This window comes from Chelon labrosus (assembly GCF_963514085.1).
Source record: "Chelon labrosus genome assembly, chromosome: 4".
In the NCBI taxonomy this organism is placed as follows: domain Eukaryota; kingdom Metazoa; phylum Chordata; class Actinopteri; order Mugiliformes; family Mugilidae; genus Chelon; species Chelon labrosus.
In genome coordinates, this window is record NC_140340.1 from 26,007,500 (window position 1) to 26,151,678 (window position 144,179).

Consider the following 144,179-nt stretch of genomic DNA (forward strand, 5'->3'; position numbering starts at 1 on the left):
TGTTCATTGTGAAGCTGATATTTCACAGTGACTCAAGCCAATAATAACCATAATTACAGTCTACAAAGCCCCCACAGGTAAGGAGTGTGCCCTTTCCACAAATTATAGGTTGCTACTCAAAATGATTAAGGAATATGAATGTGATAAAGTGCAAAGCTGAGGAGTGCTATCACAGAGGAGTGGAAGCTCCTTCCAAAAGCTCCTAAAAGCAACCAAGCCTTTCACTTCTACTCACGGGAAAAGTTTGCCTTTTACTTGAGCTACCCTTGGAAGTTACTAATGTGGGTTTTTACAAAACAACACAGTCCGACATTTTCCGCACACGTCTTGGCTGTATGAGAAGGGCTGTCCTTGCTGTCAGGTGTTGATTAGCCGTCCACCGTGATGTGGACATGGCTGTCTCCGTGTCTCAGCGGGGAAGTCGGCAGGACGTGATGGATGTCCGTCTTTGGGGATTGCGTAAGACTGCGGCGGGAGAGAGAGAGAAGGAAGAGGACCTGGCCCCCGTTATCTGTTCATGCTGCGTTCCTTTCTGCTCCATCTATAATGGGGCAGGACCTTCCTCCCCAGCACGACTCCATCATTTCTTGATAAAGCAAAGCAGTGCATAAAAGAGAATAAGGAAAAGCACCTCTTCCATTTCTGATCCCAAAGCACCTTTTAAGCAAAAATCCACTTAGAACTTGCTTAAGTAGGGAGGAGGAAATCTCTTGGTTTCCTACTTGAGCACTGAATTTGAGGATAATCTTCTCAGTATGTCGTTGCGGGACTCATGTCTCGCAGACTCTGGATACCCTCTCTAAAAATACACACGGAGGCATCGTTAAGCAGACAAAGGCACACACATAACTCCCGGATTCATTTATAGCAACAGAAAAGCACAAACTCTCTCGCTGGCTCATTTTCTTTAGCACAAGCTCAGTACGGCTGCAGGACAGTGAATCTTATTAAATATGAGAAAACAAAGAAGGAAACGACTCAGTGAGGAGGGACAAAAAAAACACGCTCATGCTCTCTCTCCCTTTGCATATTCCTTCACGATTCTGGCAAGACCACTGGGAGATTGATGTGTCTGTCTTTTTCATACCTTCTGTGACTGCTCAGCGAGGCACCGGGCTCCACGAAACTAGCCAAATTCCTAAATGATGAATGTACACAAGCGCATCCACTGGGACAAGAAACGAATCTAATATCAGCCGGGAGAGGAGGTTGATATTGAAAATCATCTGGAATTTTGCCGGGCCCGATATTGGAAATCTTTATTCTAATTGCATGAATGAATTGAATGTTCTGTTTTGATAAATCCACTCTGCCACCAAGGGAATTGCATAAATGAAGCATCACAGATTCGTTTGTGTTTACCGCACGAGTGTGTGTGTGTGTGCTTGTGTGTTGCCGTAAGTCATCCTGATACTCTTCTTGTGCCGTTGCTGATTGCTTGTTTACTCGAGCAAAAACTCACAATGTTAACATATAATATAAATGAAACTCTGACAAGATCTTCCACCCACATATCACAGCACATCAAATAGTCATGAGAGGAACATTTTTCAAAATCTCACTCACCATATGGAGAAATGGGAGACAGCATATCAGTATAGAAAACCATTTTTATTTCTCATAAGGCTGTCCTGTAATGTACTTATATCTACTGGGGGATAACTATGTTTCTTCATTGTGACTAACACTTTCTCACCGTCATTGTGAATAAATCACCTCTCTCTCTCGCTCGCTCTCTGCGGTGTGAGAGGGAGATCTACATGACCGCCCTCCACAGCAGAAAGTGACACTAACTGATTATGGTCAGAGTTGTACTGCTGCTGCTCTATGTCCTTATATTGTATTGGAGTGGAAAGGTCAGGGATTGTTGTTAGTGCAGCTTTTCTTTGTGAGGCAGTTCTATACAGTGTTTTCCTCATCTTTACAGGAACTAACAAGCATTTTCTGGCTTCACCGACAACATTGCTGAATGACAAAAGTGACCAGTACTTATTTTTAGGTTTTTTAGTTGTGGCTCCAATGCAAGCATACACTGCAAAGCAGTCCTATACACACTGTACTTTGACAACTGCCTCTGAATTATGTTCAGGTGCTAATCAATATTCCGTCGTGGTGCTTGAGCTCCTTGTAGAGTCTTTAAATATACTTTTTCAGCTTCTTGGATCTTTCGTCTTATGTAATGTATTTATATATGTGTGTGTGTGTGTGTGTGTGTGTGTATATGTACACAAATTATCTTACATACAAAGAAAAGCAGTGCTCATGAATTTACATGCCCACCGATAAAAGTCAAAATGTCCATCAGGGAGGATGAAGGTGAGGCAATGAAAGCAGACCCTAAAGCCTCCCAGAGAGTCTTCTCATCCTCATTGTAGGCTGCTAGTGGTCGCAGTGACTGAAGATCAAGTGTTTTTCAGTTAAATCTCCCACGAGTAGTCACAGCACAGCCATCCGGCTCGCGTGGCGGGTCAAATACAAATGCCTTCCACACAGAAATAAAAGGATAGTGAGGTAATTTCCCTCTGTTCTGTGGATCCCGCGTTCAGGTCTGTATAAGCTCCTCACCCAGTGCACCTTCAGGCAGGCGGGGAGAGTACCTTCCAATAATGTTTTAACAACCTCTAAATAACCCCTCCCTAAGCTGGTTCAGTTTTTTGAGGGGGAGACGGAGTGAGGGAAACGGAATGAGAGTAGGTCGGAAACTGGCCACAGCTGCGTGGAGGAGGAGAGTCACCAACATGGGGCTCATTGATCAAACAGGGGATTAGTCTGGTTTCAAATCCTTGGCACCACGCGAGCAAAGCTGTTTTATCTGGGAGGATATCCTTTCTGTGGTCCCAGGTAATCCAGTCGGTAGCTGTGGATGTAATAGTTTTTGTCCGTTCGGTGGGAAGAGAAAGGGTGCGTGAGGGGAAGAGCCTGGCGCTCAGCCCTGCAATGGGAGCTCTCTGTTAGGTCCTGGGATGAATCTGCAACACACAGGAGGAAGAGGAGAGGAGAGAAAACACACTTAGATAGAACAAAGGCATACAAGTGTGCGAGGATTAGACCCCGAGGAATTGCTTCATTCGCGGGTTTCAAAAACGAGGGGAAGCTTTTGAACTGCGGAGGCTTTGTACAGCCCTGTCTCACCTCCCGATTCATGCTGCTACTAAAAACAGAGTAGAAGCCACACCGAAAGTGGAGGTGTGTTTGGCATTTATAGGCATACCGGCATATATCAGTAAAAGTCTTTGTACGAAAAAGTCTGGTGTGTTTCCATGCTGTGTATGTCTGCTTCCTAAATTGACACTGGCATATTTTAGAATTTTTCTCAGACTGTTTTAGCAACCAATCCCACCCATCCTGCTCAGCCACCTTCATTGGGACCTTGATACCAAGCCAGCCAGTCAGAGCTGGAAGATTTTCTTTCAACCTGATAGAACAACTTTAGCTTTGCTAAACAGGATCGGGGCCCCCGCTGTGGAGTCTGAGCTGTCCCTCCGTGACTCAGGTTCAGGGACTCTCATTCAAGCCTCAGATCTGGACACATTTCAATGGCGCATTGTGCAGCCATCAGACTTGTACTGAATGTCGTGCTTTTCAGCATCCTCTTCAACGTGAAGCTCGATAAAAACAGTGTGCACGATGTCTGCAGCATTTAAAACAACAAAAGCATGTAAGTGTTTCATCATATTTTCCACATGTTTCACTGCATTCAGCTTTTGCAGTGAGGAAATCTGAAGCTCCTTGCACACTGTGCGGCCAATTAGAAATCCCATAATCCTGTTCAATAAAGAAATACAGCCATGACATTTCCAGCAGGCTTGGCAGGTGGTCACCAGGTGTGTGGATTTGATTGTGGAGCGTGCTGCTCTGTAAACTGTAGCACATGGTCTCAGAGCTCCAGTGTGTCGGACATGCTAGTAAGCAAGCCAAATGATTTTACTGACCTTTTTTTTATGTCTGTGAATAGATTGCTTCCCACCGTATTGTGTGTTATTATGAGATCATGGTTCAAGCAACCATAAGAGAAGAAGCAGACTTTTTAGACATTATAATCCTGTCTAATAAAGCATCAACACGTGTCTAAAACCTTAATGCTGTGCACACTGCTGATAGACGGTGTTTAAATAGAAAGAACAAAAAAAAGGTGTTGAAAAACTCATAATTTCAGCAAGTCATTTATTTTATTTTGGAGTCTATTTCTTTGCAAATCACTGGATGAACAAAATGTCACCAGTTCGTAATGGAAATCGGCTTATTTAAAGAAAATTCAAGAGTCAAATGTCATTCTCAAATGTCATTCCACCACATCAAAATGCTTGTTTAATTAGTCGAGGATATTGAGTATCTATATTGAGTTTCAAAATTTAAACATGTCCGTCATATCTTTCTTTTTAATTAGAAATTAGACGGTGTGTGCAAGGTGTAAATATACTGGGATTGAAATAAGGTGTAAATGTAAAGACTTACTGAAATACTGAAACATCGGTAGCCTAATAGCGTCTGCATGTTGATCCCACGTGGGAATAATTGGGGGATAATTATTCATTATCATTTGTATTTTTGTAGAGATGCATATTATCAGTTTCTTTTATTTTTTGTGTTACTAAAAGGGCAAATTATCCATAACTTTTTCTGAGAATGCTATAGCTCTTATTTAAATATGCAGAAACTAGAAAGTTTCTGTAAGAAATGCAAGGTATCCTTGAAAACAGCTACAATATTTTCTATTCAATTTCGTTAAGACCAAATGCCATGTAAAAGCAGATGTTATATGAATTGCCTGACCACTGTTAAGAAAACCGTAGTGCTGATGCATTCATCATCCCTGTTTAAGAACCACAGCTGTTCATCTGTATGCTTTAAATAGCTGCTGGGGATGATCCAGTTTTCCTCCAGGTCTTGTTAGGCCATGTTTCTCTGTAGAGATTAGCTCTTTTCTCCCATGACCCTTAAACATTGGGCTCATCTCCCCACCATTTGCATCTGTATGATCTGTGTTGTCTGACGACATATCAAAATTACCTCCACCAGGAGAAGAGCAGTAACAGGAGACGGGAGGATCACTCTCTATGTCAAACGCAATCCACTGGAGGTTTGTTAGCGGGAGAAGAGGGCTTGTATGCAAATGTTGTCATTTCAGCCCACATGCGTGTGAGCATGTCAAGAAGTGTCCTCTGTTCTTTTTTGTCCCCTTCAAGTGAACAGTGCAGCAGGTAGCAGCGGCTTGCTTAAAGATTTCCTGCCTGTTCTATCTTTGCTGGCAACTTGGCTGTCTGCATTCTAATGTGCTGGCGGCATTGAACTGCAATTTACTCAGACTTCACTTAGTAAAAAGACCCAAGGACAATTGCCTTAGCAAAGGAATGTAGTGCAAACACAGCCTACCCTTTCCCCCTTTTCTTGTTTAGTGCTGAACAAATCAATCATGCCAGCTGAAAAACCTCTTCAAACAGCACCCTCTAAAAACAGAAGACTCAGGACAACAAAATACATCAAGATCCATTTAATGTGATATTGACAATGGAAAAAGAAAAGAAAATGAGTATAAATTAACCAGTAGCACTTGGAATGAACTCCTTCACCCTAAACCTGTATAAATATATCTTAAGTTTGACAATCTGGGCACGTTTGGCAGTCTGGACAGTATCTGTTAGCTTCTCGTGCTTTTAAGAAAATTCCTTTGTTCATCTCAAGCAATGTGATATTTAAAATTTGCACATAACTTCTTGTTTGCCATCATTATGAAATTATACAGGTCTATAGGAGAAGGAGAAGTGTCGAGTACAGAGGTGGAACAGATCATTCCCGGGTGAAGATGAACCGTGTGTGGAATGGCCATTCAGAGTTCATTTCGATCAACTGCAGGGAGTGTGGTCTCCGATTTGACAAATTAGACGACGATACATCTGCTGGCAGGTCACTTTAGCTCTCAGACCGTCTCACAGATGGGCTACATCCTGTCACAGTGTGTTATTTTGCTTGAAAAAGTGCCCTCTGATCCTTTTAATGAGGGACATGTGGCTCTCCGAACAGCAAGTAAATCATGTCAGACTGGCTGAAGAGGAAACTCACTGTAAAGTGTGAGTGATCCACTTAAATTCAATGCTTTGCACTCGCTAATCTGAAGAATTACACACTCAATAGTGGTATCGCTGTATCCTTCCACAGTAACTTCTGTACATGAATAAGTGGTGATGTCGCAGTGTGAAATTATTAAAAAACGCACGCACTTAAAATTCATAAAATGCCGATGAGGGTTGTATTAGGTATGTGTGGCATTGCTGCCTTGATATCGACAACACATTCACTCTAGCACACTAACTGTGAGGCTATCAAATGAACATAGCTTTTACCACTATATCAAAAGGGGAGACGTAAGAGAAAATATTTTACAGCCTCTCTCATTCGGCCCGTCTCTCTTAAAGTGTATAATTGTTTGGAGGGAGCAGATTGGCTTGATCTATTTAGGCAGTGGAGCGGGTAATGCAGATCTAGGGTGGGCGAGTGTTTTGGAAGGTGCTCCCAAGCCTCGCTCTGACTGTGACTTCACCAAACAAAAGGGCCTGCCTTGTCTGCTGCTACAGAACAGGCAAAGAAGGGCTCCCTCTCTGAAAGACACAAAGAAAGAAAAGAAGAAACACGAGTGTCAGGCTCTGGCTTTGCTTGGCTTCTTACTTTTCATGCCAGTTGTTTTTGTGAAAGACTGAATAAGTCTTTACGTGGCCGTAACATCTACACACGCCTGCTTTTTTGTGTTTCACTGACACTTTTCGGAGCATGATAAAAACCTGGAGGTAAAATGAAATAGCTGAAAATTGTTTTTGGTTTTTATTCTTTTAAAAAAGACATTGCAGGTTTACTGGCTTGTGACGGAACCAACACAAATGAGGCAATTTGGCCTGAGAGGCAGGTGAATGAGGAATGTTGATTAAAAAAGAGAGCAGAGCACAGGATAAAAGGTCTTTCATGTAGCCTGTGGGGCTATGCTGTGTGCTGATAGCTGCTTCAACAAGAACCTCAGAGGGGGATCGGGATATCAAGTGGCCTCTGATAAGAAGCCACACGACGAAAAGGGGAAGAGGTCTGCCCGGCAGTCGCACTTTATGCACACATGAGTGGAGACATACAAACGCAGACATATCCAGCACATCAAACGTGTGTGTGCATGCACAACTAGAAACACACGCGGAGCGGAGCAAGTAACATGTCACAGATTAGGGCCTAATGGGATTGGAAGACCAGTGCAAGGCACTGTAATCAAACCCACACAGTGGCCGAAAGCAAAAACAGGACAAGGAACAAAGGAGGCAATGAAAGGAAGACATCCTGCCATTACACAATGATCACAGACAGCAGGTTTCTGCTAAGAAGTGGACCTGACTCTCTGAATGTGTCTTTATACAGTACTCGCAGAATGTGCTGGTACACTATGCTGTATTCACCGATCAGCCAAAGCATTAAAACCACTGACAGGAGAAGTAAATAACATTGACCATCTTGTGAAAATTCAGTGTTCTGCTAGGAAAGTTTTGGAGCTGGCATTTATGTGGATGTTACTTAGGCATGTACCACCCACCTAGACCAGACCAGGTAGACCTAGACCTCCTTGATGGCAGCAGCCATCCCCAGCACGATGCAGCATGACACAGGCACGTACATAAAAACGCTTTAGAAACAAACATGAGAAACGGCACAAGGTGTTGACCTGGCCTCCAAATTCCCTAGATCCCAAACTGATCAAGTATCTGTGGGGTGATCCACAGAGGCCCCTCCCCTCAACACATAGGACCCAAAGGCCCCCACTAACAACATTCTGTTGCCAGACATCACAGGACACCCTCAGAAGGCCCATGTCCATTCTCTGATGAGTCATAACTGTTTTGGAGGCACAAGGTAGACCTACACAATATTAGGAAGGTGGTCATAATGTTATGCCTGATCGGTGTATATACTCTATATACATATGCATCTTTAGTGCTGTAGTACCCTACACATTTTAGTGATACCTATGCCACCGTTTTGGCAAAAAAAATTCAGCAACTAATTATATATGGGTGAACTGCCTGTTCTGGGTGATAAATATTTACAGTGGGTGGCGGTGCAATCAGTATTTGTGTCACGCCTGCCTAATCATGCACAGCATGTAAACACACACTTGATTATTTCGCACTGAGTATTTGGGTTAATGGGAAGTCACTGAACATGAGCCGGTGCCACTCCTGCCGCCCGACACTCAAGCGCACACAGTGACGTGAGAGAGAGAGAGAAAGAGAGAGACGGGAAAACAAAAAGAAAGAACAGCTTAAGAAAAAGACTAACCTTTACAGAAGCAAGAATGCAGCTCAATTTCTGTTGACGCATCCTCTGCATTTTGCTTCCAGAAGCTAAAAAGGGGAGTATGGCTGGGTGTTCTGCAAAGAGAGGGTCAAGAAAAAAGGACACGTGTGTATTGGGTTGTATAGCAGCTTCAGGCCTGACCTTTTGGCCCTCTTCTCTTAAGAGTTTGCTATTTTACTGTATTGTTTTTTTCTCCTTTTGTGTAAAGAAATCTTACTTGAATGTATCTCAAGTGAATGAAAAGAAATGTCTGAAGATACACAAGACAATCATCATTTCAGATTTATTTTTCAAATTGTGCAAAGGACTGAACTGAGATGCATTCTTTAGAGTGAGCCAAGTACTTCTACTTACCTTGACAGGCTGCCCAGACCCCATTCGATCAACTTCTTTAGGAAATTTTAAGCCTGTGGCGGCTGTGAGGGGGCCCCAGTTAAAGCTTTATGTCAGTCTGCTGGCACATAAATTTACAGAACAACCTTGGGAAGCCCCATGCGGTCTAACCTTCACTGGCTGTTCCCTGTTTCCCTACCATCACATTAGTCTCTGCATCTATTCATTGTCACCAAGCGCTGGAAGGGAGGGAGGGAGGGAGGGGGTGGTCAATTAAGTGAATACAAATCAGGTGAATAACCTGTCACAGAGTGCTGGACTGCTGGCTTTGCGAACTTAACTCCCTTCATTATTTGCGCATGCTGTATTCAGAGTCAGTTTACAAAGAGCCGAAAGGCAGCGGAGAAGCAGAATGGCCGTTAACTTTATCTCTGTGAGGAGTGTGGCCTGAGGCAGCGCCCACCTGTTTGTTTACTGCCTTCTTTACTACTAAGTTGCTTTTGCCGAACAGAATCAACCTTGTTAAACAAGGCACAGATGCACATTCTGATTCATCTCCGTGGTGTGATTTGTGCATATCCGTTTTACGCAGAAGTTAGTGCATTTTTCATTTTTCACTGACAGCAGAAGCAGGTAGCTGACAGACCATTTAAGCATTTAATTATTCAAATACGCCATCTTATTATTTGTAGTGATTTCCTTATGACAGGTCCAAGAAGAAAGGTTAAATTTAAAAGTTTTGGCATATGTATTCTGTGGAAATGGTTTTCCTGTGGGTGTGCACACAGTCCATCCAGAATAGGCAGGTGTATGAATGGGGGACGTACAAGTGGGTATGTGTAGTGTGAGTGTAGATGTGTGCGTGCAGGCTGAGTGTAGATGTGTGCGTGCGGATAGACGCCGCTTAAGTGTGTGTGAGGTCTCACCCTTGTGGTCTTGATTTTGTTCCCAGAGGAGCACATCCATCCAGAGTTGTCAGGCAGAGTCTTACACTCTTCTCCCTCCAGACACGGTTCCATCTCACACCACCATTTCCCAATTACAATGGACGCTGTGGAGGTTGAACACAGAGTCGTAACAACGCAGGTTAGTCAGACAGTCGCATTACATATGCATGCACACACACGACAGAAGCCAGTACTGATAATAATGCAAAAACAAAATCAAATGGAAGAAGACTGCAGTGGAAAGCCGCAAGTTCAGTGGAGAAAATCTAGAAGAGGTAAAAGGCATCATTAAAATGAGCCTCAAATGAACATTAAAATGAAAATGAATAATAATGACATACAATTTAAAAACATAAGGACTCGAGTTCAGAATGTAGGCGGAATCACACATGCGGAAACCTCCCACACAAACAGATTTTGTGTACGTATTCGACGGAGGCACACTTGTATATGAGCGCACATACACAAGCTCCCACTCGCTATATTATGAGCGTCTCCAGAGGAACACCCAGCCGTGTCTCTGAATGAATGTTTTTCCTCCTCTTCGGCCTCAGAGCAATTGTATCGTTGCTTCCTGGGTACTTTTTTCTGTTGACAATAATGTCTTATACCAACAGAAATTAATCACTATTCTGTTTTGATATAGCTACATTGCATGTTGGGGAGCAATCTCATTTTTAATCAAAACTAATTGCCTCTCATTAACTTCGACTGGATTCTTCCTCCAGCTATTTGACAAAAACAAATATGTTCTCATCCTCTCATCAACAGCCCCCTCCCTCCTCCTTTCTCATTACAGTATTTGTGTCTCTGGGTGTGTGTCTGTGTCTGCATGAATATGCTTTCTTAAAATAACTCTAAATATATGGTTGAGATGTTAAAGAAAACACCTTTCAAGATATGTTAATCATCCCCTAAGAAGTCCCCTGTACATCATCTAGCAGGTAGTTAAATGATGCCGCTTATACCAAGGCCACTTGCCAACTAAACGCCATATGTAATATAACTAAAAGTATCAGTTGTTAATGTTACACATACAGCTAATTGTAATCTTGGTTTCCTGTTTTAAACACTGTTAAATGTAGTTTCTGAGCATCGTTTTTCATTTTCCTTAAATCCAGGTATGCTGGAGTAGGTTCCTCTCTTAGAATTAAATAGTGGCTTAAGATATGTGAAAGTTGTGTGAGATCACAAGATTAAACAACAGTACACTTTGTAAAACTTCTCGTTGTGTGCCTCTAACTAAAGTGGACCAACCAGCCTCAGGTGAGGAACTCATGGCAACTATTGGTGTGTTTAGGCGTCACTACTAGTGCTATGTTCACACTACGAGTGACAAAAGCACAAAATGAGACTGAAGAGTTGCTATAGCACTCACTTCGGTTGTTAAATCGTCATCCACTTAAAAATAGATGCTTCGTACCTGGTAAATTTATAAATAGCTGACACCCTGAAGAGTAACAACAACGCTGTCATACATGTCATCTGAGCATTGTTGAGATGAATTGGTTTCCAACAAAATGCCTCTGGTTGTAGAACTATTCAATTGCGTGCCTTTGCGTGTCCCTTTTCTCTCTCTATTGGTTAAAACATAATGAAATCTAAATAGTTTTCCATTCAGTCTTCTGCCCCACAAGTCCATAGACACAGATTGCCAGGCGACCACACTAAAGGCTGTTACATACTCTGTGAGAAGCGAGAACAAAATGACGTCATTTGATCTCGCAGCCCTTTTATGAGAGTTCTCGCAGCTTGCTCTTGACACATCAACCAGGCAGAACGTTTTTCTTGTGTGGTGTCCTCTTACTGCTCTGTGATTGGTCAGAAATTGGAAGTGGGAATGCTAGCGGCCAGCGGAAATGCTCTGTGAGCTCCCAGATGCTAATATTCGCAGTGTGGCCACTAATCTCTCATCGGTAGACTGGTCAAAACGACTGGTCGATATCCTTAAATAATAAGAAAAGTGCGTCTCATCGTCAGTCTCCTGCACTTCCCACAATGCTTAGCACATGTGACGTATGCTGGAGTGGGAATGCCCTATGAGGAATTCCCCGCAGTTCAGCATGTGAGCTTCTCGTGGAGTATAAGTTACTTGACCAAAACAAACTTTTTTCTTGTTCTCACAGCCCTCCGAGTGAGAACAAACTTCTCGTTTCTAGTAGAGTATGTAACAGCCTTAACTAGAGAGAGAGTGAATACCACAGCACTGTAACTTATGTCAGCTGTGTGGGTTAAAAACATGCAGCAGGCAGCTAGTGGACGGCTATTCACTGAATGAGTATATTGAAAACTGGCTCACCTCACCTTTAAATCACAGCACAAATGTAAAACGTTCTTCAAAGTGAACTTGTGCTTCATTTATTAACCATGATGTTTTTAAGAAAAACTTTTTTTTTTGGTTTTCACGCTCCTCTATTCGAACATTCCGACAGCAAATGTGGAAGGCTCAAAGCGCTTTTTCCGATGATCTTTTTTCAGCATGCATTATGTTTTCTTAAATCCGCTTCTTAAAGAGCATCTTTCCCTTCATCAGGTTGACATGAAGAGGACATGAAGGTCAAATTCTTGTGTGCGTGCAACGAGTTAAAACCAGAATCATTTCATTTTCAAAGCCCTTTCTCTGAACCGTTCGGAAAAGAGTTTTTGCCCTCCAGCATGTGTTGCCAAGGTTGCCAACATGAGTGCATGGGAGAGGACTGTTCAAGTGCAGTCCCTCGCTGCACAGGGCGTGTCCCAGTTCAGTGTGATGGACACACAAAATATACACCATAAAAAGACTGGACCAGTTCTACACTTCTCTGCTGTTCAGTCGGCTCACTGTGTTTTGATGCTTCCTTCTTCACGTTTCCCTAAATGAACCCCAAGGATACCGAATGCCAGAATGAGAGCATCAACTAACCAGCTGTGAACGCACCCTTTGGTTTCCCCAATGGCTGTTCAACTTATCCACTAATTACATGTTGGTCCATCATCCACCGTGCTTTTCCCATCTTGTATTCCACATCTCTAACCTTGTTAATATTGAGCTGAGTTTTAGGTTTTACACCATAACTGTGCAGGAAGTGCTTGTTAAGTGGCGAATTGTGACTAAGCTCAAGGAGTTGTGCTTAATCAGTTCTTCTGAGAGATGATGATGTGTTGCCGCCACTCTGTTTTAGCCGCTTCCTCTCACTTCAGACAGAAGGAAGAAGTTGTTTTTCATTATACCACAAACCGAGGAGGATTTATACCCGACAATGTGATTGCTGAATTCACTTGAAATTGAAAAATGGCAAAGCAGCACCTTCAAAACAAAAATCGATCCCTTCAAATGGAAGCAGAAAGAGAGGTAAGAAAGCAAGAATGAGGAGCGAGATTAAAACGCTGCCTCAAACGGGAGCCGCTTTGCATGAAAGTTTAATGATATTTACTGTACTTAATAGAAGTGAATTCACCTCATCCTTTCTACTTTGAAAAGCGTGCACCTGAAGTATAGATCTTTTATACAAGGGGAGTCTATATAAAGGTGGAATTAAATGAGCCTGGGGAGCTGAGAGACTTTGACAGACTTACTTATTTTTCAATTTTTATTTCTGTGATCACCAATATTAAATTTCTGTGTGGGGTTTATTTTTAGGGAGGAGCCAGAATGCCAGCAGATTGTTGAATAGTCAATTTCTCAGTCTCGGTTATTGATTTGTATGGTTTGTTTTAACGTGTTACCATGCATTTGCACATTGCTGGCAACAAGGCAGCATGGTTGTTCAGTGGTACGCGCTAATAAGGGTGTGTTGTCGGATCAAATTAGGTGGCGCACTGAATCATCCAAGTGTTTTTTTGTCCTCTCTTTCCACCTTTTCTTTGTTTTTACTGATTTGTTTGTTAGCTATTTGAATACTTGGCCTAAGACTTCCAGTTTTAATGCTGAAATTTGAGGTTTTTCACTCAAGCCCTATTTAATGCAAATTTCCTAGGAATATCAAACTGAGAATGGATGTTTAACTTGGATGTTTGTTTTTTGTTGTTTTCATGCTTTGTTCAAGCATCATTCTATGTGGTTAAAGATCCAAATGTTTTTTTACTTGTCTGCTGAGGGAGGACATTTTCTCAGTGCCCATCCTAAATCTGTTTTAAGATGCAGTTAACTAGGTTGGAAGCCAATCCTGGTCAAATATGCATCTTACACAGATGTTATGCTGAAGCCTCCTGTGCACAGTGAGACTGAGTGTGAGCGCTTAGTAATAATGAAAACTTGAATATTTATAGACAACTAGGGAGATGGGGTGGGTGTAATTTTTTGAATTTTAAAGATTATTTCTTGCAAAATAGTCTGTATTTTTACATGTCCTAAATATATCGGAGTGCTTTAAAGTTAAACACATAATAATGTAGAGCAAAGTGGTCACATGCCTTAAGTGGTGAAGCATAAAGTTGCCTTATTCCAGTATTTTGCAAAAGCTGTGAACACTGCATTCACAAGACTGTGTCTTAGTCGATGTGGATCTTTAAAAATATATATTTTATCACAACTCTAATTGATATCTTGACAGCTTTATAGGTTATACTAAAAGTAAAACTTTAATCAGCTGGGACTATGAAAAACATCATTAATACTGATGCTCACATTTGGTCTTTGCCAAAGATATCATTTTCTCTCTGTATGAAAGATATAAGACCAGTCTGAGAAGGCTTGACAAGACACTGCTAATGACATGTCTTTTCTGACAACCACAAGGAGAAAAAACAGACAGAGTCCAGCCTAATGGGAACATAGACCCTTCATGTTCATGGCTGAACCCAGGCCAGGACGTCTGGCTCTGACCTTGACCAGTGGAGAAGAGCCATCTCTGGGCTGGGATCCATGCATCACTCTCTGGTGACCACTGACCTCCAACAGTCATTTTGCTTAACTGCTCCCTGTGCAATCGTCAGCATAGAGGGTACAACCTTTGTTCCAACATCAGCAAACTTTACTCCTCCTCTGCATCTGCGGGCAAGTGGAAGGAGGAAAGGGGGGAGGGGGCCTCACAGTGGACCGCTGCCTCCCCGTTTGGGCTCTCAATTAATTTTCAGATCCATCTGTTTACTAGATGAAGGCCTTCAGTGTGATTTAAAGCGCAGACACCAATTAACACGATCCTCACATGCTACCATAAAGTAGCTGCCGTAGACTGTCAAAGATGACAGATGGGCTCGGAATAATCAGCAAACAAGGACTGAAAGATCATTTGATTCAAGATGTTAGCCATGTAGCAGGCTGGAGTCTTTAGCTTTGATGGACAAACAAACCAGGAGAGGGACTTGAATTGATTGAAAAACATGAAGCGATGGACCTTTTTACAAGAGCATCTGTCAGATCACTGGTGAGCCGGTTTGGTGATGGATTGAACTTGCTGACACGTCCCTGCCAGGTAGCAGAATGTTTGAACACCTTGACGAATGAGAAACAGAATTGATCTCTGTCTGTGTCAAAATGTGAATACGTGTCTGTGGGCTCAATGAATAGTTAATGTTAAATGCACAGTGCTTGGTGGACTTCAGATTAATAGCAGCAAAATGAGCTTTCCACGCTTTCAGCTGTTGTGTCTGCTTCTAGAGGAGAAAGCAATTAGGCTTTGAATTCTTGCACTATTTTGTTGGGTTAAATTTACAGTTTGTGGTGCAGGATCGATGCCACCCACAAGATAATTTAAGCAACCAGCTTTACTTTTTTTCTTTTACTAACTCACTCAGGTCATTTGGGTGTTTGTTTCTCCCCTTTTGGCTGATCGCTCTACATTGATGCTCTGCAAGCGCTCTGAATATTCAGATAAACAAACGGCCAATCAATCATCCATTCATCTAACTGTAGAAGTAAGGGATCAGCCTATAATACTCATCCTCCCACTTTACCGGGAAAATAGAGGGAACTGATTTTAAATAGAAAACAGTTTCCATTTTAATGAGACAGAGGTATTCATTGTGCGACAGCAGTAAAGTATAGGACAGGTCACAGGAGCATGGAGCAAATGAAGCCAGTGTATAATTACAGGAGGATTAAGACTTGTACCCCTGAACCAGGGGTTAGCTTTAGAGAGTCATTATTCTACATTAATCTTTTGCCCCTCACAAAAAAGTTTGATTAGCCCTATTCAAAAAATATTGTTTGGCTTTCTAATAACTCAGTTGAGTAATGTACACCCACAGGCTTGAAGAGGAGTTTTCATTTGACAATTCCCAGACATGTCCCAGTATTGTTTTTGTTCTAATTTTTATTCTTTTTATTTTTAATTCAAATTGGTTCTTGAAAATGCCATGAAAGTGTTTTCTGAGATTCCATTGGGCAGAGCTAGAATGTACACTTAAAAAGCAAAATGTCTTGGTGCTAATGCAAAAACACTGGCGGTCGTGGAGCCGGTACAAGACTCCAATTAAAAATATAGGGCGTCCAGTGGTATTTACTGTCCTCTGCCTAAATGTCTCATTTGAAGTGATGATTTGTTTTGGAGTGTGTCTTTGTGTTCATTTTGAGCATCAGTGTGGGTGTAACTTGTGCAGTTGGTGTGTGAGGGGGCATGTGCACATGCATGCCTTTTCATAGATGAGTCTTTTTGTTCTGTGGTTATTTCCATTCCTTTATGTGGGATAGATCTGCTTTATATTTCTTTACTTGTCTTTCGACTGACTGCATACGTGTTACTCCAGTAGTGAGAGCAGAAAGGAGATTAGATGTTGCTTCAAAAATGTGTGTGTGGGGGGGGGGGGACAAAAGAGAGACCTCTGAACTCCAGCTGAGGGTCAGATCCTCTCCTTGCAGGTCAAAGGTTAGAGTCTAATCACGTTGTCGGTACTGAGAGAGCTCAGTGGGATGTGACACAGAAGGAGGAGAAAACCTGGCTCACAATCATTATTTCCAACTTCTCCAAACACACAAACATCTTTTTTGACTCAGGAGGATTTCAAGGTTTGTTAGTATCACCTTATGTCTGCTTCTGTGTGTGTCCATCAATAAGAGAAAGGAGTTAGTCTTGTCTGTTATACAGTATTATGCTCCTTCTGTCCATCCCTTCAGGCAGAATCTGCAGCTGGTTTGCGTCTTGCCAACCACACACAGCTGCAGGAGGCTGTGGAACTGAACTGTAGGGGGCTGAGACTCAATAGTGTGATGCCTTCTTAGGTGTTATCACTTTGGAGCTTGGTGCAAGTATTGAATAAACCCCTGCCGATTACATATTTTGCTATTCTTGAAGAAAAAGCCAACAAGGTTTCTCAAACAGAGTGCGTACAATGTTCGAGAAACTGCAGCTTAATTTGATGTTCTGATATTCTGTCTCCATTCATAATTTCTGACCCATAACGATCTGGACAATCTGCAGCACTTCTTGTCCCTCCCCTCAAGTAGTGTCTTCCCTCTGGATGTATCTCAAATGTACCATGACAACCTGTCATGCTCTGCTCTACACGCCCGCAGCCAAACAGAAGGGTTCATTCCCCATCAGTGATCAGCACTGAGCGGGCATCTGCGTGTGTCTCTTGTTGAAAGAGCTTACTGCTACAGCAGCTACATGACAACACAAAGTGCTAGCATGTGTGCGTATTAGGTCATCAGCATGCATGTACTGAGTAAATTAGTGCATATGCATGCAAGTGTCTATGTCCATGCTGTGGCTGAGGGCTTACATGTCTCATACGCCGGGATAAAGGCAGTGGTGCAGTGATGAGCGCCTAATCTGAGTGCATGTGATTGGTCCGACGAGGCTGGAGAGAGATGAGCGTTTGACTTGTTAAAAGGGATGTTCTTCACTCGGAGCCTTGTGGGCCCTGACATATCTAGGACATAATTCTCCTTGTCAAAGCTAATAATCAATTCCCACCACGCAGATAATCTGACAGCAGAACCCTACTGAGCGTGACGCCTCCCACCGCCAGCCGTCGTCACATCCTCATATATTAATAAAAGCCAAAACAGTTACCAGTAGCAACTGGAATAACCCCATGTGGTCCGCATTCACAAGTCGGTAGACACTCGACAATGGGACTGATCTTCACTGAGTGCTTTGATGTTGGAGTTTGACGCTAATGACCAATAATACAGCACATCATGGAGACTGCCTGTTTCTGCAAATCTGGCTAAAGATAAAGGAGTGTTCGTTCCCCCAGGCTCTGTATGTGTGTCCAACCCAAATGACCTCTGAAGAAACAGTTTTGATTTGTGCACTGGCTGGAGCACTGGCTTTTCTTTGTTTTTTTTTTTTTTTTTTTTTTGGTTTATTTCTTGTTGTTGTTGTTGGAGCATAACCTGTGTATGGCACAGTGGCAGCAGGTGTCCCCCAGGGGGGCGGCGAGATGAGCTGAGCTGCGGCATCATTCCTCATCTGGACGGAACATTAATAATACGGGGGACCCGGAGAGAAAGCTCCATCTGGGCCAGGCTCGTGCACCACTGAGGGGACAGACCACTGACTCCACAAGTCTATAATCCCTCACGTAGGGCAGTGGCAGCCCGTGGGGCTCGGTTGACAAAAGGCCAAACTTTCAGGTGCAGCTTTTCTACACAATCAAGACCCTTGAACGAAATTCCCGCCACACCTTCCTCCTGTGTCCACTCATTTTTACACTTACAGAAAAGATTCCTTAATTAAATGCTGTGTTAAAACCACCTGATTACAAATGAGCTCTTATTTCTAGTCACTTAATTATTTCATATGCCCTTCATGCCCTGTCCTCCCCATGGGTGGGTGTTAAGTAAATATCAAACCCTTTCGAGGAGGTGAAAATTATCCAAGCAGACCGCTCTGGTGCAAAGGAAGTACAGTTATGAAGAGGTCAGGTCGACACGACTCAGAAGGGAAAGCTTGGTTCAATACTGTAGTGGTACTGCTCAGTGACCTGTCATTTCCATTTCTATCACCACCCCTTTCTATAAGTGCTTGTTAATCAATAGACTAACAACAAGTGTTCCCTCACTGCAGGAGCTTGAAGCATAGAGGCACGAACTGTTTACACCACCTTCTTTTGGGCGTCTCAAGGTAAAAAATAAAAATCAACTTATATTGACCTTTTGTTATTGCATACAGCTAGCATTTTTCTTCTTGAGGTCTGAGATGCAATTTGTAGATGTGGGCAAGAAAATGTCTGATGTCGAGAATTTCAGGTATTTTTTATTCTTTCTGTCTAGGCTGCGTTTAAAAGACACAATCTGCGTGAATATAAGAGGAATCTAAAAGTCCCTTGACTGTTACAGTAGGCACTGCGAAGGGATGGTTCTAATTCATATTCTCGGATCTCTGTCAGCTGCAGCTAACCAACCTTGTGAAACCCACTGAACGGGCCCGTCTGGCCCCCACATGTAACGCACCTCGTAATGAAGATATTTTGCACAGATTTCTTTGTGAGAAGGCATTGAAGAGATGACTTTGATCTCTGCTGAAGGTAGAGGTGAAAAGATCGAGACTGAAGAGCAATAAATGAGCTCCGTGGAGTGAAGGGGCATTGCAGTTCTGTCTCAGTAGACTTGTGACTTCCTGTCAGCTTTTTTCCCCCCTCTCTCCATGGAGCTGCTTCTGCCTGATTGTTTTTCTCAGCCGAGGTAATTCAGGTGCACCAGCCTGGAGCTTCCCTGACTTGTGTTTATTAGTTATTCATTTCCATCAGCTTGAGATGCCTTGGGCGGTGTGATCTGCTCCCTGTTCAGGTGTTCAGCAGCCCAGCTAGATCATCTTCTCTCACCCATGATGCCCAGCAGCACCGCGCTACTGGGTTCTCAATGGTTGGATGTGTTTTGTTATTAGATACACATAAGAGACAGGGGAGAGTTATATTTAAATATGCTGTAGGTCTTGGTCTGAAATGTTTATTTACGCCTGCTGAAAAAGAATTCAGTTAAAGTGGAACATAATTCCAGCTTTGAAGCATCTTTGTTTAGTAATAGAAAAAGTTTCAGATAGCAGCAATGTCTCATAATAAAAATACACTTTATCTATGTATATATTATTTATAGTATAAATACAGACATATTCTTTATTTAGTTTTAAGTGAAAATGCACATATTTGGTATCAAATCTGAAATATTTTGCTATTATGAAGCTCTGACATGTAGGGTGTATTTTAATTGAGGTGAAGCAAAATTTAGATTAATTTGTAAAAATGCATATTTTATTAGCTGAGAGAGATATATTAAGGGCGGGACTCGATTTAAAAAAAAAGAATGTAATTAATTAGAGGCTTTGTAATTAATTAATCTCAATTAATCACATTTTAATCGCATAACAATATTTGCCCCAAAAAGAAAGGCGACATTTTTTAATTTAAATGGATTTTAGTGGACGACTAAATCAAATAATTGACACAGGTATGAATATTGTAAACTCTAGCTCTTTTAATCTCTGAAAAAAATGCATTTAATTGCATTTCAATTCAAAACAGTAGAAAAATAAAGAAAATATCCCCGGCCAAAACTAAACAGACCCAAAGTTGAAGTGCCATTTTAAGTACTTTTTCAGAACAGTATTGATTTTAAATGGAAAAAAAAAAGTTTGGGCTGCCGACACGTCTTGTCCGTACCCGGACCATGACTGCTAGCTCTAACAGCTCCGGTGGTTTCTGTGCTCAATGCAACATACTTTGCATTTAGATGGCACCGTAGGGTTGAAGTGCTTCGGTGGTATGCAAACAAATAATGTACCAGCAGAGCATTTGAGTGCATTAATCTCCTGATATGGTGTCAGAGGGGTGGAACTTCAACGCGTTAATTACGATTAATTAATTATAAAAAAAAAAATGACCACGTTAAAAGCGCATTTAATCGCAGTTTGCATTCCAAACAACACGGAACTTTTGTCAGTGCACAATTTCCTGGTACACTGATTACACTGATGCACATGTCAGAGCTTGGCTAACGGCTACCAAAATGGAGGAATTGGATGAAAGCACGTTGCTAGGACTGATGGAAGACAAATTTTAATTAAAAAAAAAAAAACCTCATGGAAGCCTTGACAAAAGTGAGGTTTATGCAAATTGTGCAAAAAAAGAGTTTGCATACCACCAAAGCACTTAAACCCTACGGTGCCATCTAAATGCAAAGAATGTTGCAGTGAGCACAGAAATGCCGGAGCTGTTAGCGCTAGCAGTCCAGGTCCGAGTACGGACAAGACGTGTCGGCAGCCCAAACTTTTTAAAGTCAATACTGTTCTGAAAAAGTACTGTAAGTTCTTAAAATGGCACTTCAGCTTTATGTCTGTTCAGTTTTGGCCAGGGATATTTTATTTCTTTTTCTACTCTTTTGAATTGAAATGCAATTAAATGCATTTTTCCAGACATTAAAAGAGCTTGAGTTTACAGTATTCATGTCTGTGTCTATTATTTGATTCATTATGCTGGATCTAATTTAACTTTTTGACACTGTTTTTTAGTTCTGGTTATTTTAATATACTATTGCAGATGTTCTTTTGAATAAATGTATGGAGTATAGAATTACTACAGGCTGAATTAAATCCTTGACTGAAAAGAACATTAATATTTGGTGATTCTGCGAAAACCTTGACTATGGTGATAGTATTTTTTATATCGTATGCCAACAGTATCTCTCTGGTCTATCTATACATTGCAGCTAAATCCTCCATATCTTTAGGATCATCCTCTCTCCCTGTAGGACACATTACTTTTCTGTGTTGATACTGCATGTTGTTACCGGATGTTATTCGTAAGGGCACCTACATTTGTAAATTGGGTATAAAACTGACAAGGAAGTTTTCTGTCACAGCAGCATTCGGTAATAAATAGACAGCAGCAGCACTTAAATGAACTCACCGTCCACACAGGAGGGTTTGTTGCGTGTCGTCCCAGCCACTTTCCCTGGTAAACAGGAGCACTTGACTGTCTGAGAGCGCTCCTCAATGCGATTCTTGTTACAGCATCGGTGCGCGGCAATCACCTCACATGTGCCTCCCTCTGTAGAGATATGAACAGACACAGAGATACATGATCAGTAAAAGTGAGAGATTAATAGGAAACATGTCAGGAATGATTAACTGAAGCAATATAAAGGTCTTGTAAGTTTGTATTAATTCTCTATACATGAGTTTTTAGCAGATACCTTTTAAACCTGCAACAATAACGTGGATGAGAATAGGACCGTGTAGAAGCCACTGTACTTCAGATCATATCACGAGTCAAGCTGGAGTACAATCATTGGGCACTTATACTATAAGTATGTGTAACAAATTGGCCCTCAAGGCATCTTAATTATGTCAACTAATTGCATTTCACTTGGTGTTCACTCCATACCAATCAGCCCCTGATGACTATCATGAAGAACATCACGCACCCGGTATATATTAATGTGCCCATCTCAGAATCCTTGATATCATCCATATGTTGCCAATATGGCAAAAAATAAAAAAAGAAGAATAGGTGTTTTGTCTTCCGGTGAGGACTTATGTATCTGACATGTTTGATTTCTATGGCTGTACCAACACAATCTTAGACTAGCATTAACTTCAAAGCACAGGTGACATCAGTCAGAGCAAATACTGTGCAAAAGGTCTCAGTCTGACAAAGGAGGATGTCAAAAAAATTCAGTGAAAAGAAAAGGTGATATGCGCCGATGGCGGTAGTGGGTCAAAATAACAATGGGGAGGATTGCCCATGGGAGGGTGGGGGGTTGATGGAGCTGAGGGACATCCTGGAATGAGGAAGACAGGCAGAGAGAGAGAGCTAGAGGACAAGGTGTGTCTGGCTGCCAGGGACTGGCCATGCCAGTGAGTAATGAGGGAGCCACTGGAAGTGCCCCCTTCACACAATTATAAAGCGTGGGGCTAATGCAGCCAGCGGAGCTGCAGGAGAGAGGCCCTCCATCACTGCTCTCCCCTTTCCTCACGCCCCAGGAAAAACTCTTTATCTTCCCCTGACAGCCACAGCAACAGACACTAGCGTCCAACAATTAAACTGGAGCTCATCCCAGGACAGGGGAGAGGAGAGGAAAGGAGAGTTTAACTTATTCTATCCAATATACAAAATGGATAGAAAGGAAAAAGAAGTCGGAGACAACCAAATGCCAGGTTTCATCTTGTTTGTGCCTTATTTTAGTTGGCCGTACCACGTTTTAAAGAGGGCATCCTGTTCCACTGGCATGACAACAACCGGTGTGTGTTTCTCTGGCTGGGTTAGTTGTGCAAATGTTTGAAATGACTCAGGTCGTGAATAACGGAACTGAGCTCCGAGCAAACCCAGACAAGTTTGGCAACCGTTTTCTTTTCCCATTCCCATCAATGTCTGCCTTGGCCAGACCAAAGGCCGACGAGTTCTGGATTAAAAGGCAAACATTTGCAGTCCTGCCGGACTATTCTGTCTTGCAGTATTAATGTCACTCTCTCAGCGCTTGTTGTTGGATATTTCTGGGCAGGACGAGGCAGAACACAGACTATAAAAGGAGAAAACCCCCTTGAGTGTGCTAAAACCCCAAACCCCACAATGCTTTGGCTTGTTGAATATTCTACTGACAGCTTCCTGACCTGCAGACTCACTTTTAAGTCAAAGCAGATCACTAAATAAGTGAGGACTTAATGTTGCATCACAGAATACTGAATTGGGTTGAATCCCCAGAGTAAGCATCAGTGGAGGTTAGCGCTACAGAGATTGACCAGCTTGGCAACTCTGAAGCCAAGCTGGTCATTAGGAAGCATGAATGAAATCTAATGCCATTTCTGGTAGTGCAAGTGTTGGATCATGTGGTAGTGACCTCTGTGGTGCATTCTGGAGGCTCTTTACATGCATGTGTAAACACATAAAGACTCCTTTTGGCAAGGTTAGCACCAGCACTATTTTTTGGCCACATACACCGCTGCCCAAAATTAGCTCTTGTCTGAAGTAGAAGATAATGACGCACGCTCTGATGCCACAAGCCAAAAACCCATGTCTCCTTTACACTAATATGCTGAGATTCTGAATATCTTTACCCCAGAAGAGTTTTTCAAATATTAGTGAGTGGACTAAAGGCCAAAAAACAGTTTATAACTTTATAAAACACCCATATTCATGAGGACAAGGCCTTAGGCTTCAGATGAAATACAACTGATTTGGACGTATTATTGGTCATTATCATGATTGTTCTAATTACTGCCAGCAGACTTAAAGCACATTTTTAACATGTTGCTGTGTGTATCATTCAAAGGGAGAGGTCCAGTCATCAGACAGGTGGACATTAGGCAGGATCACTATGAACCATCTGGTCTATAGAAGAGGGAGTCATGTAGATGGCTTCATGATGACTCTACTGGGCCAGTTACTAGAGCCACTTAGACGACTAATGGCCACTTAGGCTAGACAAAATCCTATTCAGGTAGCTGAGAGCTTTGGGTGAGGTTAATGGCTGTCTATTATCTGCATATCAGTTTGTTGGTGTGTGTGTGTGTCTATGCGTCTAATATCTGTGGTATTTAATAATAGATATTTTCTGCTCAAGTGCGCACTGCATTCTGGTGCTATACGGGATCACAACAACTTGAGACATGACTGCACTTGTGATGGATGCAGTGCTCGGAGCCTGTCAGACACCTAAAGGGGTTAAACCAACCCGCTAAGATGGAGTGGGTGGCGGCGCACTCTAGCCTTTGGTGGGCTGAGGTGAAGGGCATCGATGGGACCACTGACTGGTCATTTTTCTCTCGGCGGCCTACAGTGACAGCAGCCACTAAATGACTGGACGATGTGATTATGTTTAAGGAAATCAATGCTTCATTGTTTTCAGCTTAGCCCAGTGGCCAATTAGGAGCTGTTAATGAAGGAAGGTTGTAAAATGTGGAAATGGCTAGGGGAGGATGGAATGGGAGCATGAATAACCAGCTATACTTCATATCAGAGAGTTTCCTGTAGAGGGAAAAGTTGTGGACAATTTAAAAAAAAAAAAAAAAGCTAAATGCAGAGTTGCACACATTGATGACAAGTTATTTGACATCTACTGAAACTCCTACTAAGAGTTAAGCATTTTATATTATGTGGTGTGTATGTGTAGCCTTAATGGTACTGGGATTGCAAGTGTCTTTAAGCACACTTGTGAATGTCAGGGTTTCGGTGTCAGCCCTTAAAGCTTCCATTAGTTTAACCTGCGGGAGTTCCTGAAGCTCGTGGATTGTATTTTGCAGTCAAAAAGGAAATAAAATTACAAGCGCAAACAAGTGTGAAGTGTCTCCCAATGTATGTCTGACTGTGGAGCGTATCGTATGTCCAACAGCTAGGAATTACTGCTGAGAACCTCAAACGGGCAGAAAATACTAACTGCTGGAGAAAATAATGTTGAGTCCCTCCAAGAGCTTGTCGCAAGAGTTCGTGAGTATGTGACTGATGAACAAACTACACCACTGGGATTTAGGTTCTGCTACAATGGTTTTACTTCATGTTCAGTTTTGCAAGAGGAAAGGCTTCAAGGATGAGGATTCCCTGCTCAGAACTAGTTAGGAGCATGTTGCATCCACCAAAAGTTTTGATTTAAAAAAGGATATTTGAAAAAAAGTAAGGAGTTATGTCATAATCAAGGTTGTCTGACTGTATGCAGTCAACTTTAGACGACTTAAACCCATACAGATAGATAGATCACCTTCAAGAACAAAATCCATGACTACGTTACTGCTGTGCGTATACTGAAGGTCACAGCAACATGACAGCTTATTCTGCAACACCGGAAGAAATCAAAGTGACAGTTTCTTTTCATCCTCTGAGTGACAAAGAATGCTAGCAACTGATTCCTTTTGATCTCACTACGTTCTTTATTTTTCGATGGGGAAAAATTCAGGTATTTGTGACGGTGTCACCACACCGTGAAAAAAAAGAAACTCTTTCTACTACGCCTTGGCACTGCTTCAGCGTCAACAGCTATAATTTATGCACAGTGGCCAAGAGCTGTAATCACTGGCTCACCATCAGCAAGCATTTCTGTCACCCTTTCTCTCTGTAGCTCTCTTTACCTCTCTCGCTCGCTGCTTCTTTCGCTGCTACAGTTATTAAATAATGACATAATGGCCGAGGGAAGGGACACAGCCGGGAAAACTTAAACCTCTCAAGGACTCGTCTCATCAAGTTAATCAGTGCACACTTGCCGTTCCCGCCTGCCTGCCTGTTTTGTTTTTGCCAGGGAGCCAGGTGCTGCCTGAACCACAGTCCATATTTGCTCGTAATTCCTCCATCTCTGTGGGCTTGTTGTTGTTTCCCAGTGCTTCTGTGCGACTGACAGCTATCCGCTGTCTTGGAACTTCTAATTGTCAATTTACATCTCAGGTGGCAGAAGGAATTGTGGTTCCCATTGTCAGTAAATAAATGTAGACGTGTAGAGCTTAGAAATGTAAATCTGACACTCACAAAGCGGAGTGAGAGCTGTATTTTCTGAGTTACTGCTGAAAATGATTCGCATTTTTAAGACAAATTGAGAGTCTCACAGTGACTTTCTTTTTACAAGTGAACAAAGACACTTTGTGCTGTCCCCCAGAGAAGTCGGTTCAAACCACACAAAGTTTTCTTAAGCTGCAGATTGTTTGTTGAGTTGCCTTATTTCTGTCAATTTTTCTTTCTGTGAAATCATGCATATTGAAAAATGACCCTCTTCTTCTCTTCTTGTAATTTCCGATCCACAGTTTTCCATTGGATGCATTTCATTATATTTAAGAGTTGTCAGATACGGTTAAAATTTAAACAGCTGTTCAGTCTCGATTAGATTTTAGATTTTTAGATTTTTAGATTTGAGGGCAGAAAAAAGGATATCAATGATTTGTTTCAAGAGGCATGAAAGTAGCTGTGGGCCTGCTGTCCCGCTGCATATATGTTTAATGGAGCTCATTAGAATTTAGCTTTTCATTACTTAAACATCAGATTGGAACTTCATGAACACTCCCTCTGATTAGTTAGGATTATGTTTAACCACGCTACAAAGCTCTGTCAAGTGGATTCCAAATGGAGGCCTTGGAGGCAGTGCCAGGGAACAACTTTTCATGTCCTTCCTTTTGGCAGCTGATAAGGTTTACATATTTTATCAGACATTACGCAACCCACATTTACTGCTGAGATTCTTCTACTTCTCTAATGGTACTAGTTAAAATGAATAGCGCGTGTAAAGACATCCGCAGGAGAAGCAGAATTAGACTTGGCTGCTGTATTTTAATGATGGAGTATACTACTTCTGTGACGCTGATAGTGTCTGAATTGCACCTCATGGTGAACAGAGATATTAACATGGACACTGTCTGTGTGTGCTGTACACATGTAAGAATCCTTTGTTGGCAATGGTATAAGAAGTTGACTCCTCTTATTCTTTGGCCATACACAACTTTTTTTCCAACGCTCAAGTTCTCCTGGCTTTTGAGACAAAATTATCCACTAATGCTTGAGCCAAAGCCCCCAGGAGCAGTGCTGTGCTGCGATTTGGGCATGGTTGCTGCATTTTTCCCCACACAACCACCAGTAAAGGAGTGGCAGTAAAACAGTGAATACATTTTTCTAAGCATCATAAACCCAGCGAATTGTGCTCTTTGCTGTCAGAGTTAGACCTGTTTGCTACTGCAGCTCCGCGTGTCTCCACTCTCGGATCGTACTGTGTAGACTGCATAGCTCCAAAGTCGCAAGATGGCGCCACCGATATCCCCGGGAAAATAGCAAGGAGGTGGGGACATGCCATCCATATTTATACAGTCTATGGTCCCTACACACTTGGCTCTGGACAGTGACATGCGTGCTCTGTGGGCCTAAATTTACAGAAGCAAGCCTGATGTCTGGGTATCTAACTGAAGAAGTTTGTAAAACCCTGAGGAACTTCGGTTTAAATGAATGGGTTGCAATCTTGTAATCCGGTATCCCACCCTACATACATCCATACTTACATGCTTCAGCCCGAGACACTTATTCTCACTCAAGCCCTTTCCAAGCTTGCCCATAAGAGACTCTTGCCAATGAATAATAAAAGGTAGCCTCAAGGAAGAAGGCTACGAGATCTTGCACCATTTACCACTAAACTTTGCTTAGCTTTGGGACCGGGTACTTCTAGGAATAACAAACAAATTAATCTCAGCCATTGCTAACCATTGTTTGTCCAGTCTAAAATCCTTTTGACCCGTGTGTCACTGATGGATCAGGAGCTGGAATGGATTCACCATTTATCAAGTGCCCATCAGCTCCCTGTACCGTATGGTTTCTCTGACCTCAGCCAGTGTGAAGGCTTCAGGCTGGTTTCTCACTGACCCGTCTGTGGCCTGGATTTCGCTTCCCTCCTGAGGCTGCATCATCCACAGTAATAGGAGTAGACAAACAAGTGGACAGTGGCAGCTATAGTTGTGCCTGGAGCTACCACAAACCTGAGGGAGGGAGGATAGGGGAGAAGGACACTCCAGAGCTCAAGCTGACTGACGGGAACCACTGACCCAGCTATACTGGAGTCACACAAATGAATGTTGTTTTTTTTCCCCTCCGCTTGCTATGGCTTACTTCTGAACGTTGGAATACTCGCACAGAATACTCAATCCTGCTCTGCTACAGGTCCATCTTACAGAAACCCACTGTGGTTGGGGTTTGAAGAGAAAGCAAGAAAAACAGAGACAATTCTGATGAGCTTTGCTTTTAGCAGGCATTCTTCATGCATGGAGACATGGAAATGAGCCCCAGTTTACTGAATAGGAAGAGTAGAGTGCAGTAATTGCACTATTGGTGGTAATAGTCTTGACATCTTTAACAGGTAATTCCATTAGTACAAATAAGTGATGCAAGGTGCATGCTGGCCGCGGCCCTGGTCGATTCTTAATCACCTGTATGGGTTTCCTCTCGTGGGCTGTATGACTCCAATGCTCACATCTTTATGGTTATTAAAGTTAACGATTGCTGCGTGCCTCATTTACCAGGGCTCTATCAATACCAGTTCAGCACCATGAAATTACCCCACTCCAGAGGGAGCAGTGTGACAAACTGGATTAAGAAGGGCTCTGTAATACTCCGGCATATATAACTCTCCTTGTCATGGACTGCCGCAAGAAGACCCACTGCCAAGCTCAGGCCCAATGGAGGGAGGGCCCCGACTGACGACCATTATAGCTTAAATGTCAATTCAGTCTTTTATTACCCACATGGTTGTTCTGAAAAGCGATGAAAACTAATAGCGCACAGGTATATATATAAAGGTTAAAAAAAACAACAACAAAATACACAGCTCTGGAGAAAACACATTAAAAGTTCTCAGAAGTTACCGCATAGATTGATGGAAAAAGAAGGGAGGGATTATGGTAAATATATGCAGGATGTAACCTACTTCTGTAGTCTTTCAGGTGTAAGCATAACTTTGCTGCATACTCTTTTATAAACATGGCAGTTATATTTTATACCTCGAAGGGTTTCATTGCATTTTAAATATGCTATCAAAATAAAAGAGATGGTTTGTGTTTCTTTACTTATATCCTGCTTGTCTTATCTCCATGTCTGCAAATAGCCAGAAATAGCATGGTGCAGAGCTACAAACATCTATTTTACTCTATTTACCGTCACACATTAGATAGTCTGAAGTCTGCAAACTTCTATTTAGCGTTTCTTATTTATTTATTTATTTATTACTTAATTCCTCTCATCTGTTGTGTGTCTGTGTGCATCTAAAGCACTGTCATTACAAGCTAACCCGACCGCTGAGTCCAAGCCTGCAGGTGTAGCTCTACCTCTCTGTGTTTTACTGCACCCTGCAGTAGAGTTAGCGGTGCCTGACCTCTATTCAGTGTCCATATGACACAGGTCACTGCTCGCTCTAAATGGGAGTCGGATGGTGAAATGAGCAACTAAATTGTGCATTCAAAATCACAAAGCTGCCTTTTTGAACAGCACCATAGAGCAGCCTTCAAAAAGTGACATTACCTGGAGAAAACAATTGGAAGCTGTGAGCCCTGAAAAGTGGCCTCAATACACACCATGAGGTTCAGTTCACCTCTTCTAAGAAACAAAGAAAAAGAAAGGAAAAACTGAAAATTGCTAAAAGTGAAGTTACAAAAATTCCATATAGGATTTTTTTAGTTCAGCCCAGGGTGTAGCGACTGTCTGGTCAGAGGTCCACTCCGAATACTGTGTGACACACAATGACACAGAGGGGGCGGTGAGGTGCTTAGAACATGGTGGCTGTCTCCACCAGCAATCATGCCATATTGGGACTTTTGCGTGTGGGGTTTCAAATGGCATGTCACACTGGGTTCAGGCAAGGTCTGAATGAATTACACACAATGCATTATCTAATGTGCATAATGCATCAGCAGGCACTTAACATCAAATTATGGATGCATGCAAAAATTCTCAGAGCAGTGTATGAAGAAAAAGGGCATTTTGCTGTGCAAATAGTCTGCCCACTTTCTATAAAGCCGAACAATCCGGCTTTTGCATGATTTTGCATAAATAGGTCCATATGTAATAAATGTTAATAAGCGTGCATCCCTCCCACTAGCATGTTTGTATGTTTTAATGCAACTTTTATTCATGAATTTATTTAACACTTGAAGTCACGAACAGCATCACAAATGTGATATCACAGGAAGTGACGCTGCATTGCCAAGTGGTTAAGGTGGACTTAAGCCAAAGCAGCCAAAGTATGTCTGCCAGTATATTAACAAATACTGACAGCTCTTGCACATGCTCTACAATTCGGTCCCTGTTTTCTGCGGTCCAGCGTCTTTGCCTAACACGTACATGACAAAGTGTTTTCCCCGTCCATATCTTTTAGATGGATATTGCCTTTCAAATGATGCATTAGTGAGATGATAATTGTATGGCAGACTTCCATGTGACGATCAATCTAAGTATGAAAATATGAAAAAAGAGGAAAATCGATGTGCTAAGCACCTATCTCCTGTTTGACAATGCGGAGTAATGATGTCAGATTTGGCATTTATCAGCTGACCTTGCCTCACCGTGGCAGCAAGGACGAGAGAGAGTCGTGGGCTATGAAAAAGACGGGAGCATGAAGCTGTCATAAAAAACTATAACCCGTCATGACTGAAGAGATTTTCTCAGGCAACAGCCATTTTATTCACACCTTATTTGATGAAAGGCCATACACTCAAAAATCAGTAGTTTTTTTTTTTTTTTATCATTAATATTAATCTGTCAAATGACACCAGCTGCACTTCATGACAAATTTCAAGATAACCACCATTTGTCCTGAGGTTCCTCTGAAATCACCAGTAGACAGTTTTCTGAATATAAATATGTAACAGTTTTTTTTACCTTTTCAAATACTGCATGTACAGTACTTTTAGTTGACAAGGTGATTGAAACTATGAGCTTACGTTGGTTACATATTTTTACATAAAGCAGCAGGACTGTTTTATGGCAATATTTAATTTTTACATGATCATACCTTTGACTTAAGTTTCTCAACTCATTTTCCATTAAGAGCAATGATGTGGATGTCGTATAGGAGGGACTGTATGAAATGTGGGCTTCACTTTTTCACCAACGGAGAAAGAGTTCGGTTCACATTCTTGCACCACAAAACCAATCGCACTGTAGTGACTGACACATTTTAACTATTCCACTTTCCAGACCCACAGGTGTAACAACCTGCAAATGCAGTGTTCAGAAAGTCATTTTTCATTTTTGAGGGGGTGTTCAAGCTTCTGATGCGGACGATGGACAACCAGCTAACACATTACTTCTCTGAGTTCCGTGTTTGTTTTGTTGGGTTCAGTACATCCCCACTTATGTCATCATGATTCCCACTTGGATCTAACTGTCATTTGGTCCTCACTGTAGTCCAGTATTATATGTTCTGAACCACCCTACTTTTGGTCTGAATCACCAGATCCAGATTTGGACCCTGCATTTCTGAACACAAACCACTACTCTGTCCAAATTTGGACTAATTTTTCAAAGAGAAAATACTGCATTTCTTGCCTGTCTATGTGTTGGCAAACATTTCTGTCTGCCTTCTTTTGTAGCCCTTTAGAACAGCTATAAATAGTTTTTCCTTCTCACGTGGTTGAAACATCACATGTTATTATTATTTTCCAGCACAATAGCTTAAGTTTCCAGCATAACAGGCTTCATAAAGTAAGAACCTTTTCTATACGTACCCACACTAGTGATTAAATGTAATTATAGCAGCAGACTGTGTGGAAATTATCTGATGAAAGAAGCCCTCACTGTTAATACTCACCTCCCTCTGAGGTGTTTCTTTACGGTAGAAGCTAATTATCTCCCTCATAAAAGCTCTGCAAATACTGTAGAGATATGTTCTCAGTCCTATCAGAGAGCAGAATGGCTGCTATTGAAAATACAGCGCAGTACACAATGTACAACAGATTAACTGTGGGCCAAGCAGACATCGGACAATGATCATCTATTTTTGTGTCACAGAGCGCTTAAATGGGTTTTCAACCTATTTCTCTACCTGTGGGAAAGAATCATAGCTATGACAAATGATTATCAGCGAGACGAGACATTGGTGGGGGTTGGGGTTGAGGTTAGGACTCAAAGGGAAAAAGGGAGCGCAGTTATTTGCAGACTCTAAAATCGGAACGATATGAGATCTGGAACACAATTTGGTATCAGATTACTCACGGCGATATCCATCAAAACACACAATTCAGTCACTCAATATCATTACTGTCTGCTTGATAAGCTTTTAAGCAGGAGATAACATCTTGATGTGGTAACGCAAGTGGGAGAAGAGCCTCATCTGTTTCTATTGTCGAGGCCACAACAGAAAAATGAATCACGTACCAGAGCAACGAGTGAGATGATTCATTACAAAAATGATTGATGAGTTTATCATTAACAACCCGCCATCTCCACATCCCACAGGGATGAAGACAAAAACAAACTTTCCCCCACTCCTGACATCCCTTTGAATCAATACCTTCATATTCTGGAAGCAGTTATTTAGGGTGTTTTCATGTGATTCACACGTTTAATCTAGAGGCACACATAATATTGCAATCAACTGTTTTTAAGCTTCCTGTGGATTCTTATCAAATGTCAACATTGGGAAGACACTGAATTGACTTGATGAATGATGGAACCCTGCGGAAAGGAAGAGCCCTAACATTCACTCACAGTTTCGTTTTTGAGTGAGAGTGATTGCTTCATCTACCAAAGCAATTCTCTGCCGAGAGGAATCAATCATGAATTGAAATATGCTTTGATTCAGTCACAGAAACTGTCCCCCATCTAGGAGATTAAATATCAGCCGTAATGAATGACACAGGCTGTTGTAGCCATTAATTATAAAGATTAGAATCACGACTTTGTTTTGAACTGGTTCCCACGTGTGATCTCAAGGTCACTCGCTTATATATGGGGTCTCATTTGAGCAAAGCAGAGATAGAATTAATTAAATGTTAAAAGTGGCATTCAATGCAATTTGCTGTTGCCTCTGAAGTTGCTTGTGCAAAGTTATTGCAACTAAACGAGTCTTGCGTCATCTTTAATATGTAATGCTCACATACATTGCATCTACCTTGAGCATTTTATTGTATTGTAGCTGTGAACACCTCAAGTAGAGATGAAATGATAAAACCTGAGTCTCCTCATCAGTCTTGCCTCTACATACCTGTAAATTTGATCTGTGCCACCAGGGTGGACTGTGAAATCATGTGGCTGCACATCAAATTGTCCCTGAACTCGGCGCGCATACTAATGCCACTGAAATGCATGCACTGAGCTCTGTGATGGAGAGAAAGAGGGTGAAGTCGGGAGCAGAGAGCAAGAAAGCAGCCAGAGAAAATCTCTCTTCAAAGAAAAATAAACATATTGGGAAAACGGAATTGTGTTGACATTTACTGAATATTTTATCCTTGGAGGAAAATTAGGTTAAACACAATTTTCAGGTACATAAAGGTCCATTTTCACTACTTTTCCACACTGGTATCTACATTTTATTCCAAAACTGGACATGCTATTGGAAGAGATATGGCGCGTATGGTGCCAAAAGCAGCAGTGTGCATCCTCTTTATCCATCATGTCCACTGCATCATTTCCCTGGTCATTGCCTGTGTACTGGTGGAGCTGCAAGTCGTGACTGTGGGATCACAGCAAGGAGATAAGTGATTGTCTCCCGGCAGACACACGCCGCCTTGACAGGCAATGAAGAAAGGAGCCTCTGCACTGCACTTCAGTGGACGCTCTCCCTATTTCTCTCTGTTCCCTCTCTCTCCATCCATCCACCCATCTGCCCATCCATCCATCCATCCATCCATCCATCGCTCTCCAAGGTAGGTCAAAAGAAAGATCCTGCTTGGCAGCTCATTCCTCACTTTGATGAAGCCGCTTGTTAGAGACTCATCAACTCCTCTCTGTATCTCCCAAACACACACATACACACAGAATGCAGCACCATCTCTCACTCTAATACTTTTCCCGGAATGTCTCCATTTCTCATGTTTCAGGACTCTCGTTAAAGACAGCGGAGTGTACAAGTTGGGTACAGAATCTGGCTGTGTTCGTAGAGGGCAGATCACATCGTGCATGGGCTCTCATTACTCTACATTACTGACCAGAGGTCGCTGAGGTTGTCATCGGGTTCAGTTAAAGTACATCTTTGAGATAAAAAAGCTACCGTTGCATGAAAGATGCATTCAGACACTATGGAGAAGAGGTAAAAAAATATGTGTATTGCTGGTGTACAGGCACAAAGATTAGATCTTCAATATTACTCTTACATGTTGTGGTAATTATTGCAATTAAGTCTTGAGGCTGTCATCCAAAGGAGCACAACTTGAGTAAATGCTCTCAAAAGTCATCTAATGGAATTGAGCTGGTTGTCTTTTGCTCGACACTGTTGTGAAGAAGTGCGTTTGATTAATTTCATCATGTGGTAATTTGTACATTAATTTTTGCATTATTGCTCTGATCTGTCAACACCTATGCTCTCTAAATGGAAGAAAATGCAATAACGATATTTGCCAGCTGTTTTCTTGCACACAAATCAAATTAGAGTGCAGCTCTCAAGACTCAGCAACAGATGGTTGATCACAACAAGAGGAGAGTAAATCCCCAATAGTTACTGTACTAAGATGCTTCTTTGTTTATCTCAATGGACACTTTGGAAGAGGACTATTATTTACCCATTTTCTCAGCTGATGGCATTTTGTAACAGTAAACTGCTGCGCGCTCTAAAACAGGCAGACTTATTTAGCTGCGTGCGACAGCAGCTTGGTGAGATGCGCTCCTATCTTTCTTTCTCATAGCTGCTGGACTCGAGGCAGATGCCAACTCATTTCAAAGCAGAAATGTCTTCAGACCCGCCTGCTTTCTTTGGAATTTAATTAATCACCTTCAAATTGGCATGTGGCCTTCTGAGAATTAGTGAAGCTTTTTTTGACGTCACAAATGGAGCTATGCATGTCCTTTCTGGTGTACACACCTCAGCTGGAGGCCTCCGATAAGAAGGAATGACAGGATGTGACACAGATTGTGATGTATTTTTAGGTCAGGTTTCTAACCCCTAACGGTGAATGTACTGTAAAAGCATCAAGCTTCAAAAGCATGTCTCACTGAGGGATCCATAACCGGAAAGAACAAGCTGCTGTTTTAATTAAACGCAAAATTACAGTTTCACACAACATCATTGGAGCTCCTATTTGTCCTATTTTTGTCCAGTAATTTCAGTGTAGTTTTCACTGCTAGGCATAGAAGCATCCCAATTTAACAGTAATGGAAATGTTGAAAGTCATGTGTAAGCGATGCATCAGCAACATCAGCAGAAGCAAAAGCTCTTTTAAATGTGAATGAATCGTTGTCACACATGTATCTATCGGGTTTGAGTGTTTATCTAACATCAACCAAATAGTCAGATTGTCTATGAAACCCAGTCTACACATGCAGACATGCCATCTTATGTCTACCAAAATACATCTGCATATTTAACAGACTTGGTCTGAATAGTTTTGATTCACATCTCTTATAGTGTTCATGTCTTTCGCAAAGTCTGTAAGATTGATTTTAATTTATGGAAGATATGGTACAAACTAAATATATATTACCCACTAGCACAACCCCACTCTCCCTACCCACAGCGTCCTGTATATGGAAACCTATATGTTGGCCTGTAGGAGTATGTGCATGGAATTTTCCAACTATTATTATTTGCTAACAAGCATAAACCAGACAAATAATGCAATGAGTACAGATTATAATAATGAGAAGAGTGTTAGTTTGGTCAGGTATTTGGACCTAAAACATTAGGCATATTTACATTTTGGACTCACATCCAACATAACCCTAACCCTAACCCTAAGCAAAAGGTGTTTGCAGTTTATCCTGAAGGCACCACGATAGTGAGCACAGAGTTCCACAGCAATCCACTAAAAAAACAAACAAGCCTCATTGGAGTTTGAAAGATAAAGGGATCATGTCAGTAATCATCTCTGGTGACCATGCATATCTGTGTAAGATTTTATGGCTGTAGATCTAATAGTTAAGATATTTGATAAGACCAACTAATATTTACTAAAATATTTCAATGGTGACTGGCCTTCTTAGAGTTTATTTTTTTAAAACGTTTCAACCACTAACCTGGTGTCGCCAGAATATGAGTCTGGTGTGTTTCAATCGATACAGAAAAAAAATAAAAAAATAGCTCAATTGGATAGTCCTACAAACAATCAGACAATCAGAGCAATGATGTACGCTAACACTAAGCAATTAAGGCCTTCTCAACAAATGCCTTAATCACTGTCAATTGTTTGTCCCTTAGAGGACAATTTCACCGTCAATCTCTTCTTGCAGACACAATAAACTATAAGCAGCTTACTTGTCTGATGGCAGGCATTTCATCACTTCTACTTTTCTGTCCATTACCACCAGAAGCTTTGATTGTCCTGGCAGATCTTTGCAGCACCATAACCTGTTCCCAGTGGAGGGATTCAAAACTAACTTTATACCACAAAAATCTGAAGGTGGGGATGTTGGTCTGGCTTCCAGGCTATACCACCATCCATCCAAGTGGCTTCTGCAGTGGTGAAGTGTTTTTAATGCTAACAATAACAGTTACCTTTGCTTTAGAGATATACCATGACCATGTGTTTTTAATGTGCCATAAAAATAATGACTTAACTGATCACAAAAATGGTCCTCTGTTGCAGTTCTGTAATAGTGGCAGATGAAACGGATGGAAAGAGACAGAAGAGCAGGCAGTTGAATTAAAAGACAGATGGAACAGGTTGCGAGCCAGCAAGCTCACCATACTGTTAATTCCCTTCATATAACTCATCACAAGGCACAGTCTCCTTTCTTTATGAAGCCTGGGTCTCTCACTGACCTCTTCACAACTTTACCTCAAACTTGCTTTTTTTAGAGGACACAGTTTAACAAAACTTTTCCACTGTATTTATTTGCTTCTCTTTTAGGAGATAAACAGGGCTGTGAATATGGGTCAGCCCTGCTGGAATACTAAACACTTTCAATCTAAAAACTATTGATGCACAATCTGCCTGCCAAAAAGGCTTTTGTAAAACTTATTAATCAAAAATCGCTACCTCAGATCAAAACCAGGAAAGTATTACATATTTTTCTCTCGCTAATGTTATTAAAGGGGAGGGGAGGGAAGAAGATAGGGAAGAGTGACCCTTCCCGCAGCACTGGCAGATAATTCAAGGAGAAGAGAGCCGAAGGGTGGCATGGAAACCCCTTAACATTAGCTATCATGAAATCACCTGTCAAATGTCTCCCTAATCACATCATTCTTGACTTGCACCTTGGTATCACACGGGCCTTGGGAATGACACGAGTTCTCTCATGAAAGCACAAATTTTAAAAGGACATAGAAAATTCAACACGCAGGAATTTCTCAACCAAGCAACGCATCAGATTATCAATCGGTGCATAAAATGTACTGTACTGTGAAAGGCGTCCATAACTCACATATGGCTAAGTCAGTGTAGGTGATGCATAAGCTACATCAGCAGAAGTAATTTGGAGTGCTTTACTTTTCAGTGTCTCAGAGAAAAAGCTTTGTTAAATCAGAATCTCTTGTCATATTATAAAACATTTGCCATCATGTTGGAAGCCATATGGATGAACTAATTAGGAACGCTCTGTTCTTTGCCACAAAGTGCTGCCTCCAGGCAAGGGGCCACTGGCTACACTGCCCAGCTAATGAGTTGAACTAGCATCACCCTGTATGCTGCTACAGGGGACGCCCAGCTAAGGCCTCCATGCTGGAGACGTGCTGTTTCAGCACGTACAGTGGCATGCAACAAGGTATGCCACGCTGCCCCCACAGCACAGCACTGTTCATTCAGTGTTAATGAATCAATCAATTTCTCCCAGATAAATCACAGTGAACGCCTCGCAACGGCCGACTGTCACCATGATGAATTCCTTCATCTCATGTAATAAGCTAGCTGGGAAGTGATTTATCCCTGTTGCGCGGGCAGCCATATACAGCAGTGGACAGAGGCGAGAGACACAAAATGAAGTGTAATATGTCATTGAGATATTTCTCATGCACTTAGTGAATAAGGTTGAGCCACGGGAAAAACACTTAAGTCCAAAATCCAGCCGACGACATAAGAATTCACTCCTTCCCTGGTAAAAGCAGCAGCAGTCCGTTCGGATATTCGGTTGAATGGCTGGTCTTGTGATGAGTTACTGTGGGCCAGGCCACATTTCCTGACACAGCTTACATCATGGACTGAGCTTCCCAAGGCTCCCATCCCCTCTACTTCTTATATTTCAGAATGAGACGAAGATAAGAGGGAGTAAGAGCTACATTCTAATGCTATTGATTTCCTTTGCTCTGCCTTTGTTCAGGGCCAAGATTAAAAGCTGTTGTGATTTTTTTTTAAATGCAGACCTCCTCTTTGGGTAAGTGGGAGACTCTGTGTGCTAATCAATTTAAACCACTGCTGAGCTCAAAGCACCACACATAAAAAAAACCCTGCCCGGTTTGTGTTAAAAGAGTTACGGGTGATTTGTGTGAAAGAAGCAGCGTTACGGGTTTGCACTCATCCCAGATAAGTGATGTGATTACAGAAGTCCATCTGTCATTTGGCTCGCAGAACTCTCAATATTACATCAATAGCAGGGCGAGTGGCACCTACCATATCATTAATTTCACTCTATAGGTGAATATAGTTTCTCCACCTCATCCTTTTTTTCTTTTCATTTTGTTACATTTAATTTTTATCCGCTACAGACCTGACTTTCAAGTTTTGAAGAACAATGGAATAAAAGGCAAACTACATGATTTAGTAGAGCCATATCAAACTAATGGATAATTCTGCATGAATAAAAAATGCCTGCGTCCATAACCTTTAATCATCTTTATATTAACGTTACCGAAAGATTTATACTGACCAAACTCCACTGACGATTCCATTTGTTGAAATGGGAAAAGGTTCAGTGCATTTTTCTCCCCGTTCCGCATGTCAAAATATCCTGCATTTTAATTAACAGCTCATTAGGAACCTATGAAAGTGAATGCAATAATAGTGTTTCATTGGATTCTGAGGAATGAGATCACTGGAAGCAAGATGTTAAGTGGCAAGTGGTCAGTAAATGGAAATAATATAACTTTCTAATATTACTTTCTAAAGATGTTCCAGAAGTCTTGCCCTGACTAATCTGTTTCAATTAAACTGCTATGAATTGATGCTTTGTCAAAAATACTGCATTTTAAATAGATATAAATCTCTTTCAGTAGAGTGATGCAACTTTCCTGACTCTTCTTTATCCCAAACTCCAAGTTCACAAATTTAATATCCCCAAATTAGCCCCTGAAGAGCCGTCAAGCCCTCTCCCTCGTCATTACTGCCACCTTTCTGGTGCTTTCTGGTAATTAATTAAAAATAAATGAGATGTTCCTTGAACTTATAGGCTGCAGAAATCGAAAGGTGGTGTAGGAGGCTGCGCTTTAACGACTTAGGCAGGGTGATAATTAAGAAGCTGTCACTGTTTGTTACATTGTCATTGCATGTGTGCGGGAGAGAGCCCTGCACATCTGCTTGTGTGAGCATGTATGTGAATAGATCCAAGTCCCCCAATCACTTAATATGCGTCTGAGGTCTCATTTGGGTTCAAAGGTCACCGTTTAATTATACTGCAGCAAATACTTAATTTTCAATTATGATGGCGCCAGGGAGCTCACCTTGAAAGAGGACGACTCAGAGATGGGGCCCCCTTCTAACCTTTTCAGAAACGCTTTTTTTTTTTTTTTTTTTTGGAAACACTAGAGATTGTCAGTGTGGTTGATTTGCATGGAGCTGTGGTATAATGAAGGTCCTGTGTTGGAGACCCTTTTCAGTCCTGACTTAGAGGTCGTGTTGCAGGGAGGAGCTCAGGCTGCGAAGGAATCTGCTTTTCACTGGAGCAATTAGTGCACACGCACACAAAAATGTTTGCTTGCACACAAAGAAAACATTTATACCTGTTCTTAGAAAAATCTAAGTCACGTGCTACTCTTCCCTGCAAGCAACTGAACACTGAACAAAGGAGATCTGAATTTGGAGCAAGCTATAAGAAAAGAAACAGGGTCATTGCGCAATCGCCAGCCAGTCATTATTCAAAACACAATTTTCACTATGGAAGGTCACCTGGAGTGGTGAAACTGCTACTTAATTAAAATGTCTCGTTTGAACTGAAGTCAGAAACAGTGAAAGGAACTGAAATGTTGTCAAGTGGCAGGTATGACAACGTACTTTTAACTTCTGCTCGGTCCACAGGCACCGAGTCACACTGGCAGAAAATGAAAGTCTAAAGGGCTAAAAGTGGCATTTTTTTTCTTGACTAGAAAAGTTTCGAAAATTTCTCCAGCAGAAATGATGTTAGCATTATGCAAACTTGCCTATTTCTTCCTCAAATCTGCTCAGAGTGGCAGCCAATAGACAGCACTCAGCAGGGCGCTTTCCTTCGAGCAGTTGGCATTGCTGAGCCTGAGCAGTGGGGCAGTCTCACAGCACAATGAGTGATGAAATGGTTCCTAAACCAAGTTCACTGCCTCTCTCGCTCCCCCTCTTCTTCCCTGTCTCTTTCTCTCTCGCTCCCCCTTTCTCTTGAATACTCCACTTCAAGTGAAAGGTTCCCTTGTTCTCAGCATGGACGAGCGGATACAGGTTGAAAGACATTTCTTTTTTCTTCATCTCAGTGAGAAAATGAGCCTGTGCCTGGCATCAGTAGGAATACGGCTTTTTCAGCTTTCTTCTGCTGAGAGCAGGTATAGCACAGTGCTGTATGTGAGTGCCAGTTCTCAACATTTCCATTTAGGCAGAAATTAAGATGCCTCCATACACTCTTTTTTCACCGCCAACACTGTCGCCTATCCTACTTGACTTTTTCCATGCCAAGAAAGGCATGCATTAAAGGAATGTGGAAAGAAGTCAAGGACTGGGAAACTTTTTAACGGTTAAATGCAATATCCCCATCTCTGTTTGTCAAATTCAGATGCTGCTCATTTGTCAGGCAGAAGTACCTGCTAAACAGGAGTGAAAAAACACAATAACAAAATCCCCACAGAGTTACAACGAGGAGGAAGAGGAGGAGGAAGGAATGCAGCAACCAGCCCCAGTTTCATTGGCTGACTCACTTTTGTCACAACTGATCCCTCTTTCTCGCTCCTTCTCTCCTCAGTGATGCCTATACTTGAACACCTACTCTCATTCTAAGGTGACATCCGTCTGCATTAAGAATGCAAGCTGCGCGGAAACAGGAAAATAGCCGCGGCCATTGATGCTGAGTAAGAGTTTGCACATACAGGTTCTGAAAATAACAGCCAGTGGGTGTGCAGCATGTCCTTCTGTTATGTGTCAGCCTCGAAGGAAAGGTTTATATATTTTCAACTCTTCAAGTGCAATTTTCTCACGTGTTATAAAGAATAAAGTCCCTGTCGCAATCATTTCTCATCCATACTGGCTGCAAAGGAATCTCCTCCATTCATTGGCAGATTATTATTATTATTATTTTCTATACAAGGAAAAACGTAAATATATTTTGTTTGATCTTGATTCATTTATCTTTTTATATCTTTCATAAATTATGTTTCTTCAGAAATGTAATGTAGCAGGTTTACTCGAAGGTAATGTCTAGCTGGTGAAAAAAGTAGATTTTTGAAGAAGCTGGTGGACACCAAAACCTTAGCGATGGAGCGATTATTCAGATTTACATTTACCAGGTGACCAGAAACATAATTTTAAATGTGTCTGTTTGATATAAAATTCCAGTGTTTTGTTTATGACTTGTTTTTGCTGCTCTTAAATTAGTTCTTGCGTGCTGAAAACACCAATGTATCATGACCCCAGTGCTCCCAAAGGCATGCAGCTCTCAGAGGGTCGTTATTAATCACAACAATACTTTGTGTAGATGAAGCTATTATCTGCCAGTGTTGCATCCTGGAAATAATCCTACATGCACCTACCAAGTTGTGATGAAAAAGAATGACTACATCAAACAATAACTCCGTGAGCAGATATTGCAAACGAGTATTGTAGACAATCAAATGTAAAAATCCTGACTGTCCAGTTTCGAAACTGTGCAGCATCTCTCGCCTTTTCGTTGGAGGAATTGCTCATCTACTTACACCAGCTGGCACTTTACCAAACATTTTCAAATATGTATGATATATCCAGCCTTTTGTTTCACTTTGTTCAAAAAAAGCACAGCAATTTAGAGAATGCGTGTATTCTTCAGCGACACGAGAATTGTCGGTGCGTGCGTGTGACTGAGGAGACTGTTGCTAATTTCTTTTTTCCCTTTTCACCTGTTTTCTTTCTTTATCGCAGAGGAGACCTTGAGGCTCTGCCTTTTCTCCACCACTGGGGAGCCTTTACACAACCAAACAGCACCTGGACTGCATGCTAAACTATGTGGCAGCTGTCTGTGATATAAACTACAGACGTGAGAAGTGAGGAAAGCCATGCATAGCGGTCACCACTTACTGAAACCATCAGTATACCAAAAAGTTTTTTTTTTTTTTTTTTTCTGTACACTAATCACAGGAAATCTTTTCGTTTATAAACCTGTGCATAGTTTCTTCCTTCTTACGTGTGAAAACCTGCAGGGGTGTGAAATCTAAAGAGGTAGGAGGTCTGACAGGGTCTCGGTTGGACTGCAAATTGAAATGCACTATTTAACCACAGCAAATAGTTGTAGACGGCAAGAGAAGCGTGGAAGATGATGGAGACGGATGTGCGGTGATGGGGAGGGGGATTCTTGTCAGTTTCCCACAGAGATTTATCACTGGGTGTTCAGAGAATCCCAGGGTGCTCCCTTTTTCTCCTGTTAGCGGTTTAATTAGAGATTCAAAAGCACTGAAGAGGATGAGGGAGTGTCGGAGAGGGGCCGATGTGGTACGAGATAGAGGGAGTTACTGAGCGCTTTGCGCTTGTTCTCGAGGCACAAATTGCAAGGCCTTGTTTGTACTGGATTAATCAGCAATTGTCCTACAATTGAGAGGGAGAATATTTATTCTGCAGACATGCTGATAGCACTAATGATGATAATAATAACAACAATAACAACAGTCGAGCCTCTTGGGAGAGCCTTTTCTGTGGGCATTTCTTCAATAATTACATGATGCATACCCATAATTCAACACTAATGTGTTTAGAAAAATAGCGGGGGCTGAGGTAGGTTACACAACTGAGGGAGGCTGGAGTTTGAAAATAAACCAGGCAGAGCTACAATGAGGCTATACTAATGTATGGCTTTGTGTATTTAGGAGATAAAACAGGCGAAAACCAACAATAATAATCCTACTAAAATAATAATGAATAATTGCTGAAAACGCAAATGCTGTTGTTAATTCTGTGGGACTGGTGCCCATGACCCTGACGCTGTCCCCTGAGGTCAGCCCAAACTGCTTTGACAGAGAGGGGTTGTTTTTATTTTTATCTCATGCTCGGCTTCATGCCAAGCCCATGATCGATGCAGGTCTTTCAGAACTGGCATCACTCATTATTTTAAGACCACACATGTGAATTCTGAGTGTTTGATTGAGGTATATGAACTGGTCTCTCAATGAGAGCCTCCCCAAGAGCACGGAGGAATGGAAGGTTCTTGCGTGCCATTATTGTGCGTAGAGACCATGGTTGATGCAAAGCAAATAAATTGTCCCTTTCTTCTGAATGTTTCTGCTATTTTTTTAATCACTCCCTATTCTTGTTACAATAGTGGGACAAGTTCCTAAAAACAGAGAAATCACGTGAATTGTTTTGACAAAACCAGCACAGCAATAGATCCATCTTGTTGACTTGGGAGATGTGGGGAATAGTTTTTGCTGCAGTGACACGCTGCCCTGTCGCATTTGAATCTGGGCGAAATTTATCAATATAACATGTGCTGCAGCAGCGGCTGACAAGTCCTGCTGTGCCCCACTGCGAGGTCTTTGAAGTGGGAGGTGGGGGTTGACTCGGATGGAATAAAACCACAGAATCAGTAAGTTACCCACCTCGCGCTGCACTCTTGACCTGACCCCCCTCTCTCCTGCTGAGGTGGGGAAGAAGCACAAACACTCTCCAGGTTAGGAGTGAACAAGATTGGAAAAGCAGTCATGCATGGGCCAAGAAATGTCACGTCTGCAGTAACGTGGTTTGGACATACGTGTTTGATGCGAGGTGTGACATACGTGAGCTCCCCACTGTGACAGGCAAATCATTTTCTTTCGCTGGTGTTCCTGTAAACTCTGACGTCAAGTCCCATCCATGCCGTACAGTTTTCTCACCGTGAGCAGATTGTGGTTTGTGGCGAACTGAGGCACACTAGCTGCGTAATGGAGTTTAACAGGATGGAGGAGTCACATTCTCATCTGGCAGCAAGAGACATACACATACACAGGGAGGCGGATTGAAAGAAAGGGGAAAGAGAGAGAGAGGGAAGGAAAGACAGAAAGAATGGGAACGGAGGAATCTACTGAGATGTGTCAAATGTTGTATGAATCACTAAATGCTTCCTGCTCTAATCACTGTAGCTCCATTGAGTGCATCAGTGTCCCCTGTGGTGGGGGCCAAATGCCTCCCATTTCATGTGTGTAAGTCTCATATCAAACACTCACAGTGATGGGGATCAAAGGATTGCCACCGTGCATCCAGCGAGTCAGGAGGTGACATTGTCGGCTTCACTAAGGCTCTGATCCTTACATGCAAACGTATGGTGAATCTCGGGGCTACGGTACAAGAGATCTGCAGAGTTATATTCCAACAGTTAAAAGACTGCTATTGGTGTTGACATTCAAAGTGAATACCAGCAGCCGTTGTCCTCGCCTGCTGCGTTAAATGTGCTCCCGACGCACAATCACGTATTAAAACCAACACTTTGTTGGATGTACTGTACACACCACCGAAGCGCAAATAAGACTCATAAGGACAACCAAAATAAAAATGATTTGGAGACGTAAAACGCTTCAGGTTTAACTGTTCTGACTAATGGCTTTCAGTACTTACATCACCATTACATCAGTTTTACCAGACACTTATTAAATATTCATGGATTTTCCAATCCCTGCATTGTTAAAGTAACCATAATCTTCCTGCTGGGTGTGCTACAATTGGAAGTGACAGAGAAAGATGCGACCCACTTCATGTTACTCTAACATTAATATTTTAGGGAACATGGGTCACAAGCAAAATGACAGAAGCTATAATACAATGTAATCAAATATCATCCTTAGGCGTACATGCATTCAACATTTATGTAGTGTATTTATGAATATTTAATATACAACAAATGTCTTTTTCAATTACTTTTGCAATTACAGCCGTTGCATTGAGTCGGACAGTGGTTGCTAATTCACATTTATACTCTCTGAATACCAGTGATAAATGATCATTTGTTTCAGCTCTTTGATGGCTTGTATTCAATTCTCTAATTTGCAATGCAAGTCCTACAGTGCAGCCTCTTAGCTGGTGTTTAAGCTTATCCACTTATCGCATATGATGCCTATAATGTATATGTATGAGGATATGTAGTGTGTGTGTGTGTGTTTACTCTTCCAAATGTATAGCAACAAGGATCCTTCTTCAAGGATAAGTGTGCCAATATATTATATTCTTGGTATTGTCAACAAAATCGAATTAAAAGTTCCAAACCAGCACTGAATCCATCAAACAAACAAGTAAAGGTATTTTTTATTGTTTTTCTTGTTAGCCATAAACTGATATATTATGAGCTTTTAAGCCGTAGACCTCAGCTGTTTTTGTAAAACTATATAAAAACATGAGTGAGCTACACTTAGGGCTTTTCCACAGAATTAGCTCTGGGTTTTTCCCTGGTTTATCTCACGTGTCTACCAGTTTTGATTGGTACAATTATCACTTGCATGCAAGATGAACGTATGTAAAATATTTTTATTTGCGGAGACCTGCAGCCAACAAGAAACTCTGTGATGGAAACTCTGTGTAGAGTTAGCAACAGATTTCATCACAGTTTGGGTAAAGCAGATCCTGCTCCTTTCCAGTTCTGAACTAAATCAGTTTTGTCCGAAATGGCCCAAAAAGATGTTCAAAATTAGGTGTGCTAAGCGAAACAGAGCTGATAATATTTCGCAAAGCAGTTGATGGCAGTGGCGAATTTACAAGTGTATGGACCACGGCTGTATGACACATGATGACTGTCACCGACCAGGCAAACTGTTTATGGAATTTGTTAAAAGAGGAATCTTGAAAACTATAATTGTAGGAATAACATCGAAATACAATATATTATGGTATAAGCAAAAAAATAGCTCTTGAGGAAGATTGCTGGTCTTTGTTATACAGCCTCAGATTACAGGTATTACAGTGCATACCATTTCTAAACAATACTGTGTGCGTGTACTGTAGCGTTGAAAGAACCAAAGTGTGGTCCTGTTTTTCTGTGGTTATGGTACAGGTGCATAAGGAGACAGGATTTATTTCCTATTTCTTTTTTTTCTTTATGAGACTGTTTGCAACACAAGATGTAACTGCTGTGTCTGAATGAGAATGAATTCAGAATGAATTAACTTAACATTTCCTCTAACAATAAGCCCGTTGCCTATTGTAAGTTCCTTTTGTCCTTTGCTCTTCTGCCAACAAGCAGGGTTTATAGAAGGGAGAAACGGGAAACAAGTGGGATGTGTGTGTCACATGTTTGCGGCAGTGTATTTATTAAAGGTGAGACATCAAACTTTAGGTGCAAATGATTCAAGCAACCAGATCAGACCATTGGTAGAGTTTTTATTAAGCATCGTATTCCAACAGATCTGCTAAACTATTAAAAACATAGTATAGCTCTCCCATGTCCACCTACAAAAGCTAACAAAAACATGTGATACTGTTAGATATGCTGCAGAAAGAATTGAGGAAAAGTGATGGTTGCTGTTAAAACACCTATTTCTTTGACAAACCAGTGAAACCCCTGGCAATTCTCAACTCTCTGACCCCTGCCCTCCCTTTCTTGTATCTCTCGAGGCTGCTGAAAATAAACCTAGAGGATCATGGTGTACCCTGACCACTGTGTCTTAGCTGAAACTGCCAGGCCTCACCCCGAGAGAGACTTGACATCCTCAGATGAACAAAAACTAAACCCTCCAGGCATTTGGCTTTCCTTTACCTATTTGAAGGCCCTTACAATCATCGCAAACATTCACTAACAACAGCAGTCCAGGTAGATAAACATTCTAGCTACAGTGAACGCTGGCAGGCCACTTGTGTACACAGTAACCCCTCTTTTGTGACCATCAACCTCTAAAACTCTATTTAGTATAAGTTTGCTAACTCAACTTGGCTTCCCCCAAGCCATAAAGCTGGCAATGATCAGAGTGGAGTCATTAAAGGAATAACACTCGGGGAACATCAATAAGTGCCCAGAAGGCTCTTAGTTCAGGTCAATCATTCCAGTCAGTTAACGGTCTCCAAACAACAGGGCAAATTCATCATAGGAACTAATCACATTGGGCAAGTCCACACTTCGCCTCAGAACAATATCCGCTAACGACATTAGTGAGGGGCCAGTAATATGATGTGATTTCCTGCCGTCAAACAAAGGTGCTGATCGATGGTAGGGATGAGTGGAGCATAATTCAGGGAAACCCAATGTTCCCACACAAATGTGCCTACCTCCAGTGCACACGTAGTTATGGGTGGTGTCGCAAGCAAAATGTCTTCGGGCTTTCGTTTGTGTGTGCGTGCGCCACACAGTGCAGGCTTAAAAGATTGTAGCATCTGTGTATAACAGGTTTAAAAAAGGCAGTTACCTTGTTTTGCTGACTTCTGAAATCTAAGGCAACTCTAAATGCCACAGAAGCATGGCTGGAAAACGTTGGTATATTGATTTAAGTTTGTCTATTTTTGGTCTTTGCTGGAAGTGAGACTAATATGTTTTTTCCTCAATAGAGAAAAGTATTTCTAGGGTCCACAGATTCAATTAACCTTTAAGCAGAAACATGTCATACGGAGAAAGAAAGCAAAGATACCCCACAGTGAACACGTGGATGCACACTTGCGGTATATAGCACCAGCCCCAAGTCACTCCTTTTCTCTCCACGGAAGGACAGTCCTTTCTGAGTCCCAGCAGTTGTGCATCAGTTGTGGAATTAATTACCCAATTTGCAGGTTGATACTCTGGAGCTGAGCTCAACTGCAGATCTTAGACATATCCCCAATTTGCTCAACATGGAATGAAGCTTTGTCACGGTCACAAAGGCTTTCCTGATATATCTGCAAAGACTGTGACTGAGGCTAGGGTGGTGAGACAGGAATTATAATTTCGCTGTCATTTTTAAAAACCCACATCATCAGCCATGTAGCTTTTCATCAAAAACGACTGAATCCAAGGCCAAAATTTTTTCTTTTCAAAAGGTAGATGAATCATGAGCATGATGTGCCTTTCTGCCTCACAGCGGCAACTATAACCCACAGGCCAGCGATTTTCATGTGCAAAATATTTAATCTAAATATTCAGTGTGGAGGCGAGGCTTTTCATCTAACCCGCGGTTTGTGTAATAAAGTACTAAGAAAGACGGCCGTTTGAGCAGTGTCTTCAGTTTTGAAATCGGCGGTGCACATATTTATTTATTATCTCCTGTATTAGTTACACTTGGCTCTGCTGAGCCTCTGGGCCAAGTCTCAGATGTGTAGTCCTGTGCTGAGAAGTCACTGAGCAGTAACGTTTTTGGATGTTCCATGGTGTTTAAGCGTTTCTGGGCTCTTGAGCAGGGAGAGCTCAGCACAGAGGCAGGCTGTCTGCTCTGCTACTTCACTGACAGGCGAGCAATGGTCCCTGGATTTAGGCTTCCATGGCTCCCCTCCTCCTCCTTTTTTCACCAAACGCCACCTACATGTCCATCCATATTCACAGCCGCCTGCTTCCTGTCATATTCGCCTCCCTAAGCTTCCACTGCTGCCCAGACTCATTGTCACTCAGCTGGGGATGGGTGACCAGGCAAGCTGGGAAAGGGCCAGGGCCTGAATAATGCCTACTCTATCTCTGACCAAGAGAGACCAGCAGCCCATTTGGAAGCAATCTTACTGTTTCTATGAACACAGATTCCTGAGAGACACGCACAATAAAAGTGTGAAAAACAACAAAATGGCGCAAAAAGAACCCAGCAGAGAGCTGACAAAAAAAAAACAAAGGAAAATATGTTTCTCCTCTAACAATCTCCACCACTGTCATTACCTGCGACTCTATGCAATTACCACATCATATAAGTTATTCAGCAAAGCAGAACATGTAACACCACAATACAATACTCTGCCACAACAGAAACACTAATGTTGTAGTGTTTGGACACATTAATGTCGCTATTTTGTTACAATGCGGCACAGACAAGCAACTGAAAAAAAAAAAAAAAAAAAAACAGTATGTGGGATTTCTTCAATCTTCTTGCTCTGGATGTCTGATGTAGTGAGCAGCATGGTACAGGACATTCCTGCAGCTCTTGTCTGGGCCCTGCTGCCCTCTGATGGTGGTCCCTGCTGACTGGTGAGCGTTACTGGCCAAGCTCCCACTGATGTCCCTCGACAAGCTCTGATCAATCACAGCAGCTCATTATCCAGCATCCTCCCTGTAGACAACGGCAGTCGGTGGAGCGCCACCTTGGAGTCACCTTAGGCAAACAATTTCTCTATGTACTGTATATCCTATCCTGCACAGGCTTACTCTGCTCGATTTTTTTAATGGGCTTCATACACCGATCAGGCATAACATTATGACCTCCTTCCTAATATTGTGTAGGTCTCCCTTGTGCCTCCAAGACAAATGTGCCTCCAAGATGTGACTCATCAGAGAAGACATCTCTGATGAGTCCTATGGGTTCAGGGGAGGGGCTTCTGTGGATCATCTCACAGATACTTGATCAGTTTGGGATCTAGTGAATTTGGAGGCCAGCACCTTGTGCTCTTTTTCATGTTTTTTGAGTTGTTCCTAAACAATTTTTGTGTGTGTGCCTGTGTCAGGCTGCATCCTGCCGGGCATGGCTGCTGCCATCAAGGAGTGTCATTGTTATGGGGTGGGGGTGCCTGGTCTGGTCTAGGTGGCTGGTACATGTCTAAGTAACATCCACATGAATGCCAGGTACAAAAGGTTCCCAGCAGAACATTGTATTTTGACAAGATGGTCAGTGTTACTCACTTCTCCTGTCATTGGTGATAATGTTATGCCTGATCGGTGCATACCTTGTAAATAAGCCTCCTTAATAATCGTTTTCCTAGTACCGGAAATCTCTTGAAGCTTTCTCCATCCTAATCCGGCTTTGTGCCAGGGAAATGTTGCTGTCAGCTTCCGACTGGTCAGCTGGTGGGCTGGCAGTTAACAGCACCATAGCAGAGAGGGCTCACTGTAGCTCACCTGGGCACTGGGGTTCATACCCATCTATCTTTAGCACTGAGTTGTGAAGTCGAGGTGTGACAAAGAACCTGTCACACCTCTGGTGGAAGGGCAGCCTTGATGGAGGGTGCCCTGCAGCAGATGCTACAAGAAGATGAGCAAGGTTAATGTATCTGACTTTACCCTGGGGTGCACTGCCCGGTCAAAAGTTAACAGAGGACAGCTCAACTGAAGCTCAGAGCAAGCAGGATGTAGACAGGTCTGCAAATTCAGAAAGATGACCTCAGCTGTGCTCTATAAATGTTAGTCTTATGTACGTTTGCTCGCATGTCAGTCAGTGATATACTGTATATAATAATCTTGTGATATTGTTAAGGTTTAGTTTAGTTGACTTGGCTTAATCATGACTTGATTGGGGTAAAATATACACTAATGCTAGTTATAGTAGTAGGATAAAAAATGATTAACAAACTGATTACTCAATGAATGACCAACACCAAGCAATAAGGATAAGAAGACAAGATCAAATCAAAATTTCAGGTGCGATAACTAGCTTTTTTAGTTCTTTGTCTGCTGTCTTTAGAAAATAGAAAACAGATACTATTGGGCTGTTGTGGTTTGTACTGCTTTAGTTTGGATCATTGTTTAAAGAGTGATTGGACAACTGTGTATTTAATTATGAGAAGAGGCTGGAATTAACTATGACACTGACAAGTTTAAAGAGTTCACCAGGCAGTCTCAGGTGGAGGTTTTCACATGGAGTGGGAGAACAGTAAATTAATTGTACGAATAATTTCACCAAAGGTCCTCATAATTAAACGACACAGTGACAGTAACCACCAAAATGACATATCTGATTGTTTGCAGATACAGCATGTGTAGGCATCTACAAATCTTTGGGCAGGGAGGTAGCACAAAGAACAACAAAGTCCACTTTTGTAGATGGAGAGATGAATTATGGGATGAGTACTATGGCGTGCATTTAAACCAGGAGTTTGTGTCCTTTTCCCAAACCATTTTCTCCAGTCGTTGTTTGGTTGGGTTTGGTTAAAAAAAAAATAATATTATTTGTTGGGTTTAGAAAAAGGTCATGGCTTGTGTTGTTAGCGGTCATTTTATAAGAAAAACCTCTCCAATCTGCAACAAGCGTCTCCTCTATTTTATTGGCTTCTAGGATGAGTCCCGCATTAGATGGGAGATTTTACATGTATAAGCGCTTTACTCTTACACTTGAGAGTTTCTAGCATTCCTAAGAACTTGCTCATACTTAACCAGGATAGATGTACAGTGCTCACTACAGTTGTCGTGCTAGCCTTTTTTCCACTTCCATGCTCATCATTTTGTCATTCTGTTCTATTCTTGTACATTCGATCTGCTGATGTATCAGCTTGTTTATTAATATAGCTGCTAAAGCTAGAGCCATGGCTTAGCACCTTTACAAGAGAGGCTGTCACACTCTCAACAAGTCTCCCTGGGACTTTCAGATAAAAACACGACTAGAGCGCGCCAGATAGTTCCTCTTGAGATGACTTGTGCTAAGGTCAGTATCATTATGCAGACATGTACTGCTGTAAATTAACACAGCTTCTGGAGTGAAAGATTAATAAGGAAATAACAATAGTTAAAGGTGCAGTAGGCAGGATTGCAAAGCTCCAGGACTTAGCCAAAAAATTTGAACATCGACAACTTCTCAGTCCCTCCCCACTTTCCGCTAAAGCCCAAAAAGGTCTCCCAAGCCCCTCCCCCCACAAGGGAGAGCTGTGCACGATAGAACGCGTGCATATTGGCCCTGGAATACTGTGCACGAGCAGAGAACCGAGAGAGAGCGAGTAAACAAACTAGCATGGAACACACCGACGTAACAACAACAAAATAGTTTTTATAATACCCTTCGTTATTGCTAAATAATTTTAGGTCAAAATATTTAGCAATAGTCAACTTTAGGACAAAACCAAGGTTAGGATGTTTCTGAAAGTAGCCTACATCGGTGATGTTTGCTATCAATAACAGTTAGAAGCATTCATTGTGGCGTTTTATTCCACAGTTTAGATTTATCAGTTTGCTATGTGGTAGATATATGACCGCTACCTGTTGATGTGGTTAGACGTTTGAGAGTGAAGCTGAGGCACAGGCCTCAGACGAGGATTACATCCCGGCTCCTTCTACACGCCCACGGACAAGCAGTGCGAGGTGGTGGAGGGAGGGGAGGGCGCTATGAAATGCGTGTCCATGAGCAGTGATTGACACTCTGTTAGATACACCCCTGGTCTTGATTGGTGCATCTGAATGTGGAGCGGTGGATGTCTTGCAAATCGCGCTACAGGCTCTAGGTGGGGCCACAGGAGCCGAATTTTTTTTTAAATGACCTGCTTCATGCAATTATACTTGAACATAGGGTCAGTTTCAGCAAATATGACAGAAAGTTAGTTTTATAAAACTTGCCTACTGCACCTTTAACTTCCAACTACATATTTCCTTTGTCTTCAAAAAATCCCTCATATGATGAAGAACTGGAATGAGAGACGGATACTGGAAAAGGTGTATTATACACAGTGAGCTGGAATGAAATGGTAAATATTGCAGCACCAAGACAATGAAATGAGTGGCACAGGGGGACCTGTGTGTCCACAGCTGTAGCCTGAAGGTACAACAGTGGAGTTCAACACCAAACGGAATTCACTCTCTCGCTCTCCACACTGAAGTCCAGTCTGCTCTATATAAAGCGCCATGTCAGTGAAATTCACTTGGACAGCTACACGTTTTTCTATTTTTTTTCCTAGGGCTGTATCATACTCTCAGATCATTTATAAATGAGTTGGCGGGATCTCTGCATCAAAAGACGTGCCGGAGCATTTGGAGAGCACGATAATAGACACGCTAGCTCTGACTGGGCGTCAGTTTTTCTCTGAGAGTGTTATGGTGAGCGTTATTATGTAGAATCACGCTACCGGTCATGTAAATTGCTCCCCTTGTGTTGGGCCTCCGTGCCAATTTACAGTGTGAAATGCAACAGCACTCATAGGAATAATGGGTAGGAGAATGCATCAGTGCTCACACACGTGCAGTTTCGGGACACACTTGGTGAGCATGCATGCGCACAGCAACCATCGAGCCCAGATCTGAACAAACGTGCCAGCGACTAGAGAACAGAAATGGTGAAAAGAGAAACATCACTGCAAGAGCAGGTCAATATAATGACTTCCACGGCTCAAACAGTCATGAGGAGGAGGATTAAGGCAATGAGGTGTAGGTACAGTGAAACTGATGGAGCTGAACTGCGTGTGTCCATGTGTGGTCATAAACAGTAATGAGCAAAGGTTTAAGTCAAGTAAAGCGAGGATGCTTTTGAAACCTTTAGTTTTTATTTATCAATACACTTCTAACATAGCGCAGAGTGCTGGAAAAAGTCTGGTCAATAGTTTGTGTGACTATCCAATTCTCCTATTTGGATCAGGGCTTTTTTGTGTTTTGGGCAGACACCACATCCTTGTTGCTGACGTGGTGTCTGACTTCAGCTGAATGCCCGGTGTAGTTTCACTAACCAGATGGATAAAAATGTCAACTGAAAACCTTTTGTACTGCACACAATTTGTTGTCAACAACTTTAGTTTTTACTCAGCAGCAGACATCTGATGCTCCAGTGTCATGACATAATATCTCATTCAGACAAAATGTGTGTAGTATACTACAGGAACGCTGCCATGCTACCTGAATGTTAAAGGTGTGCAGGAGTCAGTCATGTCATTTCTGTCATGACAGCCATGACATCTGTCCATATACCAAGGAGCTACCAGTTTCTGCAGTCAAGGTTATATGTGCAGCAGGGGTCGGTGGGCTCTGTGAAAATAAGAGTCTACGGCAATATGGAAATATGTTGAGTCTGCCCGAAAAAGCTGCTTGTCAGCGGTTTGCCGCACAGAAGAAGGGAGGAGGGGCCAGTGCAACTGGACATGCTGCTGGTGCTGCTGCTGATCACAGGCAGGGGGCAAGGGAGGGAGGCACTGTGAAGGACACACAGTTCAACATAGGAACACAGAGTGACCTCTCTGGACCAAGCCCCGCCCTTCTTATCGACCATCATGGCACCTTCTTTCAGAAAGAAAGCCTGGCTAAAAAAAAAGTCGCCACCTGGATTTAACTAGGCAAATAGGTACGAGCCTCCTGTTGGATAATTACTACATGGGTGATTATCTTTCATCTGGCGATAGGTTATTTAACCCCAACTGATGCAATGAGTAGCTTCTCATTTCTTAAACAAACATGTCGAAAGACACATCCTGTGGTCGTGGAAAAGATGTTAGTCTGTTTGAGAAGGGTCAAATCATTGGCATGCATCAAGCAGAGAAAACATCTAAGGAGATTGTAGAAACTACTAAAATTGGGTTAAGAACTGTTCAAAGCATTATTACAAACTGGAAGGATAGTGGGGAACCATCGTCTTCGAGAGAAATGTGGTGGGAAAAAAATCCTTATTGATTGTGATCGGTGATCACCTAAACGTTTGGAGAAATCAAATCTAAGAAAAACAACAGTAGAACTCAGGGCTATGTTTAATAGTGAAAGTAAGAGCATTTCCACACGTACAATGTGAAGGGAACTCAAGGGATTGGGACTGAACAGCTGTGTAGCCTTAAGAAAACCACTAATCAGTGAGGAGAACCAGAAGGGTAAGAAGAGAGGCAGATGAAGTGATGCACCCATCATGCCTAGTGTCTACTGTACAAGCCTGTGGGGGCAGTGCTATGATCTGGGGTTGCTGCAGTTGCTCAGGTCTAGGTTCAGCAACATTATGTGCCCAAAGAATGAGGTCAGCTGACTACCTGAATATACTGAATGACCAGGTTATTCCATCAATGGATTTTTTCTTCCCTGATGTTCACGGGTATATTCCAAGATGACAATGTCAGGATTCATGGGGCTCAAATTGTGAAAGAGTGGTTCAGGGAGCATGAGACATCATTTTCACACATGGATTGGCCACCACAAAGTCCAGACCTTAACCCCATTGAGAATCTTTGGGATGTGATGGAGAAAGCTTTGCTCAGTGGTCAGACTCTCCCATCATCAAACAATGCCATAGTGAATGCGTGCTGTAATCAAAGCTAAAGACGATCCAAAGAAATATAAGGGTATGACTTTTTTTTTGGCCAGGCAGTGTATGTACAGTAGATCAGTGGTGAGAGACAAATAATTTCAATTTAGCCTTGAATTTTATACACAGGCTTGTCAGTTTAAACGATAATTTTGCAAGTAACTATAGTCACAACTTGTCATGAAACTGTTGCAGTAAAGGCACCCAAAAATCATGTACATGTGGTTATCATTTCTTTATATCTGCAAACTGCACAGAGCTGCTGAAGATCAAGACTGACAGATAGTAGATTTGGATAGACTGTCAGCTTCTTTTAATAATTATATTTAAAATGTGTCATGCTGGTGTGAGCCGTATTCTGTGAGATTCCCTTCCATTCAAATCTAAATGGTAGTTTATTTTGTTAATATCACACTGAAACTTCCTTGACTTGCAAAATTCTTATTTAGGGAAAAGGGGCGCAGGCGGGCAGTACATATTGTTTCAGAAAAAAAGTCCCAAGGAGTCTCTGGCAGGGACGGGACTTGATCTCTCTACTGGCGATCATCCTTTTCAAGATGTGGGAGAAATGATCCTCCCCAGGCTGTCTGGGTATGTCAGGGCCATGTGTTTTTTTAAGTGCTACTATAAGCAACTTTTTGCACGCATAACCGTCTTTGGCCGGAATTGAGTCCTAAATGGCAAAACTAAAACTACAAACTTTTGAAACAGCACAATAGTGTATTATTTCAGCAGACTACAATGGTAGGAGAAGTGAAACAGTTGCATAACAATTGATCAGCCCCCTCATTGTAAATGGCTGAGCCTTGCTGTCTTGCCAAATTTAACTGGAGGCTCGAGACTGGAGTCGTGGGTGAACGTTGGGCCTCTGCTTCCCCCTGGCTCTGACAGGGGCCCGTGGGCTGCCCAGGGCCACTTGAGAACATTTCTAGCCCTAGTTCTCTTTCATCTCTATTATTTATAGACTTAGAGCTGAGGAACAGTCTCCCTCGCGGCAGCTCATTGGGCTTATTTCTCTGCCCACCCCTCCTTCCCATTGCACGGAACTTTTATTTACACAGACATCACTGGTTAAGCACTGGCCTCACAGGGACAATGCTATAAGCCTTCCTTCTTTGCCTTCTGTGCAATGTGTTACAATATGAGGAAAAGGGAACAGGGACTTAGCGTTTGAGCTATTCACTGAGCAGCAAGAGAATTTATCAAGTTTTGAGAAACCGCTCTTTGTGCGTTGCGCCCTTGCAATCGTTCTCAACTAGATGTCATCATCTTGCAATGTCCTTGTGTTTTCAAAGTCTATTATTCTACAGGGAGAGCAAAATCAGCTGTGAGAAGTCAACTTCAAACCTGAACTAATTACACTACAGTTCCATTTGAAATTGTCCATCTGTCACATATAGATATCACAAACAAAAACATAATCAAGTAACTATGAGAAAGTTTAAAACAGGAAAAACTCATGGAATGAAGAGCCTGGTGGAGAAGGGGGATGCGTTGAGCGCCGGGCTGCCAAGTCTCTTGGAAATACTTAAAACAGCATAGAGTTTAAAGCCGATAAATGCAGTGATGGCAATTGAGAGGATGGGGTAAACAGACTGTGGAAGAAAAATGCCAGCATGTGTATTGTGCATCCTACTTTATCTTCCTCTGAAATATCAAAGGGCAATGTTTGGTGCTTTTGTCATCCTGATTTTAATACAAAGCAGCGAGATGGCTTTGTAGGACAGCAGGAAGACACAGTTTTCCCCCTCAGGGTGACACATCCAAAGCCAAACCCATCAATCTCCAGAGCTGGTGCATCTGGGTCTGCTGTTTGGGAATTCGTTGTGAATACAAACACTGATAAAACCTGATGCTGGATAATTTTACTTTTCCACTTTGTATAATCAGGTAAAATGGTGTGATTGCATGATGTATTGCTTGCCAGCCTAATTCCGTAGGACCAGGTACGTATCTGAATGAGTCCTTCAGCATGTGCACATACTGTATGTGTCAGTGGCGCCGTGTGTTAAACCATGTATGAAAGTAATTACATCCCTGAAATGAACCAGTGTAAAAACTTGAGCATGCAATTATGCTCCCATTGAATAACTCATCCTTCCTGGCAAGAGCTAATTGCATTAAAATGGATTGTGTATAGTCCTCTAGCGTGAGGCATTAAGATTAACGCCAGGAGAGTTAATAGTGTGTCATCTCCAACCAACTCCTCGTCCCCTCCCCGCATCTCTAATATAAGATTAGAAGCCGAGAGAAAAAGAGAGTGCAGGAGGATAGAAAAACATGTTCTGTTTCTCCTCTCAGCATCTGCTCTCCCAGCTGGGAAAAGACCCAAGCTATTCATCAGGCTCCACGCTGCTGTCTACATGTATTCAACTCACTCAAAGGTCACACCGTTAAAACACCAATCTGAAATTCTCTGGCCTGTTTTTAGAGCTGCCTCCCTTCAAATAGACCAATCCTTTAGGCCAGACTTATTTACATAAAACACAGAGGGGGTGTGGGTAGATATGGGCATTTCTGCATCATTTATCAACTTCTATTTTTCATCTATGTTTGCCTGGGGTCCTGTTGACAATATGTCTTCTCCCATTAATTAAGTTGTTTTACATTTTTTCTTATTCCGAGAATTCAACTTTTGAAGGTGTGAGCTAGATGCTGGCACTTTTGTCGCTGCACAGGAGTACTTCAGAGATATGTGTTCTTTCTGAGGTGTTAGGTGTGTGATCTAGGTGGTAGGTCACACTCTCTCACACACACACACTTGGGGTCCAAGAAATGTGTGTGTTCACTTGTAACGCTCCCAAGTGGCTCAACGCGCTGTGTCATAGTTCCCTGTCAGGCCCTCAGCGCTCCACCAGGCAGCTAATGCCTTGAAGAAATGGGCTCCCGAGCTCAACATTAATCCCTACAGCATTTCTGTCCTCACTTCCCTTCTTCCTTGCTGTCAGAGCAAATTTAATGTGACACATATTCACAAGAACATGGGCCCTTGTAATTGTTTGAGCCCGAGTTGTGATAACGGTGGTTAGCCATTTGGCTGTAATGCAGACGTACCAAAACTTGTACCAAGCAGGGGGCAAATCCCCACTAATGGCTGCTGAGATATGTTGAAAGAGAAACACAATTTCTCAGTTAAATGATGTGTAAAACTGATCCCACACAGGGGATGTTCCCCTCTCTCTCTCTCTCTCTCTCTCTCTCTCTCTCTCTCTCTCTTCTAAGAAGGGCCATCTTAGAAGTACTTGGCTCATATCCACAAAGCATTTTCTCACCCATAAATACTGTATCCGGAGTATTAAATATATATACAGCATAGTATTCAATTCAAGAACTGAGTGTGATGTTACGCTCTCAGCTAGCAACTTTTAACACGTTCTTCTAATTCTAAAGGTTCTAATTGACGCTGAAGTTTTAATCACAGAGGCATTACAGACACTAAAATGATGAAATGTGCTGTCACTTATTAATATTTTTATCGCAGCGTGATGTGATTTCACTTAAAAAAAAAAAAAAACAGAAGACGCTTGAGACGAGAGTAATTCTTTTTTAAATATTCATCATTTAGTAAACTGTAGATTTTCGTGTAACTATCATGTTAAATCTGAGCCTGCAAACATCTGAATCCATTACACTGAACTAATGAAGCATTGCACCAACATTGATTTTTAATGAAGTTTACAAATTACCTGCTGCTTAAAATTAAATAGTGGGATAATCGATTTGATTACTCAAAATGAGTAATGTTGTCGGATCATTGTCAGCCACAGAAATCCTTTTTTTTTTTTTTTTTTTTTAACAGTGTCATCCAACAAATGATACGAAAAGGGCCTAAAAATAGATTGACTATATGTACATAAGCTGTTCCCCTCGGGCACATGTCTCAACCAATATACCGTATAGTTTAACATTACAGCCTGTTATGATTAAGTATCTATGAACACGAGGGACTAAAGCAGGAATTCTGCAAATGAGTAAGTGTGGAAACGTTTGAGATTCTCACAATTCATCTTCCTGGTGTCGCGATTTCACAGGGAATTGATTCTCGATTCAAAGTGGACTCTCGTTCGATAAGTAATGAAAAGGATGCTAGTTTCAAACTCTATTGTCCTGTGTGTGTGTGTGTGTGTGTGTGTGTGTTTTTTTTTTTTTATCAAATCTTTTATAGATGCGCCAGGAATGCAAGTCATTACATTTGTGTTTGTTATTTCTCATTTATCTACATATTAGTTTGAATTAGGATTGTAACCAGAGATCTCATTTTATCTGTTAATAAATTCTGGCTAACAGTAACCGTGGCTATAGTAATACTTGTTTAGCAGCAAATATTTTTGGTGTTTCAACTGATAGAACTAGGTCTGTGAGTGGTTAATGAAAATGCTTGCTAGGAGAGGACTACAGCGTCGAAACTATACTTTAATTTAAGGGATACCTTTTTCATTTTAATGAAGTGGACGATATTGTTTAGTCGTGTTCTCCATCTGATTAAGAAACCGTGTGCTGCTCCAGTAGCCTGGGAAAAGATGAGGTGCTTATGTGGAGCGTAAAATCTTATATCTACAGTAGATTTATGACCATAAGTCAAAACATTCATTCATTCATCTTCTTCTATACCCACTTATTCCTGTGAAGGGTCGCGGGGTCTGCTGGAGCCTAACCCAGCTGTCATTGGGCGAGAGGCGGGGTACACCCTGGACAGGTCGTCAGTCTATCGCAGGGCTAACACAGAGAGACAGACAACCATTCACACTCACACGCACACCTACGACCAATTTAGAATCACCAATTAACCTAATGAGCATGTCTTTGAACAGTGGGAGGAAGCTGGAGAGAACCCACGCAGACACAGTGAGAACATGTAAATTCCACACAGAAAGGCGCAGTCGGCCCATGGATTCGAACCCGGGACCTTCTCGCTGTGAGGCTTTTTTTAGGTGACCAGATAGCTTTCTTGTTTCTCTCTGCGACAGATTCAACCCATGGGTTATCTATTAATAAACTGTGTAAACTGTGTAATAAACTCAGCAAGAACATAGTCTCCACATCAGATTTAGAGTCGTCTATAACTCTAGCATAATGATCTTGAAAAAGGGTTGTGAAATGTCTGACTTCAACTCACAATAGTTGAATAATATATGAGGTATTCATAGTTTATTTAGTTGTCATGCAAGCTAATTGCTAGAGAAATGTAGTGCGTGTACACCAGCGTCCTTCCCTGTGCCCATAAGATTGAGCCAAGCCCTTCTCCGCTCTCTCAACTACAATGCTAAGGATGTACAAGAATCCATCAAGGCTATCATGAGACATGTCGGATCACGCTGCTTCTACATCCATTTATTATGAATATGTTCATGATCTAACCACATAGATCAGTGTTTTATTCATTGATCCTGTATCTACGTTCAGGGTTTGCTCGTCTTATAGTTTTCAGACTGCGACTGTGCTCAAGGCTAAGACGGACCTCTGACTGGTCAAGCTGTTAGGTTGAGGAAACACCAATCAGAGGCATTAAGGCTCTACGGTGCAACGAACCTGAGCGGCTATTTAAATTAAAAAAATAAAATAAAATTACTGGAATCTATAGGGGAGCCGTCTATACTTGCTTAACATCTCCTGGTCTGCTAATTAGTCTGGACAGCACGCACCTTTGAAGTCTGAGGGTGCGTGTATTTGTATGCAGTGCTGATAACTGAGTGCATTCACCTCTTAAGAGAGAATAAAATAATAGATAAAGAACATTCCAGCTATAGCTAAAACCAAATTTGTGTTAGATTCGAAGGCAAAGAGGGAGTAGAACCTTAATAAATATAGGCTGTGAAATTATATTTTGTGTGGAATTGTAAGGAATTTTTCTATTCTGTTAAAAAGTCATCCTTACACTGTGATACAAATCAGTCTTTAAGGTTGTGTAATATAAACCTCAGAAAATGGAGAATGAATCTATAATTAGCTGCGCAAGCTGGACGCATATTTAGCACTCGGTAGTAATTCATACTCCCAACTACACCATGCTGTAAAACCTTAGTTGGCCATCTAATTGCTGGATGACTGCAGGGCAAGGTTATAAACCAATCCCCATGCCTTATTTAAACCCATTGTTACCGTATGATTGATTGCATGTATTGTCCTCGGGTTCTAGGTTTATTGTGCTATGACCACAAGCACACTCTGTTTCAAAAGAGCTGCCATGTGGAGAGCTAACAGGGTTATTTTCAACATTATCAGCATAGTAACCACATAACCTCGGTGCATGGGTTCACTGTGAGTCACTCAAAGCTCTGTTAAATGTCCTCCTGCTGCAGTAAGTGACTTTCTAATATATTTGAATCTCACTCCAGTCCAGGAAAAATAGCAGATTTTGCAAAACAATATTCAAAGGCAAAAACACTGAAAATATTGCGTGCTTCCAGATAAAATGTTACCAGTTCAGCAAATTAAATAGATATCTAAAGGATAAAAAAAGTAAAGGGGAAAAGGGCCAGCGTGTTGATTTGAATGACCTGACAGCAATCACACCCAAACAGACACTGGAAGACAACAGCTGTAGTTGGTAGGCATACCAACTGACGTAATGGCTTTCCAGAGAAGACATTTGCAGCCCACAGCGTGTCACTTCCATGTCGCTGAGGCGGAGGTGCTCGTGAATGTGCCGCCATGAGCAAGGAGCAGGCTACTTTTTATGCTATTAAGAAGATCTTGCAGCGGGGGCAGAAAGAGTCCATGCTCTCACTATTGATTTGGCCCTGGGTTCTCCTGCTGTGGTTGTTTATTGGCTCTTGACTTCACTTTTGTGCTGAGGAGACACCTGCCGAGCCCTGACTGCCAGCTGACAGACCAGATTCCTGAACTCATGGCTGGATGGCAGCCCACCCAATAAAACCCACAGGAGCACACATGCTCAGGAAATGTGTTAAAACTGTCGGTCTGTGCGACTGAACACATTTGAGGCTGGTGCGTGTGGATATGTGCGTGTGTGTGCAGAATTCATATCGACTAATAGCGGCGTGATGAGAGTTAAACCTAAGCAGCCTGGGGACGTGTGGATTAATCGAAGGAGCTAGCAGACAGATTCTTCTATGGCTGCAGACAGGACCAGCCAGACAACTGGTCAGTCAATTCTGCTTTTTCAATACATATCTGACCATATGTGAGCGTGTACTGAAAATACCTTCTCCCTCGCACCCTTCATGGTGTATGAGGTCCAGGCACAGTTACTCTGGATAAATAATGCAGTCAAAATGTGTCTATTAGTTGAGAGGCAACATGATAATCCAAATCGAAGTGAATGTCGATGCAGCATTTTTTAAAGAAGCTGAAGCAGGAGGCTCTTGTCTGAAGGACGAAAGCCCAGGGTTTTTTTTTTTCCTTTACCTCAGAAAATAAGGGAAAGTAAATTTCTTGCCTTCTCTCACACTCTCCCTTTTAGAGTAAAAACCCATTAGGCCTGGGACAAATGGCTGATGGGACAGGAAGGACTCAATAATTCAGCAACCATTGTTTCCTCTGATGTGCACCACGCTCTCAATTGACCTGCGCTCCTCTGTTGTTTTTCCTCTTCCGACTTCTTGATGGATCTCCTCGATACGAAACAACTTTAGGAAGACTCCGAAGACCTTAAGAATATAAATAAAAGCATAGCCGCAGGCAGCCGCTGTGGTGACTGCATTATGTGTAAACATGCAGGGAAAGAAAATTATAAGCTCTGTTCGTGTCAGACAAAATGAAACGAGCAGACAGAGAAACGCGCGCAGATAAGCGCACATGCGCCAGACTTCTACATAAATCAACTCCTATCTGTTTATCAGCAACGCGCGAGCTTCTGCCCCACAGCTTAACTGTCACTCAATGATAAATTAATTACTTGAGTACTTCTAGTCTCTCCGCTGTAGCTACGGGCTTATCCAGGCCATACGATGAACTTGGCATGCTTGCATGCATACGTGAACAAACAGCAGTCCAAACGCTGTAGCCCCAGTTGGAACGCCATAATCAATTAGCTTTTTCTTCCATTAAAGTGCTTATTAAGTGGCGGAGTTTGTTGGCATGGTTGATTTCACTGGTTTAATAAACTCATCAGCAGTGTGCTTGTGCACGGAAATAAAACACTGGTGAAGTGACAATTAATAACGGCCGGCACTTCAACAGCTCACCTTAGAAATGCGCTCTGAGAGGCTGTGATGATGTGGCAGGACTTTAAGAAAATACTCACATTTTTATTCATTTATTGTAAAGCTGCCTGCTGACAGCTTTGACTAAATTAAGGGCTGCCGTACAAGATCCAGCTCTAATTACTGGATGGATGATTTGTGCTTGTAACATTTGGCCCTGGGCAGCCAGGAGAAACATCGACTTCTACAGGGCAATTGGGTAACTAGAGGCTGCGTCTGAAGAGAGGTGTTTTGCGTGGGCAGTTTTCACATTGAATTTCCTTTTAGGCACCTGAAATCAGATCTTTAAGGTGGATTCCGATAAAAAAAAAATGCTAAGCTGAAGTGGAAGCTCCACCAAGCTGTCACATACAGTTTTTATTAAGTGATGGACACAGAAAAAGGGAGATGACCTGTGAAGTTCTCGACTTGTCCTTCAAGTTGAATGTTATCCACTTCAGCACTTTGACAATGAAAGCTTATCAACTTGCTGAGTGCAATTCAGCATGGGGCAGCTGTAATTATTGCTTTGAGTAATTATTTTTTTTCTCCAGGAGGCAAAGACTAATCCATCATATTGATGGTCCACATAGATCCCTATGGGAAGTGCACGCCGAGTGAATATTGATACGCTACGAGGTGAGCCATGTTTTACTGAGTCATTTGTTGAAACTGTGTGAGGTGATTTTCTTTTGCCTCAACAAGGATTTGAAACAAACAATTTTCCCCCAAAATGTAAGAAGAAAAAAAACAGTGTCTGATTAATGGCTTATTGCCTGTGAAAAGGAATATCGCCAACTCTGGCTATGAAAAGAGCTGTTCAGAGTCTCTTTTCTTTTGTTACCTTCCATCCATTTTAGGGAGCAATTCTTTTGGGACTGATTTCAAATATTATTAAATGCTACTAATAAACCAATACTGTGACTGGGATAGAGGAAAGTGCACTTTACCACACAACCCAGAAGCTAAAATCTTTGAAGTAAGATAACACAAATACATGCTTCTGCTCCCATCTAGCCATGGCCGACTATATTAGTTGAACCAGCGATAAACTAGAAAATTCTTTCTCTGTGTAGCACCAGCATGTGCACGGCAGATTAAAAGCCCCCTCCTCTTCATAGAAATGCAAAAAGGCAAACAAGTAAGACAGAAGAAAAGATCCTTTTAGTGAGAGTTTTTTTTAAAAGAGAAACTTTTAAGACGACTTGGCTCACAATACATAATGTAAAACTAGCTGGCTGTTGAGGCTATGCTATCATGAAAGGCGATGCATGATGGATGGAGAAGCTTCTCTGCTCTTAAAAAAACGTTGTCGGCGAGGAAGCTGCGAGGAATCTTAAATTCTGCCTACCACGCCGCTATTGGCTAACGTTTTTTCCCCCCTCCGTTCCTGTGAGAATTATCTTCTACCTACGGGACGAGGTCAAATTTCTGTGTCAATGTTTCCCCGACTCTTTAATGTGCGCACGAATAAAAGCTTTTATGATTTAACCTAGAAGAGAGTGCTCTAAACGCGCAGCACCAGCCGGCTCCGTATGCTTCATCACACACACCGAATGTCTGCTGAATATAATCGTTTTTTTTTTGTTGTTGTTTTTTTTCCCACCAAGTTGCACAAAGTGAAAAGAGTGTGAGAAAGCTTTATTGTGCTCATATAATTCTGATTAAGTCGAGAGCAAAACCTCGTGGCTATAGAACATAATAAAATGTGCACAATAAGCCTCAAGGATCATAGATTTACGTCTTTGTTTTATATAATAATGCATCTATGTGTTGCACATCCTACAGATACCAGAGAAAGCCACCGAGCCGCACAACTCAGACACACACACCTACTCCATCTCATGCACCCACACACACCCAGGCAGTGTGTGTTTCCATTACGCACTTTTGTTCCCATCTCCTGTTTTGTTCTCGACTGTAATTGGAAAGCCAGTGAAGGCATTCTGGGGAAACATGGCCATGTAGTCAGGGGAAGGCATCCAGGCAGAAGGTATTAAAATGTATAAGTTTCAACTTTTTTTTTCTCTATATCCTCTCTTTTTGTGGCGACAGCTCAGCGTCGGGTGGGGGAGGTGGGCGGGGGCTCTCACCACGCTCTGCAGCGTAAGGGGACACCCATCTTCTCACATAACCCTCTGGAGTCTTCCCACGTCTGTCCCGGATGTTCTTCTCGTGGGCACGCTAAAGTTTAACGCTGATGAAAGCTGACTGACATCATGAGAAATTAATGTTACACATCAGCCAGAGTGCTCCTACAGCTCAGGGTGGAGGAATTTGGATCTTTTACTTTTCCTGTGGGGTTGTGGATTGCTGGTTGACAGTTGTCTGCTTGTGTGTGTGCGTGGTAGGCTTGTTTTGTACTGTGTGCTCTTCATGTGAGGTTAAAAGTGCCTCTGACACCAAAACGTGTTAATCTCCGCTCATTCTCAGAGCATCCCGTGCCGTAGGAGAATTTTCCAAATGAAAACGCACAAGTTCATTAGTAACAGTGGCCACAACCATGCCAGTGGTCTCCACAGATTAATTAGTGCACAGACATCTCCACCTTCAGACTAACACCTAACTTTGGTCTCGTTATGTGCCAAGTCTTTAATTAGCCAAGAGGCTTTCTGTTCTGTGTTATTTTCACCGCCAAACATTTTTGTTTTGTTATCTCCTCTCATTTATGCCGCGTCAGCCGCCACAAAAGCAACGCAAAAGAAAAAGTTCAAATGGCCGCTAAAGATCTGAAACCTTAATGTGTGCGTTGCTTCTGTCTGGCTCATTTCACAGAGGAACATTACGAGTTATTTCATTGAGCAACTTATATACTGGATTTAATTACTGCTGTAACCAAACTGCCCATCGTCAGCGTTCAGTGGGAGAGATCAGAGAGTTGACTTCTTTGTTCTCCTGCCTAATTAGTATGTATATACAACAGCAGAGGAAAACAAGTGTTGTAAAAAGCATTATCACGAGGGGCATGAATCTCGAAACACATGATTATTTTACACAGTGCTCCCACCCTACGCAACCTTAATGTCTTAATTTCACCGTGACAGATGTAGATTTCTATCTGCATCTACATAACTGCTTGTATTTCTTTGTTTTTAACTGTCAGTCTCCCTGCCTTCTTCACTTCAGCCCCTTGAAATCACACATTAAACAAAAGTGGTTGTAGCGCTCTTTTCGTCTTATTAATTCATGCCCTGTTTTCTGGCGTGGCAGCTGGTGAGACAAGAGGGTGGGGACTCCTATCTCCTCCGCTCATTGTGTAGCTGTCTGCGTATTACTTTGTAATCTGTTTTTTTTTTTTTTTTTTTCCTCCACGCTATCTACAGCAGGGTGGGGCGGCGGTGCAGAGGGGAGGTGCCGGGGCGGTGGGCTGGATGAAAGCTCGTGGGACAATTTATCATTCTGTTTCTCCCTTGTCAAGTCAAAACCCAAGACTGTTCTTCTCGAAGCCAAAGAGCGACGATAACAATAGGCAAACAGTGGAGCCATTTCTAACATCTGTATTTCACACACAATCCCCCGCTGACTGGGGTTTGAACAATCCCCCTACAGCCCTTGACACAGCAAGCTGCCTGCCTCCTTACTTTGGCAGCTGCTGCACACAAACGTACACAGAGACACACGCCAGGAGCTCACGCATACCCCAGCAGAGATGCAGATAAACCGTTGAGCAGATAAGGAGCCAACAAGATGAAATGTAAAAACAATTTGACTTGACACCAAATGCGTGCGTACACTCCTGCTCCTCCCTCTCTCCTCCATCCCTGCAATAAAAGCATCATCTCTGTTGTTGTCTTTGTCAAGCTGAGGCGCAGCGAGTAGATGCTTTTAGAAATTAGATGAGTGATGACGAGTAATTAAGAGTGAAGCACTGCTTGCCTTTATATGTTGAATATAGCAAAAATAAAATACCCGCAATTCTCTGAGAGGCGGAAAAACATGTTCAAAGACACACGTATCACTGAGGATTAAGTGTCAGACAAGCAGCGAGGACCCATCGCAGAAAGAGAAATAGAAAAATACAACTTTGGTGGAATTTAAGTGTACTTTTTGCTCACCATGCAACTCTATTGTTTCCTGTGGGCAACATTTTGTCATTCACCGCACAAAATATGCCTGGAGACATTTTTTAGTCTCCCTCTTGAGCACACTCTGTGGTGGAACTTGAGTTCCTCTATGTAGTGGAATTTGCGGCCCTGAAAGTCTGGATGTTTGTGTCAGCTTGCCCTTGTCAAAAATTACTTACTTGCTTAAAAACACTCACTTAACATTGCGAACCAACATATTTTGACTCAGGCATTTGAAAAAAATAATAAAAATATATTTTCTGCAGTGAGGAATACCAATGTGGTCCAAGATGTGACTTAGAATAAAATGTTGTATTCAGTGCATCATGCTGCTATAACCAAACATCAGACCAAAGGCATAATTGATGAGCTGTAATTTCTTGTTATTTCACCGTTAGCCGTTGAATCAATACACATCAGATTTGGAAAACATCATACACATCAAGTGATTTCACCCTTGGTGCCAGAGAACTTTTACTATAGTACTTGTAACTGAGTACAGTTTGGAGTTACTTCACTTCACTACATCAGTTTTGCATTACTTTACACTTTTGTCCATTTCACTAGGAAATAATGACAAGACATACACTGTGAGTTCAAACATGACTGTATTAAATGGTGCTTACAATGCTGCTAATGTAGTCCAGTGTTGCAAATGCATAGCCTGGCATAGCAGGACTCAATTCTTCTCAGAATGTGAGTCCGGTAACACACAATTTGGATTTCATTACGGGGCGTGTTTCAATTGATACAGAGAAAAAAAAAACACATGGGCACAAAATTGAATAGTCCTCCAACCAATCAAATTACAACCAGTTTTGTTGTAAACAAATGCAACCCCATGGTGCTCAGATGTATGACTACTTGTTACTTCTTACTACTACTATTTACTCTCCATCTACAGCGTACTACTTACTGTCACCTCATAAAGGCCGCACTAATGATTTGACTGGCCCAACAGATGTTTGCAGGGAAACACTCAGCTCTCAACGGTGCAACTCCAGACCAACTTTTCCCCATAACAAATATGTGAGCTGGGGAGGCTTCCAGGCTAAATTCAAAAGATATACTGTATATAACTACTCTTTTGATTAGAATGTTGTGCATGTAATGCTTACGTGCTACAAAAAGTTAAATGCGTACATCGTACTTAACAGTATATTTTATAAAATACTGTAGAGGGTTGCAGAGCATGGCTATTTCAAGAGGCTGTGTGACCATGGATGTAGGATTTGTTGTGTTTCATTTCTGTTGCATCAAAAACTGATAGAGTTGAGGATTTTCAGTGTTAACTTGTGAACAGTGTAACTTTCTGATTCATTGTTCTAATCAGGCAGTAGTACAGAAATATAATTTCCGCAGGACTTTTTCAAATCTCATTTTGCCCTTGTGATGTAGACAAGGAGACACATTGTGTTTCACAATTTTGTGTCAGTGTGTCTCTGAACCGTAGAGCCCAAGGTTGTTCATTAAATCATTACAATTGTGAAGCTATTTTTGACTGAATTTGGAGGTTTTTCAAAGCCTATGTTGAAGGGTTCAGGTAAAAGCTGGCAGTACTTCTTCCACTACTGTGCATTTCAACCGGCATAATCAAAACTCCTTTGGTGTAAGAAAAACCTTTATTAAAACAGGAAATACATACAGTGTATTCTGAATGTTCTGCCATGCTATTCCCAGAGCACTGCATGACCCAGGTCTGAACCCTAATGCCACTTCCTAATGCACCTTTGTTTACAGCTAATATGCTACTTAAAGAGTGCCCAAAGCACATTTCCTCGAAGCTATAAGAGAACAACAAAGCAGGAATGCTGTGGTGCTTTCACACTGCATTAGACCCTATCAGCCAGATTTCTTGGCTGCGTATTCCCCCCTTAGAGGTTTAAAGAGAAGCGATGGTGACTACACAGGTGCAGTTTGTGGCAGCAGATCTGATCCATTAGGAAACTAGGGACTCCTCTTCCTCTCTATCACTACATCTCCTGTTGTGCTCTCTTCTCCATCACACTATTTTCAATAGCTGTTTCTTATATTTATATATTTATGATTCCCCCACAATACCCAGACTATGCAAACACTTTTCACTACCTCAGGCGGTTCAGACTGAGACTTCTTTCCCTAAAGTGAATAGACTATATAGTATAAGTATTTGGATATTTTAGTTTTTTTGACACCGAAGCATGAATTATTTACACATTCAGGAGTTAAGTCGGTGTCCTCCACCCTGAAACAATGAGGGGCAGCAGACTTTATAATACATGTTTAAGTTGGGTCATTAGCAGTTTTGTTCTCATCGCGAAGACAGTTTATTCTTTCCCAACAGTACGTATTATTACCATTTTAATTTAGACTCCAGTTGCATTATCTTCGACTCTTCACATGCCACTGCACCATTAAGTTCATAAATATGCATCGCCACATCAAAACACACTCCCAAACTTGCTTCCGTCTCATCCCTCACTTGAATATATTTCGGTTTCCACTACAATGCATTACATTGAAGTCGAATAAACAAGCAGCACAAACCTTCAGTTAGCTTTGTGGAGCTGTCCCATCAAGTGAGCAGGCTGTCCCTGCCAAATCGACGAACAACGTGAACGGTACAAGTTTCTGCCAATTTGCATGATGAGAAAATGATATGCTGGGCACCGGCCCTGGTGTTGATGAAAAGAAATATGGAAAATGGTTTCTATATTTAGCCTGCCCGTGAGCATTCGGTCGGGGGTGGCTCTGGCTCAAACTCATGCTTTCGTTGCTTTTTGCGAGCGGGATGAAGCATCAGTAGTGGCTTTTTTAAACTCTTTAATTTGACAGGCACGGTAATGTGCATTTCTAAGAATCGCTCCCTTGTCTTTAAGTGACATTGAATCATGCATTGGATATGAAAAGAGGAGGTGTGTGAAGTATGTAATACATCAGTTTTTATTTTCAGGATGAATGTGGCTATGTGGGGGGGAGTAAAATATGTGCAGCAGTGAGGTGAAGGCCCCCCAAGCTGAGCCTTAAGTGGGCCCCTTCGGTGCCATCATGTAGTGGGGCCATCATCGGTGCAATTTGTTGCCTGTTTCTGCCTCTCTTCTACGCACCGAGGAGAGCGCCAAGCAGCCTGATTATAACCTATACAAGTACAGGTGCTGTGTGTGTGCTTGTGTATGCCGCATGTGTGTGTTTAGACAGATTATAGTGTATACTCTGCAGACGTACTGCTGAAGCCTCCACCCCTGATTAACTCGGTAGGGGTAAAATGACTGTGAGGGCTGCATGGGGACCGGAATGAAGAGGGCTAGAAAAAGAAAATAATAGTACAGAGTAGAAGTGGTGCTGGCTGGGAGGACAATTTGATGAGATTGGCCACTTTGTGTGTGTCTGCACAACACTTTGGTTTAGTGAGAATAGATATTATAAATCATACACAAATACTGCTTAACATCCAGCATATTTCACGTGGTTCATTTTTAAACGTCTTTGAATAAGAATTCAAGTGCAGTTTTAAAAAAATACCAATTTGACAAATCCTACTTCTGTTTTATTACCGCCTTGCTTTAGAGGCAGGGCACGATGGAGTGACTTGAACTTTATAAATATTTTCTGTTGCTCTGTCTGTGTAAAACCATCATTGCAGAACTTGGCATTTTCCATTACGGCTTGACAGCCTCTCTCTGAAGTTTGAAAACATCGTCTCATATTTTTCTCAACCCCTTTGGTCCGCAGCCTCGCAACCGTGCGAGGAAATTCCGTGGCAACAAGTTGAACTTAATAGGCAATTAGCTTTTCAATAAACCCTACTCCCTGTGATTACTGGACTACATTAGCCTCCAAACTAGATCATCTTGGCTGTGTTCTTAAGTAATTAAAGTTGTGGTGTTGTCAAAAGTATTTTACATAATGAGGTATGTGTTAGGAGTGTGCATCTGTGCACACAAAACATCCAAGAAACAGAATGAATGCAGAGAATTTACATTATACTTTTTGTTTACCTCTACACCAAGAGCATAGCATTCCCTACAGGGGTGTTCGGTTCAGGTTCACTTCACACATTTTGTGTTGTCTCCACGCAACTCTCACTGACACAGCCCTTCCTGCTCTCATTTGGAGAGACTTCATAGTGCGTGCCTCTGCCTCTCAGTGTCCCTGGCCTCTCCTTGGCCCCCATCACTTCCTGTTTCCTCGCATCAGCTCCATTTTTGTCTCAGAGTGCCTGTGCGAGCTCAAGTCATTGTCCCGCTCTAGGCTGAGCCGAGGAATCGATGAGTGACCGGGCCTCTTACTGTAATCACTGACCCATTCCCCAGCCACCATTTGGCCCCTGACCTCCTCTTCCTCAGCTCTGAGCGCAGTGCTTTATTTCTGCAGAGCCAGGTCCAAGAGGTCGCAATGACTCCAGTGCACTTGGGTTACAGCCCCCAGAGCTGACTCCAAAAGTCGTGACAGATTTCTCTCCTGCTGTCATCCCCTGCTTTGTCTTCACACTGCTGACATAACTCAGCCAGGTTAGCTGGTTGAACATAGATTTAACAGTTGGCAGGATGTCACCTTCACTTCCGTCCCTCGACACCAAAGGCGTCTCAAAGGCTGACTCTTAAACTGCTATTATGTGTGTGACAGATTCACAATCCACTCCTGACTGACCAGACACTTTGTGTAGTTTCGTCCTCTGAGAGCCTCAAGTATCTAGGCTACATACCTGAAGGTGTTTTGATAAATCATAACTTAGGTAGTCCGGATATCTGTCTCCATGGCAACACTCAACCCATGTGCATAGAATCCGCAGCACTGCATTGCATTGTATGGTTCTCAGTATCTAAGGGCAACAATTATAACACACTTGCCTAGTCAATACGAAGTCACTTGCTGCGCTTCTAGCTTGGAAAATCATGAGGTGAAGACTTCTTGGGGAAATGGTGCAGCATTTGCACAGGCCCAAAGATGATCTTTGGATAATATTTATTGTTCAATAGCTGCTCAGAATCAGATGGCAGACAAAAGCTTCTACCTAATTAACTGTTAGGCGATAAGGGCATGGCTGTCAGAGAAAGCTTTGCCTCTAGAAAAGCGGTGAATAACAACATACTGCAACGTTTGAAGTTTAGTGTATAATGCAAGAGGCTGCCATGCTCATTATTTACAACCGTACTCTCCCCGAGATGTTGGGTACTTAATCTCTCATCTGTGAATCATCTACGCAGAGTGATTTACTCCTCTCCGACAGGTGCTGCAGGTCCTCTACGGCGACAGATGACAGCAATCATACCAAATAATACTGGCTTTACATTTATGACGGTATGTTGCTGAGTCTCTGTAGCATGTGCAGCGAATCACTAAATGACAGTGTGAAATGAAAGGAGTTCACCACTCATGTGCATAGAGTGGATCTCCTGTGCATCTTCATCTCGTCTGAATGTTAAGTGATCAGCGGTGAATGAGTATTGTGCGAGAGCCTTTAATCTCGCACGCGTTTACTCAGTGCTTGTTGCACATAAATTGATTCAGCTGAATCTTCGAACAGACTTAGAGATATGTGCTGAGAGAGCATTGAATGAGTGAAGAGACTTTACTTGTTGTTACTTGACGCTGTTTAAGTTAAAGGTTTTGTTCGTCATCCTGATATTTTATGTCAGAATCTATTGTGTCTGGCTCTGATATTACAATGATTTAACCGACTTGAGGCAGTTAGTGCAACACCTTACATGTTTAAACATCGAGCAACGCATGTTGACAATCACAATAATCACATTAAACAACCCCCTCTGTACACTGAAAGGTTTCCATTTCTTGGTGTAATTTCTGTGCGATGGGTTTAGAAATATTAAGAGGGCAAAATTTATTAAACCTTAATGCTAATCTGTGATGTGTTGCAGTGCATGAGGCACTAAACGAGAGTCCCTTATTTATCGGTTCATAAACATAAAGTGAAAGAATGATTCTGGTTACGATGCTTGTGAAGGAGAAGACCTGTTTAGTTACCAAAAGTCAATGGCCTGTTGAGCCCCTCAGCATTAACTGCACCCTATCTGTCACCCATAGGTGATTCAGAGTCAAAGCTGACCGAGGTTGCTACACTGCCAAGATGCTTTCTGTTCCCTTCTTTTCCTGTTTTTTTTTTATGCCTTCCATCTACCTTCTTCCAAAACCTCTCTTTCTCTCACATTCATAAATAAGTCATATAATTGCAAAAGGCAGACAATGTTCTTTGCTTTGTGAGTGCATATGTTTTTAACGTTCCTGTCTTAAAGAGCGCAGCGAAGACAATGGGGAGGAAACGCAGAGACTGGATGCAGAAACGGAGGGCTAAAACCAGCCATTGTTTACTCTCTGAGGAGCCTAGCTTAGAGGTTGCATTAGGTACCTAAAAAAGACATTTGTTTATCCCGGTGTATAGTCAGTAGATAATAAATAATGAATTAATTGATTCCTTTCTTCAGGGTTCCTTTGCTTTGATGCAAGGTGGGCTTTGAAAACTTGAGCATCAGAGGGAATTTTTCCAGGTAGCTGCCTAATTACACTTCCAAGGCCTGGTTGTCTAATAGATTTTCGTTCTTTAACAATCACAAAAGCTACTGTTTGCCCTCTGAGGCACACGTGTCCTTTTAAAAACCTTAGTAGGGATTAACAACACTTCTGTTATTATTATTTTTAACAGATCCCATGACTACACAAGGAGGGTATTTTTGTACGGCTTTTTGTAAATCATATAAGGTGACATACATAAGTTTAGATGTGTATCCATTAATGCGTGGCGGATCAGAAGCAGGCTTCCCATGCACGGTGCTTAATGTTCCAACCGAGATAAAATGCTAACTTTTATTTGTAATAGACAACGTCTGTTCTGAAAATGTATATCATTGAATTTGCACTGCTCATTTTCCTCGGCCTTTTCCTCTTTCAATAATTTTCTGCTTTACCCTGATATATAATAAAATTTCACACCAGAGTTTTCTTTTCCCCAGCAGGACTTGTGTTTGCAGAATAGAATCATAAAACTCATAATATCCTCTCTGGCTAATCAAGCGTTATTTGTGAATTTTTGAGTGGGAGGTTTGTCAGTGTGACTACTAGACTGACTAATGAAATGTGACATTCAGGCAGAGTGTCTTAACGGATATGTATCTCAATAAGTAATCATCAGGGTGCTTTGGAGAAGAGAAAGTTTCAGTGAAACATCGCCAATTATGAGTAATTGTATGCAACATTGTGTCAAGGCACATGGCTCCCAGAAGTAAAAGCAGGCGGACAGTTATGGGGGTTAGCATATGCAACATATGATAACGAAGGAGACGGGGTACGAATGCAATGACTATAATGTGACAATAATGTGGTACAATTACATGTGGATGAGTCATTATTTGTGTGTTTGCTCATCTCTAAGATAACAGCACTTCTGAGGCAAAGCAGACCGGCTCGTTTAATGAGCTGGGAGGCGCAGACAGACACAGCATCACCGAGTGAATGAGAACAAGCTATCGGTGGTTGAGGCGAGGGATCGGCTGCGCAGACACGCTGCCGTTTCTGAAGAACGATGCGTCAAAATGCAAAAATGTCCAACGTTAACATGAATATGCTTCTGTGCATAGGAGCACGCACATTCACACACGCACACAAGAGCGCCGCATCACACGAGACGGAGCGCAGCATGTCCGCTTGCAAGTAAATGAACCAGCAAATGTCTCAGCATGCGTGCGTCAATGTTAAGCGTCTTACTTCAACGGGGAAGTTAAAGCGCACCTGCTGGCTGCTGTAAAACTGGGAGACTGCAGCATCTCTTAAACTGAGCAATGGCAGGAAAAAATATTAAATGATAACACTGCTGCATTTTACATTGATGCCACACAATCCATTAACGCTAACAAGCATTCTTGACTTTCTCTTGACATTGGCCAATTCACTTGTCTGAGTCATGCTAATGTGAGTGGTTGTGAGTATACCGATGTGGGTGTGTTTTATGTCCCAGCAGTTAAGTCTAGTAGTGTAAACAGGCAGCACAGCACCATCTGTTTCTTTATGATCCTTGATTTGATTGTGACTAAGTTACTATCTCTTTTTGCTTCCTTCTTAATGACATCTCTCCAGAGACAACTCCATAACCGAGGCCTTACTTTTTAAAGGAACGCATCCACTGTACCATAAAAGCTTAAACTGTCTCCCATTATAGCCCAACCTGGCTTGGTGGATCATCCCATGAGCTGTAATTGGTCTGCAGGAGTTAACATCAGGAGAGCTGTGAGTGTCTGAACTTGCATTATTTGCAGTTGTGCACTGACATGCTGTGTCAAGACTCCAACTGCATTTCCTATTCCTGCTTATACAGTATCTCTCACCCTCACTCTCATTATTCTGATTTCACTCATGGACCTCTTAGATCTTCCCTGCCACCCTCTGTGCCACCATAAGTCTCCCTGTTTAATCTATCATTTAAGAGCATTTGTTAAAGATGAACCTATTAAGAAGAAAAAAAACACCCTGCGCGATGTGCTTTTTGGCAAGTATGTTTCTTACTGTGCAGATAATAGTCGGTGTAATCTCTCACACTTTTCCGGGGGTGCTTGGTTAAGTAGGTTAGCAATGATTTGGCATTTTAGAGTGCAGAAACAGGAGACATTAAAAGCCCTCACTAGTATGCTACATATTAAGATTGGATTCCTTTAGAGTGATTGTTATTGTAGACAACCAAGCAGCAAGGGAGGAAAATGTGGAAGCAGTGCTGAGCTGTGAAAAAGGAGAAGCATATCAGGGTGCTGCTGATTATCCCGTTGTTCTGTTCGGATTTCTCATATCAAATGGATTTGCAGCTTACAAGCTCTGATAGCTCGGCTGCTCACAATATGAGTGAGCGAACGTGGCCGCGTGTGTGTTTGGGTGTGCAGTGCATACGTGTCGGTAATATCTTTGCTTTCGTCTCTGAGGGGCCTTAGCGGCTCATATGTCTCCAAGATGACGGACAGGGCCCAAGCGGCGTTCCCAGCGTGCTGCTGATCCCGTCACATCAACGTGAAATGTTGATAGTGCGGCAATCGGGAAGTCGAAGGCTGTTTGGTTGGGTGCTCCTTACAGGCAGCTCTGCTCATTGATTTGTGCCTTGGTTTTTAAGGGTTTGGATTTCCTAACGATTCACCTGCGGTTCTTTTCCTCTTTGACCAGAAAGAGCGTACCCTTGGGATGTCACTGTATGCTCTATTGGTCTTTCTGTTTGGCCTATCTCTACTGCATGAGGTCCAGACGCTCCTGGACACTGTAAAGTAAGATCAGCTTTCTATCCATGAGGGGATTGCAAACAGCTTCCTATATTAACCAATAAAAGATCCAGTCTAGTGTTGCAAAAGTGGTTGCTGTTGTGGATATAAATGCTGCTAAAAAGTTACCTGCTATTCTTTCGCCTTTCGTAAACACAGAGGTCTTGAGCAGTCACATGAATTTGAACGGCACGATCCGGAAAGCGTGACTACCTTTCATGAAAGGCAGCTGTTGTGTCTTTATAATGACAGCGATGACGTCCAGTTTGAAAGAGGAAGTGGGTATCTGGGAGACGGGACAGTGATTGACAGAGCCGCGAGAGCCATCTGATAATTGCATCTGACTCCTTCGACAAACACAAAGAAGACAAGGTGTCGAGTGGGAGGATAGCAGCAGAGGACATCAAGCATTAGTGGCAGCTCCAAAACTTTGCATACAGAGTTTGGCATTGCTGCTATCAGAGCACCATGTCGCTTGCAGAAACCGCGCCCATTAACGGCCAATCATACTGTGACTGAAGCTCTGATTTGTGGTAGCTGTGTGGATTATTGACTCCAAAGTAATCACAATGTAAAAAATCGTCTATTTAGAGTAATAATCCTGAAGCGCACAATAGCCAAACCGCCCTGTTTAGTTGACACAACCTCTGAGACCGAAGACATTTCTGGTTTTTTTGGGTTTTTTTATGTGTGCTATTAGCTGAGCAAAAAGGAGTCTGATATAAGTCTGTCTGGTTCTGTAATAGCCTGCTGCCACAGGGACATGGGTTTGTTCATTGGAAATCTTAAACAAAGCACAAGGTCTTTTGGCCCTGTCTGATTTGGGAGTGGAGAGAACTGGATTGGCTATTATCTCGCAGGGGCTGCCGCCGAGTAGCTTCGGGAGGCTGCAACCAGACCTCAGGTGCACTGTCGTACACAGAGGAAATTGAGCAAACAGGAGATAAGTGAGATGGAGGGCTGTCTCTCTCTGTGGGGCCGCGTCACGGAACTATCCCTCACCATTAGGTTTACGCTCCTTTCTGCTCCTGGTCTCTCCTTCCCGTTCATTTCTCCTCTCCCTTTCTCTCCTTTGCCATCTTAAACATGAGGAAAAACATCAGTCCAGACTAAGTGTTTGGTGTTGAAGGACATCTCGGGCCTTTTTGATTCTTCCTCTATACATAGCATCAAAGTGCATTACCCTGAGACATCAACCTAATCAAAAGCAAGCACTGGCTGATATGCTGTGCTGTGCATACTCTGAATATGACATACTGACATGGTTGGAGGTGGGAGGCAGCGACAGAAGCGGCAGGGAACGCGTTTACAGTCTATGCAGCAGCTTGTGCTGGAACACCCCGAGGCGTGTGAATAAACAGACAATGCTCCGACAATGCCTGTGTTGGCAGAACAGAAATGTTGCAGACAGGCAAGTCAGAGTGCAGACAGACAAGTTGCATTATGGTGGTCTGGCCCTGTCTACCCTGGCACATAAACGAAGTGAACATGATTAGAATCGGCACACGCGCAAACATCCACGCGATCCGTGTCAGCTGGCGGAGGTGCACCCGCGCACACCCGGAGGAGACAGGGACATGAGACGAAGGCTGGCCTGTGGTGGTCATCACTGCAGTGCCCAATCCCACTGGAGCTGAGTGGCAGTGGCAGGTTCCAGATGTGGCTATGAATGCACGTCTCCGCCCAACACAAATGACCCCCCCACACACAGACACACTCCCACACTCAGTATTGTATCATAGCTGATTCTGTGAGGAAAAGATAGAAAACGTGGTGACGGTTAATGATTTGTGTGTTGTACACTTGAGATATCTTTGTGATTCTTCGTTTAGTAGTTAGTTTCAAAAAGGAATGGGTTGTGAAGAGAAGTTATCTCAGTAAAAAATTGAACTCTGTCTACTGCATTCAGGAATGACTTGCATAAGGACAGATGATAAAAATGTCACCATGTTGCATCACTCTGGTGGCCAGCCAACCACTTCTGTCCTACTGATAAAAAGTCTCTTCGCTTTCATTACCAGATTCTCTTTTAGCCTCATTAAAAAATAATTATAATGAAACACAGTACACACAAAAGACTATGCAAACGATGGGGATTGCTTACTTTGTCTAGCAAGCCCTGCAGAGCATCTCATCTTAATGTCCCCGTTCAGCTGTGTGTTAAATGCACCAAGCTAGTAGTTGTATGTTTCAAGCCCAATAGTTATCATTACTTGGTGTTACCTTCCATACTTATCTTTCTTGTGCTTGGGTGACAATATCATGAAAACCAGTGAACAAGTGGGCGGCTGCTGGGCCTGCACTGACATGTGTAGTGTATGACAGACTGGCGATATGCTCATTACAGCGACAGTGTGTAAGGATGCTACATCCACATCATCCACACGCCAAACCATGTCAGTATTTCCTTCAATTTTTTTTATTTTTTATTTATTTGTGAAATTATTTGCTCACCATCGTGAGCTTACATCACCCCATTCGTGGGCTTAGACTCATGTGCCATAACTCCATTCCAGCTCTTTTTCTCTGCTTTCCTCCCTTTATCCTGCCTCTTCCATCCATCTCGTCTCTGTCTGTCCGCACATCATCACCGGCAGAATTTATTAGCCCCTGGAAGTTGTTATGCTCGTAATATACTAGGCCGATGTTCATTAGTCACTGGTCGCCGTGGGTTCAGGCAGAGGTTAAAAAAAAAAAGGCTCCTGTCACCGGCAAAGATATCTAGGGCTGGTGGCTTGAATAGATTCAGAGATGAACAGACCTTTGCTGCAGTCAGTGACGCTTCGGGGTGGGGGATATGGAGGAAGGTGACTGAGGTGACACTTGGTTCCTGCTTATTGAGCGATTCTTGGTAAATCTTTGATCTAAAAAGCACGAATCCATGCAACTGTATATGTTTGACATCTCTAATGTGCAAAGGATCATGGGTGGTATTATTCTCTGTTCACGAGAAGAATGTGAGAGGGAATTCCAGCTGTTCTAATGACTCCTGATGAATCCTTGAGCCGAGCTGAGCGTGACTGAACATAACACATGCAAGACTTCGAACAGTGTACGTTCTTGTATCACATCCACGAGGGGCTCCGCAAGTCAAATCTATCCAGTTTCTCTTGTTTGTTTGATTCCACTACAATGGCAGTCCACCTGCTACAAAAGCCTCCGGAGCTTATCCCACATTACGTGTGTGTGTGTGTGTAATGACGAGATTATGTTAAAACTCATGTAAAGCACAAATGTATGGTCTCACTGTGTGCAGAGATGTCACCACACCAACGCAAATTAGCTCCATGAGTCACACTAAGACAGTCAAATAAGTAGAGCTCTGGAGTTTATTACTTCACCTATTATTGTAAACAAGCATCCAGCTGGTCCTGCAGATGAGCCGGTTATGCCCAAGTGTGTGCGTGAAGGGGAATTAAAGGCAGAGCGAGGCACTGAGAAAGAGCATCAAGGTGTAAAGCGGGGATTGAGAGAAGCTGTAGATAAAGAAGCCATAAAGTGACAAGCTGATTTTCCTTTCATTTTGTCCCAAGTGGTGATTTTGCAGGCCCGATCGATGCCGGCTGATAAATAAATAACACAAACATAATGTGAATTTTTTTTTTCTTTAGGATTGGCGCACAGTAGAACAAGGCCTCGCCTCGGGTAGTAGTGAAAAATTCTGGACTTTGTTCTGATAATGGAAGGTAAATAAAGCGCTCCCTTGTTTCCTGTCTGCTAAAGCTGATATTTTGCTGTTAGTCACTGGTAGTCTGCAGCAGTTTTCCTCCAGCAAAACACGTGTGAATGCTGAAAACACATTCCCTGGGAGAGCATTTGTTCATGAATACTATTTACTGACATTATGATCCCTCAGCGCTTGCATGCAGCGTGTGACGAGGAAGGAAAACTTGATTTTCATCTCGTGCTCCACACTCCACTTCACACTTCTCTCCCGTTCCCTCTTTTTTTTTTTTTTTCTTCTTAACCAAGCCAATAGGAGAAGCAGAGTGCAAGTATCGGAATACAATTTCTGAATCATTAAGAGAACCGGCGCATTAATATTTCATAGCCCTCAGACCACCAACAAGTGCTGGAGTGGATTCAGTAAACAGGCGCGTGCCTTCCCGCGCACATGTGCATGCGTCGCAGCAGTATCCTCAGCTGCATTTATGCAGCACTGGATGAAATCACGCACAACCGCGCCCTGCACCATAATGTAACTCATATGCCCAGCCTCTCTCACACACATATACAGTAAATACGCACTCAGATCCCACTGGAGAAATTTTAATTGCCGTCTGTGGAGGGTGACACGGCGAGGAGTTTGAAATCAACCCCCCAGCAAAGTCTCCCTCGCCCCCCTCTCTTTGGCTTCTACTCCAAAATTCACACTCCTCTCTCTCTCTCCTCAACCCTTGAGCATAATTACTCCTCTATCTACAGACAGAGTATTGGTTTCCTCTAACTAAAGAGCAGCAGGCTCCTGCTTCCTCCTATCACTCTAGACCTTAGTTCAGTCGCCTCTCCTAATCATCCGCTAAAAGCCTGGAACTATATCAAAGGGGATTTGTGTGTGTGTGAGCGTGTGCTGGCTTTTGTGTTTCTACAGGTATATGTGTTTGCACGGGCGTTTGAGGGAGAGCCGTGCACTCATTTGTGTATGTGTGCTCACACGCTGGGTATTGTGCGTTAGATCAAAGCCATAAACCCCTCTGGGCTTGACACACTCTAGCAAGGCTGCTGCAGTGTAGAATCCGAGCCGCGGTAATTCTGCTGATACTGTATGCTGCTATTAAAAATAAAAAAAAATAAAAAGTTGAGTTGGGGAGTCTTTTGTTTTTTTTGTTTTTTTTGTACACCGGGGATCACAGAATTCTCTCATCGTTCTGCGGAGGTGGTGCACATGTGAGTGTGCGTCGATGGGAGAGGAAAGGTAGAGGGGCCAGCTGGGAAAAAGAAAGTGATATGTGTTCAGTTATAGATCTCACCTCTCATACTCCTTTCCTGAAACATTCCCCTGGGTAGCGAGGATGTCAGGATTTCTAGAAAGGCCGGATAGCGCAGGTCACTGTTCACTGAGAGCTTTGCTAGCGGCTGTTGCTAAACCAATGCCACCACGGGAAAAAAAATAAAGCAAGCTGAAACAGCCACAGCATTTACAATCTGCGGGGAATACAATACAGAAAGCTGAACAGAATGTGCAACACGGCATATGACACATTTAGATTTCACAAGAAAAGTGTGAATTTTTTTTCACCATATCCAGGTTTAGAGACTGGGAGAAAAAGTAGTTTTCACTTCTTTTATTTTCTTTACAGAGAATAACAGGTACATGCTTTACTGAAAGAGGTGAGATGACCTGATAACGGGTACTGCTGCTGCTTGTGTCGAGGGTAAAGCACATGCATTTCATATTGTTATTCTCTCTAATCTTGGCAGCTCTACTCATCTTGGCCAGTATTCGAGGGTCTTGGAGCGAAGGGGTGCTAGGAGATGTGGACATCAAGGTGCCATTGAAGGTGTCATAGGGAGTCTTTTTGGTCTCTTATCTCAGGGGCTTTGGGTAAGAGTCAGGAGAGATAGCTTAATCAAGGGAAGGGTTCTTTGAGGTTGTGGGTCAGGCCACACAGCTCATGCTCTTTTTTTATCTGCTGCTCCTTCATTCATTTTGCCGCCATCCTTTGTTCCCTATCCCACACGAAGACTGAAGCTTTTGGTATAGAGAAGGAGGACTTTTGACAGAGCTCTCTATGGGAGTGCATGTATAGAAAGAGGAGCGCCTCTCTAAACCAATCTCTCAATCTCTCACTCTGCCTCTCCTTTCTTTCTTAACACTCTCCAGCTTTAGTATGGGAGCCTGATGAATAATGGAGTGAACCGTGACCTTTGCAGTGTGGGTTCAGGCCTGGCTCTGGCATCCTTCTGATCTGACGATCACTTTTGATCCAACCCCGCACTGGAGCGCCAAGAGACATGGAGAAGCAAAAAGCCTCCAAAAGACAATACTGTACGCAATTTGCCACTCGAATCCCTTAAATGACAGTATTTATCTCAAAGGGAATCCACCAAAAACTTCAGTTGCAACTACAGGATAGCGAAAAAAAGCAAAAATTGTACAAAGAAGTTTTGGCTTCAGCTGTCACAGCAACACAAATACTTTATAATACGGTTTGGAACAACATTTGTTTGTTTTCTGCTCCTCTGAATTGTTGGCAAAGAGCTAATATGACAGCCTTGCACCTCTAAGTGAGGTGTTATGGCAGCATAGTGTGAACATAAACTAAAATATCACCCTCGTGTCTTTTGCTTTAGCATCCTAAGCCATATGCCTTTGTTCACAGTTGTCAAAGTGTCCGTCGGGGTGAATTGCACAATAGCAAAGTTGTGATTTGGCAACGATTAATATTCCTGTAAAGGATTTGCTCAGCTCAATTACAGTGACCTTAGACTGCGCTCTGCTTCACAGCCAAATCTCTCTTTTGTTTTTACACCATACATTTTCTCTCTACCTTTTGACCTCGGGAGAAATCACACAGGCAAAACTCAGAGGTGGAAAGTAAAAAAGAAGACCTTCCCTGAGTCACGGGGAGCTGGTATTCCGATTAAAACGTGATGTAGACTCTAGAAAACATTGATCACACAAAACACTCCTTGCCCCGGCCACGGAGTCCCAAGATGTGGTAGATATTAAAAAATCATGAAGACTCGTTCCCCACAGTTATGTCAGGGCTGGAGAAAGTGAAGGTGTGAGAGAGAGCGGAGAGCAGGTTTACAGATGGATTGGAGAGAGGACTTTAAGTGTTCCTGCCAAGCCAAGCGTGAAGTAAGGTCAGGAGCGCCGCATGCAAGAGTGCACAGAAGAGGAAAGGTGAGGAGGGGACTCCCCGACTCCATCGCTTTAAAAAAAGGAACTCGCTGATCCTACACTGATTCTCATAACGCACACGCTGGAACAAATCTGTAGTAATCCAGAATTATAATTAGGCCTGATACCAGGGTCATGCTACAGCATCCAAGAACCCAACCTAAAATTTTTAATACTAGGTTATTCTGGAAGAAACGTACTGAACCTGTGTATGGAATGCGACTGAATCTGGATTTTGCTGCATGCTATCAGATAACAGATTGAAGGAAAGTGACTGATTTCGGTACCGATGATTATATTTTCTCCGACTCTGCTCTCCATTTAAAACACGCATGGTGAAGCTAAACAGACAAAGTGAGGAATTCTAGCACCTGTGTCGCTCTTCTTCCCAAATTGTACTAAGAGTTGCAGTGAAGGGCTGGAGAGATTGCAGTCAAACCAAGCTGTGGAGAAAAAAAACAAAAAAACGACAGGTCCAGTCTCGAGCCTCTGACATTATCCACCTTGCAGGAGAATCCCAGACTCTTTTAATTTATACAGTTATTTGCCAGTGTGCATCCATCATACACACATACACAAGCAATCACAAATGGGATCATAGGCCTGATGGCAGAGAGACAGAGAGCCCAGTAAACGTTGTTGCCCCTGAGTAAATGAGTGACAATTTACCAGCGTCGTCGTCGCTGCTGCTGTTGAGCTCTGTGAGCTTTGCGATTATGTTGAAATGCGGGGAAATGGAGGGGGCAAATGGATTTTACCAGAGAGGATAGCTCTCGGATCCCCACCACACCGCTCACAGCCAAAGCCGCTGGCCGCTGGCCGCTGAACGTTGCTCTGTGACAGACGCCCATTGCTGTTTAATTGTGCCATCTGTAATTTCAGTTGCAGCTGCATGTGCGCCAAAAACATGTGACATTCGGCTGCGCAACCGCCGCCGAACTGTGAATAAAATGCAAGCTGCAACAGTTGCACAGGTTCAAGTGTGGAGCTCAATGCAGCGACACCTTTGTTGAGATTGTCGCCATTGAAGAAAACCGTCACACTGTCAATGTGGGAAACTAATTGACGCCACTTGTTAGATTCAGGTTTGATGCTCACAGTGAATTTACAATTTACTGTCTTCAGAGTGAATGAAGAAAGACTTTTAAACCAATTATAGTTCTGAACCAACTTGAACGCTGTTCCTTCGGGGGAATTTCTTATTTTAAATGAAAATACAAACTTTTGTGGTGGTTTCACGTGTCAATGATCAGCTCTGGAGCCCTTGCCTCTTTATTCTGTGCGCCATATGTTGCCACTCTGTTCCTGCTTAGTCCATCCACTCTTGAGTTAAGATCCTAGAGAGACAATTTGTGCAGTCCATTAAGGGTGATGAATTGGATTTATACCAGCAAACTGGTGTGAATGGAGGGCCTAAACACACAGGCTGACAGCCCCCACTCCCCACCCGTTTGTGCAGCTCTGTGAATAATGTTGGCCCTCAGCTGTATTCACAACAGTAACACAATCGAAACGTGTCTCTTTATCGAGATACACTTATTCTGTGTCGTACAAAAAGGTTATGCAGAGATAATTCTTTGTTAAAGGAACAAAACACACTTTCATCTCATTGACGTGTTAGTGAATGACGCCGTCTCAAAAAAAAATAACAGCCGACAAAACTCGAGTTGTGTTGCTAATATGATGTTGTGCGTCAAGCGAACAGCTTTTAATCTAAGATCAGGAATGAGCGGGAGCTTGACACGTTAAAGCTTTTGATATGCAAGTGTTGCACGCTGCTCTGAGTTTTAATATATCAAGTGCATGAAGGCAGAGTGTTAGGAAAATAACAGTATTAAAAAAAGGATTAAAGGTAACTAAATAATTAAACACCAGAACCTGGTTTGCCACAAAAACAAACACACGGGTGTGTTAATGTCCCGAGCCAACTTTTAAAACCACATTTTCATTCAGACCGATCCTAATCATATGGTGGTAATTTATTAATAAGGCTAAGTTCCTGATGTAAAAAATCGGATCTAAAATTGAATCATGAGGCCCCTAAGAAAAAACTAGATGCTAATGAATTAGACACGTGTGAGGAATGCTGAGTAAAATCCCTCCTGGCTCTTAAAAGTGCAGTCCTGACTGTGTTTCATTTAAACAGAGTGAACAGTGGTTACACATGTTTAAATACCGACCGCGTGTTTGATACCGCTGCAGTTATAGGGGCTGTAAAGCAAAGCCGCCCGTGGAAAACTGCCAAGAGCGTTCATGTGGTTTCATGTCTGATGAATGAGTTTTAATTACAAACAAGTAGAATGAATGATGTTTTTCATAAATATGTCTGCTCTAAATTGGTTGGTGACATTTTCTATCAGCAGGACCCTCCATTTAGTCGTTGCATCTCAAACTGTGAATGTTGCTGATGGTAGGACTGTTAAGAAAGCTGAAAGCCCTTAAGTGTCAGTTTCAGGACTCGGCAGCTAATTTTACAACCAGCTAAACCCTTGCACACATTAACCACAATCTCTTGCATATAAGTTCAAAAAAGTGTGAATGTGTATGCACAGTGAAAAAAAAGGAAGAAGCTCTGCAGTAAATGTGAAACGGAGAAGGGAAAGTTCCATGTTTTAGATCAGCTATTTTTTGCAAAAAGGAAAGTCAAGTGGTTAGTTTGATACTGTCAGACCTACTGCAAGTTAGATGCAATCACCCAGGAAGTGTCTGTAGCTACTCTAGCAGAGGTATTAAATATTAATTTCTCCACTTAGGCTCTACTGATTCAGAGAGAATGTGGAAGCCATAGGGCACTTAATGGGATACTTATCACACTTACCCTGATAGGCCTAGTGCTTATCTTGCCATTTAACATTTGCCGTACTTGAAATCAAGCTATCAACATTAGAATGAAACATCTGCTTCGGGTCTGTGTGTGTTGGGGTTGTGGGAGTTCAAGCACGCATTTGCACATTTTGTTTTGTGTTTTTTTTTTTTTTATTTATTTATTTTTTTCAAGCAGGTGGATAGTGTAAAAGCAAGCAAGTGGGTGGGTGAGTACATCTGCGCGTGCTTTAGCGCCTCACTATAGCTGGCTTTTTACAGTGGCCCGTTTAATGCCCAGTATCAAAACCTGGCCCCGCAGAGCTGTCAGACACACGGCGGGCATAGGAGTTATATCTCACATGGGCCGCGGATTAGTTTCTGTCTGTTGCTCGTGGTGAGATGCGTAATCTCATATCTGAGAGGTGGGAGGGAGAGGAGGAGGAGGAGGAAGGAGGGGATTCTTTTATTAACGCTATTAACGTCTAACCTTTTAAAAAATGGATTTGCAAGTGTGACGAGATAAGTGTGATCCCGGAAATATTTTCACCCTGTTACGCGCAACGAGGTTAAAAAAAGAAATGAAAAAGATAATCGCAATCTTTGCTGTAAAATCAAGACGCCCTGCGTTTCAGATGTTGTTTTTTATCTCGTCTCATAATCGAGCACAAAGTGACAACCATAGGTGTGGCATAGACAGTGTGGGTGTTAAAGTACATATTGTTTATTAATAAAGATGTTTCCCAGCAGGTGAGTGTGAAAGCGGTGGAGGGTGGGGTGGTTGTGGTACTGGAAAACAGCGAAAACTCACTGACAGCTCACATTTACAGACTAAATGAACAAATGAACTGCTTTGTAAAAGTAAGTAATCCGTCAGTTGAAAATAAAACACTACATGCAGTGTTGCATAGAGGCTTCTGATATTTGTAAAAAGTGTAAAATTGAAGACGAAGTTGTTGTTTTTTTCTGCTACTAACCTTACTGACAACACTGAATCCATACAACAGAAGATGTCCCAAAACAGACCGAGACAGGCCGACGTTTTCGATTCCACTGCCCACATCGATTCTGCCTTCATTCATGTCTTTAACCGCCACACTTCTGTCCCTGACATCACGCTGTCTGATGTTTACCACATGTCGTGCAAATGTGCAGAAATGATGTATTTATTCAAGCATGAGCGAGTGTTAATATGGTTATTATGTGCTAATATTTTTCTGTTGAACAGATTATCATAAGGTTTAAACACGCCTCTCAGTCTGATTGAAAACCCCTGCCAATCAGGCCAGTCTGTTCCGGGTGATATTTTTTTTTTCCTGACTGGGCTATTATTCTGATTATTAACAGAATGTCTGTTGTCCAATGATTATTTTGAATATCCTGAATGCTTGGAGCTCTCAGAGAAGGATTTTGCACCTCAGCCAACTCATCCTTTGAGCAGTAGGGGAAAAGAGGGTTTCGCTTTTAAAAAGGTTAAAGTTTTCACTGTCTGGCAGACGGGGAGTTTGAAGACCCAATAACAGCCTCTCTTAGCGTGCTCCTGGCCCACCATTACAGCGGCTCAATGATCAAATGGACGCCATCTGTCTGGCCGGGGTTCAGAAACAGCAGCGCAGCAAGCTGGTTGGCTGGCTCAGCTAGACACATCCTATCTTGTCCTTTTGCATATACATAAGCTCATTGTGTTATCCCACTCTTTTTTTTCACAAATACACACACATAAATAGGTGAATCCAGCCAAATGTCCGGAGGAAGGCGTTCTGGGGCGGATCTAGAATCTTGCTCTGGATAAGATGTAACAGCTAAATGATGATCAATGGCACTCTAGTCACTGGACAGGGGGGTTTGAGATTGATCGGCTCAATTTTCTCATTGTTCAAACACACTGGCATCTCCGCTGACTGGCTACACGGCTTGAACAAGATCCACACATATACAGAGACCATGAATTTAACTGTCACTCTTGTATTCAGCCTCAAAGCATAAGCATAAGCATTCAGCCGGCTAACAATAAGAGCTTAGCAAATGATTACCTTGTGATGCTTAAATGTTTTACACTATTATCAACGTTAAAAGTACAATTTATGCCTCTTGTATTGATTTGTATGTATACAAGAGCAACATTGCTTCTTTAAGTTTGCTTAACCCCCTCTTGCTCATGAAAAGGAATATGAGCCTGTTTATTGCTGCCTTCCCATGTGTGAGACATGTATTATGAGTGTCCTTGCAGAGGGAGCTGTGATTCCTAGAGTGGACTTACAAGATATGTACTCATTCCTTATCCAATTCACCTCAGGATGAAATGGTGCGTTCACGAGAGCCTGTAAGACCTTACAAGGATCTTGTATTTATCTGCCAATATCACCAATACCACTAACATTAGTGCAGCGTGCCGCTGCTAGGGTGAAAGAGGTCCCCTCCTCTCCAGCACTGGCGTAAGATAACATCTGCTGGGCACAACTGTAGGGCCTCCATCTCCTCCAGCTCCCGAAAATCCTCCCACATTGATTCAGTGCTCAAGTGGTGCTCAAGTTAATTCCATCTTTATTTTTCCTTCCCCGGCAGTGTTAAGTGAAACACTTATCACACAGTGTTGTTTTTTGGCTGTGAGAGGAGGGACCCTGCCAAATGTTCAGCACAAATTCTACTACTGTAAAAAAAATCTATCTATCTATCTATCTATGACTGCAACTAAAGGTTGTTTTCACTATCAATTAATTTTTTGGCTATTAAATGACATCATTATTACAATTTCACAGTCAGTGGGGACATATTTAGATTCCTTTAATTATGCAACGAAATGCATTTAAATTTAAATCTAAACCTATTCAATTTCATATCATTTGAGGAAGTGAAAAGTAAAAATGGAAGCAAAATGTGTTTCTGTTTGAAATATTATCTTAACAAACTGTATAGCTCTAATTAATAAAAACATCTTCATCTTAATGAATCAGAGGAGATAAATCACAGCACATCCCTGTGCAAAAGAGAAGACAACACAGGCATTTTCACAGTTCAGAACTTGTTGCAGAAACCCAAAAGGCTGACACATTTTAACTCTGAGTCCGACCAGCCCCTCTCAGTCAACAGTACTGGCAGAGGAGCGTGTTTCTCCTCTTTATTAGCACAGAGAATATGCGACGATGCCACAGAGCTGTAGGAAGTTTATTGAGTGGAAAGCTTTCGGTGTCCACTAATTGGTCCAGCTGTATGTGTAGTTATTCTATTGGTTTTAGTAGCCTGTGGCTTAAAGCTTGTCAATAAGGCAGATAAGGTCTGGTCATGAATTAGTTTATATACTCAGTAAGGCTATTTCAATAAAATAGTGTTTAGTTAAATCCAGGTATGATGAAGAACAGTAATCCTGTCAAGCTACATAAACATACATTTATGTTTCTTCTGTGGGTGACATTTTCTCATAAGATTAATTATTGTTTAAGGATCAGCTACAACAAACAAATCAATATATACAATACGATATCAGTGCATTCATCTGCGTTCTTCTTAAACATGCTGCCATAAACTTCATTTACACGTCCTTAAACCGTTGTAAACCAGAACAGCAGGTAACTTCCAGATAGATTTGACATTGTGAAGTTTGTCCTGGAAAGCACTGGCACATTATTATGTTATTATGTATATTACACACAAAAAGAAGTAAATGGTCTATTGCGGTGCTATTTTTCTGTGAGAAAAAGGTAAAGTGGTCTGTCAGTATTTTGTAGAAGTGGAAGGTGTATGACACGCGTCTCACACGAATGAGATATCAAAAGGCTAAGGTGCCACCGAAGAGACGGTTCAAGGTTGAAAATGTGATAACACTTTTGCACTTCAGTGGGTGCTCGAGTGGAAATAGCGTTCTATTTGCACGCCTCAGCCCAAGGCGCGGTGTTGTGATACACATACACAACATGAACACACAGCTCTGTGAATGTTGGAAGGGTGAATGCCACAACAGCAGAAAGCAACTTTTAAGTCTCTAATGAGGCTCGTACAGGGGTTCCCCCCTTCTTTGCAACTCTTGCCTTCCTCTTCCCCTTCATTAGCTAAGTGTTTCTTTAACACCACCCTCCTTAGCATTTATTCCTCTACCCTGCGGTAAATACCACCAACTACATTACACCAGTGGAACAAATAGTCATAGCTCTTTGAATTTGTACCCCCTCAAGCCTGCCCCAGTTGCAGCTGTGGGTGACATTTCTCATTTGCTGAAGAGCTGAGAGAGAGAAAAAATTGCTGTCTGCCCTCTCATGTGAATCATCCAAAATTGTAATAACATCACTACAGCAACATGCTGTTGCACAGGGACCCGGTCTGGTGTGACTGCGCTGACAGCATGTGCGCAGCTCCTCAACACCCCAACAAACTGCGAAAAGCAGCGATTCCTGCCAAAGCCATGTATCATGTTATGGTGATTGTCTGTCATGTGCAAAGAAATATCGCCATGCTAACAGGATATGAACAGATCCAACATGCAACCAGACAGCAGATTAATGTATAGACGTGTGATCTCAGTGACTAAGGTAGTGTTTGAATAATGCTGCTGACTGTGACTAATGTGAGCGCTGAGACAGAGACAGCGTCGTCCCTTTCTACCAGCTCTCTGTCTGACATATATTCTGGGGAAAAAGGGACAGCATGTAGCATTAAGACAGACATAAGAGCAGCTCACTTCCTTGAATGTACCAGAAATCATTACTGTATTTTATTCATACTTAAATCAAAGACTGATGCTTTGATTGCATCTAGGAGAGAAAAGGAAGTTGTTTTGAAATGTGAGCAGAACTCTGCGCAAAGGCTTGGTGAGGTGGAATGTAATACTGAAAGCTCATTCATATACAGTAAGGAGGCACACACTCGAGGAGAGACTAGACGTGTGGTGACAAAATCTAGTGAATGGCCTAGTAGTGATTATATGCAAAAAAAACAACCTTAGTCGATACAAAATGGATGGCAAGCTGAACTAATCTCAGCGCAATTGAGGCAACAAGGCAGAGTTACCCAAAACTTACCACAGGGAAACCGTGTCATCATCAATTCATCATGCTGATAATGGGCTTGCAGTGTCTGGTGACTGATTTTTCATACAAGAGGGTTACCTTGGCCACCATTAGAATATCCAAAGTAATGGGCGATGGATGTAACACTTGACATGAGAACGGGGGATAAGTGAGCCCTTGAGTGAAACGCCTCACTGTTACTGTCCTTCTTGGATAGACATAGTACATGGATATGCCAAGTCACCCACATAAAGTTTACAAGAATATAAGGCAGCAGTAGTGTACTACGAGTTGCGGGTTGCAGATTTTTTAAAGTCGACTATTATGTGAAAGTGATACTTTGCAACAATAAAATCTAGTGCTTCATGTGTGCTGCAGATATGTATAACCTATATAAAAAAGCAAATTCTTGATGTGCGGCCTCCTTCTCTCTGTTACCTCAGGACGTTCAGTGAAGTCGTTAAATGACTACTGTTGAGAGGATTTGGACCGTTCCTCTGCTAGCGTTAGAGGGTGCCTTTTCAGATGAGTGCACATTGCCATAGTACCTTCGTTGTATTTTAGGACTGACTTACATATTCCGCATGTCACGGTAGAATGGGCTTCATCTTTAGTGAAGTATTTCCACACACTTGATGAACCGCTGCTCGTTTGCTGCAATGACCCACTGGGCTCCTCACATGTCTTCTTGGAAGCGTCCATGTTGTTATTGTCATGCGATCAGTGACTAGTCGACATGGTGCTTAAAGCGTCATGGCGCAGCAGTGAAGTCAACAAACTGACTACTTGACTAGTCTGTACAACTATGGGGTACATGCAAAAAGGCTTGTAAGAAATAAAACACCATGTCTAAGGAAATCACTTTTAAGGCATGGAAAATATGAAATCCGTAAATTAAACCTGAATTTCTAACTTTACCATGTGCTTGACAGTACAACTAACCTGCGTTGTTTGCTAGCAACGCTTCCCTTCTGTTAATGCAAGTGACATAACAGCTTTACCTCTTGACCTTTGCCTAAATGTCCTACACATGTTAAGGCTCCGCTGCATTGCTGCAACATAAAAAAAAAAAAAACGATGTCTGTGTTTGTCTTTCACAAAGAGGTTAAAGCTGGCAGGCCTTGGCGTGAACTCCAAGAGGGTGCGGAGAAAATGATGATAACAGATGAGTAGAGGGATACGGTTATGCATCAGAACAGATCCGGTACTCTTTATTTAGCATGCATGCGTGCCTTGCAGTTTATGCCTTTGAGAGTGCATGGGTAAAAGATGTTATGATCAAAGACGGCATGTGGAAAGGTATTCACTCCTAACAGCTCAGTTCTAATAACACTCATATTGTGTACACATGTATGGCATCCTCAAACATTTGTTGATGCCTTAAGGGAAAAGGTTGAAAAAGTTCCTTAAAGCAGGCATTAATCCTAATTCAAAGTCGTCTCCCAGTACTTGGAGAAACAGGTCAAAAGGTTCTGTTGGAAAATCTCAGTATCTGTTACCACTTAAAGGATGGATATGAGAAAGAGAATCTCCTACATAGTCTGCCTGGCTGTCCGAGGCTCGAATTATATTTCTTTGTAAATATATGCTGTAACATTTAAGTTAAGTATGTCTCATTTGGAAACACCACAGAGGAGACCAACATATGCAGGTGTTTGTGAGTATAAGAAGAGCAGTAGGTGACCCGAGGCAGATGAGTTGTGTCGCTAATAGACAAAATGCAAGACAATGACAAAGAGAATTTGAGAAAAAAAAAAAAAAGAGGAAAGAGACAGTGTGTGAGAGGCGACGCTCCTCTGGGTCATTAGGCTACAGACAGACACATGCAGGTGCCACCTCATCCTTCATTCTCTCACTCTCCTGGCCAACAGGCACCAGGGTATTGAGCCATGTTCAGTGAACCTGACATGTGCTGGAGATACTGTGGCAAATGAAGATACACTGCAGGGCCTCTGGACACTAATTGTGCTCCTACATTTTCAACAGTCTGTCACCATTCTCCTCGCTGTGTACAGTATGAGTGACTGGCACATTTAATACACGATTCACAGGAGTGAGAAAACATGGTGGCAAAAGCAGATTAAAATAAGATACCCTGTCTATTTATTCAGGCATTTGGCCACGTCCATCTCATGTGTCGCATTGTGTACAGCTGTGATAAACAGTTAGCTGTGACATCTCAACCTAACTTCCTTTATTAGAGCGTCTGCTGTCAGATAAAGCCGTGATAAGACAATACGGTGCTGCCTCGGCACCGCAGCCACACAGATTCACCCGGACACATCAGACAAGACAAACAGACCTCAGCTAATGCTGACAGAGCATCACGGGTGGAAATTTTTGACAGACTTTCAATCATTTGTTTGACAAGTGGAGACACATTCAAGCAAGAGGATTTCTGTTTCCATAATTCCGAATCCCATGATCCATTTTTTGTCCCTTGTCAGCGCTCGAAAAAAGTGATTCACTGGACTGACCTGAAAGTCATTTTGACAGCTAATTAAATACATGCATCTGAAATGTGTGTGTGAAAACAAAAAGGTGCAAAAATGAATGAGTTGTATGTAAGTGAGGCATCTATATAGAAGGGAAACAAGGAACATTTAATTAATTAAATTAGTATGGTGGTCTATTTACAGACCCAGCAGAGACTTGTGTCAACCTGATGAATGTAAGTCTAATATTTAGTATATGTACAGTATGTTTAAAAAATGTATTTCTAAAGTGTAGATAATGACACGTCCGGTGATGTCGTCACGGCTCGCAGTTCAGGTAACGTAAAACCTGTTATGTTTTGTTTTGTTTCCCGTATGGAGACAACTTTTAACTGGAGACAACTGTTTTTTCTAAACTAGTTAAGTGACCCAGTGTTGCTGGAAAACTGTCCAATGAGAAACCTGAGATGAAACCAAAACAGTTACCAGATCAAATCACTTTCATTTGCCATGTACATATGTACACACACCATATCCCAGTGTGGAGTTTTTTATTTCTTATTGAATATTCAAGGCACCTCAGACATAGAAGGATTGAATCAGTGACCTCATAGTCCCAAAACTGCTTTTTTTAAAACCTAGACTACACCCCCCAGTAACACTGGAGGCAGGAAAATCTGAAAAAATAATCTGAAAGACACTATAAACCTGTGCAGGGCAGAGGAATACTGCACAGTTGGCTAATGACTCACTTTCACAGTTTGCTTTAAAGCAGAAATAAAGATTTTTTTATCCATAAATACTGAACAGGCTAAAATGTCAGTGAACAACAAAAAAGTATCAATTCAGACCAGAGGCAAAAGCTGCAATTCAGGATAACTTGTTATTTTTTTATATGTGTCTACTATAGCATAGAGTATCGGAAATAAACCCAGATGAAAAGCATGAGTTAAATATCCCCTTCTTTCTTCCTGTGACAGAACCAGCCACACGTGACAAACCGATGAGGAGACTCACAAAAGCTGGATTATCTTGGTTATCGGTTCACATTTCCAGAAATGTTACTAAAAATACATTGTATATAATATAGGTCCAACTAAAGTGCCTGACAAACAGTAAATGAGTGGCATTGCTAAGGCAGCCCGATTAGACTGCCACCGGGTAAACGAGTTGCTCGGGCAAAGTGAGTCCTCTGCAAACAAAATACTGATTGAGTAGCTTTTGTCCCCCGCAGTGGTTTTAAATGATGCCACACAGTTACTCTTTTGCATCACAATTACCTAGCAATGTGTCTGTGCTCCATTAACATAAGCTCTTCAGTGAGATGCTACAGAAAGGCTTGAGGAGCCTAGAGGTGATAGAGAGACTGCATAGGATATTGGATGAATGAAGACTGCAATAGTGTGGGATACAGTGTAAATGTTTAGTGTAAATAAAAAGGATGTGCTGCATGTAGTTGGAATGAAAAATCTGACAGACACACACAAAGGACTGTAGGACACAGATATATTGGAAGACATTTAGGTGGTTTAAACAAATGTACAACTTGTTTGTCTATTTTAATACTCCTCTCGTTATTGAAAATAATTGGGGCAGCTAGTCGCACCAGTCGGACACAATTACCTGACATGAGGGTATAACAATCTCTAATCTCGCATCTAATCACTCGACAAGGGAGCGAAAGCACCAGAGCGCACGCAGTTGAAGGCTTAAGATGAGCAAGACCGCTGAGTAAATAAACACTAATGGCACAGCAATATTGCCACAGGTGAATCCAAATGTGCCAAGACAGAATGTGAAACAATCACGGAGGCATGTGAAATACAGGCACAGCTGGCTGCAAATGCATCAGTAATATGCTGAAATGAGTAGGTAGAGCGGCACGTCCATCACAGTCGTACAGTGCATACGCAAAAAGAGAAGGCTTGACGGACTCTGGAACATACTGAAGGAGTGAAGGAATCGTTGAATGGAGTGAGAATATATAGATTTTGGTCTCCGTTCCCAGTTTGGACACATCAGTGGAGCTCACCTCCAAATGAATATCTGATTACGTGTGGAGGAAAAAGTCAAGAAATGGTACATAGGCGACAGAAAGCACCAATTCAACCTCCACTCCTTTCCTCCCCTCTTGCCGGCCATAAAGCGCAGTGTAATAGGATTCCTAAGCTTTTCCAGTGACTGCTTCCACTATCACACAGACATTTAAGTGCACTAATCCATGACAAATTGTCTCATCTGATCCATGACAAATCGTCTGAAGGGCCGATAGGGACGGGGAGATGAGGCGGGGTTGGGAGTTGGGGGCAAAAGGAAGAGTTGAGAGGGGGAAGGGAGGGGAGCCTGGTGCGAGGAGAGTGCCGCTCGGTCGGCACCTGAATGATCAGCCAGTTATCGCCTAGATTTTAGAAAGGTTGCTTTCATTACCTTGAAGGGCATGCTGTGTGGTAAAGAGCGAGAGATCACATAGCGCTGATGAGCTCTCTACCTAAGCCCACAGTTTTCAAAGCAATTATAATCCCATGTGGAGGTAGATTATAGGATTTGAGTTTCTTTGCTGGCAAAAAGGCAGGATTTGTAGATGTCATGTTCACAAAATGAATGTTTCTAATTAAATTTGAGTCATTTATAATTTATGATTTCCATCACCCTGTGGTTTAATTTAGCTTTTTAACAGGCGGTTTAACATTAGCATACAAGTGAATGTTTAGTAAAATAGAATAGCAGAGATAAAAACAGAGCGGTGCCCGGTCCTCGGCATGGTTCTTGACTGTCCATTTGACTATTTTGTGCATGTCGATCCCATTTCTTGTTTCTGCCTTCAGTCGGCGAAAACAAATCTTTAGAAAGACATCTTTAACCTAAAAGAAATTTTTTTTTTTTTTTTTTTACTAACCTTAAATAATTCCACAACCCTGGGTGGTAATAATTTCCATAACATGTACTGTGTTGCTGCATCTCCACATGAACCAGCACCACCAACCAGATCAAACAGTTCCCCCTCATCCACTTCACAAAAATACGATTATGTGACTGTAATTTAATTGAATTTCCTTTCACCATCAATTCTCACACTAATTACTCCCCACAGCATAATGAGGATGTAAATAAAGCTGATTCAATGGCAAGAACAAAAACGCATAGAAAAGTGGAAAGAAGGTTCTTGTGGGTACTACGGACAGATCCGCCGTTCATTCTCTAACACCTCCTCCGCAGCAGAAGCAAAGCAGCAAGATTACCACTTTGAAGATGACTGTGAAGAAAAAGGGCATGTTGACTGCCGTGTTGCGGCTGCTAACGCTGAGCTATTGTAATGAGGAGTCTGACAACTATGGAAATGAGTCGAAAACTGGGTGTGCATTCAGTTTGTGAGACAGTGATGTTAATTTCTTAGCATTCCCAAGAAACACTGCCAGAAAAATCAAGAATCCTCCAACCAGCCATCCGCTCAGCAATGGAAAGAAAGAAAAAAGAAATCAATTCATACTGTGAGTTTGCACTACTTCCAGACGTCTTCCATGTCCTCATTTACCGAAAAGACAGCTATCCTAAATCAAGATTTAGGTTTTACACTCTTTATCTTGTCAGATTTTTCCTGTCCTAGGATATAAGGGCAGCCTCAATAGATACAGCACATAAAGTCAGAGTTCAGAAGTACTGCACTGTTTTGACAGGATGTGTTGTTAAAGCCGAAGATATATTTCTTAATTCACCAAACTCATCCTCGCTTATGATCACGCTGTTGCTCTTATTTGACCATATGATTCATCTCGGCTAATCAAAGTAATTACATGTTATCTTCCACCTCAAAGAGTTTTCTACACTGAGGGAGCTTTATGGCACAGTGAACAATGAGCTCATTAAAATGCACTGCAATCATCTGGGATTAGACTTTACAAGCCATTTCAAATCAATGGAAGAAAACAGAACAGCAGCAGCATCACTGCATTAGTTATCTGGCTTTTCAACTGCAGTGAAAGTTTGTGAATCATTTAAAATGTTTTGTGTTTCTGCTTGAAGATGACCTAAAATGGCAGATTTAGGCTGAAAGTAGATATTCGCCACTGAAGAAATGAGTACTTGGTATCTATTTATTGGGGTAAACAATCCAATATTACATATCTGAGAGTGGCAAATGTAGTTTAGATGCAGGTACAATACGAAAACCTGACAATGATTTAGTTTGTATTCATGCAGTACTGGTGTGGTGGTTAGCACTGATGCCTCACCGCAAGGTTCTGGGTTCAAATCCGTTCAATTACATTGGCCAACTTGGGTCTTTCTGTGTGGAGTTTGCATGTTCTCCCTGTGTCTGCGTGGGTTCTCTCCAGGTACTCCGGCTTCCTCCCACTGTCCACAGACATGCTCTTTAGGTTCATTAGTGATTCTAAATTGGCCGTAGGTGTGAGTGTGAATGGTTGTCTGTCTCTCTGTGTTAGCCCTGTGATAGACTGGCAACCTGTCCAGGGTGTACCCCGCCTCTCGCCGGATAACAGCCGGGATAGGCTTCAGCCCCACCGCGACCCTTCACAGGACAAGCGGTTACAGAATGAAGTTGCCATGGGTTATGTTTTTCTGCAGGCCTGTCGCTGCCACTTGCTGCTGGATCACACTTAACTTCAGCTTTTCTTTTTGATACTCCTTCCAATGAACAGCAGGTAACTTGCATAATAGGGAGTTATAACATGTGAAGTTCAAACAGTTCAAATAATGCACATGTACACTGTTCCAACTTGTCGTGGTGGCTGAAACATAACATAGTGAGATAGTACGTCAGCAACAGACGGCTATCAAAGGGTAACAGGCTAGAGTTAGTTTTACAGCTGCACCTGTTCTATTAGAGCTGGGCCTCTCTTAAACTGCCCAGTCAGAGTCATAATAAAACAAAGCAGCAGCTAAAGAGCTGTTGCATTCAGACTGCCCCTCTGGGTATTGATTTATTAGGAACTGCATGTGTACTCCAGCTGAACACGAGTAAATAGGTACAGTACCTGCTAATTATAACTCAATGACAAAACCCACGGCAGATAACACATTAGGGAACGCTGTGTATTTTAATTAGAGGACGACAACATTAAATTCTACGAGAATTGCACTGACAATGTAAATTGGTTACACTTTTACTGACTTGTGATGGAGTCCAGTACAATGTGCTGTCAAGGGTGGCCTGGTTTGTGCAGCAGCAATCTTGGCAGCGAGTACTTCAGCTCACTGTGTTGGCAGGTGGGGAGAACGCATAGCCAGGCTTGTGTGTGTGTGTGTCATGTCACATTCGGCTCATCTGTCAGTGTAGTGGATTATTTCTTGAGAGACCAGAATTGGCTGCCCAGAATCAGGGCGCCATCAATCTTCAGCCGCACGAGCAGGACGCAGGGGAGACTATGCGAAGCGGAGGCTCATGGGAAAGAGTGCGGCGCGCTTCCTGAGCAGGTGACGAAGCAGTCAGGCAACTCGTTACTCAATCTCCGCCTCAGCGGTGACTATGCCGATTTGTCACGGAAACATTTGGAAAAAATAAACAAATGCAGTCTTGAAACTTTACCTCTATAGTCAGTTTTTTTTAGCATGCACTGCCAGCTTACTGTTACAAGAGGCAGAAAAGCTGATTTATCAAACAGTATTTGAAGCTTCAACAGGCCGGAGGATAGTCTGACCTTCACTTCCCCCTCCTTAGTTGTTCTACCACTGCCAGGCTACATTCCAAGATTTATAAGAAATAATTTCAGAACATTGTTTCTTACAAGGTACCAGCCCACAATTCACTCCATAACTTAGCGTCTGACCGTCCGAAAGTCAATGATGGGGCATGACTCACTAGCCAAGCATAGACAAACTCAATTCTGATCAGAATGAGTCGGGTAACATACCAAATTTGGATTTCTTTGGATGTTTCAACCCATGGAGAGAAGAAATACAGTACCTCTGCATAGTTTTGTGTAGTGGGGAAGTCGGGCTCGTTTTCAGGCTAATGACTCACTGCAAGGTACAGGAAAGCGGATTCACCTAGTATTTTGTCATCAACGAATCTTAAAGATATTCTCAGCAAATGAGCTGAAGTTTGTTCATCAGCACAAAATATTTAAAAATCCTGTATTTCAAGTGTGTTATCAGCAAAGCCATTCCACAACTTAATTTGCACCGCATAAGACAGGATATCACAACATAGAAACATTATTTGATTACGTAAAACTGCAAAGCATGAAAGCCAATGGATTTTCCAAGGCAAGACATCTCTTTTTTGCCACGTCCTACATAGACATATCTATTTATATCTGAGGGTTCTGGCCTCAATGAAACCAGAGAGCTTCTCAAATTATAAAATCAATTCTAATTCAAATATTCATCATAGCATTTCAATTCTGAGAGAGCAGTCCTGGTTAGATCGGTTAACGCCACTCCACGGCTGAGTAAGATTGATGTCGGCTTAATCCTCTTAAAAAAAAACATGATATACAGTAAATTGTACAGTCGTAGCGCAGCAGTAAGGGGTGGGGGAGGGTGTCGGGGGATATGTTTTCTGCCAGCAGCCAGTTGCGACAGACCATTACCCCTGGGAAGCCAGCTGATTAGGTTTGTAAAATATCACAACATATCTTCAGATTATGATTGTCAGCACCAATTATAGCTGTCCTCCTTCACCGTTTGTTAACTTTAAAAGTTTTTCTGGATGGCACAAGAAAAAAAACAAAAAAAACAACACAGCCCGGTCTCAGTGTGGTTGCCGCTCTCTGTTGATTACCTCTTGAGGATGTTATTCAAAATTGAGTGGCTCAGCCCGGATCATCCCGCTAACGTAAATGAAATCTGAGACTTTAAAAGATCAGATCAACAGAGGGTAGGTTTATCATCCAGTGTAAGCTTGCATCCACTCAGACCTGGCGTGTCCTGAACGCAGCTCCAGTATCCCCACGGGGCCCATGAAAATGCCACACCATAATGGCCTAAGTGAGAAAATGGTGCGTAAACATGCGAGCATGTACAGTACATGTCTGTAGCCTCTTAAGTTTAGTGTGCAGAAATAGTGTGAGTTAATCTGTCTGACAGGAAACTTTCCAGAACCCTTCACCATCTTTTAGTTTTTCTAAATATACAACAGGAGAAGGTGGGGGACAACAACTATTTTTCCCCCATCTTCCCCCTTCGGGACCGCTGCATTATTCAAAAACGACACTTACTGAGCCTTGCACTTCCTTGTACATCTTTGGCACCAAGCTTGACTTGCCAACCATTCAAACTCCCCACAAGAAAAAAAAGAAAAACAGAAGCCAGCCTTTAAAAATTCATTCTGAGCTCTCTGTTGCTCATCCCTTACCCTCTTGCTCCAATTAACGGGGTTGGGATACTTTGAGAACTTTCTATCTATCATAGCCGGGATTTTCATGTGTCAGCTGTTCCACAGCTAAAGCAAGCCAATTCTCTGACATGCCGCTTAAAGTCACCAGTGTTCCACACAAGCATAGAGAATCCAGTGCTGGATTCTGCTCCTCTTGCCGTGCTTCAATTACTGTCTTTTTGCTTGGCAATGCAACACCACACAAAGGGAATCAAGCAGAAGATAGCATCAATGTTTAACAGCCGCCTGGCATCCGGAGAAAGCCCCTCTCTGCACGCAGGTTCAGCGTGGAAGTCACACTCATTGTTAGAAGCTTAAGGAAAGCATTTGCTTTGCTCTAAAAAACCTCTGCCTTCCCTGTAACTCCCACATACACCATAAGCAATTCTGGTAAGCTTTTCCATAATCAGAGAATTAGATCCGCCTCTGCGTCTTCCCTCCCCTTTTGCCCCTACGGTGCAGGAGGCGTCAGGCTTAATTGCCAAACGTTTCCAGTGCAAAAGAGGGAAACATAATTGTCATCTCTTTCTAAGCCACAGTGATCAAAGCTCCCTTGGCTACCAGCAACAGTAATGGGGATTTTTGCCTACAGCTTGTCCTACTCGTAACAGTCTGCCAGCAAGATTCAGGGTGCAGTAGTCAAGAATTCCTCATACATGAATCATCTCCCCACTAGCTAACTTAGGAGATGTTCTAATAGGGTTTTTGTGCTGAGATCTAAACAGAAGCATCCTGCTCACCACGAGAACAAAAGTATAGCTATTACATTTCTTCCGTAAATAGCATAAAATGTATATGGATGCATAGATTTGACTATGACTAAATGTAAGTATGTAACATGCAGTTAGAAGCAGTCTTCCACATTGCTTATCCTGTGTGACTGCGAGCGTAGTGAATCATCACGTTACAGTACAGCACCATGGCAAATTACTCTGACATACTGCAGCAGTCTCTTGCTGTTGCCTTCAAACAGCCGAAGCTGACAACTGCTGCCCCATAGAGAGGGCAACGTCTCGAGGTGTGACGCTGTGCTGTGAAGCTGAAATCTGACAAAAAAGCACACGTACCCAGGGTGAGAATGTCAGTGCGACCGGGGCGGGCCACATGGTGCTGCTGGATGGTCTGGTAGAGTGTGGCCTGGCACAACAGCAGGAAGCCGAGGCTAATCCACATGGCCAACAACCAGGACATGGTAAGGCCGAGTCTGCAGGACGCCGCACAGCGGGGAGGGTGGAGGCAAACAACAGGAGAACAGGGACAAAGTTGTATTACAGCGTGTCTCCGTACATATTTACAGCATACATTGTTTTTGTTTGACGTGCCAAAACTAAAGAGACAAACAATACTCATATCAGTTAAAATGTTCAGAGGACTGTATCGGCTATTGTGATTTATTTAGAGCTACGTGCGTGGATATTTCCTCATAATAACACAGCGAATGAAAAGAAAAAAGAGCCTTCAGTGTTCATCTTGCACAAACCTGATGTTCTATACAAATATTTCCACCACAAAAAAAGAGCAAGAAGTCATACAGAAGAAAGGATAACTGAACAACCAGCTGCAATGTATTTGTCATGAATTTTATAAAAAGCGTAATGAGACATACTTTATTTTGGAGATCTACAGAGGAAGCAACAATTGAGCCCTATATATTTTAAAGTTTTACAGGGGAAAAAATTAAAAAATCCAAGCACAAACAGACCTCTCGCAGGTTTGTTCAGCGACTGCCTAATGGCTGCTGAGGGCCAGCATATGGAGACACACCTTATCTCTTATTGAATAATGAGGCTCTCCTCCTTTCCAGGTGTTATTGGAGCTTCTGTCAATTCAGAGCCCCGCTGAGGGAAGTTTATAAAACATCACCCCACCTGCTCTAAAACAGATCGAGCTTTCTGCCTTAGACTTTTAGAACTGCACCCTAATTAGTTTCTAGCTGATCGTAAAAAAAGAATAAATAAACCTCGGATCTCAAATGATTTGAAAAACTATTTAACTTGACCACATCACTTAGATATCCCATACATTGGGAGGGTGACTCTGTTGTGTTATGAATCGGAATCTCTAATTTGAATTTAATACTCCTTTTATGTTTGTTTCTCACATATTTTAATACACAAGACAAGTGTGTTCAGTGTGAAGTTCCACGTTTAAAAATGGAGTTATATACAGCATTTCTTGTTTCAGTAGTCTGAGAAAGTGACATGCAGCAGGTCTGAGACACTGCTCGCTTGCTCCTTTGTGCTTTGGTGTGCATCTGAAATTAAAGCCATTAGGCTACTAAATGTTCCCCGCGTGTTCCCTACCCTCCGTGACATTGAGGCTGCTTAATATTCAACGGAAATTAAGCATATAATTATTAACAGCGCATTGTAAATCCCCACCCCTGCACTAAATCCATCATAAGCCGCGGTTTTGTGCAAATGTGAACTGGTCCCGCGGGTTTGTTTGCCTCTTGCTTTTCTTCCTATTTTTTATTTTTTTTAATAAACCACACAGTATATTTTCCTCTCCTGAATTTTTTCTAACGCTTTGCATAGTTGACGGCACACAGACTCGGACCCACTCCTGGTCATCGGCAGGCGTAATAGCGCAAATAAAATGGGGTTGTTTCCCCCGCAGCCTTTTAACCAAAGGTTTTTAAAACGCACCGCAGACTTCCGATAAAACACACAAGCAGGAGCATCGTCTTACGGGAACTTCAGAAGAAGAGAAAGCAGCTTTCAGGAAGAAAACAGATCCAAACTCTTACTGGCGTGGTTGTAGTCCAGATTTTTATTTTGCGAATAAGCCCTCTCAAATATCCGTCTTGCTGTCCATGGGAGAGGAGGAGAACAAACACAGTGGAAAGGACTTGCTGTCAATTTCGTGGCATCGCCTTAAACGAGAGAGGAGATCTCCTCTATGAATAGCCGGTAAGTCCAGCGTGAGATTGTAAACGCGGTCGGAGCAGAAACATCAGGCACACCTGCAGGCGCAGAACCCACCGACGCACCTGCGCGCAACATCGATTTAACAAAATAAGACGGGTTTCTGTTCTCCTCCTCTCCTGTGGAGACAAGTTCAGCGATGTCTGATTATAACAGGGGGGAACAACTCACAGGCTGAACTAGAATTATATTTAACTCCTCTCTCCCTCTATTTTAGCGTTTGTCTGTCAGCGTTAGATCAGTGTGAACATTCTGGCTCCCTGTTATTAACATGCTAAGCTGCACGTTGGTAAAAAAAAAAAAAAAAAAAAAACCCAAAACAAACTGTGTGTCACAAGTAGGACTTCATTAGAAGCTGATTTCCTTCTTTCACTTCTCGCATACAACAACAACCCAGACATATCTTTACTCAAATCACACACATTTTTCAGCAGTCTACAGTTATCTCAATAAATCAAACACCCCCCTCCACACCCCTCCCACCCCCAAACACCAGAGGTATTCCTCGAAAGTTCCACACCCTTACCTGAGCAGTGTGTTCAGGAGGAAAGGAGTTTGGTCAGAATCACCTCACTGCCCGCCTGCCCAGCAGACTCACTCCTCTGTCTTAAATCCATCCATACTTTGAAGCCAGGGATTTCCGTTTTCCGAAATTCCGGGAGCAGATTAGCCAAGGACTGCAGGAAAAAGGGCTAAAATGCTGCTCTTTTTACCCCCCTTCAGTATTCCCTTTTCTGGACCCCCCGTTGCTCAGGTCTTTTTGAAATCCTTGGCAACACAAATAGTCACCAAAAGCAGAACACCCGGGGGTCTGTGTGACAAACTGGCCAGGATTTGAGGGATGGGAGGCTGATCATGTCACTGCTGTATCAGCCTCATTCGTACAGATCTCCTTCCTTCAGAGTCTTTTCTCCATCAGTTAAACTCCTATGTTGTGATGACAGGGAGCTAATTTACCCTCCTCACTTGTCGTCTCCTTCTCACGCGTGCAGCGGAAGGCTCCAGTGGAATGACTGCTCTGTCTGCTCTTGGCTGTGTCCCCCCATTGAGAAGCTGTGCTGATAGTGTGAGCCTCAGTCCTCTCTCCAACGCTCTAAGTAGAGAGTCTGTGTCAGACAGGCAGAGCGAGTGCGAGTGAGCGTGCATGTGTGTGTGTATTACAATGTAGCCCAGCTGGAAAGAGAGAGAGGGAGAGCGAGAGCTGAGAGAGAGTTAGATCACATGTCTTAAAGCAAGACTACCCACTTCTGCATCAAGACTTCATCAGCAAATGAAGCATCCCTTATTAACCCACCCCGCTTTACATCCCAGCCGCCCGTCCACAACGTCAGGAGACACGCGAGTGCAGCCTTCAGCTCACTCTGGATGTGTCTGTATATGTGTGTGTGTGTGTGTGTGTGAGAGAGAGAGAGTTGGAAAGCGTGCTCCTCTTTTAGTCATCCCCCTCCAGCATTTCAGGGTGAAAGTGAAATGCTCCAAGCCAGGCACTTTTAATAGAAAGCAGAGTGCCTCATCAGAGCTCTGCAATCACCATATTATCCATTACGAGCTGGCTCTGCTCTTTCTGCCCATTTTTGTGGCGACGAGTGAGAGTTTGTTTTCTTTTTTTTTCTTTTTCTTTTACGGCCAGCGCCTCAGAGGATGTTTCCCACCACTGAAACAAACTTGCATCTGCAGCGGCAGCCTGACAGAGAGCCTGTGAGCAGCTTTCTGTCACAAAAACCGAATCTGCTGGCTGTGAAGGAAAGACATCCGTCGTGCCTGAGCTGTGCAGGCAGGTGAAGGCTGCCAGTCTTGTTTGTGTGGAGCATGCTTCCCTCCAACATATTTCCTTACATATGGAGGATCTCCCCCCTCCCTCCCTCCCTCCCTCCTCCTTTATCTCATTATACTGCTAACTGGAGATTCATAGTATGTGCCAATCCCACGCACCTGCCGTGGCTGACTCAGTCACAGTCTGACATTTCACAGAAAATCAACCCTATGCTGCTCGCAACAATACACAAACAAGGGACTAAATAATCTGTCAGTCAGTGATTGTAGCTCTGGTCCTCTGGGGGAGTAAATACAGATGAACTTGATGACAAACATCTGGATAACATTTGTCTAGGAGCTGTTGCCACGTTCTGCATCCTGTGAATTGTATGAAATCCTTGTATGCCTCTGCACGACCCCAATGGTGTATAATGTTCAGCTACCCGATTGGCTGTCTTCTGTGTCGTGGGTGTTTCTTTTCTTTTTTTTTATGGTTAACAAGCCCTGCAACTGCTGGTCACTGTGCCATGATACAGGGCGTCCTCGACCATCTCTGCCGCTGCTATCACCTCTGCTCGTACTTTACGCGCCATAGTGTGATTTGACAGACTGATGTCCACGGACTCACAGCCTGCAGGGTGTCAAAACGCACAGTGTAAAAAATGGTGAAAGAGGTGTGTGAGTGGTGGCGGTTGTGGTTGCAGGGGTATATTTTTCACTCAGTTGGAAATGTCATGTGTGTATCTGAGTGGGTAAAAGAGGCGTTGTTAACGGGCATATGGTTGCAAATTGAAAATAATAACAGCTGTGTGGTAGGTATTCCTGCATGTATTTTAAGCAGCGCGTTGATGTGTTCTTGCCTTTGGACTACGCCCTTTGGATTCACGTAGCTCTGCAATAATCTAGTGGGAAGGCAGCTACGAATCGTGAAGCTGCCATCTGGATCTCTGCTGGGTAAAACACACCACATGTTAAGTGACCAGATTCGCGTTAAGCATAAACTGCAGAGTAATTACCACATTGATTAGCGTTTCTGCGCTGTCAGGGCATATCTGCACAAAATGGCTTGATTACCAATAAATAGGCTTATTCGTGTTTGTGTGTGTGATTTTTCTTTCTTTTGTAGGGAGCATTAATAGCATGCACGCTTGAATTTCATTTTGTCTTCAGTGCTTAATGTCTTTATGATCAGTCCCATTGGACTAAGATGAAGGCGTGAAATGAAACAGGCCCACAAACAAGCCTCAGAGGAGAACTTAAGATTGAAGGCATCGAATTAATACGTGTCCCTTTCAGCAATGTGCGTACTGTATCTCTTCATTTTCATTTTTTATCCTTTTGTTGATTTTGTCTTTTTCATTCTGCCTCGGTCTGAGCCGTGTTGGGAGAATGGACAGGGACAACAAAATTTCACAGTAATTCTGGATTGTTGTCGCGGCCTCGCTCTTCCCTGTATCCCTTCTCAGGGGTTTCCATCATTTCCAAACAGCTGTCGCCGTAGCCCATGCCAAGACCTAACCACAACCGACCAATCACTGGCCAGCTCTGTGTTTGGATCTGGGCAGCCCTGTTAAACAGCGGCGTTTGCCAATATTGCTCTCTCGCTCCCCTTCATTCTTCCTCATTCTGTCATTCTCTTTCTTTTCTTTCAGTTTCTCCCTCTGGCTAATAAAATTCTTCCTCCCGGTGCAGCCAACAAGCTTCAATATGCACCCGCTAGCTGTACCAAAATACCAATTTAAGCCCCTGCTCCTCCACCCCAGCCGCTTTCTGCTTTCCTTTTAAACATTAGCCCTTGTCCATACTATTCCTGCATACTTGTCAATGTTTCTCACTTGAGCAAAGCATTCCTTCATCTGTGGGGAGTTGTTGTGTTACCTATCCTCCCGAGTTTTACTGGAGTGACGCAGAAAGGCGGAGAGAGAAAGAGAGAAGTAAAACAGCGAGAAATAGGAAAGATCAAGGCAAGCAGGAGAAATTCATTTGGAAGAAGTATGCAACCATACTATTGCTTACTGGTGGATGGTGAAGGAAGGAAGATGATTAATGAAACGAAGGTGGCTGATCTGTAGTAATAATTTATTTCACATTTATCAGCAACAACATAGTTTAAAAGGTAGGGTTAATGGAAAATACTGCTCTCTTCACAGAAACCTTTCGGGTGTCAGCGTTTCTCATGTCAGTATCAACTATAAAAGGAAGTGGGACACAATTCCATGAAAGCAAATTGTTCACAACTATAAAGATAAATGATTTCTGCTGTCATGCCCCTAATTACAAATCCAAGTCAGTTAGTCACTGACACAATTTACTTCTCTACAACTGGACTATTTGTCATTTATTGGGGTTTACGTTCAGTTGCAAAGATGGAAGATGTGAGATGTTGTGCCACTGTATCAAGTCTTAGAGAAGAGGTTGTGATAGTAGGATGTAATATGTACAACTTTGCAGTAATTTGCTGTTTGCATACACGTATGATCTGCCCGATCCTGTTTGTTTTCCTAGCGTTCAAGTCTCAGTTGTGTTTTTTGCCTGTGCCTTGTCTCACAACCTATTTGCTTGCTGCTGCTGCCCTTTCAATTTGTTTGCTTGGTCTGACTGCCTTCACACTGCCGACTATAAACCTGCCGCTCAATTGTTAATGACTTCTTTAACTACGCCTGCTTTTTCTTTTCAGGCTGCTTTTTGCATTCAGCTATGTGAGCAGCTTTTATAACTAACCCCTTTGTTCGGTATGTACCTTAAAAGACGTTTCTGCACTAGGGATTTTCTGTTGGATGACCAAAGGTTGATTTTCAACATTCAGTACAATACTTGAAATCACTCATTTGGATCATAAACCACCTAGAAGCACTCTTACTCTCCTCTTTGCCACCCTTGTGATGTCAGCCAGCATGAAGACTCTGTAGAGTGTGCAACAAACAAGATCTCTATAATCCACCTCTACAAGTTCCAGTCAGTTGTTCATCCCTGCTTCTAACTTTATCAGCTCCTGATATTTGCCCCTTTTCTTTTGATAACTGTGAGTCCCTAAACCTCCTGACGCACTCAGCTAAAATTTGAGCTCCTTCTTTGAGATTTCTCACTGCAGGACACAAAGTTCTACTGATGTCGATGTAAAGGTCCCACGAAACTTGGTCCACACATTGCTGCTTGACTGCTGCTGTAGTAAGTAGGCCTGCTGGCACCCTGAGCTGTATTTGGGGCAGCTCACCTGCTAGCGCCACTGATGGGATGTGCTCTGCCGCTGCCTTCAGCACTGGGTCATGGTGCAATCACCAGCCCCTTCATTCAATACGTTTACTCTGGATGTGATCCTGGTGCCTCAAGTTTTATTTTATACTTACTATTCTAATGGCTCATGTCTCATCAATGTCTGTGTATACCTTCTCTTGGACTAAATGCATTTTCTTGCTGTTATTCATCTTGACTTAACAAATACTGTAGTGGTAAGAAATAAGAAAAAAAAAAAGATCAGATGAGTCAACATGAACTCGTTTGGTATCCAGACTAATTCACTAATGACACTAATTTAATTCTTGCTGTGAGAGGTCTGTTTTTCTGCTTTTTTAACTGCTCTTCAGTTAATGACTTCTTAACTCTGTGTAACTGACTTGGTTTAGAATTAGGTCCTCTACAGTTTTGTTTTTGTATGCTGCTTCTTGGCCAAATAACACATTGCCCCTTTTTGTATTTGAAACTAGATATCATCAAATGTATAATATGTAATATCACACTTTCATACACTGCTAAAAAGACTAAAGGTAGAGAATTCAAGTTGAATGGGTTTACATGTTATCTAACTTTAACACCACACAAACTTCACCCCCTGCTAAGATCATTCATCACTCATCAGTTCAGTCACATCAAAAACAGTCATGGTACACATCATTGGAAATTAAATATTGCATATCATAAAAAGGCAAATTCATACACATACATAAAAATAAAAAAAGCAAAAAATGTCACCCATACTTAAATGATCCAAATACACTCTTGGATGTATTGCATAGATATTGTGTTCTATTGTTCAATCATACTGTTGTCTGCGCATGCATTTATATAAAAAGGTTCATAATCATGGTCTTTTATGTTCATGTGACAATGGCACTATAAATCTTAGCACACATAGTAAGAATTCTTTTTCTTTTTATGCCAGCAGCATCTAGCAAGCTGTAAAGCTCAAGTTTTGCATCCAAGACACAAATGCTATTCAGAAAATAATTAGTAAATTACTGAACAAAGATATCTGACTACACTATACATTTAAAGTAGAACCCAAGAATTCTATTCAAGAATTATACATTTTGCATGCATACTGTATAATCCTACATATTGTTGAAAAACAGATAAATGAATCATATCATCTGAGTAAAAATATGCCACTATGGCATGGACTGAGTATTTACGTATGTTTATTTGAGTTTAGAGCAGGTTTGCAGGCCTAGGAAAATGTTTTACTCATGGCATCTTTACACTTACGCTTGCTTAAATACTGTTTTGATGCATTGTACAGAAATGCATGCTCTTAAAGAGACTCTATGACCATCTTGATTCAAGCGCCTGGGGAATATTACTCCCCACATATTCAATCACATACTGTTGGTAGCAGTGAAAATAAGTTGTGGGATTTTTGTGTTTGAAGTAGGTCAGAGATTCTGTGCTGGTAATGCACTGAGACTCACCAGGTCTCAGCAGGGGACATTTTCTTTCTCTTGCCGGTCCAGGATGGAGGAGTAATTGAGCACTAGACGACTCTACTCCTAGAGACGATGGCAGCCATGGAAATGTCCCCTCACAGACCAATAAAAATGTCCTCTCCTTCTTGCTGTAATTGGACCAGGGACAGTGGGGTTGGGCTCTGGTCCGAGGAGACCACCTGTGGAAATGCTTTGCTCAATACACTGCTATTAAACTGATGAGACAGGGGACTCGGAAAGAGAAAAAGGCGTGATAAAAAGAGCGATGCTGATGAGAACCAGAAACTGCAACCAAATTGGAAAGGTAGCAGATATACAGTTGCTCAAGGCTTCCCCAGATTGCCAGCTGTCAGTGTCTGTCAACACTATTGAATGGATACTAAAAGAAATCCAAAAAAAAAAGGTGTCAGTGAGACTTTTGGGGAGATTTCTCTCCCATTGTAACCATTCGTAATAACTTTCCCAGTGACTATTTTCACATCCAGCTAGTGTTTAGTGATTTTTAGGTCAGTATATTTCGCCTGCCTGAGGGGCATGGCAACAAGCTGTAAAAAAGACATGAACACCTCATAAAGTTATCCACATGTTGCCTATTTACACATTCGGCAGACATTTATTTGAAGTCTCTTTCCTTAGTTAGGTATTTTGCACTTTAGCAGCTAAATGCTTCAGTATATTCTCCAGCTAGTTGCTAACTCTGTGTGATGATGGGTTCTGCACAGTAGGTTTGTTTGTTTTCCACTGAAAACAACTACATGCTGTGTCTAGAAACAACACTGCATTTACAGCAAACTAATATGGCAAAGGTGAGGAGAAAAACTATAAAAGGTAAAAGAAAAAATACGTCCCTGTCAAAGGATTCAATTACAGTAACTCTCCTGACTTGACATCATCTGAGTTCTGTAAAGTTTTTACCTTCACAATTTCTTATTTGGTCATGACCTTGTTCTCATTTTTACATCATTTAGGAGCATGAACCAAAACTATAAACAGAACCAATAAATGTATATGAATTAACCTCTTTAGATACCATGGTCTCAAGATGAAAAGCAAAGACATTTTATATTTATGGAACGATGCATACCGATCAGTAATGGCACTTTGGAAACACAAATCTAAATATACTGAGTAACTAGATTCTAATACATATTTATTCATAACATTTTGACTCTTGCTTTTGTAATGAGAGCCGTGTGAGTGAACCAAAATCTAATATAGTCATTAGTTGAAAACCAAAACAATGAGCTGAAAGGTACTAAAACAGTACACCCAGGGCTCCAGGATGTGACCAAATACTCACAGAGCAAGCATTTTTTTGGAACTATTTGCGTATGTGCGACCTGCATTAACACTCCGGCTTATGGACAGTATAGTGAATCCCTGTCAGCTGCATAGATCTTAGACCGTTCCAGATGGCTCGAATAAATCTCATTTGCCAACTGTGTTAGAATTTCAAGCACGTAAGCAAATGATGAAAAACTAGTAGAGACCACCAGTGTTGATGAAAAAATGCTGTTTGGTAAACAGCATAGGAATGGTTAAAAACTGAAGCTTTGGTTGACACTAAAGTGAGCCAATCAGATAGTTTCCTCCGGTTCAGGGTAGCCAATCAGATAAGATCTCTATGCCGATTGCTGATAAGTTTGTTCAAAACTTTATTGAATAAAAATGATTTAAAGGACTAGTTCTGCAGTGCTTAGCTGCAGTTTGAAGCTGCTGAGCGGTGAGTGAGATGGAACTTGTCAAGAATGTATTTTGTCTTGGAAAGTTATTGGAAAAAGTCTGCAAACCACTATGCTAATTCATTAGATGTAAGCTGCCATAGAGGTATGCTAACTGTTTTAACATGCAGTGCTAAACAAATGAAAACGACAATAACATGGTTTTGGAGAAGAACTTCACAGAATTGTGAATATAAATTGCTATATTTACACTGGTGCAAAGCAAAGAATTTTGTATTATTTTAGAACAGACCCCTTGTGCTTGTGTAGCAGTTGATACTGGATAAAACTGCCTTTTGTAACAAGGACAGGACAGGAAAGTCTAACTCAGAACATTAACGCAAGGTTGTGTTTTCGAATATGTATTGTAATGTTATATTGAACAATAATTATTTGAATGAAGCTATGAAAGTTGTTGCTCATTGGAAGCAAGAAGAGATAACATTTTAATTCTAGCTTTCACTGGTTCTTAGCGGTAACTAATGCTAATGGCAATTTAGATATGGCCTATAAACAAGTCTGCAAAGGGAGCAGACACTTCAGTTTAAACATGAAACACAACAGCAGCTTGAAGAATAATGTTGTTTACTGACCACATTCATGGCTTGTCTGAATCTAGCGATGTACATTTGCTAAGCTGTGATTTTTGTACTGTAATGACAGTAATTCTACAGACCACATCCATGTGAACTTCATCTTCTTCTCCTGTACCCACTTATTCCTGTTAAGGGTCGCGGGGCCATGTGAACTTAAAATAATTATTATTATCAAAGCATTTGTCACATGATAATTACACATGATAATTTCATCCTAAAAAAACAAACAAAAACATAACCTTACTGCACCTAAGCATTTATCAATCTTTTGTTGTCTGCATTTATACATCAGGACTTTGAACACTTTAAATATATAGGGAAATATAGGTAAGAGGTAAAAGCTGACAGATTTCAGCACCACTAGAATCTTCTGTCAAATGGTTTACTGTATTCATCTGGATACAGTTTTACAGCAGCACAGGTTTGAGGCAGTGCTGACCTGTACAAAAGGTCGCCATTGATCGGTTTCAGCTAGACTCACTCGGGTCATCTTGAAAACATATAGATCACAGAAAGGCAATGGATTCAACTTGATGAACATAACGCTGGTGAACGTGTGGAAGAACAGAGATAGAAGTAACAGAATGAGAGAGAGAAAACAGAGTAGAGAGAAAGTGGCGGTGGATGGAGTGAAAAAGGCATTCACACTCGAATCCCATTTAAACATTCATCTGGCTTCTCTCTTCTGCTGCATTCATGCTGCACAGCCAATTCCGGCGCGATAAGCCAGCTGTACACTTCTCAAGGTAAGAGAGTGAATAGAGCAGTACAATCTTTAGCGGATGCTGGGGAGGGACAGAGCCTACATGCTGACCTTCCTTCAGCGGCAGAGGAGGGTTTCATAAACGGATTATTCCGCTCAGTCACCTTTGACCTGTCTGGCTTCCTTCCATAACGGCTCAAGCCGCGTGTCCATCACTCAAAGAGAAGCAGAAAGAGAGGGAGATAAGAGTGAGGATGGTTTCAACCTGTGGAAGGGATTAAACCATCCGTTACTTTTCCGTGGAAACATGGGGAGAAAAAGGGGGGGTGCGGACAACTGACTTGTCAGCCACTGCAGCTGCCTCTGCCGGTGACTCAGTTGGTCAGGGTAATATGGAGGAACTGAGGTGACCTTTTTCGTCAACCATGAGACAAGGGTGTTGAACAGTTTCTCTCTGCTGACAATTATGAGCTGTCAAAGTGGCCGTGAAGCCCCGAAGAGAGATACTGAATGCCAAACACCCAGAGTTTCACCCACAAAGGACTGCTTTCTCCAGTGAAACTCGCTGGAGCTGGAGAGGAACTTACTAGACGAACTTACTACGTACCAGAGATGACTCAGCCATATCTGAAAGCAACGTTATACAGCACACAGCACATCTGGTGAATGACTCACCAAATCTAGATAATAGCAACTGTGGGACCTGAATACAGCCCTGAGGAGCTCGCTATTACAGAAACACATGTTCCTGTCCCTTAAATCAGAACAAGAAATGTAATAATCTATTGTATGCCGTAGACAAATCATATTACAAGTGGATGTACTGTATGGTGAATCACTTCTGTTGTCCTGAATCCCTTGAACTCATAAAGGCCCATGGCCGGCCATGACTGACAGTTGATGTTTTGGATGACGGTGAGCCGCAACAACTCACTCCAGCAAAACAAAAACCCCTCCAAGTCTCAAAGGAAAGCTCTGTGAGGGAGGCATCCATTTCCACCTCCCTTTCAGCAATCACCCGCCAGGCACGCAGGAATGAAAGGAGCAGGATTGAGAGGGAAAGAAAGCAAAGGAGATTGAGACGCACAGAAGAGAGATGGGGGGGTCCTCAGGAAGGAAGCAGGTGAGAATGAATGCATGACGCATTGTAAGCAGGAAGCAGAAGCAGAAAGCAGATGAAGAAAGAATGTGAGAGGCTTTTCTCCACTCCTCTTCTCTCCACTCTCCCTTTCTCCCTCTGGCGATGTAGTGGTTATTTACTGTGGTCTCTCCTCTCCCGGTGGAATGAGAGGGAAATGGGCTCTTAACAGGGCCCCCATACATCACCTGCTGACACTGATGCTTGTAGTTCTGGAATGCCTACATCTGATGTTTCTTTTTAAAATCAATTATTTACAGGGCATCCAAAGAGTCCCGCAATTCATCACGGCTAATTGCAGTGCATCACCTCCATCATCGATCACGTCATGCCTTCTTGTTCTATTTCAAGAACTTTGTTTTAAATGTCAGAATGTTTCTGTCGGTGTCAGCTGTGAAATGGTGGAAAATGAGCTGAGCAATTTAGCTTTCATCATCTTGAACCCATTTAACTGTAGAACAACAACAACCTATCAATCATTAGTAGATTAGATGGAGGTCATAGTCATTGGTTTTACCTTGTTTATTGTGTACTGGTGTGTTGAATTTATACCTAAAATAAAATTATTCAAAAATGAAAAATAGTTGTAAGTGTGTAGCTGGAATCAATAAGATCAGTTACACTGTATATAAACGTGTTTAATATTGAAACTATTTATCAACATGAATGAGTGAAGTAAAGACACCACCTCAGCTATGTCCACAAAGAGTAAATTTGCATCTGTACGCCCTGTACCGTTTCTTTTCATTGACTTCTACATACAGCGTTTAAGTCTATTTGGCTTTTTGTTAGATCGCGTCTTTTGTGAGAAGGATGTGTGAATAGCCGTCCAAATATTTGCTTGTGACCCCACAGTCCACTGGCCAGCAGTCATAGTATCGCCTTACTGTGCTTTTTGTTGCCTTACAGTATACTTCCATTTTTATACTTCCCATCTTTGACGGTTTGAATGATTTACAGGGTTAAAAATGTTTGAAACTGGTCCCGTGTTGAGTGAGAGCCCTAAGCAATGAACTTTGATTCATAGACAAGCAATAGAGCACACACACACACACACACACACACACACACACACACACACACACACACACACACACATACAATCCACCCCCATAAATCTCTATATGTTACATTGACTAACTCACACAACCCATGCCTATGTAGACTATGTGGACACACTTTTTCTGTTAATGCACAATCAGTACAGTTCCTTTTGGTTAAAGCAGTTCTCTTTCTTTGTACATCCAGACTTTTTCTATATTTCTTGTATATTTTATATAGATAGATAGATAGATAGACAAGCTTCTCTGCCTGAAGTTCCTACTTAGACTTAGATGGTTATTGCACCAAACACCAAGACAAATTCCTCGTATGTCCTGAGCATACACGGCATTAAATGTGATACTGATTTTGATAACCAGCAACTGCAGCTGCACTGTAATCAGTTTGTGAATTTGTCCAGACCTTAATCCTACAGATATAGATGTTTACCTAACACGCCTAACAAATCTAACAATGTCTCAACTTCACAGAGAAGGCGATAGCTAAAAATATAATCATCTCATTTTCAGAAGCAAGCAAATCATAACATGTTTAAATATCTAACGATTCCATTAAGATAGCATTAAAACTGGCAAACCTTTTATTTTTTATCATTTTAGTAAATAAAGGGAAAAGGTAAAAAATGTTGCAATTAACAAGTTGAGATTTCACCAAAAAGTTAGCGATCACCAGTACTGACTGATTTAAGAATATACGCAATCTACCTCAGTGATCCAACCACAGAGCTTCATTGATTAGCAGCCCAAGAGTAGCCTTGATCAGGAAAAATAGCCTGGAACACGGCCCGAATTTTCCCTGCCCACAAAATTTTGGGGTGGAGAAAGTTGTTCTGGAACCCCTCTGATGGGGAAGATCTGCCAGACCAATCAAATTGTTAGCATGGGCTTTATTTGGTGATGGACAGAAGAGTTACAGCAGCGTAGTCGTGGAGTTGAATCTTTGTTCAACACAATGGCTCTGATTAGTTGTATCCAAATGGTGAGTGATACCAGACCTATTCTGCTAACATTTTAGTCTTTCTAGGCCTGGACGTATCCTCACTCTGAAATAAATTGCAGAAAACCAACAGACATCCTGTTTGCATAAGCTATTTTAACTGGTATGGGTACTGCTTTTCAAAAAGTACAAGAAATCCTCCATCTAGACACTTGAACCTCAAGAGAACTGCTGTTCCAAGAGTTGAGGGACCGGCTGGAGACACAGTCGAGATAATGATATTAGGTAAAATTATTTTGTTGACATGGCAACAGTGCATTTGAAAGCATGGCTCACTCAAAACAGTATGTGAAAATGAACTGAGTCAGTCTGTGGCAATAACAATCAGTGTTAGTGGGCTACCGACAAATGCACCTTTGATTATATTGTTGTGGTTTCATGGTTGATGGTTATAGATTTCATGTTCAATATTAAACTGATTCTGAATATTTTTGTTCCCATTACTGGGAAAATGTGGCCCGGATCTTAAAATACAAAGAATTCTTTAACTTGCCCTAACCTTACTCAAAGGGTATCAGATCAGAAAATATCCATATGGGTTGCTTTGAAACGCAGTGAAAAATATCATGTTGTGTTCTGTTTGTGTGGCAAATTGTTGGAAACCAAGTTCCCAGCTGGAATCCAACCACATGTCATCAAGTGGTATTTGTTTTACATTATTAGGCCACAAGGACAGCCCAGCATTCTTGTCACTTTATGTCTTGTGGCTTGTTTATCTCATAGCACACAATAATGAGCCTCATGAAGATGTCCTTCCATTTCGAAGAGAAGCTCTGTGCACCTGTATCCCACAGCGTGGATTAAGCTGTCATCCGGTGTGGAAATATGTTCAATTTTCTCCTCATTGTGCCTGCCCCCTAGCAAGAGCGTTCACAGTCTGATTGCTTTTACATGAAGCTAATGAAATATGATTGCATTACCAGCCGTTTCAATAAATACATTAACCTTTACAAATCAAAACATGTCATCTCCTCCTAGCTGTTGCCGTTTGCCTAAAATGGCTGGATTAAACAAAAAAACCATAGTTGTTCCTTTTTATTTTTGCTGAGCTGCCCCGTGTTTATTCAGCGTGTGGACGTGTTGCTCCTGTCTTGTGAATGGAAATGCTTATGTTTATTTCCACATGATTAAATTAGAATGCCACAGAAGCTCACTTCCAACACAGTCAAAATCTTAGACATGCAATATGTTTTCATAACTCACACTGATGTGAATTGATGAATTTGACATGTACATGACCTTCTGCACACCCAGCATGTAATTGAAAGTGGATGAAGTTCTGTTCAACATGTTTGGACAAAGCCAGCGGGCAGGCAGCAATTGGGGCTAATATGCAAAAGGTAGTAAGAAGATGAAATGGGGAGTAAAACCTGGGTGAATTATGGCCAGATGATCACGGGGAACAACGTGAAGACAGCAGCAAAAGATGGCAAAGCATGAGGGGAGGAGAGAGAGAGAGGGCTGATTGACAATTTGCATCCTCTTCAGAGGGTATCAGGGGACATGATTGAATCCAGTCAGGCTGAACCCATTAGGGGCGCGCTGCTGTCGGAGGCCGAGCAGAAAGCCATTCACTGGCACCCGGTCCCTGCTCTTCACTGGTCTCCATTTATATTCATGCCGGGGTTGAGTTATTGAGGGGGGAGAGCACATGTGAGAGAGAGAAAGAGGGACTGAAGCGGGCCTCGTCCAGCCATCCATTTGCTATTTGTAAGCCGTAAAGTTCTTACCCGCTGCCAAGATCGCTCACTTAACCTGGGCCTGACTGATCCCATTTGCATGTGATTTTCAAGGGTCAATATGTCTATAAATTGGATTCAAATTGTGGACATGTGGCATCTCAAACCGCTTAAAAGCACCGGGAAAAGCCATTTAAAAGCTCAGGATAAATTGCAAAGGACATTTGCATTTTAAGCAGTTTAACACTCCTCTCTTCATTAGCCTGCCTCCACAATGTTTCCATAACTGAAACCTATCTGCTGCATTTTCTTGGGAGACAGCCACGTGGCTCGGTTGAACTGAGGCAATCATTTTGCTGAAGGTTCTTCTTTGTACTTCTCAGCAGATCCCTGGGCACGATGAGAGCAGCGGAGATATAACACACTTGAGGGTGTGATAAGCCACAGCGGCCGAGGGCTGCTGGGAACACTCCCTGACAGCCGTCCCGCCGCTCGTGTCTCCATTCACCTCAGCCAGACAGCCGATCCAGAGCAGCCCCAGAGTTTGACTAGGTGACAAAGGAGGTGGAGCGTTGTTGAGACTCTTCCACGTGTCGCCATTTATCTCACCAACACAGCACACACGCCCAAAGCTACGATATAACAGCAGCCTTGGTTTGTTACAGCCAGCTGTCAGAGCAGAGACGGCGGAACCGAGCCGACAGATTTCACTTTCTTCTCCAGAGAGGAAAAAAAAAGAAATCACAAGTTGATAGAGAAAATATCATCCGTTGTTTGCGAGTGGTTTGAGCGGACTTGTGTTACACTCTGCTGTTGTGCGTGACTGGCATTTAAAAACAACTGCATTCTTATTTTAGTTTATACCTTAGAAGTGCACTCAGGATGCCAAATTGCCCATTAGGCTGTTTTCATAGAAGCTGCCATGGCGCCACTAATCCAGTTTTTATACTTTTCCTCCCTGCTTTGATGTAATTATCTAAACACAAATTTGATATTCCCATTCAGGACATTTTAAGAAAGCAGAAGCACAGTCACTGAAATATTATTTAAAGTCAGGAAGTCTCCAGTCTAAGGTCATTTGAAAGAGACACAGTCAGATGGATACTCTTGGGACTACTGCGGAGAGGACTGACTATAGAGGCACAGTCACTTTTCATTTCACTTTACATGTAGTAATACATCTGTTCCTAATGTGGCTGTCTGCTTTTGCTTCTCTTCGTCTTCTCTCTCTCTTTCCCTCTGTCTGTCTCTTGTTCTTCCTCCCCTGCCTCTTTCCTCTGTGTCCCTGAGGTTTAAAATAGTCACAGAGGGATCATGTTCGAGTTATGAATGTCCCAATTAGCGGGAGGTGGAGGGAGAGGGTCTCGAAAGTGGTACTCAAGTGACTGGTGCAAAAACATTGCCAGGCCATAGTTTTTATTTAGGCTGACTTAATGCGAGCTATTGACTTCTCAGTGAGGACCAGGATTAGGTCAAATATACTTCACTCACTAATGCATGCCTAATGGTTCTGCTATAGATTAGCCATAAAAGTGGATGATCATAAATATTGCTGGATTTTAAAACATTTATGAGTGAAATCCAATGCCCTGCTTCCAAAATTGCGAGTCACTAAGCAGCAGCACCGGGAGCAGATATATGCCCCGTGTTAAAAAAAAGTAGTGGAAAATATTTGGACTCAGCGCGGCTACATCAATTCCAGCACCATTCAGTATCACTCTCTGAGATGTGTTGTTGTTTTGGTTGTCTACTGCTTCTCATATCCATGGCGGAGTAATGAAAGTGGAGGAACTGTGTGTCTTCCACGGTTTGACATGTTCATGCCGCATTGCCATGGTTACGTCTGCGTCTGCGGCTCAGCTGCTGACAAGTGCTTGCTACACCTGTCACAGACTCATCCGTCACCTTTGACCCTCGGCAGAAATTTAAGCAAGGGGCCAGCTGTCATATCTCTCAGGCACACACAATACTGTCATTACTGTATGATATGATTTCAGAGTGAAACACAGTACATGGCAGAGGTGCAGTCAGCAAGAACTTCACGACAGATGTTGGAGATGGTGGGACTGAGGGGGAAAAAATGTGCGAGTTCACGTCTAACTTAGGCCTTGTTAAATCAGAGTCGGTACAGTGGACGGTTTAATGCGGTTCATTCAGGCTGCGTTCAGTACATGCATAAATAACGTTCTACACTCAGTCTTTAAACTGTATTATCTTGAATTACCATTTTCAATGAACTAATCAGCATCTCTTCGCAGAGGAGCTCCTCTCTGTGGTGAGTAAGAGCACCATTGTCAGTTGAGCCATAACTCACAGGACATTACTTTCTCATTAAAAGCTTATTAAAAGATCATGAACGCCATAGAAATAATCATAATATAGCTCAGTTGGCAATAATGGGCTGCTGAGATATTAACCTTATGCGCTCTAACAGTTTTGTACTGAAGTGAGTGTTACAGTCTAGACAAGCAGTGAAGTGCACATACTACTAAACTAAAAAGATATTCAGGCATACTGATTGCATCATAAATGTGCAATATACGAACATAGTGGAACGCACTCCAGCAGTGATACAACCACGCTAAGAACTGTATTCTCTGTTTCTACATTTACATGGACACTAGTATTCTGCTTATAATCACAGTGATAGCCCAATCAGTACACTAATGTCTCATGTAAAAACCTCAATCTGAACAGACTGGTCCTGTCTGGATTGAGAAGGGTGGGTCACTGTTGCTAATTTGTTGAACAGGAAAATATTAGTGCCTAACAAACATGATAACATGTGATCTGATCATTTCTTTCTAGAATAAACACATTTGTTCTGCACATTCGTGCCCCACAAGTGTTTGAAATGATGACTGAAGCCAGAACTGATGTGGGCAGTGCCGTTCAAAACGTCAGTCTGCCATGGTCAGCTTGGAGATGGCCATGGCTCAGTACGTAGAGGGGGTTGTCCACGAATCGGATACGATACAGAGGTTTAGTGCGTACAGTCCTTGACACCACAGTGTGTGTGTGCATGTGTGAACGAATGGGTGAATGTGTCGTATGGTAGAGTGCTCTGGTAGAAGATAGAAAAGTGCTACATAAATACAAGACCAGTTACTTTCTCCTCCTATTGACTGAATTCATTGTTGTCAATAAAGTTGGGGAAAAAAATTCCTCTTCTTTGTCTTTTGCCATTCCACATTTTCAGCACATTTGATGCTCTACAGCCAGCTGGACCCCTTTGCATACACTGAGAATCTTATATTTGGTTTGTGTTGAGGTAAATGCACATGTTTTATTTGATCCCGATAGGTCGGAATCTCTACTCAGAACTTGAATCAGGTTGATGTAATATCATTTAATTGCTTGAATCCAAGCTCAAAGTGTCTTTTGCGTCACTTTCAACATGACACACAACAGCGATGTCAACTCAGATAAACTGAGCTGGGGTGAAGCCTCTGCTCAGACAAAACTAGAAGAAACAAGAATTGAACAATTCCAAGTTGCATCAACGTAGCTTTTCAGTTAATCATACCTATGTCGTTACCCATGCAGACATTTTGATTATGTCTGGACACACAAATCCAATCTGATCAGGACATTCTGTCCTAAAGATCTGATTTGAGAAACAAATGTGATTTGCCTGTAATCTGAACCAAGCCTTAGAATCTGTAGAGAAAAGTTGAAGACAGAAAAACTGGTCCAAGACTGTCTGAACAGATCTTTGTCTGCTCCTAACCCCCTAACCCTAACCCTAAACCAAACCCGTGATCCATTATTGAATCAAATAGGCAGAGGTTTGTTGTACTGCATGTCATACAGTATGAATGAGTAACCACACAGTAACTTTTCCCTCCACTAATACTGCTCCACCATTAGTCATTTTTATCGACTCTTTGTGACCGCGTCGGCCTGTGTAGCTCTGATGACGCAGAATCCAAGTTGGTTAAACTGTCCAATCAATACGTCATCTGCTGTAGAACTGTCTTCCCAACTTTTGTCCTCCTGGGTCAAACCTGACTGTTTATAAATCCTAAAGTAAAATGCATTACCTTGTTCTGTGTTCTGTGTTTCACGTTTTAGCCAACTTCTTCTCAACTACTGTATACTGTATATTTTACTCTTCTTTTCAGAATTTATGGGCAGTAGACCACATTTATATCAGATTATGTGGTATGGAAACATTTGAGATAGGTCAAGTTTGACCTGGTGGACAGGAGGAAGGTTAGACCTCATGATAATGACTCTGTGCTAGTTTGTAAAACACCATCATAAGCATAAACTGGACCAGGACTAAAAGTCAATATCCCTGTTCCCCTTGGTCCACACCATCTGTCTGTAAAATGTTGCATTTCTATTTCCACCTGATCTTGTACAACTAGTTAAGAGGCTGCAGCTGTCTATGTATTAGAGAACTAGACATGTTCATTGCATATTTTCTCCTTTTATAGAGCTATAAATCAATGGCAGACTTATATTAAGCACATTCTCCCAGCAACATCAATCTCCCCTCTCACTTTCCGCTGCCGTTCTCATCTTCCTGTTAGCCGTCCTGCACGTTATCGCTGGAAGCAGATAAATTCGTCTCCCTCTCTCTTCCTCCCTTTCGCTCCGTTTTATCCACACAAACGCCATGGACAGAAACAAACAGTTTGTTTAAACAAGTGCTGCTCTTTTGTTCCCTGCCGTGAGTGGGGTCAGGAAGAGGTTGGCAACAGATAGTGTGTGTCCAATGGATCACTGCTCCGGAGTCAATTAACTAGGGTCTGTGCAAATGAACAGAACAAGGGCGTAATCAGCTCCAATCTCCCGCTAAGTCCAGCCTCCTGACTCATCTGTTAAAGCATGCTGGTAAATTGACTGCTCTGGACTTTAATGGGATGAATCTTAAGTGGTGGAGGTCGGAGAGTGTTAAGAAACACACTGCAGACTTTTAGAGGAGGCAGATGATAACAGCAGGAGCGATGCGGAGAGAAGATACGGAGACCCTGACTATGCAAGTCTAATGTAATGAGTTTCATGGTCTGCTCAGATAACCCCCTCCTTCACCACATCAGTGTAAGCATTATGAGACGGCGCAGGGTGCGTTACAAGCGTTTTTAATTAATTACCTTCCCATGGCCACAAACACAGCTTCAAGTCACTCCGCACCGCCGCCCCCGAACACTAATCCAGGAAATCCGTGCTGACAATCCTCTCAAGGCTGTCCTCTTCTCTTAACGTTCATCCCCCTCTCCTGCCATTTCTACTAGTGGAAAGCCACTGGTGACACTTTAGGTCAAAGATGATTTCCCAGGTGTGATTTAGCTGCCCCTCCTCATGAGCATGTGCAGATCAATGAGTTCGCTGTGAAGGTATTTACCAGTTCAGCAACCAACTCACACCTCTTGCTCCCTATACATTCACTGTATGTATAACTAATGCTCTGTAGAGTTTATGTAATCCGCTGCCTCTGTGCAAGATAACGTTTCCTGCTCTTAAAATAATTTGTCTATATTTACACAACACGTGGTCTGAATAATCACCTTAATCTGCATAAAGCTCATGTCATTAGAGGCAACTTTCCAGCTGTGTTCCTCCGCTTCCCTCGCCTCCAAGTACAGTAAGTAAATGCATCAGAACTGCATGTTACTGGCATCTTGTCTCGAATGAATCTATAGAAGGCCTTCCTCTGTTTCCAAAGGCTGCTGTGGCCTTGTTTTGTTTTTTTTTTCTTTTCTTTTCTTTTTTAATCCACACTGCGAAATAATCAAAGCACTTTTCTTGATTTAATACATGTCATGATCGTCTACTTTTATCAGTGTCCTTTAAAAGTCGACCTGCCTATTTCCTATAAATACTAAAGTGTGTTTTAACAGCCTTAGTGAAAAGGGAATTAAAAAAAAAACTAAAACAATGACCTTACATTGAGCACAGCATTGACATTAGAAGTGAGTAAAACTTTCATATAAAATATGTCTGCCTTGTTCCTCCTATATTTCATTTCAGTGGTGTTCTGTTCGCTGAGCAGTGCAATAAAAGTTTGAATCATTTTTAAAGGCCTGTAAATCGAATCTGTGGATTGGACACAATAGGGAAAAGGGGAAGAAAGGGCACAGTCATCAGCAGGCTGCGAGGTATTAGAGGCTCCTCTTAGAGGAAGGCTTGGGGCTTCTGTCAATGTCAGCTGGCACAATGGAGCTGGATCTGGGCTGGAGAAGTTCTCGGTTATTTCATTGTTATTTGGTCCCTATTATTCTTTGATCATTGTCCCCGAAGAAATGGAAGGTGCAGCTTTGTTGTCACTGTCTGCACTTAAAGATGCTATACATGCACGTACGGAGTGCATTTCCAAAGGTGTTAACACTTGTGGTTGTCTTTTCAGTTATTTTTTCACAATGGATAATAAAACTATTGAGGCACAACACAATAGTGTTAAAAGGAAAACCAGTGGTTTCCAACCCGTTGCAGGCGTGTGTACTCAGGGTCACATTTCAGATGTCCACAAGCTGTTGTACAGGTGCAACAAATAAGTTTTCTTTTCCCTCTAAATTTTCTCATGGTTTAATTTCAGCGAATGTTCAGATGATCCGAAACGTCATGAAAAATAAAAGATTAAAGGAAAAATCCAAAAACTGAAGTCCCAAACTTCTCTCATATTTATATGCGGTCTCAATTTGTTTATACAGTTGTTCAAACTAGCTTCACCAGCAGCCTTTAAAACAGTAACATGCTGCTTAAACAGTGATGCTTCAGTATTAACATTCTAATCATGTCATATATGATAACGAAATCAGTACACGTTCTTATGTACTTTTCCTTTGGTTGGATTTTTTTTTTTTTTCTGATTACCTTTTCCACCCCTGCTTTCAGGACAACTAAGGAGAAAAAATTAAAGAGAATCTTTCATTAAAAAGGAAGTTGAAGGTTGCCAGGTACTGGATATCCGTGAACTAACAGAGTCCTTACATTACTTACTCTAAAGTTTTCTACTGTCCTGACAGTAGACAGCGAGAACTCAATCAAACTAATGAAACTGCAATGTTATGCTTTTGTGTTTGTTTAGTCAAACAAATGAATCATTGGTACATCTCTGTGAGGTGAAAAGTAAGTGAACCCTTGTTCTCAGAATGTGGTGCAGCAATAACAGCAACTAAATATGTCAGATAACATCTGATCTAGACTGGCTGAGGGGAATTTTAGCCCATTCGTCAGTAGAGAACCACTTCAGTTCTGAATGTTGCTGGGTTTCCTCAGATGAACTGTTTGTTTCAGGTCCTTCCACAACATTTCTACTGGATTAAGATCAGGACTTTGACTTGGCCATTCCGAAACATTCATTTTGTTCTTCTTTAACCATCCTTTTGCAGAACGACTTGTGCGCTTGGGCTCGTCTTGCTTCTTTGGATTCAGCTCACGGACAGATGTCCTGACATTTTCTTTCAGAATTCACTGGTATAATTCAGAATTCATTGGTCCATCAATGAGGGCAAGCAGGTCTGACCCACATGAAGCAGGCCCAAGCAAGAACATTACCGCCCTCATGTTGCTGTTAAAATGAACTCGTAAAGCTAGAGATGCATCTGCTTTTACACCTCACAGATATGTAATATTACCTCATTTTTCTAAATAAACAAAAACAAAAGCATAATATTTCTTTCATTAGTTTGAGTTGGTTCATGTACTTTTATACAGCACTGTATGTACATAGGCAGGTATTACAGCGTTGGTCAGCAAGGATGGGGGCCTGAACCCACCGGCTGGCCGAGGCCTTTTTGTGCAGAGTTTGCATGTTCTCTGCTTGCATGGGTTTCCTCTGTGTGCTAAGGCTTTCTCCCACATAAGACATACCCCTCTTCTTCCCAATGCTCGCTGGGATAGGCTCAAGCCCCCCTCTAGAGGATATGCAATAATAGATAATAACTAACACACACATGCAAGGACTTTGCTCTGTGCATTTAACCCATTGAAGTGAGCACACTATGAGCTGTGAGCAGCAATACAAGGTACTCAGGGAGCAGTTTGGACGGGTTAAGGTGCTTGCTCAAGGCAAGGGTATCGAATCAGTGAACGCACAGTACCCAAGTTTCTTCTCTAACCACCAGTTGTTGCATTGTTTTCAGTAGTGTTGTAAAAAATTATAGAAATATATTGTCAGTCTAAGCCGGTGAAAAGTATTGAATCGTTGAATTGTTATCTTAATTCATCAGTCAATACATTTGTTTTGTGTATTAAAACACGACAAACACTTGATCTTCGTCTGAATAAGAAGATGAAACATGATAATCCGAAACGGAAAAAATAGTTACAACAGTTATTTTAATGTTATATATACATATCTATACATGTGTGCACATGACAGTTTACATGCAGGAAATGTTTGTCACACAATAACAAAAGTGACGCTGCGGAGACACGCAGACCCATTGAGGTTGTCTGCGTTGGACTGGCTCTACGTGGACCCCAGGGGATCCATCTTTCTGTTACTCCAGTTCCCCGAGGTGCTGTGCATCTCCGACCCAATAAAAAAAACCTTACAGAGCGCTGACAGCTCTGTGCTGCAAAAGGGGTCTGATCAAAAAGAGCTACAGCCATTCTAATAGCCACATCTCATTGCATTATATTTCACACAGTAAATACGGCATCAACCTGTCAAGGCCCACTGAAATTTAGGACACCGAGCTGGCGGACTTTTTTTTTTTTTTGATCCTGGCAGGAGCTTTTCCATGTTAAAATGGGACAGTGTGATAGATTTATACTCACCTTGGAGATAATGGCGGAGGCACTAAGCAGCAGCTTCATGAGACATCCTTTATTGACCTGCTACGTAAGGAATCTACATAGTTATAGAGATATACATATACTGTAGGTCCATTCAGATAGAAAATACTTTCTGTTAAGTAATCAAATCTCAAACCCCCTTGTCTACAGTTGGCAGATGCCACTGGGGAGCGTATGTAATAATGTGCAGCTAGAAAAAGATGTTTTGTTTTTATTCCAGGAGAAAGATTTGACAGAATCTTTCTTTACACTCCAAATAGCACACTCTCTCTCTTTAAGGTTTTGCTCCAGTGGAAGCATGAAGACTTTCCTCCTGTATTTTGTGTGCTATCATCAGTTCATTCCCCCCCACTTTTTGGCAGCAGAGACAGACATAGCAGATATCAAGGGCATAAGCAGATAACCAGATAATCTCACTTCAAGCTCCATTCCGGTGAGGTAGCACACAAAGTGTTCAATTGTCTTCGAGAGATTCGGCTGAGAAGGAATCCAGCTGCTCCTCTGACAACTTGGCTGACACAGCTCTCTTGTCTGAGGATGGTGTTGTTAGGGTTCATTTACTGGTTGTGAATTCGCACGCACACAAAGACTGCTCTCCTTTCCTAAAAGCAGGTGTGCAGTTCCAATCAAAATTATTCAAATCTCGGCACAGCTCACCACAGAGGGTTATTCCCATTAAACACTTTGTGAACATCTAAAAGTTTTACAGAATTATGGAAAAACACAGGAGCTTTAAGAGTTTTTCCAATAAGAGAAATGTCATAATCAACAGCTACCTGATACTTTTTGACATATTTTTTTTTGTCTCTCACTAGAATGTACAGCTCTGTAAATGTTCCCAAATGCCATTAATCTTTTGGTAACTCAGACTTTGATGTTCTGCTGCCCACACTTTTTTGGTGTAACTGGACGTACCTTAGCACTGAAACCCATGTACCAATACTTAGAACAATACCCAGTTAAACCAAATTAACATGCCAAATTAAGACTCAGCGTATGAGATGTGGATGTCAGTAAAGTCAGCGGTGTATGATGTGCATGAGTGAAGTGTATGTGTGCAAATGTTGATGAGTGTAGGAGACAAACGGATAACCTAAATGAACAGAACCAAACAGGAATGTGAAGTGGCTGGGAAGAAGAGCAAAGAGAGACTGATTAGACAGGTAGGATCTATGCAACCTTGGCACACTGGGCGTCACAGGTGCTCCCATAACATACCCAAAGATGACACCAGGGGTCATCCTAATTATGACCACCTTCCTAATATTGTGTAGGTCTCCCTTGTGCCTCTAAAACTGTTGTGACTCATCAGAGAATGGACATGGGCCTTCTGAGGGTGTCCTGTGGTGTCTGGCAACAGGATGTTGTTAGTGGGGGCCTTTGGGTCCTATGGATTGAGGGGAGGGGCCTCTGTGGATCATCCCATCAGGGATCAGTTTGGGATCTAGTGAATTTAGGGGCCAGGTCAACTCGTTGTGCTGTGTCATTGCTATGGGGTGGGGGTAACCTCCACATGAATGTCAGGTTCAGAAGGCTCCCAGCAGAACATTATATTGTCACAAGATGGTCAAAGTTATTCACTTCTCCTGTCAGTGGTTTTAATGTTGTGGCCGATTGGTGTATAACTCCTGTCTATGTGGTTGTTCAGGCTGAGGAGCAAACGGCAAACTGGCCAAGATAAAGGAGCTGTCTCAAAAGATAATAAGAAAGAGTAAACTATTTCATTACACCCTAAAATTATGTTTTAGAAAAAAGAGACGCTTCAAGTTCCAAGAGGCGCCACCATTGACTGCACAGACGCAGCTTTAAAATGTGTCGACAGGACAAATTTTCCATTTCCAAATTTCCAAGCTGAATTGGGTGTCTGAGAGCATAAAAGAGGACTTACAAAGACAAACATGTAAGAAAAATGTGGCTATAGAGTGCTGAGTGAAAAGACTAAACTGTAACTGGTCAGAAGCCTTGAAATGCAAGAAGCAGGAACAAGAACTGCAAGAAGCCATTCAGATAGAAATACCAGGTTATTATTGTTGAAGGAAGTCAGGATGTTGGTGCTAAATTAAGGTTTAGTAGTCACCATGCGTCCCACTAAAACAAGGATTCCAATCTTATGTTCAAGTGAGCATTCTCATATTTTAGTTCTCAAAGACTACCATGGCCGGGATGACTGGAAATCTGAGCAGACGTTTACTCAGGAGTTATACCTGGGACGTCCTTGAACAGCTATATCAGTGCTCAAATTTGAATTCCACTGAAAATCCTTTGGCGGAATGGAAGCCAAAGAATATTAACGACCTGGGGGCTTTTGCAAAACGAATTTCCAAGAGAGTGCTGTCACAAGTTATGAGAAACTATCAGAAACATTTATTGGAGGTCATAAAGCTCAGAGGATACTCCTAATAAATAATCACAACGGAGTTTGAGTAGTTTTGCATTGAGTCTTTAAGGAGAAGAAATCGCGTCGGTACTTAATTAAGTATAACATTGGGTTTGCAAAAATCACAGAGCAGCCTTATTGTGTTGCATTATTGAACTTTCCTTGACTGCTTACCAAAGCCGACTGGATATGTTTTCATTATATTTTATTCACATCACCAGAATGTCTCGCAGGCTAAGGGGCCTGAATAATTTTGATTCCAAATGTAACAGAGATTTTTATACTATGTTCCATCTTATCTTCCAACTTAGGAACCCCAGCCATGAATGTTGTTTTAGGCTTTTCAGATCTGTACATGTGAATATTTATTCTCCTACGCATGGTGACATTCAGGCAGCGGAGATCTAATATTTTCTAAATTGAGCTGAAATCAGGTGATTTTATCGTTAAATGGAATCTGCGGGGAAAGCTTTTCTCTAATGAGGCAGGAAAAGGGAATGAAAGAGAGCTCAGTCGTGTATGGAGATAAACAGTACAGTAAGGCAGATCTATCTATTTAGCAGAAATGGTGGGAACACCTTCTTAATTAAGCAATCGCTCTATCTAATCATTGTCTCTGTGATAGCGGTTTGGTTCTAAAACAACAATCAGTTAAAGCAAAATCTGTACTTCTAACTGTCCCTGCTGCATATTTAACAAGTGGTTTTTTTTTTTTCTTCTTCCTGTCTATGAGCTAAAACGGTGCGATGAATGAGACGCCGTGGAGCTAGAACTGAGGGAACCAAGCTGATTTCATTACAGGCAGAGGAGATATGACAGAACGAGGGAATGGCACTTAAGGGATCCCGCGGGTGCCCCGTGTTCTGCCGCCACGCACCCGCACCCTTAATGGAATCTGTGCACTTCAGGTTTCCGTATCAGTGGAGCTGAAATGTCAGAGGAGTAATTTGGACATCCCCTCCTGACACTGCAGACTTAATTAAAGATCCTGGATGCAACTCGTTGGATACTGAGAGGAGAAACATTATTTTGATTTGAATATTAACATATACAATATTATATAAGTATATCTATTGTGGTGGCGGGTTCTTTTTTTTTTTTTTTTTACATGGTAGCTGCAGACATAACATCGCATGTGGACAAAAGAGCCGATGTGTGTCTACTGTGTCACTAATGATGTGCCAAGGACGCCAACGTCACGACTTGTGTTGTTCCTCTCAGTTTTATGAATAGCGTCTAGAAGCCTTTTGTACACAGTACACCATGGCTGCAGACTGTAATTGACTGCACATCAAAGCTAAAGGCTAGGAGTGATGGAGAGGCAGCAGAGGTTTTGGGGTAATGTCAGATGCTAGCATGAATCAGAGGTTAAGTTAAAATCCTTTTTAGATTTTACCATATGTTTCCGATTTCCCTTGATGTCAACATTTGGGTAAAAGCTCTGAATATGTGTGCTTGCCTCTGCTGTATACATGCTCGCTCTCTTTCTCATTTTGTGTAAGACTGGATCGTAGCTACGCCCACTATTAGAGAGCTGGATGGCTGACTAGCATCTGGACAGCGGCCGTGCTGCAGCCAAACACCCCAAGGTTTGTTGCCAGCTGATGAACTTGCAGCCACATTGATATTCTTCCACTCACGTCCGCCAGTATACTGGAGCACCTTTCAGCATATGGTGGGAGACCAGGAATAGTTCTGACCTAGTTGGAGCTTCTGTACTTCACCGTCCAACTTCTCTCTCCCTCTAGATTCTGGGTTCCCATGCCCTATGTATCAAGGCCAGATATCTTCGACAACTTTACTCCGTACCTTTTTAAGGTTCTCTCGTCACTCAAGATTTTACTCCTTGCAGTTAAGCTTTCATTAATGTATCCAGACAAAGCAGAGCATCTTAAGCACTAAAGGCCACAAGTCAACCTCACCTTTTCATAAATGCAAGGTTATTATCTTTAGATGATCAATATTTGAACCTTATTCATACATCCCCTGTCATACATCCTTTTGTAATTCAATACAGATGTTGCTCTATTACATAGAAGGCCTTGAACACACTCCACAATATGACTGAAGCCAGTGCACCGAATACTGTTTTTCATTACTTTCTGATGTGGATCGAAATATCCCCATGCAGTTCTGACTATTGACTGACAAGCCGGGGGGTTCCAAGGGCCCTGACAAACAGGTGCAAGTGGAAATAATCCATTGCGAGCTACATTAAGGGTGTTGTCTATTTATATACGAGAAGGTCAGTCAATCAATAGTTAGTATTAAAACAAGAAACACACTGTGATGCTTTGTCAGATCAATGTGTGAGCAATCCATCGCCGCAAGTCCCCAACGTTCTGACCTTTTCAGTTAAAATCTAAATCGGATCACTCGTTTGATTTAGATTTTTTTTATTTCCAGTCTGATTTGAGCTTTTTAACAAGTTCCCACTTTTGAAACATATTCATATAAGTAACTTAAACATTTACAGTGAAACACACGGATTATAATTCATGTGAACTTAGATTAAAACAAAAGAGATGAATTATTCACCAGTCTTCCCTGAGGCTGGTATTATGGATGTGCAATAAGCTAAAGTTCAGGTTAGATGTCACTGAGAAGGATTCACCTGTCTTCATATTTGTTGCCAGTGATGGAGCTTAAGCGCGCCGCAGTTCAGCACCACGGACAGCCCTCCATCAGCCGCAATCGATGTTGCTGTTTGAATTCAGCACAATGGACAGCTCCTACTGCTCATTCTATCTGAGCTGCGCTCTCTTCTCTGTTGCTTTCATTGCCTGTTACATGACCAGGCACCATCATCGCAGACCTTGTGGCTAAACTCTCCTCTTGTGTCCTATACCGTAGCTAAGCCTTGTGCGCAACATTTGCACCCCCATTAATGTGACCTTCGTACTGTGAATGCCCAAGAAAACTTTTGAGGCAGCCTTTTAAGATGTTTTATTGACAAATGTCCAGCAGATCTTTGAGAGGATTCTAAGACAAAGTCTGAGCGCAATGCTTCCGTCCTTGTGCGTGCTGTGAATACGATCTCCTTCACAGCACTACAGCCTTGTCTGATTCTCATTCAGTGTCTTTGCAGACACCATGAGTCACACAAACAAGCCCGCTGCAGGTATCTTCACTCCTGAGTGGTAGAAGCTATTGGTGAAATTTTTAATATACATATTGTGTCATAGCGGTGTGTGTGTCTTTATCTACCTGCGCTGGACAGCAATCCATCAAACACACTAACAGAGAACCAGGCCTCCTAAGGGCTGCTTCATACCTACTCCAGATAGATATTCTAATTTCCTGACATCTCCATCAGATGCTAATTAAGTACCTCTAAAGACCTCGAGGCTTACAGTTTCAGAAATATTAGGTATGTTGTGGACACTTCATGTAAATGGCCAGCGTGTAACCTGGAAAGAAAGGAAAAGAGGTCTTGAAGGTGATGTAAACCCCAGGTGTAATGTCTGCTGGAGTGATAAGGACCTGTTTGTGCCCCCTCCTGCATACTGCAGTAAGCTAAAAATTGACTGCCGCTATCTAAGCCCTTGGCGATTATCTGACGTGCCAGAGGGTTTATGCCGCAAAGACTAATTAGTTTCATTAACTTGCGCCCGAGATAAAAAACAATTGCTTTCATGTAATTGAAATGCTGATTTTCTTATCCCTCAGCTCTCCCCTCATCGCTGCCACGTCTCATTCTTCTCTGCGCGCGATATCTGCACCCAGACCTGCCCCTCCGCCTCGGCACTTTCAGGCTGATCTCCCCTTCACTCCGCTCTTGGCGTTTTCTTTGCTAATGAATTTTGGTTTGGCTCGCACACTTCATCAGTTTTTCTGAGCTCCTGTTAAAACTGCTCCGGTGTGTGTTATTTTGGGGCGGTGTCACATTCCCTTCGGCATTCTTGGCAGCTTCAGAAACTGAAACTCTGTATTAGTGTTTGCTACAACTTCATGAAAACACCCAAACGCTGTAGAGCACCCTGAATCATGGCCAGGCCTGTACAAGAAAAAAGAGAAAGAAATCTGCTGACAGAATATGAAACCTAAGGCAGCCAGATTCTGGCAAATCAGATTTTATTTTTATTTTATTATGGTGAAATACACTTTTGTAACCAGCATTTTTGCTTCATATTAATGCATCATTATTTTTGTTTAGTGCTAGCTGTACATGCAGCCTTTCAAACGTCAGCAGTAGAGAATGAAACAGACATTTCCTGTGACGTATGAAAATGTCACTTCATTGAATCAGCAGCCATGTCATTGTTGTGTTATGAGATCGTGTATGATTGAAAGTCGTTATTGTTACCATTCCAATCACCGATCACCGCCCCAGCTAGCGACTCCATCATTAATCAGCATCATCATTATCGTCTCTGTAATGAAGGGAAGCAGCAGTAAAAAGTTGCAGCAGCCACGGCGGCGGAAACCGCAACAGAAGCAACATGGTGAAGCCCGTGTTAACAGCTGGCGTCTTCGTAACGAAACGTCACTTTTCATTCAAAAGGAAATCCAGAGATTCCAGCCAAACAATGATCCAACGAGGCAGCCTAAAGAACATGTCTGGGACTTTAAATGCACACGGAAGACTCGTGTGAGAATGTGCTCGGCGCCAGACGTCTATATATCAGCGGAGCCGCATTCAAGGTCACTGCAAATGCCCTCGCTTTACTAAGGCGTTCATGGCTCTCCATCTACGTCATGGAATGTGCCATTTGCAAGTGAACAAATGTCTGAAAAGTCTCACCATTTGTTCAAAAATTCATAGTTATAACAGCATTTAAATGACTGTGTCAGTGAAACCAAATTCACAGACTTAAAGTGGAAATCTTAACCCCTTGACGCCTGATTTGATTTACAATTGTATAAAAAGATTAATTATTTGTGCTTTGAAGCTGATGCTAAATTAAGTGGAGATTGTTAATTTGTCTATAGTACACAGTATAGATATAATTTTAGGTATGATGCAAATTAGACAACAGGCATGAAAGGTAAAAACGGTTACACATTTACTGAAATTACAAAATCGATATGTACAAATACATTACAAATTCAAATTACACACTGTACACTATAACACCAACTATTATAATCTAATTTGAAGTTCAAGCGTTTCACTTAGGACTTCTAAACTTTGAAACGTTAATTCACAAATGAACTTCCTATTCGTTAGCTTCCATTAACCGGATGTAGTTCCCACTCTGACTGGTCCTACGAGAAACGAGTGCTTGCAAAAGGTTCCTAGGTATGTATTGAATGTGCACAAACCGACAATGGAGGATTACACGCGTTATTTCAGCTGCAGTCTGAGCGGAAACAGTGCGTCAAGGGGTTAAAGATCTCTGTGTTGTTCTTTTTCATAGAATCGATGGTATGAAGTGGTAATTGCAGAACAAACAGTTTAGCTAGCTACGTTTAGCCTATTTGAACAATGTTTCTTTGTTAACTTTTTTACATGGGTTCTAAATAAAAGGATCAAATGGGATACAGTATATGTGTCTACGTGTGTGGCCTTAGTAATGTTTACTTAGCATTGCAGCATTAGCTCTGCCTACCTTCTCTTGTAGAGGGATAACTGTTGATGTGATACTGATTCCATCCTGAGTTATGGTCACAAAACTGCTATTGACAAATCTAATTTAACCTGGTTTTGTCCTAGATGCACAGATCATTTTTTAGGCATTTTAGACTACATGTGTGAGTCTAACGATGGCAGTGTTTGCATTTTTGAATCAATCAATCAGATGCCATGTTCATTCAGATGATAAAGTATAGAATTGCGTGCAAACATTGTGTGAGCAGTTTAAGGATCGCCTGACTTTTCATCACTGGCAGGTCCAAGTTGGAACATCTGCTGTGCTTGATCAATTGCCACCGTTGTTGTAAGATTTTTTCTTGCATTTATTTCCCCATCAGCATGAAAAATCACTTTCCTACAGGGGCAAGTTGGTGGAGTAGTTGATACAGTGTCACTTTAGAAAAAACAAGTACTCAAGTATAAGTAAGAGTAGTCATTAAAATAATTACAGTACATGAGATTAGAACATCTACTAAAAAAATAAATCGTGACAACTTTGTGAAGTTAACTGCTGCCTTTTATCTGCTTTTTTATTTGATAACTGTCATCATTGTCCTCATGTAAAGTTGTGTATGTGAAAAAAGCATCATACTACTGTATACACCAGCATAATATTGCAGTTTCTACCTCTGAAGTGCGGTCCATTAATTTCCACGTGATCAGTGTTGTATTCTGGTTATACATTTTTAATGACTTGACCTGCACCCAACTCTGCTGCGAACTCCACCTGCTCTCTTTGTCAGCTACTTCTCCTTTTCCTTAAGCATGCAGTGACACTGTTCACAATCAAAACTGGTTTATCTTATTGAACCAAACCCGCCTACCCTGCTCACTTTGCTTATTAGCTAGCCCTTTCCTTCCCTCTGCGGGGTCTCTGGTGTTCTATAACAGTGCAAATGAGGGATGGCGTGTGCGATTGTGTTTGGTATTGTTCGGAAAGTGACACACTCGGGGGTTTGACTGAGAGGCACAGTGGGGAGTGGCTCAGACTTGTTGGCTATGAAGAGATATCGGCGTTTTGACCAAAGGGGTCCGTGGCCATCATTAATGACCTTTTCAGACACACAGAGTGAACGTATTGTGTTGAGGCTGCACTGTGGAACCTCTTGCTAGTGCAGGGCTGCGTTGTTCCTTGTGGAGTTAGGGAGGCATTTATCCTAGAATGAAATAATTTGATATGCTACAACACCACAGGAATTTGCAAAAAAAAAGTTCATGTGCAAGTGGCCTGCAGAGATAAAAAAAACAAATAAATCTAAATGCACAGGAAACTATCTGTGACACGGTAGTCTTTATTTGTTTGCAGCTCCATTCAGCAGACTCTTCACATGTTTATAGTTTTCAATAAATTACTTAATAGTATGTTGTAAACATTTATAGGATTTCTATGAGGGTGGTAAGACAATGTGTTGCTTTGTTGGATCAACAGAAAATCCCTCAAACCATCTTCTTGTTGCGCTGTTCAAATGAAACCGTTTCATTTAATGAACACTGACAGATATACACATTTATTTCTCAGTTTTTCCTTTAATAGCTGGTCCGAGGAAACAAGAACTTCTCTTGATACAAAACGCTATACGAGAAGAATCTGTGAGGAATTCTCTGCAACACTTTTCTTTTTGTGTGGCTTTCAGAGCCGAGCACAGTGAAAAGTGATTATGTGCCATGAATGATTATGGGTTAATGCGAGGAGAAAGTGACAGTAATAAAGCACCGCAGGGTGAACAGACAGACAGACTGACTGGCAGGCAGAACGAGACACTTCCTCCTTCTGAGGCATTACTTCCTGAATTTCCATTTCAATCAGCGGCGGCCCCCTGGGAGGCCCCAGGCTCCGCAGCCTGGGTGGGAGGAGTCAAGCCCCCTCTTTGCCAACAGTGGTTAGCATCGAGTAGCACAGCCTGATGTCTCCGCATTGTGCGCCTCTTCCACACCTGTGAGGGAGCATACAGTTTTGCATGCAAGAACAATCTCCATCATCGCGATCCTCCACCTCCAGATCGTAACTATCTCTCCTGCAAACACCCCACTGTCTTTAAGCACACTGTGATAACATCGAAGTTGGAACTCGTGCTAAACTTTACTTCTACTTTCCTATAGTCATCACTATACTAAGAGGAAAAGATATGAACTATAAGGACTACTGAGTAGATTCTGCCCTGGAGGCTTGTTTCCTTTTAACTCAGTCATGGGTCATTTGAGTTAGTCATTGTGTCTTCTGGCCTTGGGAATGAATGAAGATGGTATTCATGGATGTAATCTAGCCATATAATATGGGTTAAAAGGTGGGCTCAGCTCTCTAAACAATACAGCCGTCTCCTTCATATACGTGACATGCAGGCTGCGTGCCAAGGAGTCGGAGCAGCACTTTCTGTCTGTAAGTGGGATGCACTGATGCTCGCTGACATAAATAGGTCCTGCATATTTGGTAACACATCGCCTGGATATATTTGGATGTGTTGCAATAAAACCTCTGTTTGCTCTCTCTCTCTCCCGCTGCGTCTTTGTGTTTTATATAAGACTGTCACAACTGTTGTGTTTAATCCTTCGCCCAGATGAATTGCGGTATAGCAACTTTCTAATATTCACATACGGAGGAGCAGTCGCACATAAATCCTCTTGAATTCATCCTGAGATACAGTGATCAGGACAAATTATTGTAGAGAAAGTGGTTCACTGGCTCTCTCCTTCTATGTCTCATTTTCTCTCCCTGTGTGCTGTCAATACAGTAAGTAAGATGAAAGGGCTGTTTAGGTGAAATACAATAAAGACATTTCTGCCTCCGGGTCCTCTGGCTCGGGATCGATGGCCGCCAGGAATTTTTTCCTGTAACTTACATACATCTGGGGACGGCTCTGTACTTAGTCAGAATGTTTTTTGTTTTTTCTCACATGATTTGAGATCAGCCATGCATGAGGGGGAACATTATCTAACAGGGCTTAACTGTACTCCTTTCTGATAATAATGCTGGAATTTAAGGGAATAATTCTACTGTTGATACCTGTTATATTGGATTATATTTGTTTGCTGAAGGAGCCTGTGCATTGATGTCTGCTGCTCAGCTCCACAGAAAAACAATTGATCCTTCCCATTGCTTATTAACACAAACAATGAGGGTCAGTAGTTCTTTCTTTCTTTTCTTAAACATGCTTACATTTCCTACTTTGAAAGATCTGAAAGAACAGGTCATGCCAGCTGTACAGACTTTGCCACTCTGCCTTTAGGTTAGCTTACAGTTATACATTCATACCAAACTATCATGCGTAATCTTTCGACCTGCTTACGGATGTATTCACCTGTAATATAAGGACTGTCATCTCTGACATTGTCATTTTCTGCCTCTGTGCCTTTGTTCATTCATATAACAGCAACATTATGAGTGCACTGGATACCCAGTGCCACTTTCATTGCTGCCATTAGCCATCCTTTTTTACTCATTATCAATGCCCCATGTTTCATGAATCATCTATAAGTTGTCAAGTGTGTAGCAGGGGAAGGGAGGACCTGAGCACAAGACACACCATCAAGAGAGACATCTGTAAATCTTACGTGAGAAGGACTGACAATTTACATTAGAACAAAAGGTGAAGTACGCATGCAAAATCCAGAAACACAAATCCGGAAAAGGGGGGGGGGGGGGGGGGGGATAAAGAAACACAGTAATCAAAAGTAAAAGCAAACACCAAGGTACGTGGAAACCGTCTGTTACAACTCACAGATGTTTTGGCAAGGGGAAAGACGGGGGCCGACACAGGAGACAAAACACAAAAGACACGAAGCAAAACAGGTGAGTGTAATCACAGAGGCAGGAAAAGAGAAAAGGTAAAAGTAACTTGAAGCAACAAGAAACTAAATTAAGAAAACACAAGGAAACCAAACTGGGTTACAAAAGGTACTAAAACACAATGCAATGGCATAGGTCTCATGTACTGTGTGTATTGTGTATATATTCTGTATGTGTCCTGCACCCAGATACATGCATGAATTTATCTAATTTTTTCTGTCTCTCTCTATCAGTTGGGTTTCTTCCCATCTTCCAGTTTGTTCTTTTTTGCATCTTGAGACAATTTGGAATAATTTGGGCACTATATATTTAAAATTGAATTGAATTAGATGCCAAAAATGTCAAGCTCATTACATTGCCAAGCACTGAGGTCAGATTTGCTTAAATCAAAACATCAGGCAATAAAACTAATTTAAAAAAAAGATTTTGCCTCAGGAATGAATCGATGTCAGAATGACAGCAGACACATAGGGCTGAAAGATACATAAAGCTTCCAAACCTGTTCCCAGTGAAATGTATCGTTTGATGAAATGTGGTTTATGGAGTATATAGATCAATGTATTTTTAACTGTTGGCCAGTGGTAAGGGTGCATGATATCTGAAAATTCTCCAGCCTTGAAAAACGCTGTAAAATCCGAACTAACGCACCAAATATGTTCATCAGTAATCAACTGTTCCACTGCGCGCCTCATTTTAATTTACTGAAACTCATTAGCAACACTTGCTCGGCTGTATTAATTAACGTGACAGAATGCATTATGTATTGACCAAATGTGGCGCGGATAAACATCCTCATCTTAGCTAAGTATTGAACAAATGCATTTAAAAGGTCTTAATGTGTTTGTTCCATAATCCTCCCAGGTTGAAAGTTTATGTGTGCTCTGCTGCACAGTGCGTACCTAAGGCACACAAGGTATGAATTTTTCTATTTCAGTCTCCAGTAATCACACGGTGGCATTAAATGAGATTGTGAATAAACTGTGATAATGTTTATAACAAAACTTAGAGATTTCCTCAGTCTATCAGAAAGACACACTTCAGCGTTCAACCGGATGCTCAAGAGACTCAGACACAGCAACCGGAAACACCATTTGAAGGGAAGGAAGAATATTTGATATACATAACTCTCTAACTCTCAGCTGCAGTTCACGCTGATGGCTTTTAAAAGTGTCAGAGCTCACTGGAGTTTCTCTTATTTTCTACACTTTTAGTGAATTTGCCAGCTAAGTTTGATTTCCGTACCTTCCACATTTCAAAATTCAAATGGAATAATACAAATTCGGAGGTCAGGTGTGGGCGAACCCTGATAAACGCTCTAAGGCGTATGTGTCTGCAAGGTAGTGATGGGGAAACTCAAAAAATGAGTAAATAAAAAATCTGAAAGCGGAAATTGATGGCAGATGTTTCACAGGAAGCAGCCTGAATGCGAAATGTGTGCTTCAGCTGGAGCACAGGAAATCTGTCCAAGCAACGATATAGTGTCTCTCAGTGCAGACACGCAGTTTTGAACAGGAACAGAGCAAACGTGTGCATAAGCAGGGATCATCTGAGTACACAGACAGGTTTTTCAAGGACAGCTTTTAAATTCTAATTCTCAAATTCAAAGACACTGTTGAATAAAGAGAGGGATCACCCCCGTGAAGGTCTGCTATCAAAGCTAAATATTTGTTAGTCTGTTGCTGCCAAGTCTAGCTGATTGTGCTTGTGTGCATGCATGTCTTTGCATATGACTGCTCCTGTTCTGGCGGATTCTACATAGTGTTCATATGTTGCTGCGTGTACACCGTGTGCAGATACAGGATGCTTACGGGACAGGATTCCTGTTGTTATTTGCCTTTTCTCTGGCTTCAGAAGGCACCTCATGAAAACACATGCCTTTTAGACAGAATAAAAAAAAAAAAAAAGTGTTTGATGTGGAAATGCGTATTCCAGATATGTAAATAGAGAGAATGCTATCAGCTACTCGGTGTCTGTCTGTCAGAACTTTGACTTGTCACCAATGTTCTTTTTCTTCATCTATGCGCACTTCTCTCTTCTGTACTTTTCCTCTCTGCCTTGACAAGAAAGCGAGCTGGCAAGTGTAGCCTGAGGCAGAGCAATAGAGCCTTTGTTTAAAAGGTTACACATTTGTGCTCAAGCTGATAGCGAACTTACAAGCCCACTGGCATCGCAACTGTTTAAAGCCGTTTCATCGAGGACAAAGTAATCACTTATGCACCTGAATATGACAGAGCATTACAATTTTATGTTGGAGATGTTCCGACTTGTCAGCTACGGAACAACTTTGTTGCTTCGACTCAAAATTGGAAGTCTCACATGGATCTGTGTAACAATAACAGACACATACGTGTACAGGATTGTACTCATAAATCTTTTGTCTCTTGTTTTGTTTGCAGACAAACATTTATACATCATGTAAACTGCCAACAAATCGGGCCCGTCTCTTGTTTCTATAATAATTAAAGTTAATTCTGGTAAGTTCATTGTAATCTTTGTTGCTTACTTTAAGTTAGAAGGTATTAAATACATGTACATTTGTTGTTCTCAGCTTATTTTTCATAGCATACATTCACAGCAACAAAAACATATATGCATGAATGCACCAGAGCACTCAAATGGATATCTAGCATTAAAATGTTTTTCTTTAGTATTTACTTAAACCATGGACTCCATGTAAGGAGATGATTCATTCAAGTTGGAGACAAGAATGTTCAGCAAAGACTCTTTTGTACCATGATGATTTTTTTTTGCAATATTCACAACATTTTGACACCGAACCAGTATACTTTAGACAGACAAATTAGTAAAAGATGTCTAAGTAGGGTACTTAAATCTGCCAACACCAATATCTGTTTCAGAAATAAATAACACTGCCAAAACTATACTGAATGTGTGCTTCCATTTTTTCCTAAACATACCAAAACTAGCTGCTGCTAGCATTAACATTAGCCATGTAAAGATTTGAAGCTAAAATCATTTTAAATTCCTGACCACTGTAGCTAACTCATGTGATAGTTAGCTGTTTAAATATCACATAAAGTTAGCCACAGAAAATATAAACCTTTCATCCGTGCACACAACGTATAACAAGTTTACTAGAAGACAGGAAGTGTATACCATTTCTTACCATTACTGAATTTCCCACAGGATAAATTATCTATCTATCTATCTATCTATCTATCTATTAGTGCAGCCTGTGTGTGGTCACCAGTTTGGCAGTGCCTGACTGCAGAGTTGCCAGATACTGCTGATGGTTTCCAACCTAAAACCTGTTAAAAAACTGTGCAAAAATATAAACAAAACTGCTTAAGGATTTTGACTTTAACCACCCACATTGCTTACGTTAGTGCAGCCTGTCATGTAAACAACACAGTCGAAGCAGAGAGGTCATCCAGCAGCAAACTTCAGCAGCCAACAACCACAACTACTCACATCTGACTACCAGGGCCCGTATTCCTAAAGATTCTAAGAATCCTCTCAGAGAGCTCCTAACTTAGCCTAAAAATTCCTAGGTAGGAGTCTTAGCTTAGGAGTGATTCCAGAAAATTCTTAGAGAACTCTGAGCAAGGAATGGACAGAAACTCTGATCTTAGTGAGGAGGTGTGGTTGACCCCGTTGCTAGGTATGAGTCATCATTTCAAGAGGTGTGATTGGTTGATCCTAAAAGCTAGATAAAAATACACTTTTGGTGATAATTGGCCTAGAATGGACCATCAAATTAATAGACTTGATAACAGAATCTAATCTCTATGAAGACTGTATAATTATAAATAATACTTTACATAAAAATAAATAAATAGTAAGCTATACTTTAAAAATGATCCTATAAAATGTGTGATTAAACTCAGGCCCGCTTGCACAGTATTCACATGCTGATAGTTCTATTTATTTGCTTTCATTCATTTACCACACTGGTAACATTTTGCACTTCACCTATTTGGTATTAACGAGGGTAAAATGGCTCAGCTTTCATCAATTTCTGTGATTGCTAACCGGCCTAGAAGAAGCAGTGTTGGTTGATGTTCAAATCTTCCAAAAACCAAACAGCAGTGGAGAAGAAATGAAGTAGGAAACCCAACTGGACAGAGGAACAGTGTTTGCTTCTGGATCAACTGGTCAATAAGTATAAAAGTGTTTAAGACATAGATTTGGCCCCAAGTCATCACTGCTGCATTGTTGCATTTTTGCATTTTTCCTGTTGCTAAATACCTCAGTGTTGTGAAGACTTTCATTTCCGGTGATACAGTAGTCCCTCGCTATAACGCGGTTCACCTTTCGCAGCCTCGCGGATTTTTTTGGTGCAATTTTGCATGCTTTTTTTTTTTTTTTTTTTTTTTTTTTTTTTACAGCGCATTGTTTTCTGCGTCCTGGTTGGCTAAGGGAGAGGCTGCGTGTCTTCTTCTGCGTCCTGATTGGCTAAGGGACTGTAGACCATTGTCAATCAATCTCCTCCGTACCGTGTCTACAGAATTGTTGCACATTTACATATACAGTATCTTTGATCGCTGGCAGTGTGACTGAAGTGCGGTATGTTTGCAAGTTATTGAGAAAAGTGTATAAAGTGTGTAGTGAGGGGTTTTGCAACCTTAAAACATTTATAATCATTGTAAAAAATAAAGCTCACTACTTGCTCACTACTTGCGATTGTAACAAGCTTGATTGTCATTCAGTGTTTGGAGAATATCTCTCCTGTCTCTTCTTTCAGCCATTTTCTCCTCTGCTTAAGAAATTCCTAAGCCTCCTAAAAGTCCTCCTCCCTGCTCTTAGCAGATCTCACCTTAGGAGCACTCTTAAGAGCTAAGATTCTTTAGGAATACCTTTTATCTTTACTAGGAGCTACTCCTAACTTTAGGAGGGAAACGTCATGATTCTAAGAATTTTCTTAGAATTTGGCCACTAGGAGCAACTCTTAGCGCTAAGAATCTTTAGGAATACGGCCCCAGGAATCCATTTGATGAGGTCATGTAATCCACTGACAGGATCACAAATGCACCTTGGCTACTTTTTAGAAAATGGCACAAGCAGTGCTCAATCAGTGCTCTCATTCACAAACACATGCATGCACTATCGTGGGAAGAGTATCCAAAATGCGTTTTAAAAAAGGCAACTGGACTTGTAGAGTTTCTTGAAGATGAGTGGGAAGTTGAGCTTTAAATAGCACATCGGTGGGTGTAGCAGCCCATCAGAATGTAAAC

The 144,179-nt window shown here is 42.0% G+C and overlaps 1 protein-coding gene across 3 annotated transcripts; it reads right to left on the reverse strand.

The window, feature by feature from the left end:
* Positions 1–6,566: 6,566 nt before the first annotated feature.
* tafa1b (TAFA chemokine like family member 1b) lies at positions 6,567–102,411 on the reverse strand (the record flags this gene model as incomplete). 3 transcript variants are annotated; one of them, XM_084543768.1, is made up of 4 exons in its annotated part: positions 6,567–6,596; positions 9,585–9,709; positions 21,372–21,512; positions 102,288–102,411. In XM_084543768.1, the coding sequence occupies 4 exons, from the start codon at positions 102,409–102,411 to the stop codon at positions 6,567–6,569; spliced, it is 420 nt and encodes a 139-aa protein (XP_084399894.1). The 3 variants fall into 3 exon arrangements, with proteins under 3 accessions (XP_084399894.1, XP_084399895.1, XP_084399893.1); XM_084543769.1 differs by lacking the exon at positions 6,567–6,596 and adding an exon at positions 8,247–8,399; XM_084543767.1 differs by lacking the exon at positions 6,567–6,596 and having other exon boundaries at positions 9,031–9,709.
* Between the last annotated feature and the right edge of the window lie 41,768 nt (positions 102,412–144,179).